The following is a 144,179-nucleotide window of genomic DNA, read 5'->3' as shown; positions in this document are numbered from 1 at the left end:
CCAGAAGGTACAAATCTGCTGCAGAAGAAGCATCATCACCTACTTAATCATAAGTGGATATTTTTAAAATTTTTAATGGGAAGATAATTGCTTTACAATGCTGAGTTGGTTTCTGCCATACAACAATGTGACTCAGTTATAACTATATATTCCCTCCCTCTTGAGCTAAGTGGATATTTAAACAACGTGTCTGTAGATAATGACTACAGCTACAGAATATACATTTATACATCACTTTATGAAGTATGTCTTTTCCACTTAAATTGAATATTTTTCTAAATTAATTTCACTTATTTTTACTTTCAGACTTCTTGTACACATTTAAAATCAGTGTTTTGAAACTGAAAGGGGAAAAGTGGGAACTTTGCAAATAGTTAAATAATTCCAATTTTACCCACCACTGTCACTTGATACTTCATATAGAAAATCAGTTGTTTTCTGATATTAATTTGCTTTTTGAAATCCAAATTTCCTGGTGGCTCAGCTGGTAAAGAATCCGCCTGCAATGCTGGAGACCTGGGTTCAACCCCTGGGTTGGGAAGATCCCCTGGAGAAGGGAATGGGTACCCACTCCAGTATTCTGGCCTGGAGAATTCCATGGACTGTATAGTCAATGGGGTTGCAAAGAGTTGGACATGACTGAGTGACTTTCACTTTCAAGGAAAGTTTTGGAAGTTTATCCTGTTCATAGTGAAACACTTGAGGTTTTTTTGAATGTTTCTATAAATTCAAGTGAAATGTTTACCAGTGATGACAAATTTATCTGCTTTTCCATTAAAATAAAAGCAAATTTTGGTGAAGCATTGTCATATAGTAAAAACAGTGTTCTTATTAAATAAAAACAGCCTATAGGGTCAAATCACAGCTTATGGGTAAACACATAAGCCATAATTTTATATAAACAAATCACAGTATTTTACCAATTAAAAAAAAAGAAGCTAGAGCTATCAAACTATATGTACACAGATACAAAAACTAAACTACCAAATTTTGTGACAAGTTTAATGTTGAAAATGAAAAAAACCCTCAAACATTGGCACAGTAATATGAGCTTTACTTCCTTGCTGTTCATAATGAATCAGATGTAAAACATTTTTTAGGTCTTTCAATTTTTATTTTGTTTATCAACCTGTGTGTGCTGTGTGCGCTCAGTCGCTAAGTCATGTCTGATTCCTTGCGACCCTATGGACTGTAGCCTGCCAGGTTCCTCTATCCATGGGATTTTCCAGGCAAGAATACTGGAGTGGGATGCCATTTCCTCTTCTGGGGGATCTTCTCCATCCATGGATTGAACCCATGTTGCCTGCCTGCATGTCCTGCATGACATTGGCAGACAGATTCTTTATCACTTGAGCCACCTGGGAAGCCTAAAAAAGAGCAGTATTTAGCTCTTTTTCAAAGAGCTATTAATATTGGAAAGCAAATGGAATGAGTCCTCCAAAATTTGGATGTTGAAACCAAACCCCCTAATATTACAGAATTAAGAAGTAGGATCTTTTGATAGTGATTAAGACTAGTGTCCAAAAATATATCAAACTTCTGTTTATTTATTGAGAAATGAGAGCTCTAAAACTTGGTTGAATTTCATTTAAAATCAGTTGGAAATCTTTAAAGTATGCAATAAATGGAAAGCCCTCAAAGTGCAGCATTTGGAATTTTGGGGGAACTGCCATGAATAAGGGAAAGCTTGCCAACGAGGAGACATTGAAATATCTTCTTATTAAAAGAAAGATGGAAGTAAACAAGTAAAATAATGAGCATTCAAACAATATATGAGATTTGATTTGGAAAACTGGTAATTGAGTTTGGAGTATCTCAACATGTAGGAAGAATAATTTGATGGAGCATCTATTTTTTATTAGATAATTTGATAATGTCTGCTGGAGTGAAGTAAAAGTAAAAACCATATGATTTTTCACCATTTAAATTTGATGAAGCATTAAAAATAATAATAAATACAGGCAAAGTTTTTTTAAAAAATATTTTTTATTTACTTATATATTTATTTGGCTGCACCAGGTCTTAGCTGCGGTCCTGACCAGAGATTGAACTCGGGCCCCCTGTATTGGGAGTGAGGAGTCTTAGCTACTGGACCATCAGCGAAGTCCTAATACAAGCAATCTTTATGGTAAATTCTGTCTTTAAAAATATTTGTCAAAAAAGTTACTTCAAACTGAAGCTGAAACGTAGTATCTAAAGTATTCAAGCTGAAATATTTAGCTATTTCAATATAGAAAAATAGTTTTGAGAATATCCTTCATCTAACATAAATCATCCTGATCTTACCAGCATCTGTAACTTATTTTCTCAATTAAAAATATATATTTTTTTTACTACAAATAAGAGTCAACTGAATATGTCAAGAATTTTAAATTAGCCAGAAATTACAATTTGACTATCTAAGAAATTTTAAGGAAAAAAATCCACACAAAAATAGAAATACACTAAAAAAATTCTTTGGAAAAATACTAGTGACACTGTTTTAGAGTTAAAAACGGCTAATGACTAGGTGGAGCATAGACGATTTTTAGGGCAGTGGAAATACTCTGCCTGATACTATAATGATGAATACATGTCATTACACAGTTGTCCAAACACATATAATGTACATGACCAAGAATGAACCCGAATATAAACTATAGACTCGGTGGTAATGGTGTGTCAGTTCAATAAACGCACCACGCTGGTGGGAGATGTTGTCAACGGGGGAATGTGTGCATGTGTGGGGGCAGGAGGGGTAAGGACAATCTCTACACTTTCTGCTCAGTTTTGCTGTGAATATCACTCAGTCATGAAAAAGAATGAAATCCACTACAACATAATACCCTCCAGGTTCATCCTGAGGGTGAACCTGGAGGGTATTATGCTGAAGTCAGAGAAAGACAAATCCTCCGTGTTTTCGCTTACGTGTGAAATCTAAAAAGTTAAAACAAATGAATGAATAAAACAAAACAGAAATACTCACAGACAGAGAACAAAGTAGTGGTTACAGAAGGGAGAGGAGTGAGGGGGAGGGGCAAGACAGAGGAAGTGGGTCAAGAGGTACAAACTATTAGGTATAAAATAAATAAAACACAAAGATATAATGTGCAGTACAGGGAATATAACCAATAGTTTATAATAATTTTAAATGGAGTGTAATCTATAAAAGTATCAAATCACTACATCACACACTTGAGAGTAATATAATGATATAAATCAAATATACTTCAACAAAAATTTATATTTTAAAGGATAAAAACTATTGAGAAACTGAAGAACAAGGATGAGTACCAGGATTAACTATTCTAATTGCTATTTTTTAATGGTCATATAATCAACATCTAGACATTTAAAGTTTCTGCATATATATATGTTACATTCAGTTTATTAGAAATAATTTTTGAAAATGTTTTTGAATAAAACAGGAGTTTTTGTCATTCTGTCAATGTAACAAAACCTTTCTCAATCAATAAATACTTCAAAAATATATAACAAATTACTTTAGCACTCCTTTCTCCTCTGTAAAGTGTGTTGCCACCATACTTTTGAGGGTGGTTAAAAAAATGCCTTGTGTTCTGAAAGCAGTTCTAAAAAGTGAGTCACAGCGATGTTTTCAGCGAAGGCAATGGGATAGCCATGGCACTTCTGAAGGAAGACACTTGATGAAGGACAACGGTCATGTAGAATACCCAGCATAAAAAAAGAAAAACTCAGTTCCATTGACTCATTTCTCCTGTCTGTAAAAGTTTGTCTTACAGTAGATCCTACAAACCAGAGTGTAGGAATCAGCTGGCATGCTTTAAACACTGAGCCCAAATCTCCCTGAGTGACGAAGAAAATGCAGAAAGCTGCATTTTCAAAGGCTCCCAGGAGATGCTGAACTGGCTGCCTATTACATCTCTTAGTGGCTGTCTGTGAATCCATAAATATCTGCTCTACAGTGTCTTGGAAGAGCCAGGACGTCACTGCCATTCAACTCTGCTGAGCCCCTGCTCTGTGTGAGATGTTTTACCAGCTATACTTTGTCCTGCCCTTATGCTGCTCGAGGTAAGGTGGTAGGAGACTTGCTTGTGGATGGCTGCCCTTTCCTCCCGAAGCTTCCACTCCTCAAAGCCTTCCTTGGGGAGGAAGATTTGTCTAGACTCTTCACTGCAGAAGCTGCAGGACAGCCAGAAGTCACTCCTGGTCACCTCCATGGCTGTTCTCACAGAGGTGTTGTGTTCCTCATTTGCAAATGGAGCAATGAAACCTAAGGCATTCCATCACTAGAAATGGTCCAGCTGTCGCATGTAGGTGCATATTCATTTTTCTTTTTTTCTTGACCCTTAAACATTGGTGTATATTCATTTTTTTTCTCTTGATCCTGAAAAATTTATTGTATTTTCTTCTCCTGGCAGTCTAGGGATTAAGACTTCACCTTCTAACATAAGGGGTGTGGGTCCGATCCCTGGTTGAGGAGCAAAGATCCCACACGTCTGTAGCCAAAGAAAACAAAACAAGGGCTTCCCTTGTGGCTCAGCTGGTAAAGAATCCGCCTGCAATGCGGAAGACCTGGTTTTGATGTGTGGGTTGGGAAGATCCCAGAGGAGCCTGGCGGGCTATAGTCCATGGAGTCACAGAGTCAGACATAACTGAGCAACTTTCACTTCTCATTCTAAACTGGTTGTATAGGCTTGACACAGAGAAGTGAGAAAATATGGAAAAGTAAAATCCAATAAAAATAATCTAAAATATTATCTAAAAGAGAAAATTAGTCATTATGAATATTCTGGTTTGTATATTCTTCTAGTGTTAATTGCATTTATACATTTTGTTTTAGATAAAAGTGGAATTATATTACAGTGCTGATTTTATAAAAATAAACATTGTGAATGTGTACAAGGAGTGTTTCTTCAACTGCCCTTTCTGTTGCCACTTCTCCTGGAGATTAAAGTCTCAAAGTAGATGTATTAATTTAGCAGGAGAGTTAAGCTGTCTCATTAAAACGTGGATGAACTCCCTCTGTCATAGCTTATTTATATAAGTAGCTTTCTTAAATGGAGAAGGAAATGGTAACCGCTCCAGTATTCTTGCCTGGAGAATCCCATGGACAGAGGAGCCTAGCAGGCCACGGTCCATGGGGTCACAAGAGTCGGACACAACTTAAAGAATAAACGACAATGATGAGCTTTCTTAAAATCAAATCAACGGCTCTGACTAACAAGACATCCACATTAATGTCCTATAGCCATTGAAATAGCTACTCCTTCCTTATGTGTGTGTGTGTGTATATATATAATATTTTCCCTAATATTGGTAATTTGTGTGGGTTTTTTCCCCTTGATAAATCTTGCTAGGGGATTACAAATGTTATTAATCTTTTAAAAAACCAATTTATTTTATTCATTTTCCCTACTATTTTATTGGTTTCTGTTCTCAAGTATTTCCTTTCTGTTACTCCTTTTGGCTTTAATTGACTCCTCCCTTCCATATATTTTGCACATACAACAAACATTGGCTGAGATGTGTCAGCTGCTCTGAAGGGCAAGATTAAAAAATTAAACTTCACTTATGATTTCCATGAACCCCAAAAAAGAAAAAAAAATCAAAGCACAACCATCCGTGTCACATTGAACTTGGAAGGAAGTATAAACAAAATATGCTTTGAACAAAAGCTGCTGGACTATGGAAAAATCTTTCCTAGCCAAGGCTCGCCTTTGAGGTTCACTCCAAAACCAGGCAACCACTAGAGATAGTTGGTCCATAATTTTGAGTGTCTAAAGTGCAGCAATTCCAGTGCATGAGCACTAATATAATTTGTGAAAACAATGCATGCATCACTGGCATCAAACTCAAAGCTTAACAAGATCTCTCTTCTCCCAGAGTGTATAGTTGGCTGATTGCTCTGAGTCATTAAGTTGGAAGAGACAAGCAGGGAGGATGTGTTGGAGGAGCACACCGAACCAGGTGATTTAATTATTTCTCACATTTCTCTCTTCTTGGTAGCTAATTAGCAAACCTTCCTTTCGCTCCCTTATCTCTTTTGAGGTCCTATCTGCAATTATCGCCCTCCAGTTTATGCAAAAACTACCTGAATAACTCACAATGCAGAACTTATCTGCTTTCTTCCATTTCCTTTTGCCTAAGAATGATTAATAATGAAATATTTCAAACATACAGCAAAATAGAGAGGTCAATAAAACCACCCAGATTTAACAGATGGTAATGCTCCACTGCACATACTTAATACATGCTTAATAAAGCTCTTCAGTCATCCCTGCCACTTTTACAAGAATATTTGGCCTTTTGCTATAACATAGCTTAGGCACACATCTTTGTGCACAGGTCTCTACATCTCTCTCTGAGGCAGCTGCAGAGTTGTCAGCCCCACGCTCTTTATTGCTGCAGTATGGCCAACTCCACGGGGCAGGGCTGAAACTGTGTGTGGTGCTTGCAGCACGGCTTGGGGGCCGTACAGATCGGAGTTCCAAACCCTGTCAACTAGCCGAGTGAATGTGGACAAATGTCTGTATGTAGTTTCTCATTTGTAAAACAGGAATAACGATACCTCCTTGTAGAGATGCTGGAAGGTGATATAGATAAAGCATTAGAAGAGTACGCAGCACATGGTTAAATGGTTGTTATCAGCTTATCTGTTGTATATGTACTGAACAATCCTTATAAAGCTTGTGTCCATATCCAACTGAGACTATATTTACCAGGAACGAGCCAACCACTATCCAGATAGTTAACAATTCCTTACCTGCAGACTAATACATATCACCTTGGTATGTGAGGCCAGATAGAGCCCAGTGAAATGGCACTCTTTTCCTATAATAGTTGGAGGTGGCTTTTTCCCATGCTTTTGATTTCAATAACAAAATTGAATTTTATACTTTTACAGCACTTACTTTGATGTAAAGCCAAATTAGCCCACGAGATAAGGCAGCAGATTATAAAAGCAAGGTGCCTTATGATCATGGACATTATTTAGTTGTCTTTTTTTTAAATTTATTTTCTTTTTTAATTGAACGGCAATTGCTTTACATTTGGTTGTTTCTATTTCCATAAGCATCTCCTTTTTGTATCCTTAGGTTTCTTTATTATTTGTCATTAAAACAAATTACCCTTAAAAAAAAAAAACAACTACATTTTTAAACTCAGTTTCTCAACCGTGGCTGAGGCTTAAAGGCACCTGTTATCCACCCCAAGGTCCCCACCCAAGACACACTGGACTCTCTGGGAGTGATGGGGATGGGGAGAATAAGATGGATGGGATTAACGTTCCATTCAAGTGAGGCTGTTGTAGACCCAGAATTGAGAATCGCACTTGAAATGGTACTTGAAATGGTACCTATCTGAAAGGCAGTATTAGATTTGGGAATTAATCAGAAAAATCCTATTTTTTTTCCTTCAATAGCTTAGCAAGGATGCTGCTATCCCAAGTCTTCTGTTGCAACTTGCATCCTCCATAGGAATGAAGGGTATGCATGGTCCATCCAGGCACAGTGTAAATCAAAACACATGTCAACCTCTGGAACAAAAGTGTTTGGACCATCTAACTGGATTCCACTAGAATGAGTCTGTGCAACACCATCCTGAAGTAATTGAAAACCAATCCCTCTTTAGGATAGCCAAAACACACAAAAAATTGGATTTAACTCAATTTTCAAAAAGAAATTGCTTCTAATTGCATAATGCATATATCATATCCTTCTGCAAACAAAAACACACCAAATGTCAGAACCTGGCCTGAGAGTACACTGGTTCCCACCCCTGAATGTGTTGCCTATTCCTGCCAAAGCTCACCTTTCCTCTCCCGCTTCTTTATTCCCATGAGCTGCATGCTCTGAGGTAATCGGGCAGAAAAGTACATCTGAAGATGGAGACCATTAAGAAATCACGCTTCTCTTTATTTATTACAGTCTCCATGGCAAGAGCAAAATAAAAGAAAACTGTGTTTCAAAGCAACAACAATAAAGGAAGTAGCGTCTCTCTCAGGCAGGCAAATCTCAGAAACTATACTGCTCGGAGTCAGACGATGCCATGTGCCCTGCCCCACACGGAAATGCATGACTCCCCATGGGGCTTGCCTTATGCAGGCACACAAACTCCAGAGACCCAGAACCAACTGCTAGAAGGTGCTGACTTTTATACTGTCTCTGGGGATGGGATTGCTAAGCTTCTCTTTCAACTGACTTCCAGATATCAGATGTGAAATCTCTGGGGCTTTCCAGGCCACCTAATTCAAAGTAATCAGGAACCTGAGTAGGGTCAGAATGCTGGCTGACCTCTTTCAACAAACAGGGACCTAGACTTTGGGCTGCTGAGACAGCCAGCTCTATAGCTCTGGACAAGAGTCAGCAGATTACATGTTTTCTAATGCTTGAGGCAGGCAACTCCAAAGCTTGGCCCTCTCCCTCTAAGAAATTGGGGTCTCCAGACTTTTTAGTAACATAGTAGTATATCCCCTCAGGAGAAGGCAATGGCACCCCACTCCAGTACTGCTGCCTGGAAAATCCCATGGATGGAGGAGCCTGGTAGGCTGTAGTCCATGGCATCACACAGAATCGGACACGACTGAAGCGACTTAGCAGCAGCAGCAGCAGTATATCCCCTCAGGGTAGTCTCATCCTTATTGTGTCACTTTGGCCGTGTAATCAAGTCCTTTGACCCATATCAATTGCAGCAAGTTGCTTCCCCTTTAATAAAGGCTCTGAGTATCTAATCATAAATTTCCTGAACCATCTAACCCAATGACAGTATTCTCCCTGGTTAGCTTCCAAGAGTCCCCACCCCTTCTCCACTTTACCCCAGAAGTGGAAAAATAGGCATAGAGAGAATGGTGAAAGCAGTAGTTTTTCTAATAGTTCGCTTGCTTTTTTTTTTTTAAAGGGAGGAAATTCCCTTTGTGGATTTACTTAGAGCAAAAATGCTATCTCGGCTTTGGACTTGCCCCTATATTCATTAATGTTGGTACTTTTTATTTAGTTTTGTAGGTTCCCTTTGCTTAAAAACCCAGGGGAAAAAACCCAACTCTTTAATTTACTCACATCCTGCTGGGCTTTCTCAGGCTAATCATTTTCACACCAGCATTAACTGCAACATCCTAGTTAGAAGCAAATGGGGAGACAGGTCTACTGGAGGTAGCCAGACCTCAGAGGGAAGGAGATCCATGCCTCTTGCCGGAAGCCAACACCAGGGCCACCCTCAGCTATTTCAAAGGTCAGTAGGCGCAGTCCTAAAAGAAAACACTACACTTAACTTTCCAACCTGCAGAGCTCAGGGAGGCATAAAGATTCAATTAAGTAATTAACTGACAACATGTGGTAACTGCCAGTTCCTGAGAACCCAAGAGATAAACAGTAAGTTATCCTCACCCTTCAGGTGATTGAAGAATCTATCTTGATGCAACAAAAATTACTTTACAATATTGTGATGGTTTTTGCCATACATCAATATGAATCAGCCATAGGTGTACATGTGTCCACCCATTCTGAACCCCCCTGCCACCTCCCTCCCCACCCGATCTCTCCAGGTTATCACAGAGCTCTGGCTTTGGGTGCCCTGCATCATACAGCAAACTCGCACTGGTCATCTGTTTCACATATGGTAATGTATATGTTCAATGCTATTCACTCAAATAATCCCACCCTCTCCGTCTCCCACTGAGTCCAAAAGTCTGTTTTAAATAAATAAATATTTTTAAAAAGAATAGGAAAAAATAAAGCAAGCGTGTGCTCTGCAGACTTGGAGAGGAGCTCTCCTCCTCATCCTGGGGGTGACCCTGTGTCCCTGGCTCTGGGAGACCACTTGACCAGCAAGGTTGACAGCTGCCCCCCTCCCCTCCTCTCCCTCCACAAAAGCATAACCTTTGTAACCATGGCAACTTAAGCCTGTGGACTAATGTAATCCAAAGGGTGACTTTTCTTTCTTTCCTATCATGGCAGTTCACACTGCTTCATCCTGATCTTTAGACTGAGGTTCAGTCACAATGAAATGGACGTTAAGGGTGATCAAGAAGGAGCCAATGAGGGGAGGAGGCAGAAGAGGCAGTCAAGAGGGGCCCTACTCTGTCTGGTTGATAAGGACAGTCAGGATCTTGGGGGAGGGATGGTGAGAATATTGTTGGTACTGTGTGAGAGAGGATTATATAATAAAAGATGCCCATTTTACTGCCTGGGTGCCCAACTGAATAGGTTTATGAACCACAGGTCTCTTTTCTAAGTCCTGGCTGGCAAATCCACTTCCCCCTCCTCCTGTGCAGCCCCGCTTGGTCACCATAAAGTCATCAGTTCCCACCAGAGTCCCAGGGCCCTCTAAATAGGGGCATTCTGGCCCCTGGCTATTTGTAATTTCGTCCTCTGAAATCCTTGTGTCTCCTGAGTTTGCACACTGACTTGGGCATTATGTTCTTAAACTATAAAGTCATCCCCTTTATGCCCATTCAGAAAGCCTAAGCAGATAAGACTAGTTCATCTGAGAAATAGCCAGCTTGCTATATGGAAATCTGATCCTCTCACTGCCCACAAACCACGGACCACTAAAAAGATGCCTCAATTGGCAGAGCTCAAATGCTTGACCTCCCTCTATCCCTAACAGCCATGTGACTTTGGGAAAAGTTCTGTCTTTTCTTTGGATTTAAGTTTTCTCCTTTATTAAAAAAGGGGAACAACCAGACCTACCTCTTGCAGCTATAAGTTCTATGTGTGGAATTGCAAGGGTGAAGATCTGAGAATCTGCATGCCAAAGGGGCTTAAAAATAACAGTACCTAACACTCAAGTACTTCACAAATATTAAGTCATTTAATCTTCTCCAGAACCCTATGAGGAAGGTATAATGATGACCCCGGGTTTTTCAGATGGGAGCAAGTCAGAGAGGTTGAGCAGCTTACCCTGTGTCACACAGCAGCAGTGGAGTTGGGGTAGGCACTCAGGCAGTCTGGCTCTAAGGTAAGTGCTTGTAACCACCATGGATACAGGATGACAGGCAGATCAGAGGTCTCAACTTCCTTTTCACATGCTTAGGTGAGAGAAGAAGTGTGAAGATGACAGTTTACCTGAAAGTCAACAGCATGAACCAAGAGCCAGCAGGTAAGGTAGCCAGTGCCTGCTCTCTCTACCTACCACCTGCCAGATTTCCCTGCATTATTTAGTGCACACATCACCATAGACAAATAAGCACTTCATGGCAATGGTGTAAATTGGGATGATCCTGGCAGTAAAGCCTAAAATCATTAAAAAAAACAAAAAACAAACATCGATCAGCTTGGGATCTCTTTGCCACCTATCAGTGCATTGAAATAGTCAAATGATAGTGGATGAGGGAACACAAGAGCCCAGACCAAAGACAGCCAGTTTCAAGACTACTTTAGAAAAATAAGCCCCACTCCAGTGTTCTTGACTGGAGAATCCCAGGGACAGAGGAGCCTGGTAGGAGGCCGTCTATGGGGTGGCACACAGTCGGACACGACTGAAGAGACTTAGCAGCAGCAGCAGCAGCAGCAGCAGCGGTCTTTCAAACAAAGCCACTGAGGTTCTGACTGCCCTGGACTCCCAGCTTTAGGTTCCTCAAAAGCAAGTGTCTTGCACTGAGCCCAACACCAGTCCAGCAAGATCTTTGCAGAGGAAAAGATAACATGCTTGACCATTTTTAAAAACAGGTTCAGTAAGAACCCCAAACCCTACAAGACTCTCTACCAGGAAAGTTCTTGCCAATTCACTGCAGAATGATACTGATGAAATTTGTAATACTATCTTGATTCTATAGAACTATATATAGCACTATGGCCCGAGAGATCCTGAATTCAGCCTCTCTTCAATGCTTAATGACTACAGAACAGTTTCATTAAAATGAGTGTTGTTTGCTTCTGTGCCCTTCAGGTTTTTTCCATCATTAATCCTCTTGGAGCAGGGTGGGGCTGGGCTGGGAACGACACATAAGTCTGGTTGCAGCTGTCCTTATGCAACATAGCACATCCATGAGTTACACATGACCTTTTGGGGGAAACCAACACAACTACGCTGTTTTATGCAGCTTTAGGCTGTTAAGTGGTCACTGATAAGTACTACCATCAACTTGGAAAGTATATAGATACTTTCTTTGACCTTATCAACCAAATGGCTGTGTGGCATACATGCTGTCAAGCTGAATGAAACACCTCTCTTCCCCTGAGCCAAAAGCACTCTGTATTAAGCAGCTGTAGATTCTTTACTACCATGTCACTGATTTACCTGCTGGACTTTGTTAACCCAGGAGAGCTATGAATCACCCCTCTTACCTTTCCATTTAATAAAATAGGTTTCCTTTTGATACAATCTCTTCTTTATCTAGATTTATTTGTTCTGAATCCTGAGGCATTCTTATGGCATTATTTCTTACCAAAGACAGCTCTCCCTCAGTGTTTGTTTAACGATAATTTTTATTTCAAGCTCTTCCTGACTGGTATGTTTGCCCTCTCTCAAGGCTTTATATTCCTAGGAATACTTGAGTCACATGTTGTCAGACTGCCAGCCCGCATCAATCACAGACGGGGGTCACTCGCACAGGTCACAGGATGGTGTTAGAATTCTTTAAGAGTTGAGCTCAGAGACAATCTTTTTTCTTTCTTTCCTCTCTTCATATTCATTCATTTTAATTCCCAGGCATGCAACAGGTCATTCATTCATTCAACCACTAGTTGAAGAATTACTATGTGTCAGGCATTTTTCTTGGGTGCGGGAGATAAGAGTTGAACAAACATGGTCTGCTTTTAGGAAGCTCACAATATGACAAATAAGAAAGGTCATGATTAGATAAAGCTAGAAGTGTCGTAAGACAAGATCCACAAGGCATTTATAGGTGTGCAGAGGGCTGTTTGACTCTTATCTAGAAGATTCCAGAATACATCCCAAAGCCAAGAAGTGATGCTTGATCTGAACCTTATTTTAAAAGGCAAGTAGTGGTCATTTTGGGAGAGGCCAAACAACAGATGGATCCACGTGGATGCAGCAGAGGGACATGATTAAGGGAGAGGCTAGAGAGTCATGGGCAGGTCAGGAAGGGCTCTGTTTCTTGAAGTCAGATTCTGTGCCCATTAGCTCCATCTGGCATTGCTTCTTGGCCCCAGGGACAGCATACAGAGTATGCAGAGGCTAGTCAGGGGTTAGTGCCAGTTCAGGGCATCAGCCTACCCCTCCAAGAGACCTACAGCAGTGACCTTAGGCTCAGCCGTGCTTGTTCTGTAGTCTGGTCTGCAGAGGGCTACAGGGTGGTGATCATCCTGGAAGCCTCCCTGGAACAGGATCTCTTTGCATAAGGTCATGACATGAGGGATCCAGGTGGCAAAGAGCAATGTAAATGGCACTTGTAGATAGGAAGATAGTGGGTGCCCAGAGGCAGAGACATGAGTCAGTAAGCCTCACATGCGACCTGTCAGATAGACAAGAGGTGTGTGCATGCTGTGTGCTAAGTCGCTTCAGTCATGTCCGACTCCACAACCCCATGGACTGTAGCCCACCAGGCTCCTCTGTCCATTCGATTGTCCAGACAAGCATACTGGAGCAGGTTGCCGTGCCTTGCTCCGGATATCTTCCCAACCCAGGGATGGAACCTGGGTCTCTTGCATCTCCTGCATTGGTGGGTTCTCTACCACTAGCGCCGCCTGGGAAGCCCAGGGGAGGAGGTAGGGGACAGGAAAGGGGTCAGATCTGCTGGTTCCCTTTGTGTCATGAGCATGCTGCTGCACAGACTATTACAGGTTTCCAGGTCAGAGCAGCTAAGGTAGAAGACAGTAAGAGTAAATGGTCTCGGCACAGATGTGAAGCACTACTAGAAAATTAGTAAAACAAACCTCATGCTTTGCTTGCTTCTCTTTCCAACCTCTGTTCTCCACGTCCAACAGCAGCCTGCCTGTCATATCAAGTTAGACATTCTCCCTTTGAAATTATACATTCACAGAGTTTAAGGAAGCTTTTAGATAGCAATGTCATTACTTAAAAAAAAAAAAAAAAAAAAAAACGCAAGCCCTAATCATCTCCTATTTTTGCTTCCATCTGTAGCATAGCTCATATGCACTAATGTACTTAATGCTCGTCAGAAGACTTGGAAATTGCTCAGGAAAACGATCTGACTTCTAATGAACCCTGAAAGATCCCCTCCTCCATCCCGGGGAACTGGCTTTTTAAATTTTCCATGAGAAATTCTGGGTAAAGTGGTTAAATAAACAACAGAATTTTATGAGTCTATGCAACTTTAGGTTTATCTGATTTCATGCATTGGCCTCTCTGCTCCACAACCCATAGATTTTCCCCCTATATATATGCTTTATGATGGATATTTCAAGAATTTAAAACTTTCACTCAAGCGAAGGTTCCTTAATTCTCATGAGTAATTTCATTGGCCAGGATGTGTTACAGGGACAAAAGCAGTTTCAAAATTGCTGGCTCACGCCTGTTGCCTGCAAATTACTCTCAGTCTAGCAAAGAAAAAGGTTTTACTGTTTTGACTGTTGCCAAAGACACTTAGGATAGTATGTAATTCCCCAATTCTCTCCCCAACTCTGTCCCAATTGGCCCGTATTTTCTATTGCACAATTATAACAAGATAGGGGCTTCCCAGGTGGTGTTAGTGGTAAAAGGATCCACCTGCCAGTGTAGGGAGACATGACAGGCAGGTTGGATCCCTGGGTTGGGAAGATCCCCTGGAGTAGGAAATGGCAACCCACTTCCAGACAAGTATTCTTGTCTGGAAAATTTCATGGACAGAAGAGCCTGGAGAGCTCATGGGATTGCAAAGAGTTGTACACGACTGAACGTGCACACACACATACACACACACAAGAACACAGGTTCTGGGTACTGCACAATGAATATAGGTTTAGTCTGTTTAATGCAATAGGAGTATTTCTACAATACAATGTATCAGGATTTTGCAAGCACCATTTAAAATTATCTGAAGGGTATTTTTTAGGTGACTTTCTGCTTTTCATAGAGCAAAAGTCCTTTTGAAAAGATGACATCATTCCCCACTTCCTGTGTTCTAATTTCAGGTTTTCATGAATTAATTTCAAAAAAGGATGGAAGCTACTATTCTCTTACATTTGTTGAACAGCCTACACACCAACACAAGAGCCAATCGAGCTTTGCTGCTACGGTTTACTAAACAAAGACATGAAAATATGGACTATAGGCGATAGAACTTACCCATGAGTCAGTTCCAACTAATTAGCCCACAGCTTTTCATATCTAGTTCTGCTTTTCCAGTATTTTCTAAGAGTCTTGATTTCTAGTCAGGAACTGAGAAAGTGGGGTAGATTCTACTTCTGTATGATCCACAGGGGTGCTAGCCAAGATTCCCTGTGTTAACAGTAGTAGGAAAAGTGGCTGAGCCCCAGGATCCTAAACACAAGAACTCATTCTCCTCGGCCTCCATGCTTTCTCCTCTCTCCACCAGAAGATTCTAAAGGGACATAATGAATGAGCAGAGAACAAGGCGAGGCAAAGGCAGACATGACTGTTAATGGGACTCCTGCTGCAAACCCTGACATGATGGATCCTGGTGAGCTGGCTTGAACTGTAGGGACTCTTGCCAGAGGAATGGTTCTTAAATCTGGTCACACATCACAATCACCCGGGGAGGTATGGTTTCGTTCTATAGTTTCAAGTCTCATCTCAGACTTATGTCCAGGGGTGGGGCCCTGGACTCTCTACTTTAAAAAGCATGGCGTACCGGCATGTCTTCTCCTGTCCCCAGCATTCTTGGTATTAGGGAACCACGGATTCGAGTTGGAAAGTGTAAGGTCAGTGGTGTGCTGAAGATGGCTTGTACCAGCTTGCCAAAGCCGACTGTTTATAATTTTCAGGCACTTTTGCAAACATTTATCAAAGTTAGATTATATAAGGTTACTACTATTAAATGTGTGTGTGCTCAGTCATATCTAACTCTTTGTGACCCCATGAATGCCATGGGACTTCCCAGGCAAGAATACTGGAGTGAGTTACCATTTCACACACCAGGGGATCTTCCCGACCCACAGAGTGAATCAATGTCTCTTGGGTCTCCTGCATTGGCAGGTGGACTTTTTTTAACACCAAGCCACTAGTAAATTATACCAAAACCATAGCTAATATGTAAAGTTCATTATGTCCTAATCACTTACTACATTTAACTGTTCCCTATGTTCTTGAGGTTTTTACATCTGTCGTCTATACACTGGTGGGAAATGCAGTAAAATGGCACAGAGCCATGCATTTCTTCCCAACTCCACTGTCAGTGACAACACATTGGTAGCTTGAGATTAGAACATTTTATCGCGGAGATCAGCAAATGCTAAAAAACTGGAAATTGATATACTGCTATCTCTAGACTTAAGAAAGTGATGGAAAAACGCAAATAATGCAGATTAAACTTAAAAATATGTCATGCTTGTAGCTGGTACATTGTGAATAGCACAAAATTTGAGGAAATGCTAATAAGTATTTAAAAATTGTCTGATTTTAGAAAACATGTTACTCTCTTTATTGACAAATTCCAAAATATGACATCTTTGTTGTTTTAACTATCACCTTGTGGTTTTTTTTTTTTTTTGGCCATGCCATGCGGCATGTGAGATCACACATACCCGCTGCAGTGGAAGCATGGAGTTTTAACCACTGGACCACAAGGGAAGTCCTTCACCTTACTCTTTCATGTTAAGAAAAACATCAACCAACATTCATGTTGGGAACCACTTATTCATCAACTGCATTCAACGGAAGCATTCGTTGAGAATCACTGAGCTATATAAAATTCATAATAAAGAGTACTGTATGTTGTGTGTGTGAACTGTATACTTTTATTGAATTCTTACTGTATTTATACATGTACTGTATTTGAAGCACAAGCTGGAATCAAGATTGCCAGGAGATATATCAATAACCTCAGATATGCAGATGACACCACCCTTAAGGCAGAAAGCAAAGAGGAACTCAAGAGCCTCTTGATGAAAGTGAAAGAGGAGAGTGAAAAAGCTGGCTTAAAGCTCAACATTCAAAAAATGAAGATCATGGCATCTGGTCCCATCACTTCATGGCAAATAGATGGGGAAACAATGCAAACAGTGACAGACTTCATTTTTGTGAGCTCCAAAATCACTACAGATGGTGACTGCAGCCATGAAATTAAGACACTTGCTCCTTGGAATAAAAGCTATGACCCACCTAGACAGCACATTAAAAAGCAAAGACATTACTTTGCCAACAAAGGTCCACCTAGTCAAAGCTATGGTTTTTCCAGTAGTCATGTATGGATGTGAGAGCTGGACCATAAAGAAAGCTGAGCAATGAAGAACTGATGCTTTTGAACTGTGGTGTTGGAGAAGACTCTTGAGATTCTCTTGGACTGCAAGGAGATCAAACCAGTCAATCCTAAAGGAAATCAGTCCTGAATGTTCATTGGAAGGACTGATGCTGAAACTCCAATACTTTGGCCACCTGATGTGAAAAACTGACTCATTAGAAAAGACCCTTATGCTGGGAAAGCTTGAAGCCAGGAGAAAGGAACAACAGAGAATGAGATGGTTGGATAGCATCACTGACTCGATGGGCATGAATTTGAGCAAGCTCCGGGAGTTGGTGATGGATAGGGAGGCCTGGCATGCTGCATTCCATGCTGCATTTGCAAAGAGTCAGACACGACTGAGCAACTGAACTGAACTGCATTTGTATTTAATGACATTGTATATTCTATTAAATCTGCAAAGTGTTTATATTATCTTTTATGTATCAGTAAAATTTCTAATAGACTCACTCTTTATTATATATGTATATACATATTTTCCAGAGAGCTGGCTGTTCAAACATTTACCAGCGCACTGTGGCCTAAGCCGAGAACAAAAACAGGTTGAACGGCTTCTGCGCCTTCTATCCTATAGGTCCACGCCCATATCTCAGCCCTTCAGTTTACCATTCCCCAGTCAAGAAGTACACAGTGAACTGTACAAGACCATTAATTCAAAAGGAAAAGAGATTTTCCCAAAGATGCAAAGCAAATAACTGAAATCTGCCTAATTCGGCCCTTCCTAAGGAGGCTGTCTTCCAAGTAGGGACAGCTTTAGGCTGACCTGACCACACCTGCCATGTGGAAAAATAAGGGAGAATTCTAACTGATGGCAGGCAGTCTGGACACCATGGCCTAACAAATGTTCTTCCCCTTGAATCCACATTAATGTCTCCTTGGGAGCAGAGGACAGGTGGGTAGAGGTGTCAAAGTAGTAAACCAGGAGTTTGATCTTTTTGTCAAATTTGGAACATATTTGGTACACAAGGGTCAGTGAGCATCTCCACCTTTCACCAAGCAAAGTGTACACAAACATCATGACTTCTTTGTCACTGCTTCATGGGAAATAGATGGGGAAACAGTGGAAACAGTGTCAGACTTTATTTTTCTGGGCTCCAAAATCACTGCAGATGGTGACTGCAGCCATGAAATTAAAAGATGCTTACTCCTTGTAAGCAAAGTTATGACCAACCTTGATAGCACTTGCTATTGGAAGGAAAGTTATGACCAACCTAGATAGCACTTGCTATAGCACAGTTCAAAAGCAGAGACATTACTTTGCCAACAAAGGTTCGTCTAGTCAAGGCTATGGTTTTTCCTGTGGTCATGTGTGGATGTGAGAGTTGGACTGTGAAGAAGGCTGAGCACAGAAGAACTGATGCTTTTGAACGGTGGTGTTGGAGAAGACTCTTGAGAGTCCCTTGGACTGCAAGGAGATCCAACCAGTCCATTCTGAAGGAGATCAGCCCTGGGATTTCTTTGGAAGGAATGATGCTAAAGCTGAAACTCCAGTACTTTGGCCACCTCATGCAGAGCTGACTCATTGGAAAAGACTCTGATGCTGGGAGGGATTGGGGGCAGGAGGATAAGGGGACGACAGAGGATGAAATGGCTGGATGGCATCACTGACTCGATGGACGTGGGTCTCAGTGAACTCCGGGAGTTGGTGTTGGACAGGGAGGCCTGCTGGCATGCTGTGATTCATGGGGTCACAAAGAGTCGGACACGACTGAGCGAGTGATCTGATCTGATGGTTTAAACATATCTTTCTAAAGGTGAAATAAAATGCAATTATCAAACCAACCTGGTGCTAGTGGTAAAGAACCCGCCTGCTAATGCAGGAGATGTAAGAGATGTGGGGCTCCATCCCTGGGTCGGGAAGATCCCCTGGAGTAGGGAGTGGCAAGATCCGGTATTCTTGCTTGGAGAATCCCCATGAACAGAGGATTGTAACTGGAGGGTTACAGTCCATGGGGTCACAAAGAGTCGTACACAACTAAAGCGACTTAGCATGCAGCACTCATGCATCAAAAAGATGTATAGAAATTTTAAAAATTCTGTTGCTTGGTAATCTTATTGTTTTGAAACTTCAGGCCAATGCCAATAGCTAACACTCACCACTAAGGAGTTTCCTTCAGTGCTGGGGCAAACTGCAATGAAATTTAAAGCTTTCTTTTAACAAAATGTGTCCCTAATCAAATCAGATTTCTGATTGTCCATGCTGCTTGAGTGTCCTAGTCCATGAATCTATTCAATACACGAGTACTTTTCCATTTGTCACAATCTTATTCCCCCCTCTAATTTGTTAATTTTTCTTTAAATACAAAGAAGCAGAAGTCCACCAAATATCCATTCTTTTTATCTGAGTACCAGGTGGCAGAAACTTCTGCTCAAGAGTCATCCAATTAAAGTGTAATTTTTCAATTATGAAAAAAACACAACTGATGCAGACAAGGGGTCTTCAGGTAAACTGCTTTTGAATGTCTTGCAATACTGAAAATATAAAAAGCACAAAAAGATCTTTCTGACCTCCTAATAAAAGATGAGTCAATGCTACCATCACAAAAATGCTCACATATTTACCCACCATAAAAGGGAAACTGGCCTCAGAACATCTTAGAGAAAACACAATATTATAGGTTAGTCCTGACAAATGGTAATGCTTTTACTTAATCGGTATGTTCTTGAAACCTAGGTACAGAACTGCTCCAACAAGATTCCCCAGGTCCTTAAAATAGGAATGTGTTTGGTAGGTAAAGGTCAGACTGACACAGAGGGATGGAGAGTGGGAGAAACTCAATCAGCCTGACACCCTACAAGATACGAGCCTTGTGTTATATTTTACAAATTAATAACTGCATTGGTGATGGTAAGGATGAAGGGTGGAGAGGCGATACACTTCAAGGAAAAACACATTCAAGATATGCTTGCAAAACAAGCTGGGGAAAATCAAGGAGCTATTTCTATGTACCAAGCTCTGCACAGAAAGAACCTGTACTTTCAACCACAAAGACATTTATTAAGTTAAAAAAATTATTAGACATTTCTTTTTCCATAGCTTGCTATCTCATAGCAAAACTAAAGAACTTTTTTGATCCTCAGCTAATAACTTGCCCTCTAATTAAGAACCCGAGGTGTTTTTCTGGTGGACCCTTAATTATTAATCCATCTACCATCTACCACCACTCATGAATCAGAAGGTTAAAAGAATATATCATTCATTACTGTTAAAATCCAGAGGACAGTAAGATTGCTATGGCTTTAGCTACAGATTTATTTTGGTAATATTCTTATTTCTATAGTCCTGTGGCAGGTGCTACCGAGAAGTCCGTTTTCACTACGCTAACAGGCATTTTCCCAACTCCTAAGTCTTTAATGTGCTAACCTCCAGGATTTATTACTAAATTGATATTTTTTGACAGAGGAATCTCTTATGAGGCTCTAGGACCAAGCTGCCTGTCTTGAATCCGGTCACTGAAGTTACTCAACATGTCTTTAGTGAAATGCTGATAATATGAATATTGACTTTACGAGATTGTGATGAAACTTGAGTTAACAGTATTTACATTTAAAAACTGAGAACAATGACTGAAACACAATAAGCTAGCTATTACAATAGCTCAGGGTGAGCATATGTATAGTTTGAAGAAAATGGTCTGTATCTTAACGGGAATGAAATTAACTAGGTAATTAGAAAATTATATTGAAGTATCTACCTAGAAAATGGGCTTCCCCTGTGGCTCTGCTGGTAAAGAATTTGCCTGCAATGCGGGAGAGCTGGGTTCGATCCCTGAGTTGGGAAGATCCCCTGGAGAAGGGAACGGCTACGCACTCCAGTATTCTGGCCTGGAGAATCCCATGGACTGTATTGTCCATGGAGTCACAAAGAGTCGGACACAACTGAGAGACGTTCAGTTCACTTCACTTCGCCTAGAAAATAAGAGTCCTGTAGAGAATTTCTCAAATGATATTTTTAAAACATTTATTTTTACCAGTTTTTCCATTTTTAAGGCTTTTTAGGAAGCCATTCCTCCTAATACTTTCCAAAGTTGTGATGACTCACGCCGGAAACAAGAAAATACACAAAAGACCTGTAGGCACTGAATACTAAGTTTCCAGTTTTGCCCCATTCACAGGCTCATATACTCTCAGCTGAAAGGAATTAATGACTCCAAGTTTTCTCTAAAAAAATGACTAAAATTGAAAAATTTTTAAAGAGTTTGCTCTCAAGAGCAGCTACATTTATAAATCTTAGCATCCATTTCCATTCCAAAGTTGCACGAAAGTATAGTATAAAGAGAATACTTTGGAACTCTTATTTTGATTAGTATTTAATTAACAGTTGAGATCAAGTATATTCTTGCTCATTCATCAATAATAGATAATAATTTAATTTTGGTGTCAAAATGAAATACCCACAAATAGTATGTTATTTAATAAGTAATGAAACCTAGTTAACTGTGAGAGCTGTGTAACATGGGAAGAGCTACATGGTGCTGGAAGATGAAGACAGTTGGCCTCAACTTTGCTAACATTCATTTTGAATTAATACATTGAAAGAACAAACTAACTTGATATTTAACATTAGAAATACCAAACTGTAAAGCTTGATTTTTACCTGCTGCTATAGTTTTGCTGTCTGCTGGAGAACAACTATTGCAAATGTAAAGTGGAATCTGAATATGGAACTATCCCGGCTGCAATAGCACAACCTGGAAGGTCACACACTGCAGTGTGGGGAGCGTGAGCTTGGGCACTGCAAAGACCTAGGTTCAGATCCCAGCTGCGGCACTTCTGAGCTGTATGCCACTCAAGTAATCCCTGAGTTTGTTTCCCTAGTCTGCCTTGTGATGATGGTCATAAAGTAAAGTAGCATATACCAACCTCATAAAACTGAGAAGATTAAAGAAGATAAATAACCATAAATGTGATTCATTTTCCCTCTTATCTCTTCACTTTATAGATTAAGAGAATACTGAGGCACAGAAATGAGGTTTTTCACCAACAGCACAGTAATTTACAGATAAAATTGAAACGAGGCTTAAAATATTCTTGATTTAAGGATGCAAATGTGGGAAATGATATATTAAAGACCAGTAGCTCCACCGAGAAGGATGGTAATTTATTAAGTACCACCTTCCCTGGTGTCTCAAACGGTAAAGAATCCGCCTGCAATGCGGGAGACCTGGGTTGGATCCCTGGGTTGGGAAGATCCCCTGGAGAAGGAAATGGCAACTCACTGCAGTATTCTTGCCTGGAGAATCCCCATGGACAGAGGAGCCTGGCGGGCTGCAGTCCATGGGGTCACAGAGAGTCCAACACGACTGAGCGACTAAGCACACACACACACCTTACAGCTAAAATGCCAGTAGAAGTGTAGAACAAGTGTAATTCATGTGATTAAAAATTTAACATATTTATATAATACTTCATGCTTTATAAAGTGCTATGACTAATATAACTTAATCTGACCACAATAGCCTTGTCTTTTAAAGACCCATTTTTTTTTATTTATAGGAGTAATAATTTCATAAACTAAGAAATCTCAGAAAAAATAAATTACTCTAAGTGTGAATAAAGAAAAATCAGGAATAAGCAATGATTTTGCTAATAGTTTCTCAACTTTTAATAAAAGCCCAAGTTTCTCTTAACTGTATATACCACACACATGTTAAATTAGAGATTTAAAAAGTAGCTATTAACACTTTGCTAGGAAGGAAAAGGCTGCTTGGATTGGTTGCAAAAAATATAGGTAAGGAACTTCCCTGGTTGTCCAGTGGCTAAAACTCCAAGCTCCCAGTTCAGGGTTCAAACCCTGGCCAGGGAACTAGATCCCACCTGCCGCAATTGAGAGTTTGCGTGCTGCGACTACAGATACTGCCTGCTGCAGTGAAGATCGAGGATCCCACGGCTGCACCTAACACTGACACTGACAAATAAATTAAAAAAAAAAACAAACTGGTAAGTGATAAAATGTCAAAGTAAATGGTATGTGATCAAAGAAGTAAAAGACTGCTACTAATAGAAGCTAATGGTTTTTCAAAATACATCTTTATACCTTACATTTCAATTAAACAGTATCTTCAATATTACAAGTAGCCAAACCACACTTTCCTTAAAACCCAGCATTTCCCTTCTCTTGAAATCAATACAGATGCTAGAAAACAAATTTTAAAAATCCATCAAAGTATTTTAAATGATTTTAATAGAAGATTGTTGCATTTCCCATTTATAAAGCCAAAATGTCTCCTGATATATAGCATTTGCTGTACGTAACTTATCAGAATCTTAACCATTTGTACACTGGTGATGAGGGCCATGAAAGGTTCTGTTTTGGACTGGGAAACTGCATCATTGTTACTGCATTACCTGATAGCACACACCTACCCCACATATTCATAATGCTGTTATTGTTTAGTCACTAAGTCATGTCCAACTTTGTGACCCCATGGACTACAGCACATCAGGCTTCCCTGTCTCCTAGAGCTTGCTCAAACTCATGTCCATTGAGTCGGTGATGCCATCCAACTATCTCATCCTCTGTCAGCCCCTTCTCCTCTTGCCCTCAATTCTTCCTAGCATCAGGGTCTTTTCCAATGAGTTGGTTCTTGCATCAGGTAGCCAAAGTATTGGAGCTTTAGCATCAGCTCTTAAAATGAATATTCAGCGTTGATTTCCTTTAGGAAATATTCTTAACATCCCACTGCAAATGAACATGTTGAATATTCTTAAGTTTTCCGTTCGTTAAAGCCCCTGACCTGGCAGAGACCCTAATCAATGGATCTTATATATTGTGGCCAAATTAACTTGAAAGTGACTATACACTGTTACTTCCTTTTCCAAAAGTCAACAAGTCAACAAGTTTCCGCGTCACATTTAAAATAATGGTTAATTCTTACCTGCAACACACTTCATTCTTTTATTTCATCACTTCACTTGACCATGATGCAATGTGTAATGAGGATAAATTTTCCTTGAAAACTAAGAATTGTTATTTTTATTTTTCTCCCATACTCTCAGTACAATATATTAACTCACAGCACCACCTATCTTTGAATAAAGGTTAGGAAACTAGTTTTACTATTAGCATAATGCCCAAATATCTAGCCTTTACAATTTAGTGTGAAATTAAGTTCAAAATGCCAAAAGGAAAAAAAAAAAAAATCTGAAAGCATAAGTTCCATTTGATATGTACACTCAGACCAGTACATATCAATTTCTTAACAATGTTTCAAAAGAGTCTGGCCAGCAGCATACTAAAGATTTTAATCTGCCAGAAAATAGTCAGTGAGCAAACTGTGCCTGAAAATGTTAAGTACAAGCTGCAGTCAGGGAGACTGCATTTTGACTTATCAATTCTAATATTCACTGATATTTTCATGCCCAAGTGTTAACTGGAATATGTGTTGCCTTTCCTTTAGCAGTCTTCTCAACATTTTGGTCATTTCCCTTATTTAAATTAGAAAGGATAAAAAAAAATAGGTATAAAGTTTCATTTTCACATCCTGTCAGTACTATAAATAAATATAAATTTAAAATGTGGAAGATAGCCTGCTCATATAGCACATAGTTCATTCTCTGTAACCATCCCAATCAAGGACACCATGCTGCTGCTGCTGCTGCTAAGTCGCTTCAGTCGTGTTCAACTCTGTGTGACCCCATAGATGGCAGCCCACCAGGCTCCCCTGTCCCTGGGATTCTCCAGGCAAGAACACTGGAGTGGGTTGCCATTTCCTTCTCCAATGCATAAAAGTGAAAAGTGAAAGTGAAGTCGCTCAGTCGCGTCCGACTCCTTGTGACCCCATGGACTGCAGCCTACCAGGCTCCTCCGTCCATGGGATTTTCCAGGCAAGAACACTGGAGTGGGGTGCCATTGCCTTCTCTGCAAGGACACCATACCTCTTTCTCAAATCAGTGCTATTTCTCTGACCCTTCCATACACCTAGGCAGTATAGATATATTAGGGAAAACACTGTTAGTCAGAATGAACGAGCATCTGTATCAACAGCTGAGAACTCAAGCCATGAGAAGCCAAGTGATTATAGGAAAAGCTTGGCTGTGATGTCCATGAAGAATTAAAATGTCTTGAATTAATGGAGCATCTCTCCTGTGGAAGGCAGGACAGCTCTGAAAGGCAGGCGGGGCCAAGTATCATCACCCACTTCACCTACCAGGAAACAGATGTGACTACAGATCAGTGTAGTGACTACTGATCAGACGTGCCTACAGAAGAGTGTTAGTCCATTGCAAAGCAAAACTCCAGGCCAAGGGTGACTTATGGCTGCTTTGTGCTCTATTCCTCAGATATAAAAATTAGAAGAAAAAAATTTTTTTTCAGTTAAAATAAACTGAAAATAATGTGACTTATGAAAGTTATTTTGAAAATGGCATTTGGTTACAATTTTTAGTATAACTGTTAACATGACAAAAGTTTTGAAGACTATTTTTAAAGAATGGCTGAGTAACTGGATTAAGCATCTTAGCAATTGATACACCGGGGCTCTAATTATTTTAGAAAGCTCTTTTGTTATAGCATAAGTAGTTCATCACGTCATAGCATACAACTTATACCACAAGTAACTGGTAGTCACTGGTAAATTAAATCCATCCAATTCCAGTTATAGTTAGTCTGTCAACTGTAGCAGAGTTGTTAAAAGAAGTTCTTCTAACCTTTACAAGTAGTATACTGTCAAACTTTCATATTACCAATGGAATAAAAAGGATAGTTCTCACCTGCTTGACAGGTCTTCTCTTCTACTCCTTCTGAAGTTTTACATTCTATATCCATTATTTTCCTAATGTCATATTACAGGTGACCCCGGAACAACATGAGTTTGAACTGTGCACGTCCACTTAACACATGGAATTTTTTCATTAAGTACCTACTATAACCCAATCCCCATTTGGTTGAATTCCCGGATGCAGAATCAGGGATATGAGGATCAACTGTAAACTTAAACACAGATTTTCAACTACATGGGCCACCATTACCTACCTTGAGTTGTTCAAGGGTTAACTGTAATCTTAAATTCCTTCTCTCCTTCTGTAGGATCTCATTGAAGCTGTTCCAGGGAAATTACTAATCTATTTCAAGGTACTAAACTTCTGTGCCCTAATGTTTAAAATACAATAGAAATTTTTATATTTTCTTATAGTTTATTGCACAATATAAACTTGATTAAAATGTATTAACAATACATTGTGTTCAAATCAACACTAAATTAAGATGTTTGGCAGGAAATTGCATGATTTATTTTAATATATTCCAACTCAGTATGAAGGTAAGCGAGCAGTTTATTTCTGAAGTTTTAGATATTTTAACTATAATTCATTATCAAAACAAATATTTTGGTCTCTTTTTTCTTCTTTAATTTTTTAAAAAATTCTTCTTCTTTAAGTTCACAGTGTCATGGAAGTGTAAAATAAGACTGATAAAAACCACTTTAAAACATATGGCTTTATATACATAAAAAATTCAATAATGTTGCCACAACCCCTAATGCAGTGTGATTCTTATTTATTTACTAGTATCCAGAATAAACTTCTGTACATATTAAACTCTTCAAGTATATCTAGAGCAGTGCTTGTAAAAGTGAGGTCCCACTGCTACAATAACGGGTATCTCTTTGAAGACCACTTCTAATTCCAACACAATTAAGGTAGAGTTCTAAAATTTTTTGATTTTACAGTTTATCATACATCCTCGAATATCCTAAAATACTCCACTGAGTCAAACATCTAATTTAATTTACATCTAGTTTAACATCCTTTAGTACAGCACCAGTGGTTAAACTAAAAATGCATCTGACTAACCAAACGTTTTCATTCTTCTATTAGCTACAGTTTATTATCTACTTCTACAACATCAAACCCAAATGAAAAGGAAGACAACTCAGGTCAAACTCTTTCACCTTAAATAAATACACATTTCACCCACTTCATACTTAAATACCTAATTGTTCTCCTATAGTGTATGTTTCTCAGTAACAGCAATACAATTAACTAATCAAAGACCAACTTCTTATCTTTGAGGATCAGGCAAGTCGGAGAGGATTCTCCAGGTTTGCTTTAAAACTTTCCAGAAACCTGGTGGCCAGTTCATGGTCTACCACCCGGCTGTCACTGGACATGGTGACCGTTATGAGCTGACGCTGCTGCAGCTGGGCATTCCCCTCTTCATCCTGAGTGAGCTTCAGCACAGGTCGGAATCTCCCTACCGCCAAAATGCAGGCCTGAGGAGGGTTGATCACGGCAGTAAATTCATCGATGCCAAACATCCCCAAGTTGGAAATACTAGGGGAAAACAAAAAGCTCTGTAGGTGGTATGTCTTTAACCAAAGAACCCTTTCCCTGAGTCATACATTTTTACTTTACTGAAAAACTGTGCCTAGTTACTCAAAGACCAAAGACAAAGAATACCATTTACTATAGAATCAAAAAGAAACCAAGTAACAACACACAAATACTGTATCTAATATAAACATATATTCAGCATTGAACTGTAAACCCCAGGCAGAGAAATATGGCAAGAAAAAGAAACAGAAAAAAAAAAAAGAACTAGAAGAGTATAAGGGTTAGAAAAAAGAAATAAAACTTTGTTTGAACATGAACTGACTGTGTACAAAGAAAATTTAAGCATCTACAGATAAACAAGTAACATAAGTGAATTTAGCTAAACCATTAGATAAGTCAATGTAAAAATGTGTATCTATATACAAGTTGCTTTCATTAGAAAAAATTAAAATAATACCATTTATAATAGTATAAAAAAATCTAAATCTAATAAAACTTATTATCTGATCCCTAAACAAAAAATTACAAAATACAGCTGAAAGAAATCAAAGAACTAAGTAAACACTGGTTTATACCATGTTCATTCACTAGAAGACTCAATGCTATAAGGATGTCAATTCTCCTTAACCTTAAATCAATCAAACAATTCAATGTAATCCCAACAAAAATCCCAGCAAGATCACTGCATGTGTGTATGAAAAAGACAAGCTGATTTAAAATTTTATTTGGAAATACAAAGCCAGGAAAGACAAGCTTGATGGTGAACAAAACTGGAAGACTTTCACTGTCACAGATCGAAAATTACGGTTAGCTTGTATTAAGCAAGCAAAGGACAAACAGACCAACTGAAAAGGAGAGAGAAATCAGAAAAGAACCAAACATGGTTACCTTCTCAATGCTACAGAGTAGTAATGGTTTCAATAACTGACATTTTGTCAATTAATTATCCACAAGGGCAAAAAAAGAGAACTTTGACCTTTACCTCCATATCACAGACAAAATCTGATTTCAGATAGATAGTAATCTAAATGCGAGAAATTATAAAGCTCACATAGAAGAATAAAACTTCATGACTCTGGGATAGACAATAATTCCTAGCAGGGGAAAAAAAAAAAAAAAGAGTACTAACAACAAAGAAAAATACTGATAAACAGGATTTTATTAACTCAGAACTTGTGTTCATTAAAAAACTCCATCAGGAAAGTTTCAAAGGCAAGGTACAAAGTAGGAAAAGTATTTGAAATAATATATATCCTAAAAAGTCTGTGTATCGGGAAAAAGAAACTCCTATAAAACATTTTAAAAAACAGACACAAACTTTAGCAGGCGTTTTACCTGATAAGTAACCAGATACCCAAATGGCTGACAGATAAATGAAGACAGTATTCAACATCATTAATTTTCATTTCCCTTGGGCTTCCCAGGTGGTATCAGTGGTAAAGAACTTGCCTGCCAAAGCAGGAGATGTATGAGACACAGGTTTGATCCCTGGGTCGAGAAGATTCCCTGGAGGAGGGCATGGCAACCCACTCCAGTATTCTTGCCTGGAGAATGCCTTGGACAGAGGAGCCTGGTGAGCTACAACCCCAAGACTCACTAAAACCTAATAATACCAAGAGTTAACAAGACTATGAAGCAACAGAAATTCTCATACACTGTTGATGGAAGCAAAAAATGGTAGAACCATTTTGAAAAGCTATCTGGCAGAATCTATTAAAGATATAAACCCAGCAATTCTACTTTCAGGTTTATACAAAAAAAATACATACATATAGTCACCATAAGGCACTGACAAGAATGTTCATGGCATCAGCATTTGTAAGAGCACTAATTGTAAACAACACAAATGCCCACCAATAGTGAAATGGACACTAGCATATTTATACAGAATACTACAAAATGCTACAGTGCAATAATAAATGACTTTCACACAACATAGTTCATCTCACAGACATTAATGCTGAATGACAGAAGTCAGACACTGAAGAATATGTATTTATATAAAGATCAGAGTTGGCAAAACAAAAACGTTGGTAATAACTTTCAGAATTGTGGTTACCCTCTAGGGGGTCAGAATTAGGAGGGATAAAGGGAGGCTTATGACATGGAGGTAATGTTCATAATCTTGCTTTGGTCGGTTATACAGATTTCTTCACTTTGTAAAACATTCCAGCTACATTCAGTATACTTTACTGTATGTAAGTTACACTTAAACAAGAATAGAGCTGATGATAACTCAAGAGTCAGTGTTAATATTTTACCCCAAGGGACCTAACCCCAAGGAACCTTAAAATAAATCACAAGTAGAAAAAAAATAGTTGAGATTTATAAACCTACTTACTATATGTCAGAACCCGAATGTCATTCTATGAACATCTGAATGGGCTAACCAGCTAACCCTAATGGCTTTCTACTAGCTTTGATACGAAAGCCTAACTAGTCTGAAGAACATTTGCACACATTCTCTTGCCTAAAGTAAGATATTTAGCTTAAATTTTAAAAAAAGTTTCAGAAAATAAAACAGGTTGACAAGTACATTATAAATCTTATGTCTGTTTCATGCTACCAATAATTAAGAGTTTAAATTTTACCTAAAAGATCCTCCTTGATATTCTTCAGGTAACAATTTTCCATCTCTGGCTTTCTTTGATAGAGCCTGAGAAAAATATAAACAGAGCGTGATAACCAACATTACATTATATAGCTGATTTTGTCACTTTAAATATTTTTATAGGGTACACTCTCATCTTTGATAGGCCTTGACTTTATAAGAGAGTATACATACATATGCATGTACATATACATTTTAAAATTATATATATAATTTTCTCTAACACACTTAAAAATGAGTAAGTTAGAACACAGTTAATCCAAGAAGCTATAAATCTGTGAATCAAAACTCTAGAAAAACCATTTCCCTTTAAAAACTGTTCAAATATTGGAATTATCTTATATACTATGCAGAATGTTTCAGTGTTCTTTATATATACAATGCAATTTTCTGCTTTGCCTATAAACTTTTTTTCTTGCAAGACAAAGTATGAGAAGAGCCCTTTTTGTTAATCGAGTACCTTTTAAATAAATTATTCAATGGCAACAATCTCACAACCAGCACATCAATTTTCATCTTTCAGCATTTGCTTCTCTTACCCATAACAGACTAATTTCAAATAGTTGTTAAAAAAAACAAAATTTTATATTTACTTCACAATATTATAAGCAGCTTCAGTGTAGTCACTCTTTATAACTGATTTTTTTAATGTCTGTTTAACATTCTAAAGATTGCATCTGCCACAATTCAGTCATTTTCCTAGTGGTGTACTTTGGTTAATTTGTTTCTTTTGAATTATTTCACATGATTTCTCAGAAGTGGAATTACAAAGCCCTAGAAAATGGACTTTTTGTTGTTGTTTTTGGTCCTATAGCTAAAGCATTTCCTGAATGAGCTAGTCTACGCTGCTACAAGGGATGTAAAAATGTAGTCATTTCATATCACCCTAAAGCTGACGTCTAAAAACTTACAGAGGGAAAGACAGATAATAGTCTGAAAGCAAAAAGCAGTTGAATTTTTCTCTACTTGTACTTGCAATTAACCATACTTCTCTTAATTTTTATTTTTCAATGCTTCAAAAGCAAGGGAACAGAGATTGAATCATTACATATGAATAATAAAGAATTATTTTAGAGAGTAGGGATAAATGAAGCTATTGTCATTGGGTAGATGATACAAATCTAAGACTTATTCAATATGATGTGTTATATAGATAATAAAGATACATTTACAATTACCACTGGTAGCTATTTAATTTTAAATCATAGATGATTCAATTTTTGAAAAATAAAACATTCTTTAAAAATCTAAAAATGATCTCAACACATCATTGTGATTTACTGCCAAATGCATCAATTACAGATTTATATTATTAGTATACAGTTACTTAAAAAACTATATAGATCCGGAATGAAAAATTAAGAGATGAATTTAGACTTGTACTTGGAATATCACAAATAGAACAATCAACAAATGCATTTTTTTCCTGCCTTAAGCAATATAACTTCACATGATCTGAACAACAAGCACATATCATATGAACTTTAAAAGCTTTTCTCTAAAGGCAGATGATCACAACACATCCTGCTAAGTTACCAGGCTAAAAGAAATAAAAAACATTTATTATTAAAAAAAAAAACCAACAGACTGCAAGCATACATAATATACTTTTTAAAAATCTCTATAAATCCAAAACATATCAGTAGGATATTCACGTCAATGAACTCAAGAGAGCATAGAGTAAGGATAGATTTTGATGAGTATCACTGCTTCTAAAAGTAACTAATCCTCATTGGTATTTCCTGGTAATGTGAACTTAAAAATCAAAGCACGTGTTCCTTGAACCATCCAGTTGACAGGACGTAATACAAGCTAACTAGCAACTATTTCTAAAATTACCTCGTGCGCGCATGCTAATTTGCTTCAGTCATGTCCGATTCTTTGTGACCCTATGGATCGTAGACCACCAGGCTCCTCTGTCCATGCGGATTCTCCTGGCAAGCATACTGGAATGGGTTGCCATGCCCTCCTTCAGGGGATCTTCCCAACTCAGGGATTGAGCCCGTGTCTCCTGCATTGCAGGTGGATTCTTTACTGCTAAGCCACCAGGGAAGCCCAAAATATATCACATGCCTTACTAATTCATTCAAAAAATTTACTGGCTATTAATGAGGTAAACTTTGCTTCAGTCTCTTAAAACCTACTGTAATTAATGAAGAATAGCATGGAATTTAAAGCTTGTTACTGTATTACTTTATTTAGGAAATATAAACCTGAACTTTGCTGAGGCACGCCTTTAGTCCCACACACTGACAACCTTGTGATTCTTAAGCGTCAAGAAGTACTCAGAGCAGGCGTTCTTAACTTGGAGTCCATAGATAGATACTCACAGTCTAACAAATTCCTTGAAAAACTACTTCCAACAGAATAGTTTTTATTGAAACCTTTCTTTTAAATAAATTCAACTATTTGAATATAGTTTAATTAAATAAATTCAACTAGTTGAATATATAAATTCAACTATTCAACTGAGCAACTATTATCTTCTAAGCACCATCCAGAATTAGATATATGGCAATGAACAAGACAGTCAACATCAGAGTGTCAGAAACATAGAGGGGTCGACAAATAAATAAACAAGGTAAATTCAAAGACTTATAAACCATACGAAGACAATAAACAGGGTAATTGTTTATTCAGGAACTACTTTAGCTATGGAAGCCACAGAAGGCCTAAGAAAGTGGCATTTGAACTGAGAAATGCCTGGGTTTAAACAAATAACTTCTAGTGCTTTCTAGATGCAACACTGTGGCAAATTTCTTAAAAGTGCTAAATCTCAGTTTCTTCAATTTGAAGTTAAGGTTCCAACTATGATATAAAGCTATTAAGATTGAGTGAAGCGCTTAGCCTACTGCCTGGTACATTATAAGATAAGATAAGGAAGCGAAAGTCGCTCAGTTGTGTCCAACTCTTAGAGACCCCACAGACTATACAGTCCATGGAATTCTCCAGGCCAGAATACTGGAGTGGGTAGCCTATCCCTTCTCCAGGGGATATTCCCAACCCAGGTATCAAACCAGGGTCTCCTGCACTGCAGGCGGATTCTTTACCAACGGAGCTATGAGGGAAGCCCTGCTGCTGCTGCTGCTATGTCGCTTCAGTCGTGTCCGACTCTGTACGACCCCATAGACGGCAGCCCTGCTGCTGCTGCTGCTATGTCGCTTCAGTCCTGTCCGACTCTGTGCGACCCCATAGACGGCAGCCCTAGTGGAATGTTAATCACCAATCTTGAAGCGGGAGAGAGGCAGGCAGAATGGGAAGCTCAGACAAGTAGCCAGAGCGAACAGACCCAGGAGCTGCTGGGAGTTACAGGAAATGCTCAAGGACCACCAGAGGCCCTGGGACATTACCAAGGGCTGGGAGGGCCCTTCCCACTGCTGGCAGGCGGGTGACACTGCTTCCTCACCACCTCAACTTAGGTTCTTTTAGGATAAGGAACAGCGAATGCTGACATAGCTGCCTTAAGAATCATTTTATAGGACTAAAATGGATAAACTGGTTAGAATCAAAGAAATCTCCCTGTAACAGTTAATTTTTAACTCTATAGTTAAAGGAAATTCTAGCGCTACTGTTTAATCTAATCTCATATGAATGTCATAAAAACACTAAAATTACATGCATTTTTCACTGCTGCTGAAAACTGTTCATGAAAAAAAGGTGTGCAGCATCTGAGTAATCCAACCTTTATTACTTTAACTTTTGAATACCACCCTTCAATTTTAAAAAAGCTCCTTTTTTATATATAAAAACACTCTGCAAACCTTTCCAAAGAGGAGGGAAGAAAGATCTACGTACGCAAATTCCACTAAGGTCACTTTAATTATATTTAACTTTAAGATCCAAGACTACGCATTTTAAATTAAATTACCTTCCATTCACTGGAGCTTCACTGGTAGCTCAACTGGTCAAGAATCCACCTGCAATGCAGGAGACCCTCGTTCAAGTCCTGGGTTGGGACGATCTTCTAGAGACGGGATAGGCTACCCACTCCAGTATTCTTGGGCTTCCCTGGTGGCTCAGCTGGTAAAGAATCTGTCTGCAGTGCAGGAGACCTGGGTTCCATCCCTGGGTTGGGAAGATCCCCTGGATAAGGGAAAGGCTACCCACTCTGGCCTGTATTCTGGCCTGGAGAATTCCATGGACTGTATAGTCCATGGGGTTGCAAAGAGTTGGACATGACTGAGCAACTTACACTTTCCATTCATTTATTTATCTGGGGTAAGTAGGTCTACATATTTATACAGCTCCATAAAGAAGTCTTATATTCTACTTTTTAATCCCCCTTATAACTTGTTTTACACACACACAGAGACACACACACACACATATATATATATGTATCTCAGGTCATTGATAAATGGAAAAAAAATCACTTATCTAAATGAATCTGAAATTTTCAAAGGTAACACTTCAAAACCTGGGATACTTCTGCCAAAAATTACCCTTGGATATTAATCGAGGCTGTCAAAGCTGACCTATTGTGTATGTTCCTTGCCTATCAATGCAGTAATTTTGGTGAGAGCTGATTCTTCCATATTAGAGCCCAGGGTAAAAAACAAAAATTTTGCTTCTGGAATACTAAGGACTTTCAGTGGTCTCAACCCTAGAGAAGAAATGAATAAACTTTTAACAATAAAGTCCTGTGAAAAGTGAGCACTTTAATAAAAATATAGTTTCAGCTTTAACTTTAAAATCTGTCTAAAATATTATATTTAGGGTCAAATTATGGACTTTGGGAAATAAAGCAGTCATCTGTAGCTTGAATGCAGCTAGCCCTAAATATGCATGTTATTTCTGAAAGTTTGAATGCAAAATAATCTTAGAATGGGTTGTACCTGGATCAAAACGTAAAACTATGTATATATAATTGATAATCATTTCAAAATACCAAAAATCTCTCTCTTTCTCTCTCTCTCTCTCTCTCTCACACACACACACACACACACACACACACACACCTATCTCACAGTGTGACTGGATCATGTCAAGTCTCCACACACACATCTATCTCACAGTGTGACCAGATCATGTCAAGTCTTTCCCAGAAAGTAAATTTCAACATTTTGCAAGTATAGTATTGCTTAAGACCTACCTTTACAGAGTCAGCAATCTCCTGCAGACCCTTAGCAGCAGCATCTTTTATGACTGGTGTAATTAGACCTCTATCTGTTGCCACAGCCACTGAAATGTCAATAGAGGGCAGTTGCTTTGCACCCTCTCCGTCCCAGCTTGCATTAACATTAGGCATTTGCTAGAAAGCACAAGTAGGAAAAAACATGTTATTAGAGAAGGAGCTTTAGACTAAGGTTATTAGAGAAAAATAATTAATGTCATGCATTTTTGAAAGTGAATATAGCTAGAATAAAGGAAAGAAAAATTTGATTTGAAAAAAGTGGTTTGTACCTCTATATTAAATAACTTTTATGTTTGGGAAGAATAAACACACTATCTTTTTTGAAGCAAGCTTAAGGAAATTCTGATGATACATACATGTTTTGATCTCTTTATATCATGGTTAAGAAAAAGGCTTTTTTCCTTAAATCTAATTGCTAGGGAATATTTAATGTTTGTGAGCCTTCTTGCCTCATATGATGATTGACATGACTTTGAGGAGAAGAGAAGAGAAGAGGGTAGAGGGGTATTGACATTCAACCACATTATTCCTGTGGCATAAGGGAACCTGACTTCTTAGTGTAGCCCCTGGGAGATATTAGCAGACCCTTAATAAATGACTTCCCTATTTAAGAGAGATTTCCTAGGCTTCATTAACATATGCTATATACTATATATGGGGCTTCGCTGGTGGCTCAGTGGTAAAGAATCTGCTTGCTAATGCAGGAGACATGGGTTTGATCCCTGGGTTGGGAAGATCCCCTGGAGAAGGAAATGGTAATGTGGCAACCCACTCCAGAATTCTTGCCTGGGAAATCCCATGGACAGAGGAGTCTGGCAGGCTACAGTCCATTGGGTCGCAAAGAGCCAGACATGACTTAGCAACTAAAACAGCAACATATACTACATATGAGCATGTACATATTTAATATACATACAACTACACTGAGGATGAAAAAAATGGAAGAAATTACCAAATGCCTGGAAACAGTGTGTATTGATAATGTTGTCAACTATCACAAGAGAAAATGATGCTGAAAAATGGAAATCAACAACTAATTTCTTTTCAAAAAATTCATTGCTTTCTGCCAAGTTAGATCCAGGCCTCCTAGCATGTCATTTAAGCACAGCAATCCACAATTTGATTCCACCCAATCTCTCTAATTTTACTCCTGACCACTCTCTTAAGATGAATTTTCACTTGGGTTTCTCACAGTTATGCTACACTGATTTCCATTTCATCACTGTTCAACTACTCATTTCACTTCTCCATCTTTCAAGGCTCAACTCTTTTATTCAATGATGCCACTATGTCCAAATAATAAAGCCCCAACCTCCAGAGGATTTTAAATTCTTCATAGAGAATAATGAAATGAAAGAAGAAAATAAATCAAAACAAATCCTCACAAATGAAGAATGTCTGGCCCAAAAAATTAGAGACTACTTTAGAAGCCAAAATTATCTGGGCTTTACTACTTACTTTAAGTGTAACAGCTGCTGCCTTGATGATAAAATCGTTTACTGATACTTTAATGTCATCTGAAAGAAAAATAAGCATATGATGGTTAATATTCAAAATAAAATTTTAAAATGAACAATTATGATTTCAAACTTAAACTATGAACTGTACTGACAAACAATGGTAAAAAAAATATACAGGTCTTTGTTTGCTTAGTCATAAGATTTCCTTGAGTAGAAAAATTTGCGTTATATGAGGTCTTGGATAAATAATATTAACCGTGAATGTAAATGTTTACTCCTAGTCCTGATTACAATTTTTTTAAATTGCTCAGATATCATACACAAGTACTTGAAAGATACATGACAACCATAATCAGAAAAAAAAAAGAATCAAGTCCTGTGTCTCTAAAAAGACAAATGGTCTGTCCACAGCATGTATAGTCAGGAAGTTTACAAGACGATTCATTTTCTTCCAAATCCTTTTCAAGTCCATATCCTGTGTACTCTTTATAATACACTGATTATATTAGAACAATCACCTTAAAAAAACAAGCATATATATACATACACATATACACACACACAAACACACGTGGGTGGGGGGGCAGGATTTTCAGAAATTTCTTTTTACTAACAAGGCATGCAATGAAAAAATTTTAAATTACTACATTAAATATGAGCTGGTTTTTAACTTAACCAAACAGGATATAGTAAATGCCAAAGATGAAGCAATGTTGGCATGGATCCTAATGCAATGAATGATATGAGGTCTCTCACTAGTTTTATGGAGAATTCAATTAAATCAATGTTCTTCCAGTATTCATAATGATTTTAAGATAAAGCTGGGGTCCCCTCCCTTCCCAAAGGGCTGATCATAACAAAAGCATTGGGTTTATACCTCTGCTTTACCAGTGCATATGAAAGTGTTGGAAAATGGAAACTATATTTGATTCTTTATTGCATGGGCTTCTAGAAAAAAGACTTTAAGATCAATATCTAGTCATGGTATGTGGAGGATACACAAATTCAGTTACTATAGTCTCATGGAATTTTACAGGAACAACAGTTCATTCCAAAGGCATGCTAAGATTGCAGAAAGGGATTAAATGCATTACCATAAACCGAAATACTGCCAAACGGTCACAGTAACTGTCAGCTGCTTTTCTAATACACAGCTCTTATAATTCAGATTTCCAGAAAAACAGACATCTTTGTTTAAAACTCCTTTAGGAGCAGAAAAATAAATGGATTTCCAGTGCTGAGAGACTTTTATCAACTCACTGTGCTTATCTCTCATGTATCTATCTCAGCATCCTTCTCACTTTACCTACTATTCATAGGTGTCCCCAGAGAAGGCAGTGGCACCTCACTCCAGTACTTTTGCCTGGAAAATCCTATGGATGGAGGAGCCTGGTAGGCTGCAGTCCATGGGGTCGCGAAGAGTCAGACATGACAGAGCAACTTCACTTTCACTTTTCACTTTCATGCATTGGAGAAGGAAATGGCAACCCACTCCAGTATTCTTGCCTGGAGAATCCCAGGGACAGGGGAGCCTAGTGGGCTGCTGTCTATGGGGTCGCAGAGTCGGACACAACTGAAGCGACTTAGCAGCAGCAGCAGCAGCATAGGTGTCCTGAGTGAAGACTTCCCAAATCACCTACCAGCTGATGATTTCCAAATCGAGGGCCCTAGTGGGCAGTCCTCACCTGATTTCCCACCCTCATCATACTCCTATATTTGACTACTTTCTTCATCTTGAAACACATTCTCTTTCTGCTATCTGTGTTACAGACTCTCCTCGTTTTATTCCACAATCTGCTCACTCTTTCAGTCAGATACCATTTATATGACAATGATTCCTTCAAATTCTATCGTAAATTCTTCTGTATCTGGAGTTTCAGTCTCAAACACACACTTTCTCACATGACATTTTCACTTATATTTCTGATAGGCATCCCAAATCTATGTGGAAAGAAGATGTTTTCCCCAAATTCCTTTCAAACATATAGAAAGGATACCATTGCTAACATTTTATTAAGAACAGAGTAGGACCTAACTGTGGAAAATTCTTAGAGAGATGGCAATATCACACCACCTGACCTGCCTCTTGAGAAATCTGTACGCAGGTCAAGAAACAACAGTTAGAACTGGACATGGAACAACAGACTGGTTCCAAATTGGGAAAGGAGTATGTCAATGCTGTATACTGTCACCCAGCTTATTTAACTTGTTTGCTGAGTACATCATGTGAAATGCCAGATGTTTGAAACAAAATGGAATCAAGATTGCCAGGAGAAATATCAATAACCTCAGATATGCAGATGACACCACCCTTAGGGCAGAAAGTGAAGAACTAAAGAGCCTCTTGATGAAAGTGCAAGAAGAGAGTGAAAAAGTTGGCTTAAAACTCAACATTCAGAAAACGAAGATCATGGAATCTGGTCCCATCACTTCATGGCAAATAGATAAGGCAAAAATGGAAACAGCGAGAGACTTCATTTTGGGGGGGCTCCAAAATCACTGCAGATGGTGACTGCAGCCATGAAATTAAGACACTTGCTTCTTGGAAGAAAAGCTATGACCAACCTAAACAGCATATTAAAAAGCAGAGCCATTACTTTGCCAATAAACATCCGTCTAGTCAAAGCTATGGTTTTTCCAGTAATCATGTATGGATGTGAGAGTTGGACTATAAAGAAAGCTGAGCACCAAAGAAATGACGCTTTTGAACTGCAGTGTTGGAGAAGACTCTTGAGAGTCCCTTGGACTGCGAGGAGATCGAACCAGTCCATTCTAAAAGAAATCAGTCCTGAATATTCATTGGAAGGACTGATGCTGAAGCTGAAACTCCAATACTTTGGCCACCTGATGTGAAGAACTGACGCATTGGAAAAGACCCTGATGCTGGGAAAGACTGAAGGCAGGAGAAGGGGAAGACAGAGGATGAGATGGTTGGATGGCATCACCGACTCAATGAACATGAGTTTGCGTAAACTCCGGGAGGTGGTGATGGACAGGGAAGCCTGATGTGCTGTGGTTCATGGGGTCACAAAGAGTCGGATCCTACTGAGCAACTGAACTGAACTGAACTGAGTAGGACATACACTGTGCTGCTAAGTCACTTCAGTCGTGTCCGACTCTGTGCGACCCCATAGACGGCAGCCCACTAGGCTCCTCTGTCCCTGGGATTCTCCAGGCAAGAACACTGGAGTGGATTGCCATTTCCTTCTCCAATGCATGAAAGTGAAAAGTGAAAGTGAAGACGCTCAGTCGTGTCCGACTCTTAGCGACCCCATGGACTGGAGCCTACCAGGCTCCTCCGTCCATGGGATTTTCCAGGCAAGAGTACTGGAGTGGGGTGCCATTGCTTTCTCTGAGGACATACACTGTGAGGGAATATCAAATACTCTCATTTGCATACTGTTACAAAACAAAGTGTGAAACTTGCTTACAGAATGTTATAGATTATAACCTCATATAAGAAAGAGGAGTGGAGATGCATGGATAATGTGGGCTCTTTGAAGACTCAACAGAAAATCCCTAATTAAAAGGACAAGCCAAATCTGGGCAATGCAGATGCTATATGAATCCATACCTCCACTGAAACAGTACTGCTTCCTGTCTCATGAGAGGAAGGAACTAGGAAAATTATTTCCAGAATAACCTCTACGTCATACAAAACTAAGCAAGTTTGATTTGAGACCAAGGGGAGCTTCCAGGGTTAACTTTCTGACTATTGATCACTCTGTCTAAAATACCTTTCCATTTGGTTCCTTGGACTGTTAGAATCTGTCAGGTTTGAAAGTCTATACCTAAACTTATTTACCAGGCCTGCTTTCCTTTAGGATGTAGAAAGCCATAAGAGAAAGCTGTGCCTATCTGAATAGGGTGAGAGGAAAAGCAAGATAAACTATAAAATCGCAACTTTCTTGAGCCCATTAGTGAACTGAGGTTATATCTAAGCTTTAGAATTATGTCTAATATTTATAATTAGAGCTCAAAGGAGAAAAAAATACAAAGCAGAAGATATAGTTATAAATAAGTGTATCTAGAAGTTTTCAAAATTAATTAAAGACACAAATCACAAAACAGATAAGCTAAGAGAAACCCAGACAGGATAAATGCAAAAGGTCAAAAAACAAAAAGGGAAATAAAAAGCTTTAAGCACATAACAGTCATACTGCTAAAACATCATAGGAGAACAAAGAAAAAGAATGGCAGCCAATATTCTGTAAGTCAGAAGATAATGGAATGAAACCTTTAAAATTACTGAAAAAACAAAATTAAAAAAAAAACCATACCTGTTTACTTAAAATTCTACACCAAGCAAAAATATCTTTCAAAAAGAAGGAGATACACCCATGAGAATGACTGCTATCAAAAACACAGAAAATAACATTAGTTTATACTAAAAAGTTTATGTCTTTCAGCAACCTTAGTTTTAGTTGATTGGGGAGAGGAACGATACAAATTTAATACCATGAAAGTACATTTTAAATATGAACTAATAATTAACATGTATAAAGAAGAGTGATATCTTAAGATATCTTTAAAATATTAAATCAGTTTTGGATATTTTTATGTTCTAAAATGTTAAGAATTGCTTCTTCAGATATCGTTCCAAAAAGTATGATGTATTCAATACTATGGAATCAATTTATTTCTTATAGGAAAAGAGAATTCTTTTCTAATACTAAAATACGCCCAGATGATGAAACCGAACTAAGAAGATACACAATGTACATTTTATAAGCAAAGGATACCGTAACCGTTTAGCATGTGTATGACATTAAATGAACTCAGTTCACTCACCTCTGACCAGATCCTGTCTAGCCATTAGGACAGCTCCAAGGTCACAGTCAGTAGTCGCGTACGCATGAGGTATGGTGCTTTTAGATTCGGTCAATCTCTTGGCAATAACCCTTCTAATATTGCTAGCTGGGATTTCAGTGAATGTGCCCTGCAAAGAATGATAACGTGTCCATTAAATCATAAACAGAACTGAAAAAAACAAGCAAATCAACTGTATAACTGAAATCCGGTCTCAATGACCTCACTTAAGAAAATAAAGTTTAATACAGGAAAGCCGGTGCGCCACAACAGAGAGCCCTTGAGCTGCGGTGAAGTCACAGCACAGCCAAAAGTGGCTGTCAGGAATAAAGGCCACACTTTCTTACAAAAAAAAAAAGGAAACATACCAAATCATAAATAATCCCCTAATGGGTGTGTTTACTGAGATATTACCTATAAGTCTGTAAGTAGCTTTTGTTACAAACGTCACTTCTTAAAACTCAACGCAATCAACACACATATCAACAGCACAACTACAGGGAATTCTTACTTATTAAAATGGCATACATGAGAAAAAGATAATCCAAAATACTAGATAATCTCCCAAATTATTTCTATTTTGGTTTGTAATTAAGAATAAAACAAATCACATGAGATCTTATTTTCATAAACTCATAAAGTATGAATGAGATAAGAAGGTCTTCCTTTAACTTTACTGTTACTTTTCAATTCTGTTCCTTGAACCTCTAATGAAAACAGGATGGACCCTAAATTATGGCTAATTCCTTTTTTGTCCTTCATTCAGGGGCAGGATTACAATCACTTAGAATAATAAAAAAAAGTCAAAAGTATAGCTGACTTTTTTTTTACAAATGCTTTCTAAGAGAATCAAACATTTTATGCTAGCAAAACACTTGATAAAATAAATGATGTTTATATACTGAAAGAATTTTCAAGTTTATCTGCCAAATTTGAATAACTTATTTTTTAAAGAAATAAGATCTGATTACTCATAAACTGTTTTGTATGTAGACATGAATCATTAACATACATTTCAAAAATCTGTTTCTCATGAAACTTGTAATGTTTTTAATTTTTTCACAATATATTGTGAAATATATTCCTCTTTGAATATGTTTCTCCATCAGAAAAGACACTGTAGCTTTATTTTTTTTAGTGCCCATTCAACTTGAAACAAACATGATTATCCTGCATTTCTTCTGATGGGAAGCAAATGACATAAAAAGTACTAAGAAAGGGAGACAGAGAGGTAAAACGGAGTAATTTGAAAACAAAAAAGGGCATGTATCCAAGAGGGAGAGAATGATTAGCTATACAATCTCTACAGGTTTTTCACTGAAAGACTATCAACACTGTTAGTCAAAAATAAAACATATCCACAAAAGGGAGCTGGTGTCAGCTATTAATAACTAGTAGCACACCCAAGGAAAAAAGACATGGAAAGTATCATTATTATAGGGCAGATACATGGCACGTACACTGTGGAACCTGTGGCAAATTTAAATTGAATCATAATTCTATTTGGAAGTTAGCACTATATAAACAAATTTTGTTTGCTGAAATGTGCAAAACAGAGTATTTCTGTCTTGATCACTGAGCTACCACTAGCAGCTCATAATGGACTAGTAAAAGAGCCCATAAAACCTAAGAGTGATGCTTCTTTTTTTTTCTCTCAGTTAAATCTGAAAAATAAAAATCTGTTCAGATGACAGACATTACCTCTACATTAGGTTGTCCGGGAGTGGATACAGGAGGGATCATTGGCCTGGGATAAGATGGTGTGGCTGCAGCCTGTGGGGGCAAAGGTGCTGCGGGGGTGGTTGGCAGGGCTGGGGTGGGTCTGGGTTCAGTGATCTTGCCCGTCTGTTTCAACTGGACCAGTTTGAGAGCATCCCTGGAGATAAGGGAGTCAGATAACCATGATTAGCAACCAGGAATCCAAGAAAGTTCAGAAAATGGAGGCTACATGTGAAGGGAAGATAAAGGAAATGAGTATTTTTTTCAGGAGGGAGGTGTCTTTTGGCAGATAAGCAATTCATAAAGTAAGCCATACCCTCGTTCTTAGTACTTGTGAAATAATTTTCACATAGCATTCACAGAGTGTTAAGCTTACTGTACGTATGACTTTCATTAGGATATTTACTAAAGCACTGGAGCAAATTTGACTGTTTACGGCCAGGAAATCATACCACTTAAAATTATGCCCAAATGTTATCAGCACAATCTAATGTAATAAGCCTAACCCATACAAGCATTTAGAATGAAAAATAACTAAACAAGTAACAGACTTGCTTTTGTATTATTCTGTAAAACAAAGGTGTCTTTGTTTATTAAAAGATTATATAATTAGACTACCATGTCAAGCTCTCAATCCATTCTACATTATAGTGGCATAAAGTCATGTATTTCCTTATACAAAACAGCTTTTTTGAAAATTTTAATCTGACAATTCAATAGTACTTAAAAATGTCTTACATTAAAAATGTTTTAAACCTAATTTTTTTAAATAAAAAAGATTTTACATAATCTAAAAATGACTTCAGGGTGACACAAATCCAAAGGCAAATTGTATTTCTGAAATTTCTTAAATGCAGTTAGTGATCTGGTATTATCACATGGTAGGAAGAGTGTTAACTCTGAGACAGCCCAATATTGCTGTTCCTGGTGTATACCCCACATCATCTCTGAGTGTAGCTGGGCCTGTGAACATGATGGATGTCACTCCCATAATTAGGCTGCCTTTGAGGACAAAGTGATGGATTTTGTAGACATATCCATTAAGGCCCTCAATCAGTGACATTGAGTTAATCAAAAGGCAACCTATCCACGGTTCAGACATTATCAGGTAAATTCTTTAAAAGGAAGAGAAAATTCCTAAAAGAAGAAATCTGAATGGAGAAAAATTCTTTTACTTGCCTTGGAGAAACAAATAGGCATTTTAGGAACTGTCTATGGAGATGACCACATGGAAAAGATCTGAAGCAGGCCTCCAGGAGGTGAGAGCAATCTCTGGATGAGAGCTAGCAAATAAACAAGGGTAAGAGTTCTACTACTCAAGGACCTGAATCCTGCTAACCATGTGAGCCTGGAAGAGGGCTCCAACCTGCAGATGAGACCCTACGCCTGGCTGACACCTTGATTTCAGTCTTGTGAGACCATGGGTCAGAACTCCAGCCATGCTGGGCCAGGATTTCTGATCCACAGCACCGTCAGACAGTAAGTGGGTGTTGTTTTAAACAGCTATTATGTTTGTTGCAATCTGCCATGCAGCAATAGAAAAGTGACACAGACAGGAATGCTCCAGCCTGCGGGACATCACGGGAGGGATCTCCCAAAGTGTACACGCACATTTTTAAGGAAGGAGAATCCATGCTTTTTATATCAGGTCCAGAAAGGGGTACATGAACTTAATATTAAGTGCAAGTAACTTACTTGCTTCAAAGTTAAAGAGTTGACATTTAAGATAAGAGGTCAGACTGATAAAGAAGTTTCAAATCATCCTGGACCTTTAGGTTAGGAAAGAGGGAATCAAAGCGGAAAAATGAGACTCCTGTGTACATATTGTGGTTATGTTAATTACGTAATCTTACACCACCCATGTGAGAGGATATTACTCCCTCCCTTATTTATAAATAAGTAAGTAGGTTCAAAGAGAACAGGGAACTCTACTGTAATGGACTACGTGGGAGAGGAGTCTCAACAAGATTAGATATATGTATATGTCTAACTGATTCACCCTGCTGCACACCCGAAACTAACACAACGTTGTAAATCCACTATACTCCAATAAAAGCTAAAATAAAAGAACAAACAGGTTCCATTCCATTTCTAAGTTAGTACTTGTCAAGCACCTACTATTATCCTAGGTGTTGAAAATACATGGACACGTCCCATCAAGGAGTGTTATTCTATAGGAGAGTCAGCACATTAATCAAGTAAACAAATGAACAGATAGCAAGTGAAGAAAATAAAGCCGAGTAATGAGGTTGAAAGTCATGGGTGAGAAGAGATGTTATTTTAAAACAGGGTGGTCAGGGAAGGCCTGAAGACATATTATTTCTGTGAAGGACGTGAAGAGAGTCTCAAGAATAGCTGGGAAAAGCATGTTAGGAGGCAGAGAACAGCCAAGTGCAAAGGCAGGGAAATTAGGGCAGAAGAACAGACAAAGCCCAGTGTAGAAGGAGTGCAACGGACACAGCAGAGAGGCTTTACAGATGAAGCTGAAGAGGCAGGCAGCTAGAAGCTGCCAGGGCTGGGACCAAACCTTGGTTTGACCAACTCCAAAGCCTCCATCTTTTCTACTACTTTTCTAATACCTATGCAGAGTATGTCAACTAAACTAAGGCAGAGTCAGAACAAATTCTTCTCATAAGAAAAGACTAGAATAAAATGAAATAAGCCTACCTCAGACTGACAGCAATTCTGGAACTGAGGAGCCTGCAGGCTACAGACCATAGGGTTGTAAACAGTCACACGACTGAGTGACTGAGCATGCATGTGTGCTGGGACTGAATGAAGAAATGTTTTATCTACCTCATCTGTATATGGAGCTAAAAGTAGGACCTCCTGACAAAGGCCCTCATCCGTCACACAAAATTAACAGGAACATAACTGGAGGCAATGCTGGTGCTCTGAGGCTGAGCCACACCATGGTGGTGATGACAGAAAGACTGAGTGTCCCAGGGAATGAGCTTATGTCATGTACTCTTAGGGCTTTTGACCACAAGCTTACTCCTGTTTAGAAGTTAACTGTTCATTTACCCTGATAGTTCAGTTGGTAAAGAATCCGCCTGCAATGCAGGAGACCCTGGGTCAGGAAGATCCACTGGAGAAGGGATAGGCTACCCACTCTAGTATTCTTGGGCTGCCCTCATGGCTCAGCTGGTAAAGAATCTGCCTGCAATGTGGGAGACCTGGGATCCATCCCTGGGTTGGGAAGATCCCCTGGAGAAGGAAACAGCTACCCACTCCAGTATTCTGGCCTGGAAAATTCCACAGACTGTATAGTCCATGGGGTCGCAAAGAGTCGGACACGACTAAACGACTTTCACTCATTTTAACTTACTTATGGTATTTATAACCAGAAGTGCCATTTTTCCAGTTAATTGTGACAATTTATATATGAAATAAATGACTGCCCTATATTCGCTAGGGATATGTCGTGAGTCAAAACTTTGGCCACATAGATACAAGTGTGGGCACTGATATAAAATAAGACCTTTTATTGATTTAAAAAAATGCCTTTAACAAAAGATATTTTGCTTTTAAGAGTTCTTACAAGTCACAGTCTAACATTACTAGTCCCCTTTCATCACCTAAGGTAATTAAATATGTCTAACAAAATCTATTAATCTGGGTATTAAACTAAAGTTCAGCATCAGAACAGCACATACAAAACACGTTGATTTTCTCGTTCAGGGATCACTAGTGCACCCTCGGTAATCGGTTAAAAACAAACAAAGCAACAACAACAACAACAACAAAAATGAATACTCGAGGAAACAAAAAAAAATCTAAAATAACGCCTAAATACATCTACTTAAAAAAAAAAGTTGGTCAGACTAAATAGACATACTTTTATTTCACTATTGGCATAACTATTACTATTTTCATCAAGAAAAGGCAGTTTAGGTTCATCTCTAAGAGTCATTAATCATAAACAAGTAGCAGAAAATCAATTCTGGCCACAGGCTCACAGTAAACTTTTGTTGCTAAGTTTATACTTATATACCTCATAAAGTATGAATGTTAATCATTGGTTAATAACAGCCAATAATTCAGTTTCTGCCATGCAGAGAATTACTTTAATGCTTTCTGTCCATTAAATAATCAGTCTAAGCTTGAAGAATTAGGTGGACATTAAAAAAATTAAGAGAAAAACTGATACATCACCCACTTCTGCAGAAAGGCAGAGGAAGCTTTGGGCATTCACTTAGGGTAGAACCTTCTCTACCAGATCCCTTCATTCATCTGGGTGTGCTAAGAATTAGTTCTAAAAAGAAATATTATTGAAACCATACGACATGACTGTCATGCCTACTATACTGTATGTGTGACACTGTGACATGAATACAAGCATTAGCTACAACTATGATTTAAGACACAGATACACCAAAGAAGCTAGGCTGCAGGCCAAGAATGTACGTGTGTTCTGCCTCCAACAGCGTCCTTGGCACTTGTTTTGTTAAAATGATGGTACACGAACAGGCAAAGTCAAGTCTGTGTGCTTGTGCACAATATATATTCCGAGCAATATGTCTGCTTAATGCAACATTAAAATAGCAACCATGACACTTTGATTTTCTTCATAAACACAATGGATCAGAAGTAACTCCCTCTTTTCTCTTCTACTTGAATTTTTAGTTGACAACGTAAGGAGAAAGGATGAGCCTCACTATTTCAACAATGTGTACTATGGTATTTGGGGGCAGCTTATGCCAAAGCCTGCAATTTCTCAGTCTTACCAGAAGTAAACCTTTCTGTAGATGACATGAAGACAAAATTTTTTCCAAAGCTCACCTCAGTGTTTAACTCAAAACATAGGCATCGTTAGTGGTATACAAGCATGCTTTAAGGATCCATTTTTCTCATAAAATCTTTTGTAATATGTCACAGTTTGAAGACTGAAGGTTTTGACTCTCTTATGGTAGAGATTTAAAGAATAAGGGCAGGGAAAGGATCAGGTAACAAGACAAAGATGGCAAAAATATCAAAAACATAACTCTGGAATAGTGCTTCCTCTAGGGTACCCAATAAGATAACACCATTCTTTCCTCCTTAGGAAATGTCAGACCTACTATGATGACTTTCAACTTGGGTTTAAAAAAGATCTTTATTCATCATTTATGTATTAAGCACATATGGAGAGAAGGGAAAGAGGAAGAAAATTCGAATTCTTTATCCCATTGCTCTCACACCACTGATCTGCCCTCTAAAAGGTCACTAATCACCAACTTCAAGAGCCTTTTTTCAGATCCCTTCCTCCTTGACTCACATACATCTCCTAGGTATCCTCCAACACAGAAATTTGTGCCTTTTAAAATGTTTCCCTATTTATTATCTCGGTCATAACTTTATCACTTTATTATCAAACTTACATCTCTAGTTCTGAACTGTCTCCCGAGACACATCCTCACCTCAATGACCCTGATATCTGCAATCTGGCTTGTCGGCACTGACAATAAGCTTCAAACCAAACACATTATTCATCAGTTACCCCATCAAGACAAGTGGTTCCGCCAATCCCTTATTTCAATTTATGGGGCCAAGACATCACCTGGCCCAGGATCCTAAGCACACACCTTGAGCCGCTGCTCTCCTGCTCCATTTCTCAACAGATTTCTGGCTTTTCTCCTTATAATGCTGTCTCCATCATTTACATTCTCATCCGTGTTCAGGTACTCATTCTCTCCTACCTGGACTACTTTATAAGCCTCTTAACTTATCTCCTTACCTCAAATCTCCATCTGCTCCAATGTATCTTTTACAAACTTGCAAAATCTATTTTTCTATGGTACACCTATTATTATTTGGCATTTCATCAAATCTTCAACAATTAATGAATTACATATAGACTCTTTATCTTCTTCAGATATACAAGTAAGTGTATCATGTTATAAAGAAAGCTGTTTTGACCCATTTTTACAGAGACTTTTTACTAAGGTACAGGTTGGTAGAAGATTAACAAAATTAACATACAAGTAGTAGATATTAAATAAGGATTGATGTGGGCAAAAACCTAGGCTTAACTACCTATCAGGATTCTTTATTTTAATTTTTAATGGTTAAGTGAAACTTGTAAGTTGTTTAACTACTGATTGACTGTTGCCTTTCAGCCAGGGGTCAGAATAGCTGATTTCCAACTCATGTGAGTATGGCACAAACTTCACATTATGTGCTTAAGAAACAAGTCAGTAAGGCTGAAGTACAGATAACAGGATATCTGAAAATTAAAGCTATACTGCTTTCATTAAAAGAAATATTCATCAATAAACCAACACTTTAATGAAGAGTAAAATAATCCAATGAAAAGAAAGAAAAGTCACCTGGTCAGGCATTGCCACTTAATAATGTAATACCTTTGCTCTATCTCAACTTGTAAAAATTTTAGCCAACATTACTGATCACGTCTTATCAACATTAGATAAACTGGGAAGAGTTTATTGCTTCAAAATGCTAACTCAATTTGAAAATTTAACATTACTCTAATAGGAATGTGCATACACTACTACAGCAATTTCACATTAGTTCATATGCCTATTTGATTAATCTCTGTCTGCCTCACTAGACTAACTTTTGGTAGAGCAGGTGCCATCTATTTTAATATGTTCTTGAAAGACACAAAACTTAAAATTAATTTAAAATATGATATAGTCCCAATAAAAATATCATAGTCTTCCTGCCTAACCCCACCAGTGGGGCTAGATAAATTATTTAAAAACCATTTGGAAGAAAAAAAAACAAGAAAACTGGTTTATTGAAAAGTAAGAGAAAAGATAGCGCTATCAGATTTTATTTAACTTATATGCAGAGTACATCATGTGAAATGCTGTGCTGGATGAAGCACAAGCTGGAATCAAGACTGCCGGGAGAAATATTAATAATCTCAGATATGCAGATGACACCACCCTTATGGCAGAAAGTGAAGAAGAACTAAAGAGCCTCTTGATGAAAGTGAAAGAGTGAAAAAGTTGGCTTAAAACTTAACATTCAGAAAATGAAGATCATGGCATCCGGTCCCATCACTTCATGGCAAATAGAATGGGGAAACAATGGAAACAGTGAAAGACTTTATTTTGGGGGGCTCCAAAATCACTGCATACATATGGTGACTACAGCCATGAAATTAAAAAGACACTTGCTCCTTGGGAAAAAAGCTATGACCAACCTAGATAGCATATTAAAAAGCAGACATGACGTTACCAACAAAGGTGTGTCTAGTCAAAGTTATGGTTTTTCTAGTAGTCATGTATGGATGTGAGAGTTCGACTATAAAGAAAGCTGGATGCCAAAGAATTGATGCTTTTGAACCATGGTGCTGGAGAAGACTCTTGAGAGTCCCTTGGACAGCAAGGAGATCCAACCAGTCCATCCTAAAGGAAATCAGTCCTGAATATTCATCGGAAGGACTGATGCTGAAGCTGAAACTCCAATACTTTGGCTACCTGATGCAAAGAACTGACTCCTTGGAAAAGATCTCGAAGCTAGGAAAGATTGAAGGCAGGAGGAGAAGGGGACGACAGAGGATGAGATGGTTGGATGGCATCACCAACTCAATGGACATGAGTTTGAGCAAGCTCCAGGAGTTGGTAATGGACAGGGAAGCCTGGTGTGCTGCAGTCCTTGGGGTCACAAAGAGTCAGAGACAACTGAACTGATCAGATTTTAAAGCTTACTGTAAAATATTTCTAATTAGGAGTGTGATTAAAAGAAATATATGAGGTACTAATTCATGGATAGACTGATTGATGGAATAGAAAAGAAAACCTAAAATGAGATGGAAATTGCTTTGATCATACACATGTGATTGCATCATTAGCTCATATGAACTTAAAACAATGCAAAGATTCACCACTCTGCACACTAATTTTATCCATTTATCATCATTTCTAAGGTTCTGGCTTAGTTATCAAATTAGAACTATTCTTCAGTAATGCTGCAATTATTCAAAAAACAACCCTTGCATAAAATACAATTTTATGCTGACAAAAGCAATTAAAAGTACAAAAGAGCAGTGAATTTCCTTTTAAATCTTACACTGAATAAGTCCTTCTTTAAACACTTTCAGAAATAGATGGTCGTGATAAACACTGGATCTGGGTATTACAAAAAGCACACACATACTCTTTAGTGAATATCCCCCGAGGGCCAGTGGCTGTGCCCTGGTTAGCATCCAGCGCGTGCTTTTCCAGAATATTGCGGGCAGCTGGACTTAAACGGAACCTAAGAAGGAAATATAAAATTAAAGAAACCAATTAACACTTACATTTGATTCTAAATGTCAACAGTTTTGCTGATAATTAGAAAAATAAAAATGTATAATGAAGCTAAAACAACTCCTACAGATAGTGACAGTCAAATAAGTTAATCTGTACTAATCTGGTTTATTTTACTAAGACATTTTCATACAAATTTAATTACTATTCTAAAATATTATAAGAAACTATATTGTTCCTTCATGTAGTTTTTATTACAGTAAGGTATGTGTAAAATTTACCATTTGAAGCATTTTTAGGCGTTTTTATTGAGTGGATTAAGTACAGTAACAATGCTCTGCAGCCATCACCACCATCCACCTCCAGAACTTTATCATCCTCCCAAAATGAAACTCCACACCAATTAATAACTCTCCATTCCTTCCTCCCACCAGCCCCTGGCAACCATCACGTTACTCTCTGTCTTTACTAATTTGACTACTCTAGGTAACTTGTAAGTGAAATCATTCATTATTTGTCTTTTTGTGATTGGTTTATTTTACCTACATATCTTCAAGATTCATCCATATTATGTGTCATATTATGTTTCTTCCCTTGTTAAGACTAACATTCCATTGTGTGTATATATATGTGTGTACTATATATATACACATATATATTGTATATCGAGCTCTAATACTTGTCAGAAACTCAAATGCAGGGTAGTTAGAAATGTGTGTTAAAATTCTAATTCCATTTTATATCAGTTATACATTTGAAATTGGAATTCACATTACAGTTATTAGGATTCCATAAATAGGAACACAATATGAAGTTTGGTACACTGAATTCCATTCTGGAATCTTAAAACCTAACAGGAATTCAATGCAGACACTAAATATTTGCTTTGCTCTCCACAGGATGTATAGGGCCTTCACAGTACTTGGAATATTAAGGTATTCAATACTATTTGTCTGTGGAATAAACGATGATGGTAAAATAATCATTCCTAGACTTCAGTTTCCTAAGAGAAGAAAGGGAAGGTCAGCAACTTCTTACTTAATCCACAAAGATGTTTTAAATAGGATAATGGTTAAAATATTCCAAAAGTTGCACAGTCTTTAAAAAAAAAACCAAACACAAACATTATTCAAATAAGTGTCCCTTGTGGCTCAGATGGTAAAGAATCTACCTGCAACGTAGGAGACCTGGGTTCAATCCCTGAGTCAGGAAGATTCCGTGGAGAAGGAAATGGCTACTCACTCCAGTATTCTTACCTGGAGAATTCCATAGACAGAGAAGCCTGGTGGGCTACAGTCCAGGTGTCACAGAGTCAGACACGACTGAGCAACTAATACTTACCATGTTCACATTTAGATCCGAAAATAGATTTAAGAATGTGCCATTTTGGAGAAGAGCATGGCAAACCACTCCAGTATTCTTGCCTGGAGAATTCCATGGACAGAGCATGGCAGGCTACAGTCTACGGGGTCTCAAAGAGTTGGACACGACTGAGTGAATTTCACTGTCAATTATTCAAATAAACATACTCACTGTACTTTTCCTGGTGGGTGTTCCTTCTTGACAGGGGTAGCAATCTGTGGTTCTGCTGAGGGGGGAGGCACTGATGGTTTTGCAGCTGGTGGTGGAGGACCTGTATCTTTAGGAATTTCAACATGTTTCCAATCTTCTCCTTCTTCAACTAGCAAACCAATCAGTGAACCCAACCGTATATTTTTAGATCCTTCTGCCACCTATATTTAAAACAGAAAATAATTGCAGAGAAAGATTCATGATTTCGTGAAGCAGTTTATTCTTTGGATAATTCTGTACCTGTTAGAAATCTCTCTTAAAATGAGCTAAAATCTACATCTGAGCTAGCCTACCTCCTCCCTTCCACTCACCATGTTCCTTGCCTAAGTTCCCTCACTTATCCCTTCCTTCACCACTCTCCTCCTTCGTTACTAATGCTAACTCCTGAAATTAAAAAAAAGAGAATCTCTCCTCTTTCTGACAGGCTTCAAATACGTAAGAGCTACCATTACCATCTTCCTTTTGATGTCATTCAGTACAAATCTAAAATAAGAGTTGTAGTACATATCTTAACTATTTGTCCTTCCCAGATAGTTTCCACAATGGCTTAGGAATTCCAACACCTCATAAGGGATTAACTCCTTCAAGTAAGTCATATGCAGTAAAATTAAAGTAAAATCTTTTCAGTAAACTTAGTCTCTGGAAAAAAATGTCCCATTGCATGGATGGAATTGGTTAATTACTTTGGTTAACAATAAGTGTGTGTGTGTGTGTGTGTGTGTGTGTGTGCGTGTGTGTGTGCGTGTGCGCTTAGTCTCTCAGTTGAGCCCAAGTCTCTGCGACCCCGTGGACTGTAGCCCATCAGGCTTCTCTGTCCATGGGATTCTCCAGGCCAGAATACTGGAGTGGGTAGCCATTCCCTCTCCAGCGGATCTTCCCAACCCAGGGATCGAACCTAGGTCTCCTGCATTGCAGGCAGATTCTTTATCATCTGAGCCACCAGGGAAGTCCATAGTAAGTGTCCTTTCCACATTTCTTTTTCCCTTGTATGTATAATTACAAAATCTAAGACATAAAGTAAAACCTCATGAATTTTCTGTCAGTATATGAGAAACATGGTAGTGTCTTAGCTAACCATTCTTTCATAGATAATGTCAATTAAATGCATAAAGGCAAGATGATTTTTTAATGCAAATATATTTTAAGCATTTTGGCAGGGTTAATTTACAAAGAAAAGGTTGATTCTTATTTAATTATTAAAAGAAGTCCCTGGAGAACCTTCAGATGATATTATAAGTTCAGTACTGGAAGAAAATGTCATTCCTTTAAAATTTTCTATTATTCTCTTTCAATTACTTTAAATAAGGTTCATTAGAGACATACTTTAATGAATAATATACTGTAGGATGTTCACTAATTCAGTAATTATAAGTAAAAGTGTGACAGAATGGGGTTGACATTTCTAAGTAACACTAATTTTCATGCTTATTAGTATGTGCACTATTAAAATAATAAGTTTTGAGAGTTAGGAAGCTTTCTAAATTTACTAATTACTGATGGAGCAAAATACATATAAAAAACTGGTATATAAAACTAAATAAAGATGTTTAATGAATAGCAGCTGAGGAAAAACGACAAACAATCCAAGAACAATTTGTCTGTCGCTTACTAAAAAAGTTTTACTTCTTTGGACTGCTCATTTTTTTTTAACTATGTCAAAAAGATGAGTTAAGATTATTAATAGGTTAACATTTTTTTCTTCTTTTAAAATGTCTATTTGCTTGCTTATGAACTGCTAACTCAAAATCACAAAGTAAAATGACCAATTTTCTTAAAAAATTGATAGAAGAAAGTATTAAGTGATATGAAGTCCATTCGACATTAATCTATCAAAACTGAACCAGAAACAGGATCAATATCCAAGTTCAAAGAACAGCACTCAAATAAAAAGCATGTTTAAAAAAAAGGAAGGTTTATCCTAGAGATATCAACAGGTTTCTGAAATCAGATATTATACTGAATCTGAAACTGACACCTCACCTTCTGTTTCATTTATTGCAATAAATCGTATAAATGATTCCGTATATACCCTACCTATTGATATCTTCAGAAGTAGGCAATAATGAGCATTTAGTATCATTTTCCTTTTCACCATATCTAAGTATTAAGTAAATTTTATTTTTAACTATTCATATTTTTCCATTAAAAAAATGACACGATGGAACATGAAACCCAAATGCAATGAACAGTGGTATACTACCACACAACTTGAATATATTAATGGAAAATAAAATAAAACAATGTCCATTATAGTTCCATTTCAAGCCACACTAAAGTCACTATACAAACTTAAAGATCACTTCTCTTTTTCTATTCCCTTAGTGCCGTAAGAGATGTTTTAAGGTGTGCTGGTTTCCTGTAGATATTTGCTTATGTTGTAGTCAGCAAATATTTAACATTGATGAAGACTTAGTAACAACAGAATAAATTATGCTCTTTTCAAAGCTGTGTTGAGAAACCAAACGGGCCTCTGTTACTGCTCCGAGTTAGGACTGTGGATGCGCTCTGCTCTGTGACAGTATCTGGAGCTTAACGACGCTTCAGAGGCCCAGGTCTTTTCCCAGGCACTTGACTTACTTGATCAAAACTCTCCTTCTCTTGTGTCACTGATTTCTTAATACTAAAAGAAAGAGTTTTACACTTAGTTCTGCTAAAACAGCTCAATAATGCTCAAACATTGGATCTAGACTCTGTCATTTAAATTAACAGGCTCCCCTCCCAATTTTTTACAGGGTCTTTGGGTTTTGGTGCAGGCTCTGCTACTGACTAGTTATGTGACCTTGGTGAGGTTTATCTCACCCTGCCTGCTTCTTCATCTGTAAAATGGAAATAATAATAGTAACTACTTCATAGAGTTATTATATGAAATAAATGAGTTATAAGACACTTAGAATAGTACCAGACATCTAGGAAATGCTACATAGATGGGAAAGATGCTATCATTATGATTACAGTGGTGTCTTTCTCCAAGTTATTATTTTTTTTGTATGACATATATATACATATGTATTTATTTAAATTCATACCTTATGTACATATAGATGGACGTATTTATTTATTTCTCTCCTTCATTTTTTTTTTCAACTTTTTGCCCTCAAGGTCTATCTGTGTTGTTACAAATGGCAAGATTTCATTCTTAGTATTCCACTGTGTATTTATACTCCAAGTGTCTTTATCCATTCACTCACTGATGGACACTTGGGTAGTTTCTGTATCTTGGCTGTTGTAAATACTCCTGGAGTAAACATGGGAGTGCAGATACCTTTTTGAGTTAGTGTTTCCTTTTTCTTTGGGTAAATATCAGAAGTGGAATTGCTGGATCATATGGGAACCTCCATACTGCTTCCCACAGTGGCTGCACCACCAACAGCTTACATTCCCACCAAGAGTATACAGGAGTTCTCTTTTCTCCACATCCTCACCAACACTTGCTTCTTATCTTTTTGGTAACAGCTATTCTAACAGTTGTGAGGTAATACCTCATTGTGGTTAGGTTTGCATTTCTCTGATGATTAATGATGTTGAGCATCTTTTCATGTAACTGTTGGCCATCTGCATGTCTTCTCTGGAAAAATGTCTATCCAGATCTTCTGCCCATTTTTAAATTGGATTGCTTTTTTTTTTTTCTATTGAGTTGTATGACTTTTTTATGTATTTTGGATATCAGCCCCTTATCAGATATATGACTTACATATATTTTCTCCCATTCTGTAGGTTGCCTTTGCATTTTGCTGATGGTTTCCTTTGCTGTAGAGACCTTTTCTGTTTGATGAAGTCCCACTTGTTTATTTTTGTGTCAAAAAATCATAGCTGAGACTTATATTAAGGACCTTACCAAGTTAGGGTTAGGATTAGGGTTATTTTTAAAACAAAAAATATACTCAACGTGGATCAAGCAGGAACTACAAGGAAGTGCCCCTCATTGCTAAAGGTTGACAATTCATACAAAAAGGCCCAGCCACGAGGCTGGCAGCACTAGAGTGTAAATAGCAGCATGCGAGACACTGAGGTGGTGCGGCCTACGACAAACTATTTCTCGATATACACATACACACAGAGTCTGACTTCTATCCGTAGGCCCAGACCCTTAGTATTAGTTCTCTTTACAAGAGACATCCCCACAAGCTGAAATATATTATCTGCAAAAGTGCTAAAAGACAGCCCCTCTAATAAGCTCACCAGTCTACCCAAGGATATGAGATACTGAAGACACGAAATGTCTACAGCAGTACTTCCTAGGAGAGAAACTGTTTGAGGGGGTTCATTCCATTAAAGGTGCTCATAAATACTGTCTGTTTTGATTCTGACATTAAAAAATAATCAGTAAGTTAAGAAATTATTTAAATAGTTTTCTTCTTTAAAACAGAACAGCTTGAGAGTTGCTAAGTGAGGACTGAAGGAGCACACACAATGGTTAGTGGCAATGAGCTGAGTCACACGACTGACTTAAAAGCTGGTTCAAAACCAGTCCAGATTTTCCCATCATAGTTTGAAATTTTTGTTCTTTAATGTATATATATTTAACTTATATGCACATGGAAAAGTGGTTTAAAAGGAAGATACGTAAGAAGCAATGAAGCAGAAAACAAATCAAGGACAAGCTAAAATGCAAAGGGGAGAAGAAACACTTAGGTCCTTGAATACCGGTTTGCCTTCCACTCAAGTGCTGGGCACTGTTCCTGCACAGTATTAACTCATTTAATTCTCTTAAAAACCTTTTGAAGTGCTATTATTATTCCCACATATAGAAAAGGAAACTGAGGCTGAGAAGGAAAGGCTAAATAACTTGCTCAAAATCACAGGGCTAGTAAGTCAGGAGTCAAACGCAGTGTGACACTAGAGACAACATTCAGTATCATCAGTACTGTGTCCGTAAATTATATTGACATGATCAAAACGATCACACAGCACCTCAAGACACTGCTATTTTTACAAGGAAGCTTAAAAAGGAAGAGCAGATGATAAATGATTTAGTTTTTAGTTCATGGGAAACACAGACTCATTTACTACTTTAATGTCATTTATCTATTTCAGTATTAAAAAATTTAGAACTGAGACTATTTCCCACTTAGTAGAATTTGCTCTGAGCTTTGAGAGGATATTTTCTCAATTAAAAATACCGTCTATGAAGAAGAATCAACTGCAAGGTTTCACAACTTCAAATTTCAACCGATGATTTTCAAACTACAAAAGGTAATTTTGAAGAAGACTGCAAGCAATTTAATGAAAAATAAGGGAGGGTAAGAGGGAACCTAACAATAAAATAAAACCACAGTGAAAAAATCCATTCTTTAGAAAACACCAGTGACACAGTACTGGAGTGAGATATAGTGCAGTAATTGATTGAATCAGAGGAACACTACCAAAAATAATTATGATCTGTTGCTTTTGTAATAGGTTTCTCAGGTGGTTCGAGTGTAAAGAATCCACCTGCCAATGCAGGAGATGCAAGAGACACAGGTTCAGTCTCTGGGTCGGGAAGATCCCCTGCAGCAGGAAATGGCAACCTGCTCCAGTACTCTTGCCTGGGAAATGCCATGGACAAGAGAAGCCTGGCAGGCCACACAGTCCATAGGGCCACAGAGAGTTGGACACGACTGAGCACTACTTTTTGCAATATTCAGATGATCAATAAAGGAATTTTTAAAATCTGTTTTAATATATATAGATGTTAAAATTTAGAAAAACTTCTATTTTTGAAAATTGTTTTGAAGAGTAACAGCCTACCCCAAAATAAAAATCAATGACTGTATTGCCAGTCAATAAACTAAAATTTTAAAAAATTATGTTTAAATATATCCTAACAGCTTACATTCTCTTCACCCTCAAAAGCATCCTGACTTGTATGACAAATTATATAGTAACCCTAAATATATTTGAAGCCAATCTTAAACTCTTCAGAAAAAGTCATCTTAATATTCTATTTTATTCTTATTTAATCACTAAGTCATGTTCAACTCTTCGCGACCCCATAGACTGTAGCCCTCCAGGCTCCTCTGTCCATGGGATTTCCTAGGCAAGAATACTGGAGTGGGTTGCCATTTCCTTCTCCAGGGAAACTTTCCAACCCAGGAATCGAACCTGTGTCTCCTGCATTAGCAGGCAGATTCTTTACCAATGAGCCACCAGGGAATCCCCTCCATTTTATTACCTTATCACTTAAAACATGCTGGAGAAGGAAATAGCAACCCACTCCAGTACTCCATTTCCTTCTCCAGGATGTTTTAAGTGGTAAGGTAATAAAATGGAGGGGATTCCCTGGTGGCTCATTGGTCTTGCTTGGAAAATCCCATGGACGGAGGAGCCTGGTGGGCTACAGTCCATGGGATCGCAAAGAGTCGGACACGACGGAGCGACTTCACTTCACTTAAAACATCTGCTATCTAATTTGCTGAATAATAAATTTAAGACTAAACTTATGAACTGATACATGTGTAACAGTTTAATGTTTTTACATGACAATTTACTAGTGTGATTAAATGAGACTTTAACAACTCTCCCATTAACTTAATTGGAAATAAATCATAAAATTATCTATACTGGCAGCAGTTATTCTTTATTAATATTATTAAGAATGTCTAAGCTTTTTTTCTGGCTCTAAATGAGCCACCAGGACTTCCCTGGTGTCTCAGACAGTAAAGCATCTGCTTACAATGCAGGAGACCTGGGTTCAATCCCTGGGTTGGGAAGATCTCCTGGAGAAGGAAATGGCAACCCATTTCCCATCAAGAATAAGAACCCAGTATTCTTGCCTGGAAAATCCCATGGACGAAGGAGCCTAGTAGGCTACAGTCCATGGGGTTGCAAAGAGTTGGACACAACTGAGCAACTTCACTTTTCTTTTCAAGTTTTTTTCCTGCCTCTAAATGAAATACAATAATTAATATTTTATATTTAAAATGGAACTCAGATGTAAAAATTATGATTACTAAGAAAGGAATAAAATCAGGGTGGGGGAGAAAATAAAAAACTCTATAAGACTATGGAAATAAATCCCTATGAAGAGCAAAACAGGTTATAATTCTTAATCTTTCAAACATGGGCAAACTAAAAACTGGAGTTTTATATCATCACCTACCTTTTAATAAGCTCAATTAACCAACTCCTTGATTCTGAGAGTAAGATTCTCTTACATGTATTCCTATAAAAATCATTTTATTATGGGTGTTAATATGAGAATTATTCCAGAATGAAAGACAAAGGTGTAACTTGCGAATGGGAAGGTTAAGAATGGAGGAGGGGTAAAAGGCTTTAAAAATATCAGTGAGTGAGTGAGTGAAGTAGCTCAGTCGTGTCCAACTCATTGCGACCCCATGGACTGTAGCCTACAAGGCTCCTCTGTCCATGGAATTTTCCAGGCAAGAGTACTGGAGTGGGTTGCCATTTCCTTCTCCAGGGGATCTTCCAGACCCAGGGATCGAACCCAAGTCTCCCACATTGCAGGCAGACGCTCCTTAATCTCCCCTCCATTTTCCCCCTATAAAATTGCACACACTGTGATATGAATATACTCCCATTCCTATTATCCAAAATGCATGTGGAATAATAATAAAGCCACAGGGCTCTAAAGCACATACATACAGCCTTTGGCAAGGAAATAGCTATTTGTACAACTAAAGCTGTTATCAATCATACCACCTCACACCACCTTTTCAGAGCTTTGGGGCCCAGATGAATAGGTACTCCTGACCTAAGACATCATTATTAATTTGAAATGTATTACTAAGCACCTGAGTGAAAAATGCTATCAATTCTGGAAGACTTTCATAGCCAAACAATCCAGAACTGAGGCCAAAGACACAGCCTGCCAAAAGCACACACAGTGGGCTTATTACATGTGCTAATTCAAACAACGTTTCTCCTTTTCAAAATGCTGCATAAATTAGTAAAAGAAACTATTTTTGGTAAGAACATTTACTTTTTTCTAGTTATAAAGGTACAGAACTTTTAGTCTTCCATTCATATTTCCTCCTAGGAAGTATTTTCAACAATGTGTTTTAACATGGCTATCAATAGGGAAGATGACAATTGAAAGGAATTTTGACAAATTAGAATGCAAAAAATAAAATACTAAGTATGACATTCCAAAGTACAGTCTCTGGATAGAATGTACAAAAGAAGGCATTATATCCATGGTCAAAGTGGAGGTGAGCTGGTGGCTCAGGAGTGAGACCACATCAAGTGACTACTAAGAGATGTGCAGCATGTCTGTACAAATCACGCTACAGAGGCCTGAATGGACACTTAATGTCTAGTCACAAAAACCAACACAAATTACGAGATAAACATGCAGGCTGAAATAGGGGTATGGTCACCAAGACTGAATGAATAAGTATAATAATAATGGGAACAGTGATGTTTACCAACACTTGGTGGGTGATAGACCTTGTAATGAGCATATATGCATTATCTCAATCTCTACTATTACCCCATAACCTAGGGTATTACAGCTACCTCCACTTTACTAGGAACACTAAAGAATTTGCCAATCATGGCATAACTAATAACTGGCAGAATTGATCATCTATATGAATCAGGTAACAGTGTGATTCCAGAGCCTACAATCTTAGCTGCTATACCACATTATCCAATAACTGTCCTAGAAGGTAAGAAACAAACACACTCTATCAGTGAGTATACCATGTAACGGCAGACAGGCTTCATGCATTTTATTTCACTTACTTTTCATATAAACTCTAATATTCCATTATAAAAAAATGCCTATTATAGAAAATTAAGAATATAGAGAAAAACAGAAAAAAAGAGCAGAATCATTTAGTTCTACTACCCAAAGACAAACCTCAAATTTTTATAACACTTCATTCTAATCTTGTCTATATTTATATTTTTATTTAAAGTTCTGTAAGACTGTAATCCGGAGAAGGCGATGGCACCCCACTCCAGTACTTTTGCCTAGAAAATCCCATGGACGGAGGAGCCTGGTAGGCTGCAGTCCATGGGGTCGCTAGAGTCGGACACGACTGAGCAACTTCATTTTCACTTTTCACTTTCATGCATTGGAGAAGGAAATGGCAACCCACTCCAGTGTTCTTGCCTGGAGAATGCCAGGGATGGGGAAGCCTGGTGGGCTGCTGTCTATGGGGTCGGACATGACTGGAGCTACTTAGCAAGACTGTAATCACCATCTATATATAATTATAAAAGCGTTTTCCTAAATTTTTTGAATTTTTGTTAACTTATAATGAAATCACATTTTTTCCTAGGAATTACTTTTTATTGGCTACATGATATTTCCTTCTGTTAATTAAGTAACCTCTCTTGTATTGCTACACATTTTTGTTGAAGGGTTACACTAACTTCAGCATATAATAATACAACTAAAGTTTTCCAAGTAACAGCTTCATATTTTTAATTAGTTATAAAGCAAAGACTGTTGAGAGAAGTTTTCAAAACTACTACAGTATATTAAAACTTAGATCTAAAAGGAAATGACTTTGGTTTTACTAGACCCACAGCATATTTTCTTTTGCTCATGTAACAGAAAAATATGCTATCAAAAGATATGACTGTCAACAACATGCAAGAATGTGAAATATTCCATATAAATATCTTTTTAGGGCTTCCCAGGTAGCGCAGTGGTAAAGAATCTACCTGCCCATGCAGGAGAGACATGGGTTTGATCCCTAGGTCAGGGAAATCCCCTGGAAGAGGAAATGCCAACCCACTCCAGTATTCTTGCCTGGGAAATCCCATGGACAGAGGAGCCTGGCAGATTATAGTCCATGGGGTCACAAAGAGTCAGACACGACTGAGCACATAATCACAGATACATTTTTATGCAATTATATTTTAAATAATTGTAAAAATATAAAGGATGAATAAAACTGTAAGGATGAGGAAGTATCAGGAAACTTAGTGTAGCTATGAAACCCACATGCAAGACTCTGCACAGGACAACTTCAAATAATCTTGTCTACTGAAAGGAGGTGAGCTGACTTTATACACCTTTCAGGCCTGGGAGTCCTGAGGATAGATGAAGATAAGATTTCTCGTTTTCATGAGATTACAGTGAAACATTTCTTTAAAAAAAAAATTTACCAACTACAAACTTGGAAACTGCAAGCTCAAGCTTTAACTATTGTTCTCTTTGTCTTTAAATTTCACGTTGAATACTTTTCTCCTCCCTCAATTCAGAATGCTTCTCATTTTCCACTGCTGCTGCTGCTGCTGCTGCTACCTCGCTTCAGTCGTGTCCGACTCTGTGTGACCCCATAGACGGCAGCCCACCAGACTTCCCCGTCCCTGGGATTCTCCAGGCAAGAACACTGGAGTGGGTTGCCATTTCCTTCTCCAATGCATGAAAGTGAAAAGTGAAAGGGAAGTCGCTCAGTCGTGTCCGACTCTTAGCGACCCCATGGACTGCAGCCTACCAGGCTCCTCCATCCATGGGATTTTCCAGGCGAGAGTACTAGAGTGGGTTGCCACTGCCTTCTCTGCATTTTCCACTAGAGAACCCAAAATACTGAGCATCTTTATCACAGTTGAAATAGTTCTATGTTGTCTGATCATCACTGATTATTATTAGACCTAACACTGAAATATTTTAAACATCTGAATTTAAAATGTATTATGTAGATATAATACAGTACACAACCACAACAACACAAAGAGGTACAAATAAACACTAACTCAATTTTAAAGAACTTGACAGTTAAGAAACCTTCATCCTGTTGAAGATAATCAAAATAAAAACTTACCACTATTTTGGCCAAGATGCCATCATCACTCGCATCTAAGGTAACCACAGCTTTGTCAGTCTCTATTTCACATAAGGCATCTCCAGCACTCACAGCTTCACCTACAAAACAAGACTGGGTTTGTTTTGTTTTTTAAATATGAATATTAGTTATGTGAGTTGGTGGGTATAAAGTGTTTAAACATGATATTAAGTATCAAAATACTCAACAGCTGTTTCTGGGCTGTGGAATGACAAGTAATTCTCATACTGTGTGTATGTTTCTGTGTGTTTCTGTTTATGTGTATATGTATGCTTTGTCACATTTTCCAAAAGCCCAATAATGACATAAGTTATATCTCTTATAATAAAGAAGTGATTACAGAGATTGTTGAGCAAATATTAAATCACATTTTATGGAGAATAGTAGGGGATGCATATCCTCCTCTGAACAAATCAATTCCAGACTCCACAGTCCTTTCTTTTGAATATATTTTGACTATTATTCCTTAAGAAAACAGTTTTACAATAAATACCACCTCTTTAACATCTTAAGCGAGTTCAGAAACCCTGCTGGCACAGAGCAAAAATGAATAAAAACATATGAAGCATGATGAGAGAAAATCAAAGACACAGCTAAGGTCAAATAAGAAATGTTTCTGTGCAACAGAAATGGTATGGATATTCAAAAATGCAGAGCAGAACCTGACCTGCTGGCTTCTGGATCTAAAAGCAGGTGGTACACAGGAAGGGTGATGCATAGTGGTTTTCTCTGGCGCAAAGGGAACTAAAAGCAGGGAACTACTCACATCGATTCTCTCCTTAAGGTTAGGGCTGGATCATGGCTCTACTTATAACAGGAGACTGATAAAACAAGGAACCCAAACCTCTGACTAGGACTATGACTTTAAATCAGAAGTGTGGGTGTAATAAGGTACTAATAAGGGAGCAAAAACTACCTGAAGACCAGGAACAGAGCCAAGCCACCCTCTGGTTCCATTAGTGCATCTGCCAGTATACCAAGTATCAACAAGCTCTAGCAACATCCCTAGACTGAGGGGTGGGGAAGGGGAGACTCAGGAACAGGTGGGAAGACATTGAAACTAAAACAAAAACATTCCCCTCAAAAGTAAATGGCAAAACAAAGTTCCAAAACATTAAGAAATTTAATGCCAAGAAAGAAAACCACAGAAATCAGGAATCGACTCAGAAATTCATTTCAGATGCAACTTGTTTAATGCAACCCACCAAAGATTTTAAAATAAGTATCTTAAGGATGTTCAGGAACAAACAAAGATAAAAGATCCATCACAAGAACAAGAGATTGAAAAAGAAAAATAATGTACAGAAACAAAACATTATCAAGTTGAAAGGGAAAAAAAAAACTAAACTGGAAATTTTAGAAATGAAAAATACAGTGAATGAAATTTTATAAAAAAAAAGTCAATGGATATGTTCTACAGGTGAGGTAGTGAAAGAATGATTTAGTAAATTAAAGATAGCTTCAGTGAACTACCTGGAACTTAATATGAGCAGACAAAAAGTTAAGTAGAAAAGAGCAGCTAGGACATAAATTGAGGCTGCAACATTTGTCCAAAGGAGTTCCAAGGGAAGAGATGGGAGAGAATAGTGGAGAAACAGTAACTGAAGAGATAATTGCTGAGAATTTCCTAGAGCTGAAAAGAGATATGTATCTTCAAAATGAAAGAGTACTAAATGAGTTTACAGTGTGGTGATCTATGATGTATCGACTAGGAGGGGATATAGGGAGTCTTGGAACTTGCTGGAAATATTCTGCATTGTGACATGGTGTTGGTAACCTGGATACATGTGCATAAAAAAATTAACTGAGCTTACACTTTGTGCAGGTAATATCTTGATAAAAAGAATTACTGCATACACGTGACTCCACATTGTAGATACACCGTATAGAAGTTGCATACAGTCAACAACAGAAACACAATCTTAAAAGCTATCAGAGGGAAAAAAAATAGATTACCTCACTGGAATGACAGACTGAGAGCACACTTCTCAGCAGCTGCAATAGAGTCAGAAGACAATGCAGTAGTATCTTCAAAAAGCTGGGGAAAAATAACTGTCTAGAATTTTATATGCAGCCAAACCACCATTCAAGAATGAAGGAAAAGTATTCTTTAAATACATAAAAGCTAAGAAAATGTACCACTTATTGATGAGCTACTACAAAATGCAGTTTATTAAACAGAAAAGCAGACAGAGGGGCCGCATGGCCGACGCAACACAAGCTAGCACAGGAAACAAGGACGCGGTAACTAGTGATCATTTACAAGGAAATGTCCGAGGGGCTAAAAAAGTTTACAACACAAACACTAAAAAAATAGCAAGATGGGCAAAGTTATTTTTGGCTTGATAAAACATACAGAACTTTGATATAGACAGGAGAAAAAAAATACTGGATACTTCTACATTCCACTGGCAAAATATAATTAAATATGCATCCTAAAAACTTAATGGTATATGCCAAAAAATATAAAAATGGAAATACAACCTACAGCATTCATAAAAGCAGGAAATATAGAAAATAACAAAATGTATTATCTAATTAAAGGCAGATGCATGAAAAGAAAAAAGCAAAGAATAAAAACAGAAAACACAAAAATGGCAGAAGTTCAAACATACCAGTAACTGCAATTAATATAAATGGATTAAAACCACCTACTATAAGAGATTATCAAAACAAATAAAAAAAATAAAATCTGGGTAAATGTTGCTTATAAGAAACAGACCAAAAACAAAACTAGAATAAAAAGAGAAAGAAAAATACAAAACACAGAAACACACCCCCTTGCATACCCACCAAAAATAGCTGGCATAGCAATATGAATAGACATACTCAATAAAAGAACATACAGGAAAATCTAAAATGCAGAAATAACAAATATGCTCTAGAAGTTCACTGTACTAAAACTCCTTCACTGAATACCAAGATTTTCACATAGATGGCTATAATATACCTCAGTTAAAATAGTTCAGAACAACCAATACAAACTATTTTAATGAAATAAAGTATCTGTTAGATATTTACTGAACACCTAATAGGCTCTCTCTGTCTAACCCCAGAGAGATTTTCCTACTTAACCAATATTTATTGAAAATATATTATGGCACTGAGTATTCAACAGTGAGGGAAAAACAAAAAACAAAACAGTTAAGATTTCTGACCTTATGAAACTTCATTACTATCTTGTGACAAATTAAGTGGAAATTACAGTGGGATTAGGTGAAATCAGGATACTATGGCAACATTCAAGAGGGGCATCTAATTCAGTTTTTGGTAGATGAGAGAAGGCTTTCTTAAAAAAAAGAAAAATCTGAACCTGAAAAGATGAGGAGGAGGCAATCTAGTAAAGGGGCAAGTGATCCAGGCAGAAAGCACAGCATACCCAAAGCCCCCCGAGGCAAAAGAGGAACAGGGACCTTCAAAGGATCTGGCCAATAGTACCTGAGAGAAGCTATGAGAGATTAGGCTAGTGAAGTAAGCACGAATCAGACCCAAAAAGGAATCCTGTCTGTCACTCAGAGAAAGCTGCTGTGCCAGAGTACACAATCTCACATTACTTCTTTATCTGACACATTTCAGGGTAGTTAGGACAGGCTACATTACAAATGGAAAGGAATCACATCCTAATACGTTTCTGTTGTAACCGTGGAAAAAATAACTGAAAGAGGCAACCTGGCACTTAAATCCTTCTTTTAGACACCCAGGAAAGAAATTCTGCCCAAAGGAAAACTGTAAAATAGTGTTTTGTCATTTGTGCTTGCCTGTTTCAAATTCCAAACACCCTTTGAAAATCGTTCACAAATTGTATCTCAGCCATAGATCAACCTAGATCATTTTGCTCCTATTCCTAAATCCCTAGAGTAGTTGTAATTAATCACAAGTTGCACTATGAAATGTTACACTCCTGCTATTAATTATTTTTTAAAAATGGGTTTTCCTCTATTTACCAAACTATGAACTTCACAATAGGAATAGGACGCACCTCAGGTGTTTCATACTCTGCCTCATTCCCCAGGACTCCAGGCAGTGCCTCATACATAATGAGTGTGAGATGAAAACATTTCAGGGAAAAACTGAAGTAATATCACAACTCCTCATTTCCTTATAAGGTATACATCAAACTGTCCTTTAAACAAAGGTTCAGTTCTACATTTGATTTGTAGCATGTTTCTGACATTTAAAAACTCATGTATCCTGTCTCCTTTTTATTTTAATTAAATGTACACCCATTCACAAAAAACAGACATATATATTAGCTATATGAGAGTCCTGAGAGGGAGATAAAATGTAAAGAAACAGAGAGAGGCGTCTAATTATGTGGTGAACTTTGCCCAGGAACCACAGCAAGGTTTAAAACATTGTATTATTATGTAAGGCACATTACCCCTAATATCACACAACTAAGGTTCTACATACACATCAATAATCAAAGATAAAGTGAACGCCAAAGAAGAATTTTGAGCCATGAGGATTCCAAATATACTCAGTTTCAGCCTTGGTCTACAATTTAGTGCTATAACTTGGAGAGCCTGCAAGGCACAGGAGTTACAAAGAGCTCTTCCAACACAGACACAGGTTTATTCCAAGCCCTGACACTTACTGGTTGGTAATTTTGACCAAGTTACTTATTAATCTCTCTCTGACTCTAAGGAAGATTTTGAATGTACAGCCATTAGGAAAAAAAAAGTCATGAAACTGCCAATGTTAACTCTTCACATACCTCTTCAAAAAGCACAACATCTTTAGATTAAGAAGTTAGATATGTTATGAATGACCACTGAGAACCAAGATTCATTCTAGTTCCCTACTGCGTGCGTACTCATCATTTCAGACAGATCATTCAACACTCGTTTAGTACATAAGGCATTCATCAGTAAGCACGGGTGTAGACCCAACAGTAAGATGTGGCTCTGTGCACAACGAGTTCAGTCTAGAGGAGAAGCCCGAGAGGCTGGTACAGAGCACCAGGGCCGGCGCGAGGCGACAGACGGCTCCTCCGCGGCCGCGAGGAGGAGGGCTGACTGGCTGTAGAAGGAGCCGGCGGCCTCGCCGTGTTCCTGTGCCATCGCCTCGCGGTGCGGGTCAGCAGCCGAGGTGGAGCGGGCCCGGAGCGAGAGTGCGGGCCCCAGGAGGGGCCAGAGCAGAGGCCCGCCCGGGGGCCGCTCCCCAGCACCGAAGCCAGCATCGTCATCATGCTGAGCCTTTGTCCCGGTGGGCGGCTGAGGACTGGAGTACGCGCAGGCAGGCGTCCCTTTCTCATTCAGATTCTGGGTGTTGTCCAGACCAGACAGTTAGTGGTGATCTGTATCAACTAAGCACATTCTATGACTTTGGCAAAATAATTCTGTTCTGCCGAATGTGAAGAATCCAAGTCTTTACTTAAAAGGTGTGTGTGGTGGTAGCGGCGGGAGACCAAGCAAGTCACCTCTACATGAACATTAAAGAAAACACCTCGTCTTAGTGTTAAATTGAACCATGATGACAACTATGATGAGAGACAAAAATAACTGTTTATCAACACAAATATTTACTAGCTGCCCCTATGTGAATGACACTGCGCAAGGCCCGATGGTAAATAATAATAAAATAGACCTGCTTCAAGAAGTTTCTAGTCTGACTGAGGAAGAAGACTAACAAGCAGGCCAAGAAGTCCCATCCAGTCAGTGCCCAGGCAGCCGTAGGATAGAAAAGGGGCCCCTAGTCAGGATTTGCCAACTCTTTCCACCACACATGAAAAGATACCATTTGTACGCCCCACGGCCCAGGCAACTCAACTCCTAGGCCATCTGAAGTCCTACTCTGAGGGCTGAAGGCATGAGTAGTTGTTTGAGAAGGAAGCTGCTAGGCAAAGTTAACCTCCCTACATCCCTCTGCTCTTACATTTTATTACTGCAATGCCCATCACACGTGTGGCTAATGCCTATTACACTGGACACTGCAGACACAGAACACTTCCATCACCACAGAAAGCTCTGCTGAATAACATAATCTATAATTCCACTCACCAACTCTAGAATCCTGACATAATACAAATATTAACAATAAATCTGAAATGCTATTCATAGTGATGAAATGTGATTCAGCAATAAAAGGAATGAATTGCTGATACATGCTACAACATGGATGAACTGCAAGATCACGCTAAATCAAAGAAGCCAGTCACAAAAGGCTTCATAAAACATGATTCTATTTACATTAAATGCCCAGAGAAGTCAAATTTTTAGAGACAAAAGCAGATCAAGATAGTGATAAGAGAAAGAAGTGACTGTTATCAAGCATTAGGGATTTTTTGGAGGGTGATAGAAATGTTCTAAAACTGGATTTTGATGACGGTTTCAGAACTCTATATATTCACTAAAAAATCACTGAATTGTGCATTTAAAATAGGTGAAGACTACAGTGTGTATATTATACCTCAAAAGCTGTTAAAATAGTAGTATACTGAAACAACATTGAAGTTATGTGTGAAACACACATTTAAAAATTTTTCCATTTTAGCATCCAAACATGTATACAAATCCCCAGAAAAAAACAGTAACCGAAGCCATCTACAATAAAAGCCAGAGACCCATTTAACTTTCCAGTAGCACCTGGTTAGAACAATTCAGTGATCAACTCATCCAAGACAGTTTTATTTCTGAATTCTATACACTATATTAGTTAGGTATAGTCTAAGGTTTGCTCAAAAATTGTTTGAAATATTCAAGATTCCCAGTCACATGACAGAAGCAAAGCCCACATGAAATGACAGTTTCTGACAGATAAAAAACACCAAGTGCGGCAGCAGTAACATGGCTGTAAAGCAAGTTCTACGTGGGTTCCAGATGTGGCCAAGTATCACACAAAACTGTTAGTATCTCAGCCTAGACTTGTTCCAGTGTTTCAGGATATGCTCTTAAATAGCTCAAGAAAGAAAACAATGTTTTTCATACTCTTAAATATGCTCTCACAATACGAGGGAACAAAAATATTTTCTTCCTTTTTGTTGTTTTAACAGATTTGACCTTCCAGTTTAGTTCCATTCAGTCACTCAGTCATGTCCAACTCTTTGCGACCCCATGATTTGACCTTTAAATTGATGAAAAAATAATCTATATACACTTTAAATAAAAATATCTGATGCACACTTCCCCCATCAAATAACAAACTTGAAATAAAAATGTGGAATTGCAGTACAATTCACCTTTCAACAGATTTGGAAATTGTACATTTTTGAACTGTTTCCTCTACTAACTTAATGATGCATATTCTTTACTTAATCCTCAGACTGAAATTAAGTATCGTAATATTCATTATGAAACTACTTTTCTAACACTCATTAGATCAACAAAGATGGGAATAATTTATATGCGGTATCATTACATGTTTCCATGTGATGATAATGGTTATCAGGAGGCTGTGACCACTTGGCTGTACAAGAGCGAATGGAAGTCCCTCACCCACTCCCTGTCTGTGAAATGTGCACTCTGCTTGCCTTCCCAGCCCTAGAAGCTGTCCATGAACATAGCCATGAGATAGAATTCTGGTGCTGAGATCACCTGGACAGTGTATGTGACTGAGCCCAGTGTAGGCCTCTGTATACTTTTAAGATTCTTGCTGGTGGTGTGCGGTTCAACCCAGCCTGTGGCCTCTCATGAAAGTCCCCTTGCTTATTAAACTTGGCACATTATCAAACTGGAGCCTCCTTCTTCCATTTCTCCCTACCCTCCATGAATGAGGCAGATTTCATATGACACTCATGAGACTCCTGAGGAGGTTATGAAACACTATGACTTCAAAAAAGAGAAGGAAACTGAGTTATCACAGAATTCTGAAGTCAAGGATTTATCTTATATATCATCTAGTTAAACTCACTTCCAGATATTTCATGGCAGAGTGGGAACCCCAAAGGACAAATCCAGGCCAGAGTTTTTTACACAGCACTCTTAGTGCCTTGGCTTACCACACACACACGTAACAGTTGTGAATTACAGTCTCCCATTTTCAAGAAATGTTAGTTTGTAAGACCCAACCGCCATCCACCATCAGATCATTAGCCTTAGCTTAAAAATAAATTAGATTCAAAATTAGACACATTATTCTTTTTCATGAAAAAAATTTCAATCCTCTTAAATGTCTGAAAGTTTAAACTCAGTGTTTTAAACAGTAACCATACAATAAAGATCTCAAGATAAAAATTTTTTTAAAATGTAGCTAGTGAGATAAAAATTATATAAAAAGTTTTCTTACAGAATATAAATGTTTTTAACACATAATGATAGAACCAAGTTGTGTATCAAGCACTAAACACACTAAGCCATATATAATCCTACCCATGTGTACAATACATAAAGAACTAAATTATGCTCACACACACCAAAAAAAATTCATAAAGGTGATGAACTTAAAAAAAGAAGCCAGTGAATTATGGAGAATCAAGGATTTAGACTTCTCTCTATTACTTATGTGTACTGGTAAACATTTCTCCTCAGCTGGTAGAACACAGAATTTTAAAAGCAACCATCAAGGAAACAGCCTCCAAGGGCTTCAAGTACATCCTGGCTTGTCCTATATGAAAACAGCACATGTAATCAAAATTAAAAAAGAACAGAATAATGAAACCGTTTGTCTCCTGGCTCTTCATCATACTCACCATATTCTAATGGCTGTGAATAACTTATCAGACTGCCAGTGAGCTGAAAGATCAAGAGATAAATGTGGTCCAAAGAACCCTCTTATCTATTAATACTTGCCCCTCAGGTCTCAAAGTGTGAAGAAATTTAACCTTTTTATAATAATCTTAAAAGGCTGGTCTGTGTCTGAATCATTATTTAATGACACCAACACTCTGTCATGCTGAATATGGAAACAGCCAAAGCTCTGTAATTCATCAGGAAAAAAGAAACTTAAAAATAGATTCCAACTGACTGCATTATTAATAAAGGTGGAACTTTCTTAGATAGTGATAATTACTTTAAAAGGTGGCAGCAACCCTGCAGAGTCAATGGCTCAAAATGCTTCCTAATGAAGCACTGTTTCTTTCATTTACATGACATTTGTCTTTCTCAAATTCTAGAAAAGTCTCTGTCAGGTTTTTTTTTTTGGTTATTACCTCTTCCTCATTCTTTCTTTTTGTCCTTGTGGAATTCTTCCTATTGGATTAGTAGAGGATTCTCATTCTATTCTCCATGTCTCAGCTTCTCTTTTATATTTTCTACTGCTTTATCTCACTGCTGCATGCAGACTAATCTCAGGTTGGACTTCACAAAAACTTTGTCAGTCACGTCTACACTTTAACCCAAACCTGAGTTTTACATTTTCTAATTTTGGAGACAATATTTTTCATTCCTAGAAGTTCTACTTGTCCTTTTCAAATCTGTCTGGATTGTGTTTGTCTTTTTTCATAGTTTCAATTCCTTCTCTTACAAGTTTTATCATTTCAAACATATGTTTTGATATATGCAGTAATTCCAATTAACTGTAGTTTTTGGAGGTCTAATTCTGCTGCTTGTTATGTCTAATGACTTTGGCTCCTAAAAGGGAGCTTCTATGTCAATTACTAAATTTGGAATTGTGAATTTGTGGTTAAAGTGGGACTTTATCTGGGAATCTTGTGTGAACTGGCTTAGAGACTATGTTTTCCAGAACAATGGCATCTGCCAAGTAATCCAGGAAGATTATCAGCCCAGGACTGCTTCACCTCTACTTGTGGGTTTCCAGAAAAGGCAACTACTACAAATCTGAACCCCCAAAGCCTCATAAGAAGAGGCCTATGAGAGAACATTTTCAACAGAGTAGGCATTTTAAATTCCAAGTCAAACAAATATATTTGTCTGTTAGCATATGGCTTTAGAGAGCTCCCCAGGTGGCTCGGTGGTAAGGATTTTGCCTGCAATGCAGGAGACCTGGGTTCTATTGCTGGGCTGGGAAGATGCCCTCAAGAAGGAACTGGCAATCCACTCCAGTAGGCTTGCATGGGAAATCTCACAGACAGTGGAGCCTAGCAGGCTACAGTCCACGGGGTCACAAAAGAGCCTTCTTGTGTCATTCCTCTCATCTCCTGTACTGGCCCAGCCCACAGATCCAAACTCCCGCTGCAAGGCCCATTCTATCATTTGTCTCATTGCCTTTCGAGCACCCCAGTCCTGCCCCTTACCCACAAGAACTGGGCACTTTTCTCTCGTACTTCCAAGCTTGTACTTCCACTTGCAGCCTTCTTCCCAGCCCCAACACTTTTGTCACTGCCATGAATGGCTCATTTCCTAGAACCACAGCACAGCCCTGTCATACTCTGAACTCCTGCCCACTGCCTAAACCCTCTCTATACCACTTCATAAGCACTAGAGTGGACCATTCAATACCAGCATTTGTCTGGATGACATCTGTGCCCACTGAATCACACAGAGACCCCAGAAGTCCTTTCAGGGCTACCCGCTGGGGTCAGTCCTCCCAGACCATGTCCTTCATTCTCAGCTCACTCTTCCCTCTTCCCTTTACATGTTTAATGCCTGGTTTATCATTTCTCAATCTGAGGCATAATAATGGCTACGGGGAACTCATATGGTCAATATCGCTATACATCTGTTCAACAAACCCTAATGGAAATTCAACTGTCCAAAAGTTTAATATGTTGTAGGAGGAGTAAAGTACAGGGAGATGGCTAAAGAAGCCATCCCACAGCCAATACCTGGTACATGGCAATGACAACAGAAACAAAAGAGGAAAAGAAACCAGCTGCCAGAAAAATAAAACGTCTCCTTCTCCAGCTTCCTCCACAGTAATTTTTCCTCTGTTCTTTTGTACCATGAGCACTGTAGCATCCTCATCTCTTTGGCCTCCATATACTTAGTCTTATTTTTTTAAGCACCATACTAAGTATTTAAAATCTGGCAAAATAATTATTTACAAGAATTACTGTAATACTTAAGTTGTATAAAAACAACTTACGTGATCATCAACAGATAAATGGATAATGATGTGAAATATATACATAAATACATTATTTAATGGAATACTACTCAGTCATAAAAAAGATGAAATTTTTGCCATTTGTAACAGCATGGATGGACCTTGAGGGTATTATGCTAAATGAAATAATGCAAAGAAAGATAAATATGATTTCACTCATACAAAGAATATAACAAACAAAACAAATAAATCAAACAAACACAGAGCCACAGACAACAGAATAGTGGTTACCTAGTAATCAGGGGAAAGGGGAGGGGAAGGCAGAGGACAAAATGGGTAAAGAGGATCAGCCACATGGTGATAGATGGAGACTTAAGGTTTTGGTGGTGAGCATACTGCAGCATAGAGAGAAGAAATATGAGTCTGTACACATGAAATACACAATGCTATAAACCAATGTTACTTCAGTAAACACATTCTAAAAAATCTGGTAAAATGGTTTCTATATAAGTAAGAGACGAATACAGCTTAGGTACTATTATAACAAATATTCTCTTACTAACAAGATTCAAAATTCACATTGAGCTTATAAAAAGCTGAGGAAAGAGTAGTTTCTCACTCCAAGTTATATCCCAAAGGCTACAGACTGTACAACTTTAGAAAAGATTAGCAGAAAAATCTCAGAAGTGATGACGAGAGTTAATAAACCAACTCAGAAACTTTTACAACTGCCAGCTGACTCATGAACAACTTTGCTCATCCTCCCACCAGAGGTATTTTGAAGTTTATGCCAGACATACTGTCATTTCATACGTAAGTATTTCAACTCATATCTCTTAGAGATAAAATTTTTAAAATGATTATCACAGTACCATTAAACCTCTAAAATGATTAATGCCTTAATCTCATTAAACATGTAATTTTCAAATGTGCCCAAATGTTTTAGTTACTTGAATCATAAACAAAATAAGGTCCCTACACTGGAACTGGATTATGCTGATATACTCCTCATGGTGTCACTGAATACATCCTCTATATCTCCTGGAAACTGGTGTTAGAACTATAAGCTTGACCACATTTGGCTCAAGTTTCTGGCAAGACAATCTTATAGCTGGTGGGGTGTGCTAGCTGGTTTTCTCTCTTTTTGTGATAATAGCACACCACTGATGATCACTGGCAATATCCCCTAATTCATCAGCGTCTGCAAAATTGCGACACAGTGCCATTCCATCATTCCTCCATCTTTTACGAATTGGGAAATATGCCACTAATTAGAAATTTCTTTGCACGTGGTTATTCTGAGCTACAATTCGTAGAAGAAAGGCAAGGACAATACTTGAGTCTTTCCACTTATCGTCAGTTTTCAAAATGAGTTACTTTACTGACATTCCCTAAAGGAGAATTTTTGAAAGCTCTGAATTCAAATATATTTAATGGTTTCAAAATACACCATAGATACCACTCTTACTGATCCTCAAATTGGCCCATTTTTGAGTCCTGAGTCCATTAAGATGCCCTCAGGAGTTTTGGGGGAACTTAGCTTGAAAGGTTTTTCCAGTGGCTCAGACAGTAAAGAGTCTGTCTGCAGTGTAGGAGAACCAGGTTCGATCCCTGGTCGGGAAGATCCTCTGAAGAAGGAAATTGCAACCCACTCCAGTATTCTTCCCTGAAAATCCCATGGACAGAGGAGCCTGGTAGGTTACAGTCCATGGGGTCGCAAAGAGTCAGAGACGACTGAGTGACTTCACTTTCAGGAGTTTTTGATAACTGCTTTGCTTTCTAAATTGACAATATGTTCAAGCAGGAAACCCCAGTTCGATTCCTGGGTAGGGAAGATTCACTGGAGAAGGGATAGGCTACCCACTCCAGCATTCCTGGGCTTTCCTGGTAGCTCAGCTGGTAAAGAATCTGTCTGCCACGCGGGAGACCTGGGTTCAATTCCTGGGTTGGGAAGATCCCCTGGAGAACAGAACTCTAGTATTCTGGCCTGGAGAATTCCATGGACTGTACAGTCCATGGGGGTCACAAGAGTCAGATATGACTGAGCGACTTTCACGTTCCATCTTGTACACTGCCTGCCACAGACCTGGAAGCAGCTATTTTCCAAGAAGCTCTGGTTAACTTCAGCAGGAAATGGCATTTAGCGAGTATAGTCTCATTGTTAGGGATGCTCATCGCTAGCAGGCTTGGCGTTTTCCCAGGCCCTGCCACGGAAAAGAGCTAGAAAATTAATCAGCACAGGATCTTTCCTTAACCGTAGCCATCTTTCATATGTTTTCCTTTAAAACACACCCAAAGGCTGGGTTCCCAATAATATCAGCTTAATCACTCATCTGCTTTATCCCATAAAACACATTTTAAAAAAATCTTAGAGTAACAAAGACAACCAACATAACCACTATAATACAATTACTCTAAACAGTTTATATTTTTAGAGATGTCACTGTCTTTCAGTTACAATTTAGCAGGTATATACAGTCAAGTTTACTGACATTTGAAATAGCCCCTCTCTGCATGGTTGTTGTATCAGTTAGTCAGCATACAATTAGGCCCTTCTGCTGCATCTGGTTTCCACGGTTAGGAGTCTTTTAAAATTAAATTGTGTTAAAATTATGCAAAATATGTATATGTTCTAAAGTTAAGGAGACAAACAAGATACATTCAGAGAAATCTAGCGTCTACTCACTCCACTCACCACACTGTTTCCTCAACTGCACTACAGATAACCACTTTTTTTTGTTTTAAAATTTCCATATATTAGTACTCCTATCTCTTTTTTTCGTGAATGATACATACTGTATCTACCAGTTTCCACCTTGGTTTTCTGCCCTGAAGGTCAGGCTACAATAGTATACAGAGTTACTCTTCATTCCTTTTATAGCTGTGGGTATAGTCTATGCTATTCATCAAACTCTGCTGACCACAGCTGGACTGTTTCTACCTTTTGCTATTACAAACACTGCTGTAATAAATAGCCTCACATGTGTATCTTTTCTTATTTTTGCCTTGAGATAGGATCCCTAGAAATAGAACTGCCTGGCCAAAGGGTAAATATAAATGTAATTTTTCTAGGTATTGACAAATTTTCTTCCCTAGCATCATCGACTTAATGGACATGAGTTTGAGCAAACTCCAGGAGACACAGAAGGACAGGAAAGCCTGGTGTGCTGCAGTCCATGGGGGTTGCATAGAGTCAGATATGACTGAGCAACTGAACAAGGGCTTACACCATTTTGCATTTCCCCCAGCAGTGTTTGAGAGTGTCTGTTTCCTCCCATTCCCTCTAGTCTCATCAACAGGATAACTTATCAAACTTTTAAATTTCTATTAAAGTGATTGGTAAGAAATAATAAATCAGTGTAGTATTAGTTTGTGTATTTATTAGTACAAAATATTACTTTTCATGTGTTTAAAGGCAATTTGTAGTTCTTTTTCTGCAAATCTTCTACTCCTATATCTTGCCCAGCTGATAGTTTTCTTATTCTGTACTTTTTAGAAATATTAACCCTCTGTGGTTAAAAACTGCAACACCCTTCTCCAATTTGTCACTTTTTTACTCTATTTATTATGTTTTCAGCTATACTCAAGTTATTATTTTTACTATCAAATTATCTGTAGCTCCTTTATTGCATCTGGAGTTTGAGTTGTAGTTAGGGTAATTATCTACTTCCAGAGGAATTCACCAGCTTTTTTTCCCTAGTACTTGTCCGGTTTCATTTTTGTACATTACGTGACTGAGTCATTTGTAATTTATCCCTGGCACAGCACAAGGACTAAATCTAGTATCATCTTCCTTCACTATTTAAACTCTAAATAATGGTGTGCATCTGTGTCTATTGCCTCATTTTCTACTCAGTTCTAGTAGTATGTCTTTCTATGCACCAATACCACAGTTTTAATTACAAAGGCTTAATAACATGTTTCAACATCTTAGTAACATGTTTCTACAACTCTCCTTCGCTGCTCTTCTATAAGTTTTTTTAGTATTTTTTTATGTGTTCTTTCCAGTGAAGTTTATAATCAGATTGCCTAGTTACAGGAAAACACACATACACAGAGTCATTATAAAGTAACAAACTAACTTTAGGGAACTGACAGTTTTATGATGCTGAAACTAAAGGAAGTGTTAAGAACTAAAACTTGCAAAAAAACCTTAAAATAGCTGATCATTCTCTGCTTGTGAAAGCAGAGATACAGGCTAACCCCATAAAACCTTTGCTACATTACCACAAGAAATTTTTATTTAAACAATAAACGTTAACAAGCATAAGAACCGATCATTTCATGTATATCATGTATTGTGTAAACCAGCAGATTAGGAAAAAACAAAAATGATCAAATAACACAGGTGTTAGTAATGCACTACTCACCCTCCTTTTTCAGCCATTTCACAATGTTCCCTTCTTCCATTGTAGGAGACAGTGATGGCATTAGTATCTTAATAGGATCAGCTGAAATTGGAAAAAGGCAAGATTAAACACAATAAGTAATACATCTCACAAGGCATCAACAAAAAGTTCAAGTAAATTAATATGAAATTCAATCTGAGGAAAAAAATATTCCAGTCTGAAAGACAGCCAACTGGTCAAACTAAGTGTTCAGTAATCTTTTTCAGAATATTTTCAATTCCTTTTTCATCATTCCCCCAAGTCCTCTATGCATATTTTCAAGCCAGGTGCTTACAAGATTAAAAAAAAAAAAAAAAAAGTTGACTTATGTTTCATCTTTTTCTCCTTCCCCTTTTGTCACTAGAAAAAAAATATTTACAGGTAAAACAACCAAAGGAAAAGGCAAATAAAAAGAAAATAAACTGGTTTCTGATAACCTACAACACAATAATTAAGATTAGATTTACAACAGAATAATCAAGATTAAACCTCAAGAAACTGGTTGTGTTTTTACTTTCATCTAATATTACATACTATTCAAGAATCATGGGTTATTGCTGCTAAGCGTGAAAAGGAGAGGTCTGCCTTGTTGCGGATGATCTGGCAAGAGAACTTATGTAATTAAATTAATCTGAGATTGTGTTCCATACCAGAATTCGATTAAGGATCCAAAAAGACAGACTCAAGTCAGCGTGACCTCTCAATAAAGCAGGGCTACTTTTCTGTCAAGTATCAAAAAAGAAGACACTTCATATATTTGCCAGATGTGCTTCCAAGAGTTCCACCTTCCAGGACCAGAGCACACAGTTGTTACATGACAATTTACGGGAAGGTTATACTAATAAATATTAGCCACTCCGGTGCTGCTTTAGCAGCAGCCACAGTAACAAACTACATTCCCTGAAATCCTCTACAAAACTTATTCTCTTCTTAGATTATTCAACTCTCTGACATAAAAAAGCAAAACATATCACATCTAGCATATTTCAAATGTGGAAAAGAGTAGAACAGGACTTTTTCTCCCCATCGATGTTTTGGGGTTGGAAATAAGGAAATTTAATACTAATGTTAAATAAAGTTAAACATTTCCTTTGGGAAACAAATAATTTTTATGTAATTTCAAATGGGGAGTTCCTATGGCTTCATGGTAAAGAAGTTCCATCTCTGAAATACCTGGAAGGAAGCTTCTGTCCTCCCTGCACTTTTCATTCACTCCCCTCTAAAGGACTGGGAAAAGGACCCGAACAAATACACCTGCCTCAGTCTTCTCCTCATTGTAAGACCTGTCTGCCTATAGGGAGCCTGCATTTTCCCTTCCCTTCTTCTATGCAGTAGGCATAAATGGACCCGCCCTTCACAGCAGAGAGCAAGTCCAACTCTCTCTGTTCCTGCCAGCAGGCCCCAGTGGGTGCTGGGAAGTTACTCAGGATGTGTAGTTTATATACACAAACTCTCTCTCTCAAACAAAAGGCCAAAGTCTACATAGGGGTTGTACTCAGGAGTCCAACTGTAGAAGGCCACAGACTTAAGTCACATTTTCCAACTGAACAAAATCATCAGCGTTAAAACTGTTACTCTGATTTCTACCCGACTAACTTTTTGCCTCTTTCTCAACTGGTACTAAACTATAAGGATACAAATGTAGAATCATCACTCTCAATAATACCCCAACAATGATAGAGCCCAAGCCAAATTCTAAGTCAACACACCCATTTCATATATGAGAAAAATATAGCCCCTGATCGAGGGATCTGAATTCTGCCTAACTCCCAAGGCTGTACTCTCCTACACTCTATTACCACTCATCAATAATTGATAATCCTTACCAATATGGACCATCAATTAATTAGTCATTGGTTATTTATAGCCTATTCACTCAGAAATTCAAATGTGAGTATTCTTCATGTGTCTAATCAAATAGCCCAACAATCCCTCTCTATTAATAAAGTTCAAGCCTGACATTATGAGATGGAATACTTCACAACCACGTACGTAAAGTTTCAATACAAGGAGGCAAACTAAATGAGCAGCAATGATTCTACGTCCAGATTCTGATGTATGACAAACACAGATTCGATTTTCTCAAAACAAAGTCTCTCTTCAATATTTTTATACCTTGGATCTAGGTGCCATGATACAACTAATATTTATTTTATGATTCTCTCCTATTATAATCTTTCACCTATGAGACTATCACATTTTCCATTATTTCTGACATTAAGTACTTTATTATGAAAATTTCACATTATTTTATGAATTCCCACATCAAGAACCACAAAAATTTTCATATTTTAAAAATAAAAACGTCATTCCTCATATAGCCACCCTTCATGGGTGAACTGGAATTGCTTCTCTGAATAATGACAATAAAACATAAAAATTCTGTAATAGATCATTATCCTTCTCTGAAATGAAGGTGACAAAAAAACAAAGACGTTCTGGACATTTCCATTATTCAGTACTATCTCCTGACTGATTATACTGACTTATGGAGAGTAAAATGTGGAATGTGTTTTCTGATTAATCTGACCAATCTATCCTCAGACTCTCATGCTAGAAAATCATTTTTAAAAGGAAGTATTAATTTATTAATGAAAATGAATATTTCATTCTAGTATATCCTCATTCTCCCTGAATACTATACACATCTTTTCCAAATATATTTTTTTCAGTGGGAAGGTAATTACATAATCATAATACCAGTTTTGAATGAAGGGCTGCACATAACTAATATCTGATGGCTGCCATCAATTCTTTTGAAGATAGTATGGGCTTTTCTAGACTCCTTGAATTTTAACCTGTACATAACACTGCTTAATTCCATTAGAAGTTATATAGCACTTCCCTTCTCATTTCAATAAGCAGTACATTCTATCTTTCTCCTAGCAAACTGAGGAGGCCTTGAAATGGGCACCAACTATAGTTCCGATTCATATTCATATCACTATAATAAAGGAAATGTGGTTTTTTATTCCCCCAGTCATACAGGTTATTTCATTTAGTACTCAAAAATACCCCATACTGTGTTAAGACTTTAACCCTCTTGTAGTCATTTTAGTGTTTCTTTTTATCAAGCTAAAAAGTATATCTATTGGCTGATAAGTCTGTCCTGCTGTAGCAGTTAAAGACAATATTTAAAATATTTTAAGGTAACTAAAGTAATGTACATTTCCAGCTTACATTTAAATATACTGATTTTAGAGTCTCATCAATCCATCACAACTGTTTTAACCTCATTTTCTGCCTCAACAGAATGGCACTGTCATTTTTTAGTATATATTTTATATTTTTAGAACACGTTTTTCCTTAGTGTATTGCTGCTTTACCTTCTTCATCAGTCATTTGAGCATATGAGCAATCAATCACTCACTGAATCTATAGCAGTTTTTCTAAACAATTCCTAATTTCTTCACATCTGATGTTCCGATCTTTCTAAAGCATAATTCAGTTTTCAACTGCAAATATAGTGCATTAATCTAATTTCTTATTCTCTAAAGCATGTCTTTAATTTTAAAACACTCATAGATCAGCAAAACCTATTAAAAAAGTTTTAAATTGAAGATCTACACAACAATTCTAAAAGGTCTCTAGATTTTTTTTTTTTTTTTTAAAGATTAATATAAGCAAACTCTTAAAATACAAAGGCAGAACAAGTAGCTTGGTGGCTAATATGAAGCAGATCTAAGCTCCATTACTCTAACAATTAAGGACATTCCACAATTTACATAGGGTCATGCTCTGTTCCATAATGCGACTATAATCCAAACACAGAAATCATGAAGTGAGGATAGACAAATCGAAGAAATAAATTACCCAGAACTTTTATTAGCACAGCTCTCTGTTCTTTAATTTGCTTATTTCCTAATAGAGAGAAAGCTTTTCATTTAATCACTTCTCTTTCTAATACAAGAACTCATTAAATAAAATTGACCTTTAAAATCTCTGCTTAGATAAAGCAATTCTGCCACCTGCAGGCTGGATGAAAAAAGGCCATATGAAGTACAAGGAATTTCAAAATCAGTACCAGGGCACAAAGTAATATTAACACTGCAGTACTGAATAAAGAAAGGTAAAGATGTCACACCGGTCTTTGTTCAAATACTTATTTTGATATAAGAATAGATTGAAAATGTCAATGAGCAACAACAGAAAACATATGCATAATAGTTTGTCTGAATATAGTATTTAAAGTAACAAACATCAAGAAAGATGTCCCTCAAACAGTATACATGACCTAAGTAAAGGACAGGGAAGCAGCGTGGCAGCCCATGGGGTTGCAAAGAGTCGGACACAACTTAGTGCCGCACACACACCCACACACCCACACGGCATAATCCAATTTCTACCTATTTAGCTTGTATGTACACAAAGACCAAAAGGATTTACTCCAAAATGACAACAGTACCTGTCTCTAGTTGATGGCTTTATTATATATGCTTTTTGTTTCCTGTTACTTTTAGACATAAACTCACAAGAACAGGGAGAAAAGAAAGAACAATAGAACAACACTTCTGGAAGCAGAAAAGTGAATAACGTAGATAGTAAGACAAATGATTGACTAAGAAAGTCTAAGAAAGCTGAATGCTAAACCAGAAGTGGAAAAACCTGAGATAATCAATCTGGTTTATTTGAGAATTTCCCAAAGGTCCAAGAACTGGCAGTACTGAGACCTTTGGAAATACTGGCCCTTTGAAGACTTGGGTGAATGCTATTTAAGTGCTGAGTAACACCACCATCCTTCAACAGAAGACTGGAGGTTGTCTCCTCTGTAGAGGTAAAAGACAAGACCTTTGGGAGACAGGTTGAACCTACACATCTAGAGAAATACAGAGACTACAAAAGTACATTAACTGAGAAATCGGCTGATGTGACTGACAATACCAGAAACTGTGCTAAGTAAGTATTAGATGGTGTGGGACAAATAGGCAAGTTAAACACAAAAACTAAAGAAAAAAGTTTAAAGGGAAAGATATTTTAAAAAAGCAGAAAAACTCAGCTCAGTTCAGTAGCTCAGTAGTGTCCAACTCTTTGTGACCCCATGGAATGCAGCACGCCAGGCCTCCCTGTCCATCACCAACTCCCAGAGCTCACGCAAACTCATATCCATCGAGTTAGTGATGCCATCTAACCATCTCATCCTCTATTGTCCCCTTCTCTTCCTGCCTTCAATTTTTCCCAGCATCAAGGTCTTTTCAAATGAGTCAGTTCTTCGCATCAGGTGGCCAAAGTATTGGAGTTTCAGCTTCAGCATCAACCCTTCCAATGAATATTCAGGACTGACTTCCTTTAGGATTGACTGGTTGGATCTCCTTGCAGTCCAAGGGACTCTCAAGAGTCTTCTCCAACACCACAGTTCAAAAGCATCAATTCTTCAGTGTTCAGCTTTCTTTATAGTCCAATTCTCACATCCACACATGACTACTGGAAAAACCACAGCTTTGACTAGACAGACCTTTGTCGGCAAAGTAATGTCTCTGCTTTTTAATATGCTGTCTAGGTTGGTCATAGCTTTTCTTCCAAGGAACAAGGATCTTTAAGTTTCAGGGCTGCAGTCACCATCTGCAGTGATTTTGGAGCCCAAGAAAGTAAAATCTCTCACTATTTCCACTGTTTCCCCATCTATTTCCCATGAAGTGATGGGACTGGATGCCATGATCTTAGTTTTCTGAATATTGAGTTTTAAGCCAACTTTTTCACTCTTCTCTTTCACATTCATCAAGAGGTTCTTTAGTTCCTCTTCACTTTCTGCCATAAGGGTGGTGTCATCTACATATCTGAGGTTATTGATATTTCTCCCAGCAACCTTGATTCCAGCTTGTGCTTTATCCGGCCCAGCATTTTGCATGATGTACTCTGCATATAAGTTAAATAAGCAGGGTGACAATATACAGCCTTTATGTACTCCTTCCCTGATTTGGAACCAGTCTGTTCTTCCATGTCCAGTTCTAGCTGTTGTTTCTGGACCTGCATACAAATTTCTCAGGAGGCAGGTCAGATGGTCTAATATTCCCATCTCTTTAAGAATTTTCCAGTTTGTTGTGATCCACTCAGCCAAAGGCTTTGGCATAGTCAATAAACCAGAAGTAGATGTTTTTCTGGAACTCTTGCTTTTTCGATGACCCAACGGATGTTGGGAATTTGATCTCTGGTTCCCCTGCCTTTTCTAAATCCAGCTTGAACATCTGGAAGGTCACAGTTCATGTACTGTTGAAGCCTGGCTTGGAGAATTTTGAGCATTACTTTGCTAGCTCAATAGCTTTGAAACAGCTCAACAGCTATTGAATAGCATTGCAATAACTCCAACCAGGAATGCAAGAAGCTGAAGTTGAACAGTTCTATGAAGACCTACAAGACCTTCTAGAACTAACACCCAAAAAAGATGCCCTTTTCATTATAGGGGAGTCAAATGCAAAAGCAGGAGGTCAAAAGATACCTGGAGTAACAGGTAAATCTGGCCTTGGAGTACAAAACGAAGCAGCTCGAAGGCTAACAGTTTTGCCAAGAGAACGCACTGGTCATAGCAAACACCTTCTTCCAACAACACAAGAGAAGTCTCCATACATGGACATCACCAGATGGTCAATACTGAAATCAGATTGATTATATTCCGTGCAGCCAAAGATGGTGAAGATCTATATAGTGAGCAAAAACAAGACTGGGAGCTGACTGTGGCTCAGATCATGAACTCCGTATTGCCAAATTCAGACTTATATTGAACAAAGTAGAGAAAACCACTAGACCATTCAGGTATGACCTAAATCAAATCCCTATGATTATACAGTGGAAATGGCAAATAGATTCAAGGGATTAGATCTGACAGACAAGAGTGCCTGAAGAACTATGGAAGGAGGAGTTTCATGACCTTGTACAAGAGGCAGTGATCAAGAACAGCCCCAAGAAAAAGAAATGCAAAAAGGCAAACCGGTCTGAGGAGACCTTACAAATAGCTGAGAAAAGAAGAGAAGCTAAAGGCAAAGGAGAAAAGGAAAGATACACCCATTTGAAAGGAGAGTTCCAAAGAATAGCAAGGAGAGATAAGAAAGCCTTCCTCAGAGATCAAGGCAAAGAAATAGAGGAAAACCAATAGAATGGGAAAGACTAGAGATCTCTTCAAGAAAATTAGAGATACCAAGGGAACATTTCATGCACAGAGGGGCACAATAAAGGACAGAAATGGTATGGACCTAACAAAAGCAGAAGATATTAAGAAGAGGTGGCAAGAATACACAGAAGAACTATACAAAAAAGATCTTCATGACCCAGATAACCACGATGATGTGATCACTCACCTAGAGCCAGACATCCTGGAATGCGAAGCCAAGTGGGCCTTAGGAAGCATCACTACAAACAAAGTTAGTGGAGGTGATGGAATTCCAGTTGAGCTATTTCAAATCCTAAAAGATGATGCTGTGAAAGTGCTGTACTCAATATGGAAGCAAATTTGGAAAACTCAGCAGTGATCACAGGGCTGGAAAAGGTTAGTTTTCATTCCAATCCCAAAGAAAAGCAATGCCAAAGAATGGTCAAACTACCACACAATTGCACTCATCTCACACGCTAGCCAAGTAAGAAAGGTAACAGTCATAATATGGGCTGATACATGACAATTCTCAGTTAAGCATACTTGGTTTGTGTCAACACTAAATATAGATTTAATTAAGAATTGAAAAATAACTACACTGGGAGAACAGGAGAGAGAAAACAGGGGGATGACTGATCAGAAGTCATCCATAGATAATATATAACATAGAGAGATGAGCAAATGCCACAGGACAGTTAGGAGACAAAACCTGTTGCTTCTGAGGAGGAAGATGGCTGCGAGAGTAGGAAAAGATGGGTCAGAGATCCACTGTGTTGCCATAAGCCTTTTAGTACCATTTGCCTATTTAAACTATACACATGCACTACTGTGTTAAAATAAGCTATTATTTAATAAAATAGGTCTAAATGAGGTTACACATGTCAACTCACTACAGTGAGGCCTGGCAAAAAGTTAAGTCTCAAAAAATGTTAGCAGTTAATAGGCAGCACAGAGATGGTTAAGAGGATGAACTCTGAAGGCATGCAGTTGGCTAGATATATGATGATGTCCTGGGCTTCATAGTTGGTTAGTGGTAAAGAATCTGCCTGCCAATGCAGAGACACAAGAGCCATGGGTTTGATCTCTGGGTTGGGAAGATCCTCTGGAGGAGGGCATGGCAACCCACTCCAGTATTCTTGCCTGGAGAGTCCCATGGACAGAGGAGCCTGGTGGTCTACAGTCCATAGGGTCGTAAAGAGTTGGACATTGACTGAAGTGACCCCCGCCCACCCACACACACATGACAATATCTTACTTCACAATTCAGGTAAGGAGAGACAGATTCACAGGTTCCTCTCACCTTCCCAACCTAAACTTGAAGGTTCCCTTTCTACTCTTTACTTTAGCCAGCCTTGTCCTCATTGCTAAAGTACACTAACTCGAACTCTTTAATTGTACTGCACATTTGAAAACCTAATTCTCATTAATGCCACTGGCAAATGTTGTGCCTCCTGTGGTGCTGTCATAATGCTGCTGCTGCTCAGTCGCTTCAGTCGTGTCCGACTCTGTGCGACCCCACAGACGGCAGCCCCCCAGGCTCCCCTGTCCCTGGGATTCTCCAGGCAAGAACACTCGAGTGGGTTGCCATTTCCTTCTCCAATGCATGAAAGTGAAAAGTCAAAGTGAAGTTGCCCAGTCATGCCCGACTCTTAGTGACCTCATGGACTGCAGCCCACCAGGCTCCTCCGTCCATGGGATTTTCCAGGCAAGAGTACTGGAGTGGGTGCCATTGCCTTCTCCCATAGTAGCCTGTCATAATACTGCCTACTAAAGCGAAAGGACAAACGAGGCACTCAACAAACGCTTACAGAGCTCCTGCTGTCCTAGCCCTCAACCCATAGACCAGAATCCTAACCTCAAAGGATTATAGTTTAAATGGGATGTCAAGACAAACATGCAAGCGCTAGAGGGTAGTAGGTAACCGTGCTGTCAGAATGCCAAAGGGCTGAGACGAGACTCTAGCTGATCAGGAAAGGAAATCTTGATTTGTGTGCTAGTACCGCTTCCTCTTCATTAAAATGGCTATTATCAAAAACGCAGAAAACAAGTGTTGGCAAGATGTGGAGAAATTAAGAGCCCTTGTGCACTACCGGAGGGAAAGCAAAACAAGTAAAACAATGCAGCTTCTGTGTAAACACCACCCAATGATTCCTCAAAGCATTAAACATTGAATGATCATTTATTTGATGAGGCAATCTCACTTCTGGCGATATACCCAAAAGCAAGCGAGGACTATTTTCCTGGTTCATCAGAGAAGCCTTCCTCTGACAAAGTGAGCAGAACTGAATGGAGGAAGCCATGCAAATCTCTGATGGAAGGGCCTTCTGAACAGAGGAAAGCGCAAGCACGAGAATGAGCTGAGAGCATACTTGGTATGTTCAGAGTTCACCAAGGATGCCGGGGTGCTAGAGTGGACTCAGTGTGAGGAGAGGCACGGTCAGAGCTCAAGTCATAGAGGTGGAGGGTTTGTATCATACTGGGCCTTGTAAGCCACAGTCAGGACTTCAGATTTTCTTCTGAGATTAATGATAAGCTCTTGGAGGGTTTTCAGCAGAAGAGTAACATGATCTGGTTTATAATTTAAAAGTGACACTCTGAAAGCTGCAGGGAGAACAGTCTGTACCGGGCCAAGGGTGTGGCAGGGACATCTACTGGGACGCCCCTGCAATAAACTGGAATAGAGGTGGTGGTAGCCTGGCCAGGCTCGTTGGTAGAACAAGTGGTGAGGAGTGGGCAGATTACATTTAAAAGGTGGAGCCAATGAGAATTTCTGGTAGTTGAGATGTGGCATGGGAAAGTCAGGAATCAAGGATGACTTGATTTAGGAGTACCAGTTTAAAAACAAAACAAAACAGAAATCCAAATTAAATGCCTCTGCTCCAAAAACAACATTCTTCTTCCTATAAAAAGTGCCCTAAAAGCCTACATAGCCTTGATTCCTATTCAGCTATTCAAATGTAGACAGAAAAATCCTATTAAAAATCAGGTCAGTTATGAAGAGCCTGTGCTTGCTTTTGGCAAAGCATTGGCCCAGGGAAACAGGTCCAAGGAAACCTCGTTTGGTTCTTCCAAGTGTAAAATCTACACTCACTCTCTTCCCCTCTTAGCATGAGAACTGCCATACACATACACATGAGCCAGTACTTGATGGCATCAGTGTTAAACCTGAGGTGTAAAGCGTAATGACTAACGGGTTAAGTCAGGTGGGCCTGCAAGGTGCCTCCCATCTGCCCTTACAGATCTACTCGTCAACCCTCCCCAACACTACTAAACAGGCTACACTAACAGGCTTCCTTGCTTTGGCCTCCAGTTGGGTTCCACCAATAGGCAGCATAAAGAGACTGAAAAGGAGAGAGGAGAGTGAGGTCAGGTTATTTCCTCAGCTCCCTCCTTGTGGGGTTGCCTGACCTGGCTGGATCCTTTAACTGAAAGGCACAGCTCCATCAGAGATCACAAAGGCTCCCCACTTCCCAGTTCAGGAAGTGCTCCTTTGTCCATGCCTCTTCAAGCCGAGGGTGATCACAGCACCTTACTCAAAAAGCCCTTTAGTACCTTGCCATCTCTATACCCTAAGTTCACAAAAATGGTCACTTATTAAACTCCACTCAAATTACCCATTTTTGTAGTGTCATCCATTCCCTGACAGGACTGTATAAGAAGCTTTAGGAGGGTGGGGCATTAAGTAACAAGTAAAATTTCAAACCACAGGCAGGTCACTCCATTTGAACGAACAGTATGAGCAGAGAGGGGCTTTCCTGGTAGCTCAGCTGGTAAAGAATCTGCCTGCAATGCAGGAGACCGCGGTTTGATTCCTGGATTGGGAAGATGCCCCGGAGAAGGGATAGGCTACCCACTCCAATGTTCTTGGGTTTCCATGGGGGCTCAGTCAGTAAATAATCAGCATGCAATGCCGGGGACCTGGGTTCCATCACTGGGTCATGAAGATGTCCAGGAGGAGGGCATGGCAACCAACTCCAATATTCTTGCCTGCCACCTTTCTTGTTCTCAGATATGGCAAATACCCTTGCAAAGCAGCACAATTATTTTCTATAGGAAATAACCAAAATGTTCATGGTAACAGGTTGGAGACCAGGTGGCATTATAGATAAATTACAGGGAGATCTACAAGTTCCCTGGAATCACATACAAAATTTTGCATTTTTCTGAAGAAGTGATAAGAGTTTTTCAGTTTTCAAATAGATTTATGCCCCTCTAAAAAAATCAATGCCAACAGATTCCCAAGGAAATGCTCCTGAATTATAAATTCACCAACCTTAATTCTTCCCTAGAAATGTTTTGCTAATACAAGAAAGACCGTGATTTCAGGAAAATATCCAATAGACCACCAGCCACAGTAAATGGACTGCTTACCAAGTACAAAAAATAAAGAGGCATGATACATTCCACTTTGTTTACAGAACCTGTTGATTCCTTCATACACTTAGTACCCACCCAATGATTTGAAGGTATGTCAGCATGGCTGAAGAACCATTTCCTGAGTGAAATAAACCAAACACTTCAGAAGAGGTTTCAGCTTGCAGCGCTGGTCTCCTGGTATTAAACTAGAAAATTTAAATTCTACATGAATCCTAGTTAATTTTCAATCTTGGAACAAAGGCAAAAAGAAATCACCACTCCAGAGTGTAGTGGAAGAATGAACATATGACTAATAATTTGGGGATTTACACATTTTGTCATAAAGGCAAATTGATGCTCAAGACAACAATAAGGTATATATTCAACAGTGCGTCATCTTCGAAACTTACAGAGAGGACACTGACATATACTTTTTAACTCTTGAATGGTCCTAATATCCTTTATACACAGTCTAGAATGTTAGTATCTTAAGTTATTTAAAATAACTTAAGACATCACAACTGTTGCTGACATAACATTTCACAATGTAGATACTACTCAAATGCCTCACTTATAAAAAAAAAAAAAAAGCAGGTGTTCGCTAAAACATAGAGTGAACAAAACTTCAGCATGTTGACACTGTTCTGCTGACATCTACAGTCATTACTTGGCACTGAAGAAGGCTGTGGTTAGGGAAAGAACCAGCTTCGGTGTCAGGCAGCCTGTGTTGAAACTAGATTTCTATCACCAGAGCACAGCATTAGCTGTCATAAGTACTGAGTGAATTCACATAAAGGGCTGAGAAAGGGGAATGGTACATGGTAAGAACAACAGACTGGTTCCAAATAGGAAAAGGAGTACGTCAAGGCTATATACTGTCACCCTGCTTATTTAACTTAGATGCAGAGTACATCATGAGAAACACTGGGCTGGAAGAAGCACAAGCTGGAATCAAGATTGCCAGGATAAATATCAAGAACCTCAGATATGCAGATGACACCACCCTTATGGCAGAAAGTGCTGTTGCTGCTAAGTCGCTTCAGTCGTGTCCGACTCTGTGCGACCCCATAGACAGCAGCCCACCAGGCTTCCCCATCCCTGGGATTCTCCAGGCAAGAACACTCGAGTGGGTTGCCATTTCCTTCTCCAATGCATGAAAGTGAAAAGTCAAAGTGAAGTTGCTCAGTCGTGTCCGACTCTTAGCGACCCCATGGACTGTAGCCCACCAGGCTCCTCCATCCATGGGATTTTCCAGGCAAGAGTACTGGAGTGGGGTGCCATTGCCTTCTCTGATGGCAGAAAGTGAAGAGGAACTAAAAAGCCTCTTGATGAAGGTGAAAGAGGAGAGTGAAAAAGTTGGCTTAAAACTCAACATTCAGAAAACGAAGATCATGGCATCTGGTCCCATCACTTCATAGGAAATAGATGGGGAAACAGTGGAAACAGTGTCAGACTTTAATTTTTTGGGCTCCAAAATCACTGCAGATGGTGACTGCAGCCATGAAATTAGAAGACGCTTACTCCTTGGAAGTAAAGTTATGACCAACCTAGATAGCATATTCAAAAGCAGAGACATTACTTTGCCAACAAAGGTCCGTCTAGTCAAGGCTATGGTTTTTCCAGTAGTCATGTATGGATGTGAGAGTTGGACTGTAAAGAAAGATGAGTGCCGAAGAATTGATGCTTTTGAACTGTGGTGTTGGAGGAGATGCTTGAGAGTCCCTTGGACTGCAAGGAGAGCCAACCAGTTCATTCTAAAGGAGATCAGTCCTGGGTGTTCTTTGGAAGGAATGATGCTGAAGCTGAAACTCCAATACTTTGGCCACCTCATGTGAAGTTGAATCAGTGGAAAAGACTCTGATGCTGGGAGGGGTTGGGGGCAGGAGGAGAAGGGGACAACAGAGGATGAGATGGCTGGATAGCATCACCATGTGTTTGAGTGAACTCCGGGAGTTAGTGATGGACAGGGAGGCCTGGCGTGCTGTAATTTATGGGGTTGCAAAGAGTCGGACACGACTAAGCGACTGAACTGAACTGAATTGAAGCTCTCGATAAATGCTACGTATTATTCCCAAACCCACTTTTCCAACTCTTTTCTGGCTGGCAGAGACCCGATTCTGTTCAACTGTAACCCTTTCTTATGAACACATGCCCTGAGTTGATGAGCCCACTGCCCTGTGCCCTAGTCCATTCGGACTGCTATGAGAAAATACCTGAGGCTGGTGGCTTATAAACAACATTTATTTCTCACGATTCTGGAGACTCCAAGATCATGATGCTGGCCATTTTGGTATGGTGGCTGATGAGGACCCACTTTCTGGTTCACAGAGAGCATCTTCTTGTGGTGTCTTCACATGGTGGAAGGGGTGAGGCAGCTCTTTGGAGTCTCTTTGATAAGGGCACTAAATCCCATTCATGAGGGCTCCTCTCACTTTGACCCAGGCCCCTGCCAAAGGCCCCCACCTCCTAATACCCTCTCATTGCCCATTAGGTTACAATGTATGAATTTGGGGAAGACACAAATATTCAGTTCCCAACTTCATGATTAGTCAGTCTACTCCAAGATATCCAAAAGCAAGGACCTCTTTTCTTCCTCTGTATATTATCACGTGCATAGTTCCAAAGCAGTCATTCACTTACTAACCTTGGACAAACCACTAAACCTCACAGACTATCTCTTCACCCATAAAACACAACTAACCTTTGCATGGGTCGGTAAAGAATCTTTTTTTTTTTCAGGCCGCACTGTGTGGCCTGTAGGATCCTAGTTCTCCAACCAGGGATCGAACCTGTGCTCCCTGCATTGGTGTGCAGAGTGTTAACCACCAAACCACCAGGGAAGTTCGAAAGAGTCTAAAATGAAGCCCGGCAAATAGTGCATGTTCAGTATGTAATGGCTCCTTGGAATATCCCACTTTAATATCGTGAACTGAAAGTTTTAAAGCAATGCGTACTAAGTACTTTCTGATAATCCAAATCTTACCAGATTCTCCTGCTGCTGCCTCTACTAAGATCTCATTCATCCCCTTTCTATTTCCCTTAGATGACCACAGATCTCAACTACTGAGTAGCCTATTCTGCCTTGTTTAATTGATCATCCATTTTCTCTAGTCAATACTTAACCCCAAAACAATTAAAATGAAGGACTTCACTACTCTACTCTAATCACGTGGTCAGAATAACAGACATCATTGATTCCCAACTCACACTTCCCATTTAAAGGAAATGTCCGAACTGCAGTCTTTGATGGAATCAACCCTGTGTTCTATACTACAACTGACCTACATTGGGTCATCAGCTTCTCTGCCCAGGGAATCTGGAATTAGATCACAAAAATGGTGGTGTGTGCTTGAACTAAACTGAAAGAGCAACGGATGTAAGGACCTGCATCAGCATTAAGGCAAGGCAAGCTGACATGCTAGAATAAGAAAAACCACAAGTAAGTAGATTGGGAACTCTGAGGAGAAAACCAACGTAAATCAGAGAAAGAGAGCAGACAATGGGAGCCCTACAAGAAACGGATATGGCCCAGCCACTCTGGTGGTGTACCCTTCTAAGAAATCCTATCTTTATTTCAGCAAGTTTGTATGTGTCTGTTTCCATGCTTAAAGAACTCAAAGAACAGTAACAGTCTCATCAATATCAGTGCAGAAAGATTTCATTAGAGCCAGGCCTAAAACAGTATTTATGCTTTGGCAAAAATAACTGTAAAAATTAATAAACAGAAACTTCAGTGAAATAGAGCTGGGAGACCAGAAGGGGGACGTCTCACACCCTGTGATAACTGCAAAGCCCAAAAGGAAGAAGACTGATTCCTCTTCTTTCCTGGCAAGGACTCAGCCAATTAAAAGCCGTGGACTCTTTGCTTACTGTAGCCTCCCACCTTCCTCTGCCCCTCTGTATTAAGTGTTCTTCTTCCTGAGCTTGTGGGGATTAGCATGTGGCTCCCCATGGTTGCAGACTCCAAACTGCTCTTCTCCACAGATCCCAAATAAACCCATCTTTGCTCAAGAAATGTCTGGTAGTCTATTATAGGTCAACATGCCACACCACTGACTCTTAACAAAGAAGTCCTCTCCTTGTTATAGAACCACCATCAAAAACTCAGATGCTTAGAGGAAACAGAAGAAAGAAGTGGGTTATCAGTACCTTGGGCTTCCCTCAGCTCAGTTGGTAAAGAATCTGCCTGCAACGCAGGAGACCCGGGTTCGATTCCTGGGTTGGGAAGATCCCCTGGAGAAGGAAATGGCAACCCATTCCAGTATTCATGCCTGGAGAATCCCACGGACAGAGGAGCCTGGCAGTCTACAGTCCACGGGGTCGCAAGAGTCGGACACGACTTAGCGACTAAACTACTACTAGCTTTTTCAGCTCCAGTCATGCTTCATTTTCATATTAAATCTATAATAAATTTCCTTCTTTATACACATCCACACACACACTGCTCTCTCCCATTTTCCTAACCTATCTCTCGTTCTCTGCTTTCCATAGAGATAAGAGTACAAGAAAAGAACAACAACTGGAGGTGATGACAAATTTCAAAGGACATTCAGTCTTGCCGGCTGAGAGGTAACGGAGAAGAGAAAATGGTCAACTAGAAAGTATGCAATTTCCTACCTGAAGAGGACAGTCATTACTCAGTCTCAATCGTCTGTCACCATATAGGTCCTAACTTTAAATTTTCAAAGGAAGACAAAAATTTAGAATGTTTATCTGAAGTTCCTAGTTTTTAAATGTTGTCAATAAATTTAATTTTCTCCTAAAATGACACGGACTGGTTCACTAGCTGCAAATGTGCAATACGGTAGAGCCGTTTTTTTTTTAATATAACTTCCAAGATTTTTAGCTTCCCCAGATATGTTTATTTAACATCTATATATGCAAGGCCTATAGTCAGATATTGGGCAAAGCACTACAAAGACTGAAGCTCATTTATTTTCCTCCTCTCATGTTATTTTACATTCAACATATTATTCCTCAGAGACAACTTAAAACCAACAATATTAACATCTTATTATTAATTAATTCCAAACTAAGCCATTTTCTCTGAAAGGGCAGCAATGGAAACTCTTCAAAGTTAAATGCCTAGGGTGTGATGAAAAATGGTTTACAAATGCTTTGCCACGTCTGTAAATATCACAGCTAGCCTTTGGGCCTTTATGTCTGCTACTCTTTCAGCCTGGAAGGGCTGACACCTCCAGGAAGCCTTCTTATGTTCTCCCTTATCATCCTGAACTTTAGCCCCTCTAGGCTCACTACACACACTACTGAAACCATGCCGCTGTTGTTTACCTCCCCATACTTTAAGGATAAAGCCTATACAGAACACAGGATTCCATCTCCAGAAGCATGACTAGATGGGCCATGTGCCTGAATACACAGAAGCTGTTCCTTCAGCAGGGCAACTACTTTCTTAGCAGCTACCTTGCAACTAGGGCTCATTTCTGCACTCAATAATAGTATGGTGAGTAAGTCTCTGCCCTCTCAGTACACACTGCAGTTCAGAGAATGAAACAGTTAAGGATTTGTTAAACACAGAGTAAAAAAATACATGGCTCCTTTTCAGGTCATCGCCAGTACAGGTGCGTGGCTTTGGGAGTACCACTGAATTTCTCTGAGCCTTAGTCTCTTCTGCCCAATAAAAATGCAAATAATGCCAACTTTACTAGGTGGTTGTGAGAAGTGAATAAGGAATTCTAAGAAGGGCTAAGCACACCGCATATGCTATAGTTCATAAATATGCTACCAACAAACACCTTTTAAAGAAACCAAAACTCCAAGTGACTTCGCAACCAACTGATTTTTAAATCCTTGACAGTTAAGTGAAAGAGGAAATAATTCAATAATTGCTATACAGACTACCAAATAGTCGTTTAGTTTTACGAAACTATAATTTCTACCAAGCTCGAGAAAAACCAACAAACACCTCATAATCCATGTTCTGTAAAACAAATAGTTCAAGGATTGTCATGTATATTTATCGTGGCAAAACAAAAACCTGTATGTGAAAAGTCAGGAGACAAATTCTGACTTAGCATTAGGAAAAAAATCTAAGATTTCCAAATAACCTACAGCTATCCAATAACATACAGTAATCAGCTTTCGTGCCTGTGCCCCACCACCCCCAAGATGTCCTAACCCCAGAACCTGTGAATATGTTATGTTACATGGCAAGTGGGAATTAAGGTTGAAAAAGAGACTAGAATTGCTAAACAGCTGACCTTTTTTCAAAAAAATTTAAATGACTTTGGCATATTTTTTTATTCATTTTTTGGCCACACTGCACAGCATGTGGGATCTTAGTTCCCTGACCAGGGATCGAACCCATGCCCAGTGCAGTGGAAGCATGGTCTAAACCACTGGTGAGTGTGTGTGTGTGGATGCTAAGTTGCTTCAGTCGTGTCCAACTCTTTGTGACCCTATGGACTGTAGCCCACTAGGCTCCTCTATCCATGGGATTCTCCAGGCAAGAATACTGGAATGGGTTGCCATGACCTCTTCCAGAGGATCTTCCAGACCCAGGGATCGAATCTGTCTTCTGCAGCTCCTGACTGCAGGTGGATTCTTTACCGCTGAGCCATGGGGAAGTCCTTTAACCACTGGCTCAGCAGGTGAACACCTAAGGACCACCACTGAACAGCTGATCTTGAAATAGGGAAAGAATCCTAGATCACTGAGGTGGGCCCTGTATACATCAAAGAGGGAGGCACCAGGAAGCTAACACAGCTTTCCTAGGATTCTTTACAGATGAAGTTCAAGTAGATAGACAAGTTGTTCGCAGTGTGTTGCGGGGTAGGTAAAATGTCATGATGCCTCAGATAAGGACTGTCAAGTTGGGTCTAAGCAAAATCCCTGAAACGGCATGCACATTTTTGAGTATGCAACACTTGCCCCCTTTCTCAGTAGAGAGTTTAAAATGTTCAAAGATTCTCAAAACGATCTGTTTAATAAGAACATTCTTTCTCAGTTATTTCCTAACAGTGAGCTTTTAACGTTCCACGGTTTTCTAAGAGAGCAAATCTCAAAGTGTAGCCCATCAAACACCAAACGTTGATGTTTTGTACATGAAAATTCACCAAAGGTTGTTTGTAAAATGTAGATTGCTGATTTCCACCCCAGAAAGAATCTCTGGCAGCTGTAGGAAAGTTCATTATTTAACAAACTGGAGGGAGAGAAGACAGGGAATGCTAAAACACAGTTTAAAAAAGCCACTGCTACAAGAGGGATTTTATGAAACACTAAGCTGAAGTTTAATTGTTCCCTTAAATCTTAAAGTCTCAGTACACTCACCATGCCATTAACTTCATGTAACATTTTTTTTTTTTTCTGGGCCTCAAGTAGCTCAGAATATGCAGGCAAATGCCTACGCCAAATTTTTTATATTACAATTCATGGTATGGAGGGACTGAATGATCGGCAGGTAATAATCATACATCAGGCTCAATATGCACTAGCCCCTTTTGTAAAGAAAAATAATGCCTGGCACACTACATTGCAAACTATTAAATACCAGGAGAATTGTGTTTTGTTTAATGACAACTTTCTATAATAAATTTAAGGAATTTCAACGACTACCCAGTTCCACAAGGGTTAATTCACAACTCACTGCAGTTGCCCAGCAACAGTGAGACCTGAGAGGAATTCAAGATGAAGCACTCTGCTTTGGATAAACAGGCTCTAGGATAGTTCAAAGCACATCTCAGGAAGAATTTAAATAATCCTAGATTCTTACATCTCCCCATCCATAGAAAAACACTAAGATAATAAATATTAAAATCATTAACATGACATATCTGTTATGATCGGCAGTAATCTTTGCTAAGCTATACGCTTGACTGCATGCATTTCCTAGCCAAAAAAATTAATATGCAATCTGGCTTACCCGCCTCCCGCGCCCCCCCCCCTCCCCCCTCCCTGCAGAGTAGTTCCTCAGAGCTGAGTGGCTGTCTCCGGGGCTATAAAACTCAGTAAGACCTCGAATAAAACTTAAACTCACAACTCTTACGTTCTGTCTTTAAGTCGACACCTTCGTAAGATTCCCCTCCTAAATTTTCACTCTTTCTAGCTCATGTTTTGCTTAAAACATTCTTCCGGACCTATGTCTGATGATGTCTAGACATTTACAAACAGCGTCCTTCACCAGTGCTGGCGTAGAGCAATCCCAGGGGCCTCGAAGGTCTCCTAACTGAGACGGGTCAGGAGAATGAATAAAGGCAGCTAACGATGACGTCTGAATGTCAGCAAACTTGGGCAATTAGCCAACTCTAAAGACACCTGAAATATGACTGGGAAGGGGCCTGAGACAGGCCTCAGAACCCAAATTCCAAGGCAAGGTCACGAAGAAGCCAGGCGGCCAGGGATGGAGTCAAGTTCTCCTAGCTTCCAAAAAAGCCCTTTGCGGCATGCACTAGACCACGTCAGCAGACCCTCTCCCAGAAAAAACGATTAGGGAACGGTGAGCTCCGGGTGCCTCCACACCCAGTGCAGGCCCTCGATCAAAAAGCCACTGCCCCAGGCCCACTGCTCAGGTACAGAGAAGCTGAGCAAGCCCCGGCCACTCACCCCGCAGCCACTGCGTACTGTGAAACCATCTCCAACTAGCTCCACGGCCGACAGACCACCTAGCAGCCCCCTTAACCAGCTCTGGGCTTCTGCGACTGCCAAAGCCCAGAAGGCAACGCAGCAGCGGGTCACAGCCTAGCCTCCAGGAGGCCGCCATCTTCCCGGCCTTCTCCTGGGCTGCCCTCAGCACAGCCTGATCGCCCAGTCATCAAGGCCCGCCCATGCCCCGCCTCCCACCCGGGGACACGACCCCCCAGAGGCCAGCGCGCCTCTGAGTCGAGTTCTAGCCCCGCCTCCAACCTGGTTGGCCCCCGCCTCCCGGCAAGGCGGCTGCGCGGTTGGGTCAGAGAGGCCCTCTCAGACCCGCCTTTCATCTTGTCCGCCCCGCCCCCAGGCTGCCCTCAGAGCCGCCTGATTTTAGTTCGGGCCTCGTTGCGTTGGCCCAGGCGAAGCGCCAGGAGCAGAGCCGTGCGAAGGTGGCGAGGCGCGGGTACTGCTAGTCCCGGCCATGTCTGGCTCTCACGCTCCAGAGGGAGACTGTTGCTTACGGCAGTGCCGCGCGCAGGTAGGGGCGGGGCCGTCGGTGCCCTCTATTCCCAGGAGGCGAGGCGGCGGCGGAAGCGAGGCGCCGGGCGGGTGGGGCTTTGCGCCGGACCGGACGCGACCACCGTGTGCCGCCGCCTGCTCCCCGCGTGTGGACTTGAGGCCCCGGCCTACGCGGCGAGCTGTGCTTTCAGCCCTGGGATTTTTCGGCCGCGAGGGCTGGGCACCAAACGTTGAAAAGGGAAAAATAACTGAGGGGGAGCATTGGGCGTCTTTAATGTGCGTCTCAAAACCATTTAACATAAAGACAGACCTTCGGGGAAACTCGAAGCTCTGGAGTGGAATGGGAGCTAAGACTGTGCTCTGCAGCTGTTTTCCTGCGCCCTTCGTTTGCTGCTCAGCAGGCAGTGGGAAAACGTCCGCAGAGCCATCTCTTCGGACTGTTGCCAGCACTTTTACTCTGCGCAGTTGCTCTTTGACTACCTCGGTTTAGATTGATTATGGAATGATCTTAAAAAGGATTTTTCCTTAAGCAGAAGAGGAAAATCCACCCTTAGGCTGCGCATACCTTTTCATTCTGGAACACCCACGTGCTCAGGGTGATGATTAAGGGCTAGGCCTTGGGTATGGAGGAAATCTAGAGGAATAAACAAGACGTGAGAAGCCTTGCTTAATTAAGAGGCAGGGAGGGAAAGCGCCCCCCCACCCCACCCCGAAACTCGCTTCTTTATTTCTCCTGTTATTATCTCTTGGGGCTGAAGGTCCCAATTAAAAAGTAGTAACGTGGGTCACAGCCTAGCAGGTTTTATTGGTAAATTCTTGGCAACCACTATTCTTGTGTGAATAAGTAACTAACACAGATTAGCAAAATCTCTTATTTGTTTTCTTCTTCCCACGTACTACAGTTTGTTTATTCTTCATTTCACTGCCATTTAAAAAGTCGTCCACTGTCTGCTTCTACAAGGGTTAGGTCAGTACCTGCTGGAGTTACCTGACTTTCAACACACCCTGAAAGGAGTAGAGAAATGAGATCAGGAATGAGATACTCTAGGAAAACCTGGCAGAGCAGGCTGTCAGACAGTTGTTTTCAAGAGAGCATTTTATAAGTATTAATTTCTTGCATTTTTATCTTATCTAGAAAAGCACTAAAATAATTGAGACATCTGTTCCTCGTGACTAGCGTCAATCTTCTGGTGATTAACATCAACCCTTGGCCAAAATGTGGGCTTGATTCCGTGTAACTCCCCTTCACTAAAATAATCTTTCAACTGACCTCCCTTCTCACCACTTTGGATCAGTTCCTCAGAACTGAGAGGCTGTCTCCCTGCCTATAGTCCTCATTTTACCCCCAATTAAACTTAACTTTATGCTAAGCTGGGAAGGATTGAGGGCAGGAGGAGAAGGGGACGACAGAGGATGAGATGGTTGGTGGATGGCATCACCGACTCAATGGACATGGGTTTGGGTAGACTCCGGCAGTTGGTGATGGATAGGGAGGTCTGGCGTGCTATGGTTCATGGGGTCGCAAACAGGACTGAGTGGCTGAACTGAACTGAAACTTAACTTGGAGGTTGTACCTTTTTTTTTTTTTTTTTCAGCCAACATAGCTTTTTAAAAACTATCCCCTGGAGTATAAATTCCATTAATGCAGAGACTCTGTTTTGTTCAGGGCTGAATTCCCAGAAGTGCTACCTGTGTGGTACTTAAGGAACACTTAAAACTGGTATCACTATCCACTTAGCAACTTGGCCAACTGAAAACTTAGACTTCCTTGAAGCCTTTTTTTTTTTAGGTTTTCTTACCCAAAGCCTATCCTTTTTAACTTCTTTATCTTCCAAATCCATCTCCACCATCACACATTAAAATTTCTTTTTGAAACTATTTTGCACAGCCTTCTGGTCTGGTCTGGTCTTTTGCTTCCTTGGTCATCCTTCAGCCTTTCTTCTGTACTACCCCTATAGAAATGTTTCAAAAACAAGATGTGATCCAATCATCTTCTACTTAAAATGACTCAGCAGCTATCAGCCATCTGTAACATAAAGTCCAAACCCCAGTGCATGGCATGAAAGATCCTTACAGTCTTTATCCCTACCTGCCTCCATCCCACAGAACCTAATTCTGGTTGCAGGTGCTTAAGAGTTCTCTCTGACTGAAATGCTCTTTCTCCTCTTCACATACCTGCGTACTCCGCCACATCCTTTATTAAAACTTAGCTCAGCATCCCTTCCTCTCTGGTCTTTCCCAACTCCTGCTTCCTCCCAGAAGTAGCTTCTACTCTGATAATGCCCTGGACCATCTTGTTTTATATGTTGTTTTGTGATTTTACAACTTTTACTAGAGTTTGAGCCCTCAAGGGTAAGGATTTCATCTTACTCATATTTATTTCTTTGGGGCCTTCAGTAAAGTTTTGTTAAGTAAATGAATGAGAGGGCTATTCAATAGGTACACAAAAAAGGTACAAAGGGCAATTGCCATGACACAGAGTTTGAGGAAGGATCACTTCTGCCTGAGAAGATGAGAGAAGGAATCATAGGGGAAGTGGGTATGAAGGCTGATAATTTGACAGCTAGAGTTGGGATAATTGGAGATCCAGCATGAGCAATAACAGTGGAAAGAGAAAACGATGTATTCTTGGCTGTCAAGATAATGTGTCTTAAGTCATCTATTGCTGCATAGCAATTATCCCAAAACTTAGGCGTAACACACAATCATTGTCTCACACAGTTTCTGACAATTAGGAATACAAGAGAATTTAGCTCAGTGTTCTGGCTTAAAGTTTCTCATGAGATGGCAGTCAAGTTGTCAACTAGAGCTACAGGCGTTCAAACCTTGGCTGCAGCCGGGATGTGCTTCCAGGCTCACAAAGTTACTGGCAGGCCTCTGTTCCCCCCATTTTATTGGACCAAGCATCAGTTCTTCCCTGTATGGTCTTCTGCATAGGTAGTACCCTATAACATGGCAGCTGCTGATCCAAAGGAGAGCACAGAAGACAGAAGCTGTAGTCTTCAGTAACCTGATATCAGAAGTGACAGACTATCACTTCTCAGTCGGTCTTCACACAGACCAGCCCCATACAATTTGGGATGGAACTCTACACCAGGAAGTGGAAACCAGGGAACTGGGATCATCGTTAAGGACCACCCTGGAGGTTGATTACTATGTAGGTGGACTAGAACTGAGAGATTTATGTAAAAAAAAAAATGAAAACATTTGAAAGTTAAATTGGAGCAAGAAAGCAGAAGGACTTAAATAACAGACCTAAGACATGGTATCTGATCATTAAATGATTTGAGGAAGGGAGTTTAAGTGATCAAAGTAGTGTATTATATTAGTACTAAAAATAGAGTGAAGGGTAACCTGGAGGGAAATGGAGAAGTTGTAGGCAAAGAGGCCGAATAAGAAAAAATAACCTTCATCCTGGCCAAATATGAGTCCGTGAGAGCTTTACACTCTAGTATTTTAAAGTAAGAAAAGCTAGGATGATGGGAAAGTGAATTCCACAAAATTAACTGCATTCAATTTAAAGGACTAGCTTTTATTCTGACATTATCCTTCCTACTCTTTTTATGTTAAACATGCACTTTCTTTTTTGAAGAATGTGATAATGATTAAATATAACTAACGTTGTAACTTAGCAATCTTAGGTCAGTCCCTGAAATTTAAAGAACAACAGCAACGAAAGCTATTGGTTTTGAAATTCAGAAGTCTAGGAATCACTCATCCAGATTATTAATATAAGGAACTCAATACCCAGAGAGAGTCACTGACTTACATAGGGCACTCAGCTAGTGGATATCAGAGTTAAAGCCGGGCTCCTTGTGTTACCATGTTCAAGCTCACTCTGTTCGCTGCACAATAGGCCATTGAATTGAGAGACAAGGTGTTGAGGCAAAGAAGAGACTTTAATTCGGGAGCCAGCAGCCTGAGAAGATAGCATGCTAGTATCTCAAAATAACCATCTTATTGGGGTCTGGATGCCAGGTTCTTTTATAGTTTAGAGAGAAACAAGGAGAAACTAAAGTCCTAAAGTCAAAAGGCAGAATGGAGAGGGAGATGCAGTGGGGAAGTAAAGTGAACGGGTCTTCAGTCTTGGAAAAATCTCCAGGGGAATGTCCAGCCTTCAGAAGGAGTGTGTTAATCTCTTCAATGAGACGCTTCAACAGTAAGCGAACTGATAACCTCCGGATGTTCAAGCTGGATTTAGAAAAGGCAGAGGAACGCGAGATCAAATTGCCAACATCTGTTGGATGGTGAAAAAGGCAAGAGAGTTCCAGAAAAGCATCTACTTCTTTATTGAATATGTCAAAGCATTTGACTGTGTGGATCACAACAAACTGCAGAAAATTCTTCAAGAGATGGGAATACCAGACAGCCTTACCTGCCTCCTGAGAAATCTGTATGCAAGTCAAGAAGCAACAGTTAGAACCAGACATGAAACAGTGGACTGGCTTCAAATTGGGAAAGGAGTAGGTCAAGGCTATATATTGTCACCTTGCTTATTTAACTTATATTTAGAGTACATCATGCAAAATGCCAGGCTGGATGAAGCACAAGCTGGAATCAAGATTGCCAGGAGAAATATCAATAACCTCAGATATGCATATGATACCACCCTTATGGCAGAAAGTGAAGAGGAACTAAAGAACCTCTTGATGAAAGTGAAAGAGAGTGAAAAAGTTGGCTTAAAACTCAGTATTCAGAAAACTAAGATCATGGCATCCAGTCCCATCACTTCATGGGAAATAGATAGGGAAACAGTGGAAACAGTGTCAGACTTTATTTTTGGGGCTCCAAAATCACTGCAGATGGTGACTGCAGCCATGAAATTAAAAGACGCTTGCTCCTTGGAAGAAAAGTTATGGCCAACCTAGACAGCATATTAAAAAGCAGAGACATTACTTTGCTGACAAAGATCCATCTGGTCAGCACTATGGTTTTTCCAGTGGTCATGTATGGATGTAAGAGTTGGACCATAAAGAAGGCTGACCACTGAAGAATTGATACTTTTGAACTGTGGTGTTGGAGAAGACTCTTGAGAGTCCCTTGGACTGCAAGGAGATCCAACCAGTCCATCCTGAAGGAAATCAGTCCTGAATATTCATTGGAAGGACTGATGCTGAAGCTGAAACTCCAATACTTTGGCCACGATGTGAAGAACTGACTCATTTGAAAAGACCCTGATGCTGGGAAAGATTGAAGGCGGGAGGAGAAGGGGATGATAGAGGATGAGATGGTTGGATGGCATCACCAGCTCAATGGACGTGAGTTTGAGTAAGCTCTAGGAGTTGGTGATGGACAGGGAGGCCTGGCATGCTGCAGTCCCTGGGGTCGCAAAGAGTAGGACACAACTGAGCGACTGAACTGAACTGATACATATTCAACTTATTGCTGTAGTGGATATTGTCCAGTTTCTCTTTATTATTTATTTGTAAATCCAGGATTCCTGTTTATTTTCAGGTGTATGTGTTTTGAATTCTCTTTGGTACACACAGTTGTACCATCTTTTTGATTCCCTCATTAGTTGATGGGCTAAAATGCGTTTGACAGGTGTTCGTTTTATGATTGTAGGAGAGTCCCTCCCAGGAAAACCTCTGAGAAATACATGCCTCTGTTATGCTTAAATTGAAAGAAAAGGTGGAGGAGAGTAGAGCCACGGCTGGCTGTGAGCAGGTACCTCAATGACATTCGAGGCTGAATCCTTAAAGTAACCGTCATGGTCCGAGCTCGGGTTGGAAAAGAATTTCCAGACATGAGACAAAATGAGAGCTAAATAAAGTTTATTAGAGTGGGAGACACTCTTAGAACAGCGGGCCAGCTCAAGGGAGAACCGATGTTGAACAAGGTCCTTAGTCCACTTTTATACCCAGGGTACAAGGAGTGGGATAGGGGACTTGTGGGTCATTTGCTGGTTGGATGAGGCACTTATACTGGATGGGGTGAAAAGTAAGGCAAATACCTTCTTCCTATGGGGTTGGGGGGGACAGGTTGTACTGCTCAGGAGGACCTGAAATCCATTAACAGGGGAGGGAAGGATGATAAGGATCTGGCTTTTCTGTTCCTGCATTCCAAGACCCTCCATGGTTTTATCTGCTCTTTAGTTCTTGGGTCACAACAATAACTAGATTAAAAAATTGGGGATATGAAATATTGATTCAAAAACTGTTTAGGCCTTAGTTTTTAATATATATAAAACAACCCTGATGGATGGGGTGGGGAGGGAGGTGAGAGGGGAGTTTAGGACTGGGGGACACATGTATACCCATGGCTGATTCATACAATATGGCAAAAACCACCACAATATTGTAAAATAATTAGCCTCCAATTAAATAAATTAATTTAAAACATATATATATACACTAAATACTGTTAAATGTTGCCCCGTAACTGTATGGAACCTCTACTATAAGAAGTTGATTGCAATCTATCTTTAGATATAGCTTTTAAAACCCTTATTCTAAGTGAAAAATCAGACTTAATAACAAACAAGATACTATTGACATTCAGGGGAAAGCTAAATACTAACTAAATCTTTTCTTTCTTATCAATTCTTATTAAAATATGTATTCTGATTTTTCTTTTCTCACCATTCTGCGGAACTTAAATGACTGCATTTTTTAGTAAATATACCTCTCTTGGTTCCTGCTGCTAAGTGATTATTTTTTTGAAATTGTAATTTTGTGGATTTGAATGAAACCTTACTAACAACAGCTGCTGTATCATTGTTAAACTCCTGTAGCAGGAAGCTGGCTAATGGTTCTAATACCTCAGTACTGGAAAGACAAAAGGGAAACGGGGTAGGGGGTGAGGGTGCGGGGAGCGGGGCTTAAGAACAGTCTATTTCCTATAATGTTTGCAACTTGCTGTGCAAATTGATGGTTTTAAGGATTGAAAACTGCAGGAGTCTTCTCATTGGCTGCATTTTAATATGTAATTAAAATATCATTTATATTCCTAAAAAAGGAAATAGCAAATTATACAAGGCATCAGTAATTTTGGCTAGATTTAAAAAGGAAAAAATAAGAAAAACCAACATAGCTTTATTATTCATTTTAATTCAGAAATTTTTCATTGATTAAAGTGGAAAGGAAATGAACATCGTGACATACATTGTGCTGCCTGCTTTATGTCTATTATCAGTTCAGTTCAGTTCAGCCACTCAGTCGTGTCCAACACTTTGCGACCCCATGGACTGCTGCATGCCAGGCCTCCCTGTCCATCACCCACTCCCGGAGTTCACTCAAACTCATGTCCATAGAGTCGGTGATGACATCCAGCCACCTCATCCTCTGTTGTCCCCTTCTCCTCCTGCCCCCAATCCCTCCCAGCATCAGGGTCTTTTCCAATAAGTCAACTCTTCGCATGAGGTGGCCAAAGTATTAGTGTTTCGGCTTCAACATCAGTCCTTCCAAAGAACACCCAGGACTGATCTCCTTTAGGATGGACTGGTTGGATCTCCTTGCAGTCCAAGGGACTCTCAAGAGTCTTCTCCAACACCACAGTTCAAAAGCATCAATTTTCAGCGCTCAGCTTTCTTCACAGTCCAACTCTCACATCCATACATGACTACTGAAAAAATCATAGCTTTGATAGCTTATGGTGAATGATGTCGGATTCGTGATCTCTGAAGTCGGATTCGTGATCTCTGAAGAAGATTTAGCTATGGGACTAGGGACCAGGCTTGATCACTCAATAGCTTTTGTGTAGCAGAGTTTTATTAAAGTAAGAAAAGGGTCTGAGAAAGCTTCTGACATAGACATCAGAAGGGGGACGGAGAGTGCCCCCCTCGCTAGTGTTAGTGAGAGAATTATATACTTTGATGAGTTGTTACAATATATCCAAAGAATGTCTCAAGGTTGTAAAGATCTTACTAGACCCACTTCCATAATTTGCATTTTAAGATAGCAGGATTAGCCAGAAGGTTTTCAGGAAGGAGAAACTGTCCTCAAGCAGGATACACTGTGGTTATATAATCCCTAGTACAGAGTTTAAACTGAGTTGTGTAATCATCAGTTCCGGGCTTAAAGAAAAAAAAATTTTTTTTATGTGACTAAGACTAAGGAATGTAGAGAGGGGAAAAAAAACCACAAAGTTTGTCCTTTCCTCCTCCTTGAGAATTCCAGACCCCTCTCTCTTCGGGGACCCCTGGATCTTATCAATCTGCCTAGGAATTGACTCTCTCAGTTTTGACCAGACGGACCTTTGTTGGCAAAGTAATGTCTCTGCTTTTTAATATGCTGTCTAGGTTGGTCATAACTTTTCTTCCAAGGACCAAGTGTCTGCTAATTTCATGGCTGCAGTCACCATCTGCAGTGATTTTGGAGCCCAAGAAAATAAAATCTCTCACTGTTGCCATTGTTTCCCCATCTGTTTGCCATGAAGTGATGGGACTGGATGCCATGATCTTCGTTTTTGAATGTTGAGTTTTAAGCCAACTTTTTCACTCTTCTCTTTCACCTTCGTCAAGAGGCTTTTAGTTCCTCTTCACTTTCTGCCATAAGGGTGGTGTCATCTGCATATCTGAGGTTATTGATATTTCTCCTGGCAATCTTGAATCCAGCTTGTGCTTCACCCAGCCCAACATTTTGCATGATATAGTCTGCATATAAGTTAAATAAGCAGGATGACAGTATACAGCCTTGATGTACTCCTTTCCCTTTTTGGAACCAGTCTGTTCTTCCATGTCCAGTTCTAGCTGTTGCTTCTTGACCTGCATACAGATTTCTCAAGAGGCAGGTCAAGTGGTCGGATATTCCCATCTCTTTAAGAATTTTCCATAGTTTGTTGTGATCTACTCAGGACTTCCCTGGTGGCTCAGAGGTTAAAGCGTCTGCCTGGAATGCGGGAGACCTGGGTTTGATCCCTGGGTTGGGAAGATCCCCTGGAGAAGGAGATGGCAACCCACTCCAGTACTCTTGCCTGGAGAATCCCATGGAGGGAGGAGCCTGGTAGGCTACAGTCCATGGTGTCGCAAAGAGTCGGACACGAATGAGCGACTTCACTCACTCACTCGGTCAAAGGCTTTGGCGTAGTCAATAAAGCAGAAGTAGATGTTTTTCTGGAACTCTCTTTCTTTTTCTATGATCCAATGGATGTTGGCAATTTGATCTTGTGTTCCTCTGGCTTTTCTGAATCCAGCTTGAACATGTGGAAGTTCACAGGTCACATACTGTTGAAGCCTGGTTTGGAGAATTTTGAGCATTACTGTGCTAGCTTGTGAGATGAGTGCAATTGTGTGGTAGTCTGAACATTCTTTGGCATTGTCTTTTTTTGGGATTGGATATATCCATTATATGTCATTTTAATCCTCAGCATGTTCTTATTTAATGGATGAGTAAACTGAGGCCTGGGCTTCCCTGGTGGCTCAGTGGTAAAGAATCCATTTGCCAATGCAGGAGACACCAGTTCGATCTCTGGGTAGGGAAGATCCCCTGGAGAAGGAAATGGCAACCTACTCCAGTATTCTCGCCTGGAGAATCCCATGGACAGAGGAGCCTGGGGGGCTATAGTGCATGGGGTCACCAAAGAGCCAGACATGACTGAGCAACTAAACAACAACAAAACTGAGGCCCCAGGTCATGTAAGCAATTAACCCCAAAGCCTCTGCTGAGTCAGAACTTTAAAAAATTTCAGCTTTCCCATATCCTTAATTTTATATTCTTAAGTCTGCTCCATCAAATTATCACTAGCAATACTTATCTAAAATAAAATAATATGTATAATATTAACAATGAATATGGGAAAATACCATAATTCCCAATACCCATATAAGTAGCTAAAAATGTAGTCTGTTCAATAATAACCCCTCTTTGGACTCAAAGATGTTTTTTCTCCTTTACCCAGCGCTGAGATTTCTACAGGCAGATTTGCTAACTGTGCTTTGCTGCACGGTGCATCTATTTCTTGTTCACTTTAATCTGGAGAGTATAGTCCCTTGGGGTCCCCTGTGTGTGTAGGGATTTTCTATTGGATGCCCCGTTTGGAGCATACCTTAGGTTTTATCTTGTGCTTCTAATGACTTGCACAGCTATCAAAACTGAAGCACTAGGTCACCAGTTTTTTTCAGATGCCTTCAAGGAAGTTATAGGAGCTCACTTCCCTCCCAGGTAGACTCACTTTTTTCTGTAATGGCCCCCGTGAAACCTTATTTTCCAGCCAGCTAAGCAATATATTTTGAAATGTTTTTTAAAATAATTCAGCTGTTTTAGTTGTTTTCAAGGTAAGAGTTGTAAATCATTACTGCCAAAATGGAATTCATAGTATTTCTTTATTATTGTTTTTGTTTGCATTCATTTTAGCTTTAGCAAAAGGGGGGAAATGCTTTATTTTCTTTTTCTAAACAAATAATCACCAGACATATGTAAAAGTGGGGCTTTTATTTCAGCTAGATTTATTGTACCGATAATTTCACCATCTATATGAATGTGGAATCATCATGTTGTACATCTGAAACATAATGTTATATGTCAATTATATCTCATATATTACTTATATAACATCTTAAACAGTAAGATGTTATCCCAACATATATCTTCATAGAATGGAGCCTGCTGCTGCTGCTGCTAAGTCGCTTCAGTCTTGTCCGACTCTGTGCGACCCCATAGATGGCAGCCCACCAGGCTCCCCCTTCCCTGGGATTCTCCAGGCAAGAACACTGGAGTGGGTTGCCATTTTCTTCTCCAATGCATGAAAGTGAAAAGTGAAAGGGAAGTCGCTCAGTCAGGTCCGACCCTCAGCGACCCCATGTACTCCAGCCTTCCCGGCTCCTCCATCCATGGGATTTTCCAGGCAAGAGTACTGGAGTGGGGTGCCATTGCCTTCTCTGAGAATGGGGCCTAGAAAATATTAATTATGATTCCTTCTGAGTGCTTTTTATGTCATTTTCTTGACTTATATTCCATAATGAGTATACACTGATTTTGTAATGATAGAAAACAGTATAATTACTATGGAAAAAGGACTTTTTTTTAGAAAAAAAAATTGAACCAACACAGAGAAGATGAAAAAATAACTATCATAGTATATATCATGTACATCATGCCTTAATGAGGTGTTTTAAAAAAGTTGTTTTGTTTAAAGAAATCTTCTGGGTAGACTGAAGTGTGTCTCTTTCAGCACTAGATTCTATTTTATTTCAACCATTTCATTAAGACACTTTGCAATATAATCTGGCATTTCCCCACCTCATTGTTATAACTTGTTCCATAGTATTGGACTGTGTGGCCCTTAACTGAATGATTCTAGGTTGCCAAACAATATGGCAGATCTACTTTCCAAACATTAAAAACAAAGTATATTTTGTAATAATTTTCTCTCTCACAGTATCCTCTCTATGGTAGATTTTCTTAAACTTCCTTAAATTGGTTTTTTACTAGAGATATCTAGTATATATTGTCAGAGAAGGCAATGGCACCCCACTCCAGTACTCTTGCCTGGAAAATCCCATGGACGGAGGAACCTGGTGGGCTGCAGTCCATGGGGTCACTAAGAGTTGGACACGACTGAGCGACTTCACTTTCACTTTTCACTTTCATGCATTGGAGAAGGAAATGGCAACCCACTCCAGTGTTCTTGCCTGGAGAATCCCAGGGACAGGGGAGCCTGGTGGGCTGCCGTCTATGGGGTCATGCAGAGTCGGACACGACTGAAGTGACTTAGCAGTAGCAGCAGCAGTATATACTACAATAAGTATATATTATATAGTATGTATTATAGTAAGTATATAAATATATTATATATATTTTAGTAAGATATCAAGTAACTTACTATAATAGTTACTTGATAAAATAATGTCTATTTAGAAATCATTATCTTCTTTTTAAGGACAAGGAACATCCAAGATACCTGATCCCAGAGCTGTGCAAGCAGTTCTACCATTTGGGCTGGGTCACTGGGACTGGAGGAGGAATTAGCTTGAAGCATGGGTAAGTTTCTGGCTGATTCTCCATATAAGTAGACCACCAAGAGCCTAACATGTATTATGTCAAAGAACAGCTGATGATCAGTTTCTATTTACTCAAGGTAGTTAGTTTCTAAATAGAGAAATAGGTATTTGCATAACCCAATGGAGTAAGTGTGCTCTAGATGTTGCATATATAATAAATACCTGTGGACTTAAGAACCACAATTTGTAATCCAAATAATTTGGTCCCAGTCTTTGGAGTACCAAAGTTAACTAACATGCTGCTGGATATGTTCGTGTCTGAAACTATAAAGGATCCCCTCTGGGTAGACAGGATTTGTTTCAAAGGTTCAGATTCATATTTCAGAGTCACTTAGATACAGATTGTTTACCATCCAAAAATCCTAAAAATTACATTTTGAGTAAAAAAGGCAATATGCGTTTCTAACTACATGTATCGTTATTAATGAACTTAATACCTGCGGGTCCATGTTGCTCACAGGACAAAACAAGAGGTATTTGACTTGAAGTAGAAGGAATAAATAGTATTTAATTGTTCATTATATTTATTCAGTGTCATTCCTTTAAGAGGATGAAAAAATAAGTAACCTACTTATAATGAAAATAAAGGTTGTAGAATCTCATTCCCTTAAGTGTTTCTGGAACAGGATTAATATTTTTCTGACTGAAATGTTTTAGGAATATTAATTGTCTGGAGGCTGAATATTAAATTGAGTAACTTGATTTATTTCTTTATCCTAATTCACTTTCTTTAACAAAATTGGACTACTGCAATATTTATGTGATATTGAATATATAGAGTAACACCTCCAAGGAGGCTGCATTGTTTAGAAAAGAATAGAATGTAAAATGTAATCAGTAAACTTTTTTTTTTTTGGCCTTGCAACATGCAGTTATCTTAGTTCCCCAACTAGGAATTGAACTCTTGCGCCTTGCATTGGAAGCATGGCTTCTTAATCACTGAACCACCAGGGGAGTTTCTATAATCAGAACATTTTGGTAAAGGGACTTTGTGGCATACCACAAAATGATGCCATTGAAACTTCATCTGCTTCAAATTACCAAGAAACTCATGAGATATAATTAAACTGTGGGAAACGGCAGGAGAGGCCTTATTCAACAGCTGTCAGAGTTCATATGTAGGGAGGCTCTTGGTCTGCAAAGGTCCTGTTCCTCATAGTACGTGGTACCTCCATTACGTGGGTCCTCTTATCATCAACCCAGTGCTAATGTGTCAATCAGTATTTCACAGGTTTTCAGAGCATTTTGCCAAAACTTTCAAGTTGACCTGTTCACAACAAAGTCCTATAACAGTTGTTGTTATTATAGTTGTTTCATTTTTTCATTTAGGAGTTGAGTCCTAGTAATTTTGTTTTTGAGCTGTATTATTTATAATAAATCATGTTCTAAACCTTGCCTTTAGTAACCTGCTTTTTAATTGCATTGTCAGAAATACTAGTTTGTACATGTACGAATAAGGGCTTCCCAGGTGGCACAGTGGTGAAGAATCCACTTGCCAATGCATGAGACTCAGGTTCAATCCCTGGGTCAAGAAGATCCCCTGGAGTAGGAAATGGCAACCCACTCCAGTATTTCTTCCCTGAAGATTCCATAGACAGAAGAGCCTGGCAGATTGCAGTCCACAAATTCCATGGACAGAGGAGCCTGGCAGCCTACAGTCCATGGGGCCACAAAGAGTTGGACACAACTGAGCACACGCACACACACACACAGGCAGTGCAGTGGTAAAAAAAATCCGCCTGCCAATTCAGGAGACACAGTAGATATGGGTTAGATCCCTGGGTCAGGAAGATCCCCACTAATAGGAAATGGCAACCCACTCCAGTATTCTTTCCTGGAAAATTTCATGGACAGAGGAGCTTGGTGGGCTACAGTCCATGGGGTCACAAAGAGTCGGACACAACACACACACACACACACACACACACACACGTACATATGTAAGAAACAGAGCTTTCTACCAAACTGAATTAAAATAACTTTTTCCAATTGGCTCTTTAAAAAAAAAATAGCAAAATTAAAAACAGAATGTAAGCAAGGAGCCATTGCAGATCTCAAGAAGAAATTTTTTTTTTAAATAAAGATATAAAAGACTGTAATTAAAATGTAGAACCATTCACTAAAATTGTGTGTGGTTATGCTAAAGCCCTGAGGGGCGCATTTTAAAATTAATTGACTTTGTAGCATTACAGTCAGTTTGTAGGGAAGTTGCCTTGTATTTGTAAAATACCTGTTATTAGATTCTTAATTGGTGAGGAGCGCCGCCTGGAGGTCACAGGTGAAAACAGCCACGATTGTATGTCACTGCATTTGGGATCTTACTAAATTTGTGCTTCATAGAGTAAAATGGGTAATTTGTAGTAAAATGTTGAATTTTCTCCCTAATATTTAAATGACTTTATAGACCCATATCAATAATTTCATCAATGATATTAATATTCTCATGTTACTGAAAGTTTTTTCTGATGCTTCAGAGCAGATATATTTGGAATGAAGCACAAACCCAATAGATTATGTTTCCATAGTAAGTGTGGCAGTAAGCCCTTTGGAGAAAATGAAATTATTTACGTTTCCAAGGTTTGGCTGCTATCAGTCCAGTGTATTTGCTCCTGATGTGTGGTGCCAAACAAGAAAAGACAGCTTAGGACACAGATGAGTGTTAAATCGAAGGAAGAAATGGAGGACCAAGAAAATAACAATAGTCAAGGCTATTCCAGGATACTTAGCAGCCATTGTGTTTAGGTTGGGCTCCTACCTTTCACATTTAACATTTCCTGTTTTCACAGCATAATGTTTTTATGTGTCAGAAACACTAATCCTGTTGTATGCTACTAGAATTAAAATTAATAAACCCATATTGTAGACAAGATAATTGAAGCATAGTAAGATTTAAAGGATTTTTTTAAGTAAGAGTAGAAGCAGTACATGTACATGTATTATGAACTCCTGCGGTTTCTCCCCCTGCTCACCAGAGTGAAAGAGCAGGGAGTGTGGAGAAAACAAATTCCCAAATGTAATACCTTGAAACTCAGCATGCTTTCTTTTGTGGCTTACAGTCCCAAGAAATGCTTTACTTTTAGTCTTTAGCATTTGTCCTTCCCAAAATAAAAGCTCTATCATCTCCGTATTTTTATCTGGATATCTCCTTCCTTGTAGGTGTAAATATATTTTTTTTCTAAAATCTATTTAGCTAATCATTTAATCAAAATTAACCAAAATCTAAACTGATTTCTATTTTACTAAAGTAGTAATAAAACCCGATTTAGCATACCAGGGAATTCCCTGGCGGTCCAGTGGTTAGGACTCCATGCTTTCACTACTGAGGGCTTATTTACAGCAGACTGTTGGGAACTTTGTCTGGGTCTTTTCCCGGGGCTGCATAAATATCTTCCCGCGTGAGAAGACCTACAAGTCCACCTCCCAGCAGAGGTGATTGGACTATGTACCACACATGATTCCAGAATCTCTTTCATGTTCTTCATGTTACATGAGGACAGAAGATTTGGATCTCTGGTATTTATAAGGGGTCCTTTTTGACAGTATGATCCCTATGCATTGCCACTGGTTCCAGAGGAATGCCACTCTATGATTTTCTTAGGCAACAAAGTTCTAAAGCAGTAACTACTTTGTGAAAATGAATGCTTGAACAAAACTTCCTGTACTTTGTATTTCACTGTCTTTATCAGGCATCATGGGCTTCCCTGGTGACTCAGATAGTGAAGAGTTAGCCTGCAATGCTGAAGACCTGGGTTTGATCCCTGGGTTGAGAAGATTCCCCTGGAGAAGGGAATGGCTACCCACTCCAGTATTCTTGTCTGGAGAATTACATGGACAGAGGAGCCTGGTGGACTACAGCTTCGTGGGATCACAAAGAGTCGGACACAACTGATCAACTAACACTTTCACTTTCATACCCGGCATTTATTTTCTAGACCTTAATTTATGAGTAGACCTTAAAGGAACTTCCTTACATTTTGTCAGTTCTAAGTCTATAGGTTTATTTGTAACCCCAACTTCGGCAGCTTGATGCAGTATAGCCAGTCATCCTCATTTTCTGTGGGAAACAGTTGATTTTTTTTTTTAACTCTTTATATTGGAGTATAGACAATTGGCAATGTTGTAATAGTTTTAGGTGGACAGCAGATAGACTCATCCATACATGTACATGTATCCATTCTCCTTCAAACTCCCCTCCCATCCAGGCTGCCACATAGTATTGAGCAGAGTTCCACGTGGTATACAGTAGGTTCTTGTTGGTTATCCATTTCAAATACAGTAGTGTGTACATGACCAAACTCCCTAAATATCCTTTCCCCTATCCACCATAAGTTCGTTCTCTAAGTCTGTGAGTCTCTTTTGTGTGTTCATGCTCAGTTGCTTCAGTCCTGTCCGATCCTTTGCAACCCTGTGGGCTGTAGCCCGCCAGGCTCCTCTATCCATGGGATTCTGTAGGTAAGAATACTGGAGTGGATTGCCATGCCCTCCTCCAGGGGATCTTCCCTACCCAGGGGTTGAACCCATGTCTCATATATCGGCAGGCGGGGTCTTTACCACTAGCATCACCTAGGAAGCCCTGGGAGTCTCCTTCAGAAACAGTTAATATTGATTTAGTGTCCCTAGTCCATGCCTCAGTGGCAGAAGCTGGAGCATGCAGGTGCTGATATTTCCTTCATTTGCATTATGTGGCAGCTCTTTAACACCCTCTGGCAGCAACTGAAAGTGATACATGAGCCAGAGGATCTTTGTTGAGGGTGGAGAGAATTTAGAGAAGATTTTGAAATTAATTTCCAAATCAAATTTGAAAGCACCTTGTGGTAATGCTGTAGCATCCTCCCTTAGCACAAGTGCTGTATAACAGAGATCTCCAGATGTAACCATGCCTTTTACATTTTTAACTTTCTGCAATTGTTTTAGCTTTGTTACCATGTAGTTTCACAAGATAGAAGTGGTTTTTCAACTAGGAAGTATACTGTTCACCCAAAAAAGTAGCCCAGGGTTAAAGCTGCAATTTAACCAGCCATCCAGCAGAGGTCTCTGAACTTCATGTTTTGTAATAAGAGCATTTCAAACAACAAAATGAAACCCCATTCATTTTGACTTTGGGTAGCATATTTTCCTGATTAGATTTTAGAATTACTGTGTTCCATGTCTAGCAAGTCAGCTCTGCTTATTGATGCTTAAAGATGCTAAAGACTTGTGCTTTCAGATTTGTATTTATCCTAACTAGATGAAAGCCTGGTTGCCATTAATTTTGCACCATAAAAAGAATTAAAGAACTTTATGTGAAAATGTAGAAGACAGAAGCAACTATCAGCATGTTACTGTGTCACCAGCGTTATAAAGACATTAAAGCAGCTTGCTGTTCTTTCTGTACAGCCTATTCTATTAATTGAATAAAGCTGCTATTTGTATGATTTGATTTATAAACATGAGTAATGATAGGACTGCAAGGATACACTTTTCTTTTTTGCAAAAGCAGGACAATGGAGTTAAATAAATACCAATTTCTATATTTTGTATCACCAGCAATGAAATCTACATTGCTCCTTCAGGAGTGCAAAAGGAACGGATTCAGGTATGATAAAGGGATCCTTGTCTCATCTTCTCTACCTGATTATTGTTTTGTGAAATGGAATTAATATTAAAAGAAATGTTAGTTTTGAAGGGAAATTATATTGTGATAATTTAAATAACTAATCAGCAAACATTTGTTATGCTATGCTAAGTCACTTCAGTCGTGTCCGACTCTGTGTGACGCCATAGACGGCAGCCACCAGGCTCCCCCGTCCCCAGGATTCTCCAGGCAAGAACACTGGAGTGGGTTGCCATTTCCTTCTCCAATGCATGAAAGTGAAAAGTGAAAGCGAAGTCGCTCAGTTGTGTCCGACTCTTAGTGACCCCATGGACTGCAGCCTACCAGGCTCCTCCATCCATGGGATTTTCCAGGCAAGAGTACTGGAGTGGGATGCCATTGCCTTCTCTGAAACATTTGTTAAGTAACTACTAAATTTTTTTAAGGTGGTAATGGTCCTGCATGTCACCAGGAGTTCTAAATCTTCTTTCAGCCTCTACAGGGCAAAAGTGAATAGTACAGTCTTAAATCATAATAAAAGATTATTGTAACTGCAGCATTGTAACACCATATTTATCTGCTACTGCTGCTGCTAAATCACTTCAGTGGTGTCTGACTCTGTGCAACCCCATGGACTGCAGCCTACCAGGCTTCTCCGTCCATGGGATTCTCCAGGCAAGAACACTGGAGTGGGTTGCCATTTCCTTCTCCAGTGCATGAAAGTGGAAAGTGAAAGTGAAGTCGCTCAGTCGTGTCTGACTCTTAGCGACCCCATGGACTGCAGCCTACCAGGCTCCTCCATCCATGGGATTTTCCGGGCAACAGTACTGGAGTGGGGTGCCATTGCCTTCTCCCCATCTTTATCAGGCTAATAGGTTAATCAGATTGGACCAAATGGACCAAATCAACTCATATTTAATAATGGCAAAGCTCTTCCAAAGTTATAAAACTTTGTTTCAAAATTTTGAGAGGACCCCTTCTGTATTAATGCTAGAATAATACCCAGAATAGAGTTAAAACAAGTACATAATACTTAATTCTCTCTAAGGCATAATGCTTCATTAATAAAGAATTTATATGGTAGTTTATAATAAACCCTGGCAAATGAAAGTTACAAGTCAGAAATATGCATGTATTACAAGGAAAAACCTGTGGATCTACATAATTCCTTAGAACTTAAAAAATAATGTGCCTCATCGAGATTAGCATTTCTGAGTACCAGGTAAGATTCTCAAGGAATAAGAAAATTTTATTCTCTATTTTTCTTCTTATATTATGAAATATTGAAAAAAAGTTATGATACCCATCCTAAAATAGTGATTATATAGTCTCTCTGAAATATAGTTGTGAAATTACATGGCAAAACTGAGAAATTAAATCAACGAAATGACAACCTCATACTTGCATATTAAATTTTCCATAACAATTTTTTTCTTCAAATTCTAAAGGTGGATTTTTTTTAACTTTTTTGAGATTATTTTGGTTAGTAGAAAACATATTTTTATTTCTCAAAATGGCTACATATTTTTGAGTGAGACTATAATTATATAAATATTTAAATCTGAAATTTTGAAAGAGATAAGAATACCAGACCATCTGACCTGCCTCTTGAGAAACCTGTATGCAGGTCAGGAAGCAACAGTTAGAACTGGACATGGACCAACAGACTGGTTCCAAATAGGAAAAGGAGCACGTCAAGGCTGTATATTGTCACCCTGCTTATTTAACTTAGATGCAGAGTACATCATGAGAAACGCTGGGCTGGAAGAAGCACAAGCTGGAATCAAGATTGCCGGGAGAAATAGCAATAACCTCAGATATGCAGATGACACCACCCTTATGGCAGAAAATGAAGAGGAACTAAAAAGCCTCTTGATGAAAGTGAAAGAGGAGAGTGAAAAAGTTGGCTTAAAACTCAGCATTCAGAAAACGAAGATCATGGCATCTGGTCCCATCACTTCATGGGAAATAGATGGGGAAACAGTGGAAACAGTGTCAGACTTTATTATTTTGGGCTCCAAAATCACTGCAGATGGTGGTTACAGCTATGAAATTAAAAGACGCTTACTCCTTGGAAGGAAGGTTATGACCAACCTAGATAGCATATTCAAAAGCAGAGACATTACTTTGCCGACAAAGGTCTGTCTAGTCAAGGCTATGATTTTTCCAGTGGTCATATATGGATGTGAGAGTTGGACTGTGAAGAAAGCTGAGCGTCGAAGAATTGATGCTTTTGAACTGTGGTGTTGGAGAAGACTCGAGAGTCCCTTGGACTGCAAGGAGATCCAACCAGTCCATCCTAAAGGAGATCAGTCCTGGGTGTTCATTGGAAGGACTGATGCTAAAGCTGAAACTCCCAATACTTTGGCCACCTCATGTGAAGAGTTGACTCATTGGAAAAGACCCTGATGCTGGGAGGGATTGGGGGCAAGAGAAGAAGGGGACAACAGAGGATGAGATGGCTGGATGGCATCACCGACTCGATGGACATGAGTTTGAGTGAACTCCGGGAGTTGGTGATGGACAGGGAGGCCCGGCGTGCTGCAATTCATGGGGTTGCAAAGAGTTAGACATGACTGAGCGACTGAACTGAGCTAAACAAATATATTCATGCTATATATATACACTATAGACAAACAAGAAAGAAGACATTTCTCATTGATATTTTATGAACCTTTTCTTTTCTTTTTCCTTCTCTAAATAGCCTGAAGACATGTTTGTTTGTGACATCAATGAAAAGGACATAAGTGGACCTCCGCCATCTAAGAATCTTAAAAAAAGCCAGTGTACTCCTCTTTTTATGAATGCTTACACAATGAGAGGTTGGTAGAAAATGTACTCAACATAATGAATATTTGCAGAGTAGGCTCCCCTAAATGGGCTCTCCTGTTTGGCACAGTGATAAAGAATCCTCCTGCTTATGCAGGAGATACAAGTTCAATCTGTGGGTCGGGAAGATCCCCTGGAGAGGGAAATGGCAACCCACTCCAGTATTCTTCCCTGGAAAATCCCATGGACTATAGTCTGGGCAGGCTATACTCCATGGGACTGTAAAGGAGTCAGACATGACTTAGCAACTAAACAATAAAAACTCCCCCCTAAATAATGGCAATTATTGTTGTAATTCAAATTTCTTAAATACCTGCTGTGTGCAATTCTAAACATATTAACTGATTCAGTCCTCACATCAGCCTCTGGAAGGTCCATTAATAACTTCATTTTATACATGAGAGGACAGAGGCTGTGGCAAGATTTTCCCAAAATAAACAGCTAGTGAGTATTGGGGCCAGAATTCCAATCTAGATGAGTATGACTCCACTAGATTGTCAAATTAACCAACTATTATATATACAATCCAATTCCTACTCTTAGTTTAGAGTTATACCTCTGCAAACTTGTAGTAGAAATTAATCAAACTACAAAGGAGGGAAAATCATGGTCTTTCTTCACTTAAGTGGGAGTGGTCCTCTCTTTTTTGAAAAATTTACTGTATGACAAAAGTATGACTAATTTTATTAGTAATTCCCAGAAATTGTGGTAGAAAACTAACTTAGAAAGGTTGAACCTAAAGGACAATGTAAAAATAAGAAAGTATAACTGAAGTACTGACTTAGCCATTGCAATGAAGTCATAAAGACCATGCTTTAGTATAGCCCCTGAATGAAATCAGTATACAGGGAATAATCGTGCTATGTTCTGTTCCCAGACATTACCAGCTACTATTGACAGGATGAAACTTCAGCAGCAGATTCTGCCAGCCTGAAGAATCTTTCCTAGCAAAAACGCTAAATAAACTTCCAGTTGCAAAAATAGCCATTACCGAGTTTTATAGTGTACAAATTCTTTTTTAGGTAAACCCATTGCATCTATATCTTAAAATCCCAATCATCCCTCATGTCACCAAGATGTGGCCTACACTATAAAGCCTATCTTGATCAAGGGTCAGGCTGACCTGGGTTCAAATCCCAAGTTTTCAACTACTGTCTAAAGTTGGACAGTGTAGTTAAATAACCGTAGATAAGTTATTTAACAATCTCTGAGCCTTGACCATTAAATGGGAGAGATGGTTGTTGTGATAATACAAAGAGAAAACATCTTTAAAGGAGATGTAGGAATCCCTGATTGAGTGGTCATAGTATTATGATAATGATCTCCATTATTATAATAGCTGTACTTCAGACCATCTAAAAAATGTTTTTGAACGTGTATAAAGTATTGCACGCATTGTCCGCTTGCTGGATAAAGTTTAATGTTTCTTCTTTTCGCTTTCTGACTCTTCTCTTTCCTACCTCCCTTCCTCCTCTCCTACCCACTGCCAACTTATTATTCCATGCCAAAAAAAACAAGTCCATAACCATATATAAATATGTGTGTGTGTATATATATATATATATATATATATATATAAACTCTTTGAAAAGGGTAATTTGCTTTTCACTGAGCATGTGACTATATTCTTCCCTACCACCCCCACCCCAGAAGCAGGTGCTGTGATCCATACCCATTCTAAAGCTGCTGTCATGGCCACCCTTGTCTTCCCAGGAAAGGAGTTTAAAATTACACATCAAGAGATGATCAAAGGAATAAAGAAATGTACCTCAGGAGGGTATTACAGGTATTTGCACCGCTGCCCCCCCCCCGCCACTTTTTTTTGTGCTTAAATAATTTGAACAGTATTTCTCCTTCTTGTGATAAACGGGATCCTGATATTTTTATGTATTTAATGCGATGTTATATATCTGTGTTAGTTAATACTCCATTTAATATTATACTTCCAGATCTATTCTCAGTGACACAAATTGTATGCCTCCCTTCCTTCTCCCCATTCCCAACCCAGCCTTGGTAAATTATTGCCAACATGAGTAACGAAATGTTTGTTGGAGTAAAAAGAAAAGGACTGGGCTGAGATTTCTGTAGAGCTGGAAGGACTGTGTTCCTCTGTTGAAACAACCCAAGAATAAGCACTCCTCACCTTCACTTTGTCTTCAGGAAGTTTAAGCTCTGACTAAAGTTTATGCTTCGTTTGGATTTCATGTAGTATTTCTGTAAAATTTTCATTAAAAAAATTTATAATTATTTTAATTTAGATCTCTATATGCTTATAATTTTCAGTGTGGAAAGGGGCATAGATAATATAGAACAGAGGTCCTTTAGACAAAAATCAGCTAAATCTACCAGCCCACAAAAATGTGGCCATTATTCATCAATCTAGAATATAGTGACACGAAGAAACGTGTTCCTGGGACTCGGGGACAGGCTCAGCATTTCATCTAAATGTTTGGGCATTCTTGTTCCTGAACATTCACCCTTCTTAATTTCCTAAAGGGGCTGAATCCACTTTGGCTTGTTGAGAGGAAAAGGGTGTCAGTTTCACTAAAGTGTTCTTAAGGCAGTATGTTACTGTTACTGCACGTAATAGTGCGTGTTTAAACTAGTGTGCTGAGAAGTTCAGTTGACTTGATTTTAGTTAATATTTATTGTGTGCCTAAAGCATTCCTCAGCAGTGGGAAACACCTACTTACAGAAGTTAAATATTTAAATTTTGAAAGCGTACATACTAAAGCATAGCCACATACTACCTTTTCCTCGTCTGGGTCTTGAAGGAGAGGCATTTGTGTGTTACCAATTTCACTGGCATTTGATTGCTTCAGTGAAGAAATAAAAATAGGTCAGAACATGTGAAACGGTGGGTATAGGAGCAGAGCCCAGCAGAGAGTCTTTGGAATTTGTGGAAAAAAGAATGACGCGAATGCGAAGATACCATTTGTTATGCATCACAGTGTATATACTTTTTATATATTATGTTGAATGTTTTGGAACTTAAAGAGGACAAAGTTTTTTGAGATGTTTTTGCAATTCTGTTTGAGCCTGGCTGGGAAATCAATAACAGGGTCATTATCACAGCTCCTGGGCAGTGGTACTTAATCAGGTTTTGGGTAGAATCCTAAGTATCCAGTCAAAAGAAGGGGCAAAAAAAGCTGGATGAAGTAGGAAAAAGGATGGAGTTTTTACATTTTCCACTCTACTTTTTAAAAATTTTAAGTGCATCTTAAAAATAATGATAACTTTCAAATGCTTAATTCTTCTTGGGGAGGTAACCATGTTAAACTAACTGTCCTCCCTTTTGAAGGTGAATGCCTATGGAAGGGTGAAAAGAACGCTGTTTAGTTGGAGGACTACCCCTGGCTCTGCTTCTGTAAAAGGAGTAGATCGGACTGGATTAGCTTTCAGGTCTTCTTTACTGTGGAATTATTTTGCACCTGGAGCTATTTCTGACTGTTTGGTGTATGGTAGAGGAAAATATAAGTTTGTGGTTTTCATGGCCAATACTAGGAAAGACTTGGGATTAGCAATTTTTCCCTCCATGTTTAAGGATATTTTATAATTACCTCTGTTTTACTTAAGTGAAATAATGGGCAACCTCATTCTGTTAATGATAATGATTGGCCAAGTTCTTTATCACATGACTGCTATTTATTCTGTACCTTCCCTAAAGTAGTAATTTCTGATAGTTTATTGATAGAACTTATTTTAGTTAAATGTAGCCATTACAGAGGGGGTGAAAAAGCAGATGATACATTAACAAGGCAAGAGAAGTTCATGTTACAAGGAAAATATGTGAGTTTTGATTGGTTGTATATGACCTCAGAAATAGTTTTAACTTTACCAGTGACAGATTATTTGCTTGAGTATTATTACAGAAACAAACAATGAAAAATCCATATTTTGATTTCATCACATGTACTTGCTAAAAATAAGGTAAAAACAAGTTCTAACATCATAGATTTGAGAACGTTCTAAAAATGTTATCATACCCTTAATGGTTCACTCAAAAGGTTTTTGCTGTCCCAGGACCATAAACCACACATGTATTTATTTGCCTATCCAAGACACTTTCAGGTCCTGCAGAGATAGAATAAAATGATTTCGTACTGTTGGGAAATTCCTGCTTTAAGTAGTTCAATTGTTAATCCTTCCTGTGTTCAAAACACTATGATTCTCTATGCTTCATGGAAATACTGGTATGATCTTGATAATTTCTGTGTTAGCTTTTGGTGTCCTATACAAATTTCTGCCACTTCTACTTAGGATTAGAACAATGCCTGCCAGATTCCCAAGGCGTCTTTTGATATAGTTGTTCATGCAGGATACACAGACTGACATGCAACATCTTGTTCATAATTTGGAGTGGCTTCTCGGATATAAAGAGAATGTCTAGCTTATTATTTGAAAAAGTGATCAGTTTTATATATGAATTCTTTTGTTTTAAAAAGGAGCATGTTTTGTCTTACAGGTACGATGATATGTTAGTAGTGCCTATTATTGAGAACACACCTGAGGAGAAAGACCTCAAAGAGCGCATGGCTCGGGCAATGAATGATTACCCAGACTCCTGTGCAGTGCTAGTCAGACGCCATGGAGTCTACGTCTGGGGAGAGACGTGGGAGAAGGCTAAAACCATGTAAGTGTAAACCAAGGAACATCAAGGCCAGTCACCACACTTTAAAAGAAGGATGATTTTTTTTGGTGTGTCACTGGTCAAATTGGTTTAATCTGAATTTAAACCAAATTCATAGTTTATTATTTCTAGATATTTTATTTGTATTATATATTCTTTTGTTAAGAAATAATTTTCAGGTCAGCTGTTGTTTGGCAAGTTACTGTGCTCTTTGATATAAAGAAGGAGCAACAGCTCTTGTTCTCTCAGTTGAGGGCTAGGATGATTTGCTACATTTATTTACAAAAATGGCACATAATAAAAAATTTAAATTTAGGTAAGTAGTATACTTTAAACTCTTTTATTTCCTGAGAAGTATATAGTATGTGGCATGATATGGTATGATTCCTTTTTTAAATAATATTAGAGACAAAATAAGAAACCCTTTGCATAGAATTGAGGGGGGGGGAAATTACTAGGAACAGGGTTCACTTGATGCAGAGGAAAAATGTAATTGTTAGAAGTGGAGAACTCTGACTAAACACTTCTAATGCTTTTTGCTTTTTATTTTTTTAAACAGGTGTGAGTGTTACGACTATTTGTTTGATGTTGCTGTATCAATGAAGCAAGTAGGGCTGGACCCAGCACAGCTTCCCGCTGGAGAAAATGGAATTGTATAAGTCAGTGGAAGTTTACTATATAGAGAGAGAAAGCTTATCTTAATTATTACATAAATGACATGACCTTTTTTAAATGAATTGAAAATGTCTATGAAACTATTGATTTGTCACTAAACAAGGCAGATCTTCTGACACTGGGTGATATTTGCTTACATTCTTATAATTTTAAATGACAGTACAATGGAATAAAAATTTTATAATGAACGTGTTTTGGGTTTTTTGGCTGCGCTGTCCTGCATGTGGGGTTCACCAATCAGGGATCGAATCCATGCCCCCTAGAGTGGAAGCGAGAAATCTGAACCACACGAGAAGTCCCATGAATGTGTTTTATGTTTATTTCTAAACCCCTTAATGGCAAAATATTTCCCTTTGAATTAATCTTTTTTTGTATATACTCCCAGAGAATTCCTATTACTCTTCAAAGTTGTTGATGATAATAGAACCCATTGGAAAATTTCCACTAAGTTACAGAATGAGCATTTTCTTATTTTAATATTGGTAACATAAATTTACATGAAAAGTTAAGACCAGATGTGCCACTCAATGCTAATGTCAAATCAGTTTTATAGATTTCCTCTTTATGCTGTACAGATTTCCCCATATTGTGACGTAGAGCAGTCATGTTATAGTGGGATCAGCTGTAAAGTTCAAATCAAGTGATATTCACTCAAACTCTCCTGATGAAATAAACAGTGACCAACCCAGAGATGTAATCAGAAAATGCTTTTTTTAATGTAGCCCAAAGCAGCAGCATCTTGATCATAAGGTTTTATTTGGTTAATACTATTGTTTAATTGGGAGAGAAAATAATGCACCATCTCCAAAATCATCATCTCATCCACTAGCCCCCTCAGTTGATCATCTTCAAGCCATTCAAATTCATTTACCCCAGTTCTTTCTCTCCAGCAAGTTCTTTAGCCTCATCTAGACTTCCAGCCCCTTGATCCTACCATTTATCATTGTCCATGACTCCGTTCATATCCTTGCTTCCTTCCTTATGAAGCATAGATGATGGCATTTGCACCACACTATTGGAAACATCCTAACCCGTGTATCTTGTCCCCTCTGTCAAAACCCTCCGTCTTTGAGAGCCACTTTCTTGGCACCTGTACCCAAGCAGCAAGGCCTGATGGGAAGAAGTGCACAAGTATGTTGACCTCACTTCAGATTTTTGACCACACCTCTCAGGTGGGTACTTGTTGCTGCCAAACAAACCTTTAATTCCCTGGTGGTAGCTGAGTCATATTCAACTCTTTTGAGACCCCATAGACGGTAGCCCGTCAGACTCCTCTTTCCGTGGGATTTCCCAGGCAAGACTGCTGGAGCCGGTTGCCATTTGCTACTCGAGGGATCGAACCCTCGTCTCCTTTGTCGCATTGCAGGCGGATACTTTTACTGCTAAACCACCTGGGATGCCCTGTAATTCCCTAGTAAGTTCACTTTCTCTCTCTGGTGACTATTTCTCACAGTGTTACTTATCTGACATCAAATACCCAACCTTCCCACATTACCTCTCAGATGATAACCTCCTCAGACTTTTAGAGATAAATAGATTCAAAGAACTAACTAATCTCCCCATTTCACATTTCTGCCAGCCTTCCTGCCTCCAACCTTCTTTGTCACTTTCCTTCTACTGAATTCTAAAGTCAGTTCTTCCACTTATGCCTTGGATCCCAGCACCTGCTTACCTCAAGGGCTTTGCCGCTGCAAAGATCCCCACATTTTACTCCATTTCTTTCTTGCATTGTCAATTTTTACCCTCTTTCATTGGTATAAAAGTGCGCTGTGATACTTTTCATCTCAAACAAACTTTGCCTTCAATCATTTGGCTAACTCCAGCACCTTTACTGGTAGCTCAGCTGGTAAAGAACCCGCCTGCAGTACATGAGACTCCAGTTCAATTCCTGGGTCGGAAGATCCCCTGGAGAAGGGATAGGCTACCTACTGCAGTATTCTTGCCTGGAGAATCCTTAAGGACAAAGGAGCCTAATGGGCTGCAGTGCATGGGGTTGCAAAGAGTTGGGACATGACTGAGCAACTAAGCACATGCACGGCACCTTTCCAACAGAGCTTTTTGAGAGCGTTATCCAATTTGCTGTCAACTGTTTTCTCACTTGCTCCTTGACCCACTTACTCCAATCCAGTTGCACCACAGCCACTGAAACAGCTTTATTTAGCAAGAGTAAGAAATCCCCCCAATACTCATCCTTTCGAAAGCTTCGTTTGCTTGTTTTGCTCTAAGTGAAACCTGTCTCTCCCCTGGGGACACAGTTTCCCCTGACGCTCTCAGTGACTGTTTTCACTTCCGCTCTTACCCCAGCATTGCAGGGAGTGAATTCCTTAAACGTTCAATGTCCTTCCCCTCCTCCTGTTCCACTATACTCTGCAATCCATCAAGCACAGTTCATTCCAGCTCTCTTCTGACTCCAGACCCATACTTGAGTGCCTTAATATGGCTGAAGAAAACTGTGCCAAGGTCAAGTGGGCCCTTAATACTGCCCATGAGTTTTAATTTATTACAATGGTCTGTCTCTTCATTCCCCGCCTCCCCTTGACAACTGTTTCTCTCTTCACACTTAAAACACCTCCCTGCATATTGATTCTTGGTTGATGACCTTGATTGCTATTTCACTGGAAGAAAAAGAAATTAGAAACTACCAGGAGAGAACTTGCTTCCCCCTTCCCACAGGTACTTGGAATGAACTGTGTGTGCCTCCATTAAGGCCAGCCTCTTCCTCTAAGCAGTAGATCTCCCAGTTCCAAAACCAAAATTTCCTGGTGTCTCCCCAACTCAATGGTAACTCCATCCTTCCAGTAACTTGGGCAGATAATTGTGGCATCTTGCTTGAGTCTATTTGCAGGCTTACATCCAGCTAATCAGCAAATCCCATCAGCTTTACCTTGAGAACGGTCTCTACACTTCTCACTGCATTCAGTTATTGATACCTCCTGGCCCAAGCCCCACTATTCCTCACTTGTGTGCTTAGTCTCTCAGTACGTCTGACTCTTTGCGACCCTATGGACTGTAACCCACCAGGCTCCTCCGTCCATGGAATCTTCCAGGCAAGAATACTGGAGTGCATTGCCATTTCCTTCTCCAGGGGATCTTCCCCACCCGGGGATCGAACCTGTGTCTCCTGTGTCTCCTGCATTGCAGGCAGATTCTTTACCCACTGCTAAATTACAGCAATCGCCTCCTAACTAATTTCCTTACTTTGGACTTTGCTCCCCACCTCTTCCTGGCCCCCATAGCGTCTGCTCAATATGGGAGCACCTGTGAGGTGCTCCTCAGCCCAAAACCCAGGCTTCCTGTCTCACAATGAAGGCTCCACTCCCCTCTTGCCCCATTCAGTCACCCTCTTCCTCACTTACTCTGCTGCAGCCGCTCTGGCCTCCTTCTGAGTAATGTTGCCAGGCACTTTCACACGTGTTCTTCCCTCTTTAAATGCTCTTCCTCCAGCCGCCTGCATCGCTCATTCCCCCTGCTCATTCAAGGTTTCAGCAGTCACCCCAGCACTGTTATTTTACTTTATTTTTCTTTCTCTCTTTAATCCCTGCCAGCTCTAGCCTCAGAGCCGCTGTCCTTCCTGCACCCTCTTCCTGGGATGCCCTTCCCATGTGCAGCTCCCGGCTATCTTCTGAAGGTCTTCTTTGTGTGCACTCCTCCTCCGACTGCCAGCAATGGACAACTAGGAGGGGTAGTTCTCCCAACACTATAGGGAAGATTCTATTTGCTAAGGCTGAATCTTCGAGTAGGGCTTCAGCAAGGTCTTTCATCCCAGTGTCCTTCATATCAGTTGAACAAGACCGAGTCGGGTTCAGAAGCAAAGAAAAGCTTCATTATTAATGGAATAATGGACAGGCTCCGGGTCTAGAGCCTGATTACTCTTATTTTAAATTGCAACCCTGCCCTCCACACCTGGAGCTCTCTCTCCTGCTATTCTTTGCTGTTGCTCAGTCACTAAGTCGTGCCCAACTCTTTGAGACTGAAAAAGCCCTGCTTGGGCTTCCCTGGTAACTCAGCTGGTAAAGAATCCGCCTGCAATGCAGGAGACCCCAATTCGATTCTTAGGTGGGGAAGTTCCCCTGGAGAAAGGATAGACTGCTCACTCCAGTATTCTTGGGCTTCCGTGGTGGCTCAGATGATAAAGAATCCACTTGCAATGTGGGAGACCTGGGTTCACTCCCTGGTTTGGAAAGATCCTCTGGAGGAGGGCATGACAACCCACTCCAGTATTATTGCCTGGAGAATCCCCATGGACAGAGGAGCCTGGTGGGCTATAGTCCACGGGGTCACAAAGAGACATGACTGTGCGACTAAGCACAGCTTATTTAGTTTTCTTTTAAGTACTCAGAATCAGCTAGCATACTATAATTTATCTTTTTTCCCCTCATAGATTGGGGATCCCATAAGGACAAGGATTTTCCCCTGTTTTGTTCACAGGTGTAGCCCTAGTCCCTTGAACAGTATCTAGTGTGGAGTTGGTACTCAATACGTATCTGCTCAATGAAAGACCACTTTTGTGCCAAAACTGGTGGTCAGTTATCTAAATTTTATTTGAATTTACAATAACTTCACTGGTGATGACTCCCTCCTTGAAACATTTTTCTCTAGGCTTCCATGACACCAGACTCATGTGATTTTCTACTTACCTCATTGGTCACTTCTGCGGTTCTTGAATATTTCTCTTCTGTCAGATGTCTAAATGCTGGAGGGCCTTGGGGTTCTCTGCCCTTAACAGTCTTCTCCACCTATTCTTTTTTCTCAGGAAATCTCATTCGGCACCGTAGCTTTGAAATATTACCTATAGGCTGATGACACAGTATTTTATCTCTAGCCCAGATGTCTGCCTTACATTCCAGACGTATCTCTCCACTTCCTACACTGCACACCTTGGATGTCTAATAGGCCTCTTAAACCTTCCATGGCCCGAAGCGGTGCCATTGAATTTTCTTCTATGTCAGCCATTGTCCCACCCCCACCTCCAAACAGTTTCTGGATGGTTACACCAAAAGCTCTTTGAGACAGACCTGTCTTGTTCACTGCAACCAAGAAAAATGCCTGACCATTGTAAGCACTCCATATATATTTGTACTCTTGGTTCTTGGTGAAGATTCTTCCACTGGGGAGAAATAGTTTGGGTCACTTCTGTTTAACCTCATTTTCCTCATTCTTAAAATGGAGCTGAAGAGCAAGATGAAGTATGTGAAGGAACAAACTGCGGGGCTCAACTCATGGGAAAGGGTTGGCCAAAAAGTTCATTCAGGGTTTTCTGTAACATTGTATGGAAAATCTCAAATTAACTTTTTGGCCGATACCTATCATCCTCATTTAAAAAAATATTTATTTAATTGACTGCACTTGGTCTTAGTTGTGGCACGTGGCATCTTTAGTTGTGGCATGTGGGATCTGGTTTCCTGACCAGTGATCAAACCCAGATCCCTACATCAGGAACACAGAGTTTTAGCCACTAGACCACCAGGGAAGTCCCAAATTACCCTCCTCTCTATAAGACGCTTCATCCTTAGAAGGAAAGCTATGACAAACCTAGACAGCATATTGAAAAGCGGAGACATCACTTTGTCAACAAATGCCCTATAGATGTCCATGTGCAGATGTGAGAGTTGGACCATATAGAAGGCTGAGCGCCAAAGAATTGATGCTATTGAACTGTGGTACCGGAGAAGACTCTGGAGAGTCCCTTGGACAGAAAGGAAATCAAACCAGTCAATCCTAAAGGAAATCAACCCTGAATATTCATTGGAAGGACTGATGCTGAAGCTGAAGCTCCAACACTGGCCACCTAATTCAAACAGCTGACTCATTGGGAAAGACTCTGTTGCTGTGAAAGATTGAGGGCAGGAGAAAAGGGCAAGAGGATGAGGCAGTTGCATGGCATCACCAACTCAATGGACATGAGTTTGAGCAAACTCTGGGAAATAGTGAAGGACAAGGAAGTCTGGCATGCTACAGTCCATGGAATCTCAAAGAATCAGATATTAGCCACTTACAACAACTATAGGTCTTATTTAATTCTCATGAGAAGATTTTGAAGTGTTACCCCATTTTTTTTTAACTTGGCAAAATTGAGCTCAGATAGGAATAATAAATATGTAGAATTTAAGAGAAAAATATAAACTTCTTATGGCAATGCCCGTCATATACTAGGAATGCATTCAAACTATAAAGATGTTTTTCTAAACACCCCTCAGTTACCCTCAAGGCAATTGTAATGAAGTAAGTCATTTAAACTGTACTGTAGTATGGCACATCACTGATCATGTTTCCCTGCCACCTGGCCCCCCTCCACCCCAATATGCAGAAAAGATGCATAAAACTTCACTTGGAGGTCAGGGCATAGTGGGGCACAGGTAGCTGGTGGAAGTCTGTATCTTCTAGTTAGTTGTTTTTAGTACTGTTTTTAAAGAAGAATATGATCCCTGCAAAGTGATTGCAGGGGCTGAGGTCCAAAGGTGATACACATACAGTGAAGGAAGAGCTTATTCTCAGCACCTGGCATGTGGGTAACTCAGTGACTATTTGTGGAGGGGAGCAACAGGCTTTTTTCACATGCCCTTGTGACTGTTTTTCTCTCAATTATCCCCACTTCTTTAAATAAGGAGGGGAAATTTGGGTTATGAATGAAAGATTAAACTGCTAAGAGATCTAGATCAAACACTTTTATTTCACTAAGTGCAGGACATTCCATTCACTCCCAGATTGAATAAGGGATTAATATTTTAGTCAAGAGTATATTATTTGTTTCTCAAATGATCTTAGAGCCTTATGGTTCCACCCAGCTCTCTTTTGTAAGAAGCAACTCAAAATACTATAGTTCCCCAGAGAATGCCCGAAACAATCATAATGGTAAAGTCATAACCTTAGAAAGAGTTTCATCTTATATTTCAACTGGCTCAAATGCTTCCCTTTTGATGAAGAAAACTGTCATGTTTCATCAGGAATTCCAATCAGGATAGTCAGATATGGGACTTATAACACTGACATCACTTTCAAGAAGCAGTAAGAATTCTCCCACCAAAGTTCTTCAAAACAGGACTATAAGAGAAAGAGAATTTGGTTTTCATCTCACTGACCTGTAACCACTGAGTCATCATGCTTCTGATGATTATTGCTGAAATAAGTATCCTTTTGTGATTATAAGTTATAAGCAGTGTTCATCTCTTTATCTGTCAGAGTTGTCTCTAATCATGTAATTTTATTATTTGAAACTATATTTTCTGAAAATTACATAAACCTGACTAGTTTCCCAGATGGCGCTAGTGGTAAAGAACCTGCCTGCTGATGTAGGAGACATAAGAGATGCAGGTTCCATCCCCGGGTTGGGAAGATCCCCCTGGAAGAGAGCATGACAACCCACTCCAGTATTCTTGCCTGGAGAATCCCATGGACAGAGGAGGCTGGCAGGCTATGTACAGTTCACAGGGTCGCAAAGAGTTGAACATGACGGAAGCTATGGCAAAGAAAAAATATTGTTTTCCTCCATTTGTTTTCTCCTTGTTTAAAATTCTGTAACCTTTTATTATTGAAATTTTAGAAGCCAGAGAATAAGCAAGGTGATTAAATATTGTATTAATCTCTTATATGATTGTTCTTGAAACTTTATGATGTAGAAGTAAATGTCGTGGGGATAAAATTAATTTCTTCAAGTCATTAGAACACTGCAGTCCAAGCCAGTTGTAATAATCATAGCAGTCTTTCTGGAGCTCTAAAAAGTCACAGAGCTCCATTTTCTAGGAGCTCAAGCACCATGGTGCGTGCATGCTCAGTCGCTCAGTCATGTCCAGCTCTTTGCGACCCCATAGACTGTAGCCTGCCAGGCTCCCTTGTTCATGAGATTCTCCAGGGAAGAATACTGGAGAGGGTTGCCATGACCTCCTCCAGGGAGTCTTCCCCACCCAGGGATGGAACTCAAGTCTCCTGCGGCTCCTGCATTGCTGGCAGATTCTTTGCTGCTGAGCCACCAGGGAAGCCCCAAGCACTATGCTAAGGAACTTTAAATATACTAGCCCAATTCTTATAATAATCTTTGAAGGTATTACCCCCATTTAATAGGTGAACAGAGTTAAATTCAGAGGTTAAATTACCCACGTAAAAAAATTTACCAAGACCACACCACAAGCCCTTTGCACTTTCCCACATCAGATCAATTTTATCTCATTGATATGATACTAATTACTTATATGGGTGTAAAGAGAATTTTCCTGTTTAAACATAGGTGGTTTCTGAGATAGGCATTAGGGACTTAGGAAAAGAAGCATTTTTGTCTTACTGACCTAATAGTACCCAAAATTTCTTTGGGGACCATTTATTAATCATGCATTGGGTTTCCATTTACTATACAATTTGATGATTAAGTTTTATCCTTTAAAATATCAAGTTCTCTTTTCTATTATTTTACTTATACTTTTACTAAGTATATTTTGCTTTCATACTTGATATTATTTTTTATTTCAATGAGAGCTACATCTTTGCAAACAAAACCAAGAAATTCATGTTTTGGGTTTTGTTTTTTTGGTTTACTGAAGAGCTGCATGTATGGATGTGAGAGCTGGATTTTGAAGAAGGCTGAGCATCGAAGAATTGATGCTTTTGAACTGTGGTGTTGAAGACTCTTGAGAGTCCCTTGGACTGCAAGGAGATCCAACCAGTCCATTCTGAAGGAGATCAGCCCTGGGATTTCTTTGGAAGGAATGATGCTAAAGCTGAAACTCCAATACTTTGGCCACCTCATGCAAAGAGTTGACTCATTGGAAAAGACTCTGATGCTGGGAGGGATTGGGGGCAGGAGGAGAAGGGGACGACAGAGGATGAGATGGCTGGATGGCATCACTGACTCGATGGATGTGAGTCTGGGTGAACTCTGGGAGTTGGTGATGGACAGGGAGGCCTGGCGTGCTGCGATTCATGGGGTCGCAAAGAGAGAGACACGACTGAGCGACTGAACTGAACTGAACTGAAGAGCTGCATATTAGGTTTGAAGGTCAATGAGTAAAGTGAAACTCTCCAACAGTCAAAATTACCTTAAAAAATCCTTTAAATCATCCGTATAGTCCTATACATGTGATTTGTGCATGTAACACAGTTTCTTTCATTTTTTTCAATAATAAGTGCTTATCTATGGCCCTCAATCACACTTTTTTCCTTTCTTAAGAATATTGATCAAGCCATCACCAACCATTTATCTACCACTCGAACAATGTGTCTTAAAATTACAAATGTTTCCATTGGTTTCACAAATATTCATTCTTGGTTTCAGGTTTCATTGCATCCATCACCTTTAATATAAGTAAGGAAAAGGGGGGATTGCCCTGGTATATGATCCCACTAAGTCAACTTTAACATGATTGAAAACCACTGTAACTGGAACTCACTAGCTAGCTTAGTTCTCTTCCCTTACACATGGTGAAACTTTCCCATTAATAAACTTTTCTTTCCCATATTCCAAATATAAAGATCTTATGCTCATTTAGGCTTGTATTATTTTATGAAAACTAGCGGAAAGCCAAAACACCCTACCCAAGGAAATACAATATATACAGTAGCAAGTATGCTCTTGAAGCAGGCAGTTGTGTTGGTGTCAAATATAAGCAGAAGCGCTTATGACCATCTGTAAGCTTATCAGTTTGATGTAAATGATTTAAAAGAGGCCACAAAGAAGATACCATGGACAAGAGAATGCAATAGACATGCCCAGAGCACTGAATGCTCCCACCCAAATGGGAAACTGCTGCCTCTCAAATGATACTGCTGCAAACCTAGAATAGTAAGTAGATGTCAAGAGATACTGAATGAATGACTCTGGGCCTCCCAGCGATATTAAAGTAGATGGGAATTTGGAGTAAGATGAAATGTCTGTCTCATCTCCTCCTCCCAATTCCACAAGGAAAGAATTGAGCCTGGGAAGAATGAGTGTCATGTTAATCTTTTTTTTTTAATTAATTAATTGATTATTTATTATTTTGGGCTGTGCTAGGTCTTTACTGCTGCACGAGGGCTTTCTCTAGTTGCAGTGAGTAGGGTCTACTCTTTGCTGCCGGACGTGGGCTTCTCATTGCAAGGGCTTCTTTTGATGTGGAGCATAGGCTCTAGGCTTGTGGGCTCAGTAGTTTTGGCTCATGGTCTTAGTTGCCCCAACACATGTCGAATCCTCTTTGACCAGTGATTGAACCCATGTCCCCTACCTTGGCAGGTGGATTCTTAACCACTGGGCCACCAGGGAAGCCCAGCCATGTTAGTTTTTATATCATGGACATAGTTGGTCATGGTGATTAATGGAGCAGGACTGGGAAAGTCTTAAATCCCTGTCTGGAACAAAATTGAAAGGGAGAGTTATAAATAAACGAATCAGTATTATTTTGTGTGCTGTGTGTTCTAAGTCGCTTCATTCATGTCCAATTCTTTACAACCCTATTGATTGTAGCCTGCCAGGCTCCTCTGTCCATGGGATTCTCCAGGCAAGAATACTGGAGTGGGTTGCCATTTCCTTCTCCAGAGGAATCTTCCTGACCCAGGGATCGAACCCACGTCTCTTATGTCTCCTACATTGGCAAGCAGGTTCTTTACCACTAATGCCCCCTGAGAAGACTATTATATTACATCGCAAAAGAAGAGGTTTGGAAGAATAGGATTATAAAATCTTGTGGAGGCAATAAAGCTTATCTAGTATTTCATTATTAAATGTCTAATTTTTATGAGCTTTCCCATCAGCAAACTATGAATCATTTTATTCATTAATAAAAATTGCATAAAATCTTATAGTTAAGCAAACACTTTCACTCTTCTTGTCATCTCAGCAATCCTGTGATTACAGCATTTTCACCATCTGCCAAAGAATACAAGCTTCTGGCCAACCACGGCCATGTCCTGTGGATCACTATTCCTGTGCCCACATGTATTAAGACAATCAAAAATGTTTGTTTCTTGAAGAATCCCCCCTATTGCAAATGAAAACACAGATTCCAAAAGGTTAACTTGTCCAAGCCCTGTGAGTGGTAGAGCTGGGAATTTGTCCTAGGCTTTGGCTCTAAATTCTGTGACATTTGCCCAAACTGGATGAACAAATATCTCTCAGCAAATGTAGATATATACATTTTATTCTTAAATTTTTTAATTGTTCAAGATAATGTACATAGGGACATTTTCAGATTGACTTCTCTGTTTTATTTTTTTTTAATCTTATTTAAAATTGGATAGCTATTTACAATGGAGGCTTCCCAAGTGGTACAGTGGTAAACAAAAACAATCTGCCTGCCCATGCAAGAGATGTGGATTCGATTCCTGAGCTGATAAGATCCCCTGGAGAGGGAAATGGCAGCCCACTTCAGTATTCTTGCCTGGAAAATCCCATGGACAGAGGAGCCTGGTGGACTACAGCCCATGGGGTCTCAAAGAGTTGGACACGACTGAGCAATTGAGCATGCAGTTGTTAATATTTACAATGTTGTGTTCGTTTCAAGTGTATAGCACTATAGTTCATTTAAATGTATATAGGATATCATTCAAACAGCAATTATGTCCCTATCTTCCTCTACAGTTCTTAAGAATGAACTTAGACTAGTTGATCAGATTTCATGTTTCTGCTCTTTTCATTTTTTTCTAGTAGTTCTTTATGGACATGAGGATCCCGATAATCTCTGTCTCACATAACCTAGATATGTGTTCATTTTTAAAATTTCAACCCTTAAGGCCTTGCAGCTAAATGACACTTTCCAATGATACTTTCAGAACCATTCGTTTTACAGAATGCCAGGTAGAATTCTGCCATTTCAGTTCCTTTTTTTTTTTTTTTTTTTTGGCAATTTTACAGTTAATTTAATTGCATGGCATCTGTAACTAGTGAGTGATCTTATCACAAAAGGAATGACTAAACTCATTTCAATTTATATTTAACAATGTCACATCAGCAATCATGTGTGCTTTTTATAGAAAGTCTCTGAAAAGACTTCTTTCCTCCATTTTCCTAAATTTCAGAACCTACCATAATTTCCTCCGCTGCCTCTTTTTATCTGGAATCCAAATTGAATTCTTACTTCAAGTGCTGATTTAAAAACTTTACCTTAAACCAAATCCATGACATATTAAAATATCTATTATCACTCATAATCTTTCTTAATGCTTTCACATCCTAGGACTGAGGTTTTCCTACTGGTTTTCTTGTTCTTCTGTTCCTCTTGCCCATCCTTCTTAATGTGTGTGTTCATGCTAAGTTGCTTCAATTGTTGTGTTTGACTCTTTGCGACCCCATGGACCGCAGCTCACCAGGCTCCTCTGTCCATGGGATTCTCCAGTCAAGAATACTGGAGTGGGTTGCCATGCCCTCTTTCAGGGGATCTTCCCAACCCATGAATCAAACCCGACTCTCTTGCGTCTCCTGCATTGGCAGGCAGGTTCTTTACACCCTAGCACCACCTGAGAAAAACATCCTTCTTAATAGGGGAGATTTTATTCTTTATTACTTTTTTCCCCTTCTTGTCTTTTTCTTGTTTCTCTTCCTTTTCATTCTTTGAACATATATCTTTTCTTTGGTTCTTTTAACCTTCTGTCCTGACATATACTTCTTTCTTAACATCTATATTCTCAGCATATGTATTAGTGTTTTTAATATTTTTACACTGACTTTGAGAAGAATCACTTAGCTTTCTTCCATTATCTTGGCTGACATTTATTAGCGATCTTTTAACTCCTAATTTCAGCTGCTGCTGCTGCTGTCAATTCAGTCGTGTCCGACTGTGTGCGACCCCTTCCTTCAGTCGTGTCCGACTGTGTGCGACCCCTTCCTTTTATACTCAGTACTTCTTCAGTGCTCAGGTGTTGGCACTCATGTAGTGGTAAGCTGTCACTTGAACTGTCTGCCCAGTTTCCTTGATTCATTGGACCCAGTTCCACGTCCTGGCCATTCCACGAAATTTTGGAATGACTTATCAGTCACAATGTCCTACCTGCCTTTGGCTATAGGCTTCAACACATGACCAGGTCTGGCCAGTCATTGGCACCATCCCCCTGCCCACAGTGGTGGTTTCAGCATGAGGTTCCTGACTCCAGGAATACTGCCAGGGTGCATCTTCCCTGCCTCAAAGAAGAAAGATATCTTTGATTGAAGAGAGTGAAACCAACACACAAAGAGAAGCACTAAAAGCGGATATAGAAATGGAAAGTTCTAATGAAGAACTATCTACTGAAACCGTGAGTTTCATTACCTCATTTCAGCCCTGCCTTGGGATTCACCTCAACCTTTAAGTCAGAAGGAATGAGCAGATTTATTTTTTATTTAGTTTTTTAACCTGAGTTATTTTGAGATGAATTCTTTCTTAACAGAGTCTTAACAGATACAAAACCTAAGAGTAGATGCTATGCAACTGTATGAAATGAAAAGACTAACTCACATTAATGTGAATGGGACCAGAGTTTTTCATGCACATTACTTTTCCAGCACATTGTTTAAAGCAACCAGGGCAAGCTCTCATAATTAACGAGAAAACTTTCGAATTATATGAAAGCTTCAGGAGGAAAGCTGAAAATGGAACATGTTCATTCTTTATTGCAGAAAAAGGCAGGGGGGAGCTGATTTAGTAGCTTCATAAGCCCTCGGTGTTTCTACCTGTTAAACTGTGTTTAACACTGTTAAACAGTGTTTTTTTTTCTACCTCTATAAAAAAATGGGTTAATGAAGAAGGCTTTAGACTGGATCGGATTCCTAAATTTGATGAAAATAGAGTCTTTCAGAAGCAAATGCTCTCTAAGGCCTACATCTCAAAGAAGAGCAACCCTATAGGATTATAAGGAAGTAAATAGTTAACTAACAGTGATGCTTGGTGCAAATACTGGGGAGCGCTAACTGCCAGCATTTTTATTAGTAGCAGTGTTGCTTTTATTGGTGTTCTGGTTACATGGTATGATACATTTTAGTGATCTGCTTCAGCCTCGTTGATTCTATATGCTTTATTATAGTCAACACAACATAGAGCATAAATATGGTATTAGAACATTTATATTTCATTTATATATACCCACACTATTTCTGAAAAGGATTGAGGACCATACAAAATTTTACATAATAAGATGATTTGGAGGGACAGAAAAGGAAAGAAAGAAATAGAAACACAGGCATTATCATCAAAGGGCAATGTTAAGGCTAAAACAAAATGAAGTTGTAAGGCTGCATGTTATGTATACACTCTTTGGATTTTGTGTAAAATCAGTGGCAATTCCATAACCATTTATTACTATTCATCTCACATAACCCAAATGGCTATGTTGGTTTAGATTGAAAAATAAGAATATAAACTTAGTAGAATTAAATATTTGTACCCACTTGATTCACTACGGATATGGTAGATTTTTAGATCCATAAGAACAGGATTTTTGTTTGTATTTCACTCTTGGATCTCCAGGACTCTGGTGTGTAATGGGTATTCTATAAATATCTGCCAAGTGAAAGTAATTAAAAACAAACCATTTTATTTCCTTAATTAATTTAAGGAACTAATTTAATTTTCTGAATTAGTTCTTAATTTATTTTTTGTTTTAAAACTATTTTTATTCTAAAATTAGATATAGAAAATTAAATAAAAATATATAGCTTAATGAATTATTACAAGGTGAACACTCATGAAATCCTACCCAAGTCAAGAAATAGAACTTTACCAAGCACCTCAGATACAGTCCATGGAATTCTCCAGGGCAGAATACTGGAGTGGGTAGCCTTTTCCTTCCCCAGGGGATCGTCCCAACCCAGGGATTGAACCCAGGTGTCCTGCATTGCAGGCATATTCTCACTATTCTTGGGCTTCCCTGGTGGCTCAGCTGGTAAAGAATCCACCTGCAGTGAAGGAGACCTGGGTTTGATCCTTGCATTGGGAAGACCCCTTGGAGAAGGGAACAGCTACCCACTCCAGTATTCTGGCCTGGAGAATTCCATGGACTGTATAGTCCATGGGGTCGCAAAGAGTCAGACATGACTGAGAGACTTTCACTTTCAAGCACCTCAGAAGTTTCTCCTGTGTCCCATCCCAGCTACAACATTTCCATCCCACCAAATGTAGCTGTTATCCTGACTTTTACAGTAATTGTTTCTCTGCATTTTAAAATAATATATTGCCCAAGTGTACACCTTAGACCCTAAAGTGTTCCCCATTTAAAAAAATTGTCATAGTCTTTAAATTTCCTTGAATCCAAAGGTTATTCCTTTTTCCATCCCTTATCTTTACAATTTGTCTGTTGAAGAACTGAGGCCATTTCCAAGATTGAATTTTGCTGCTTTCGTACTCATGATGCATAATCCTAAGACCTCAGTATTTCTTATAATCTTATTTTTATCTTTATTTATTTACTGATATTTTAACTCAAGTTCTTATTTGTTTGCAATGTACATATACATTTACCATAATAGAAAAATTCAAACTATACAAAGGATTATCTCCGTAGAGCATTTCCTCTTCCCTCTCAGCTCTCATGGTCACCTATATCCTCTCTTTGGAGGCAACCATTGATACCATATTCTTCTGCAGTACTCCACAGATAGTCTGTGCAAATGGAAGAATATATCTACATCCATCTGTATTAGACACAGGGATACAACACCTGGATCCCTTTTCATGGAAGGGTTTGTGACCCTAGAAGTGCTCCCAGCAGATAGCCCTTAGCTGTCAGCCTATCCAGAGGTTGCCACCCAAAGCCTTGCCCTCCCCACGGAAGCCCATATCCAGTGTTTGAGGCAATAGGAATGTAAAGGTCTGGCCATTTCAGCCTGGTGCTGGTTACGTCTAAAGGGGCAATTCTTTCTCTTTCTGTTAGCTGAGGTCATCAGGCCTGGATTACAGCTTGGCTTCTCCCTTCATTCAACCCTGCTTCTGCCCTCTGTCTACCACAGATAGGGTCACCAACACTCCCAGTTTTCCAAGGACTGAGGGCAGTTCTCAGGATGCTGTATTTTCAGTGCTAAAACCAAAAATGTTCCAGGAAAACAAGGATGACTTGATCACCTCAACCATGTGTGTTGATCCCAAAGATACCACCTAATAAGCATCCTATACACTAAACTTGGACTCAGAATCTGCTTCCTGGGGTACTCAGTGAGTGACAGCAGTTAGAGTGATCTGAGAAAATAGGTATAAGATGGAGTTTTAGAGCTGAATCTCTTACCACCAGGTTGGTATTGCAGACCCTATTGATCAGTAGGTGGAGAAAATACCCTCTGACCCAAAGGACAGTTCAATTGTGAACTTTCACCAGTGGTTAAGATTGTACACCAAGGAAGAGAAAACCCTGGCAGACACAATATATCAGGCATTTGAAAATTATGGAGGAAATGGTCACCATAGCAACAGTGGGATTGGGTGGCTACTGTGATTATTGAGTCAGTAAAAGATAACAAGAGCCTGACAGTGATTAACAGGCAATTGAAAGCCAACAGTGAAAGCCAGAGGGTTTCCCTGGTAGCCAGGAGATGCTCCTCTCCTGCAGTAGCAAAGTAAAGAAAGCTGAAGAACAGGTCTGGGTTTTAATGATCAGAGTATCTGACATTCAAAGAATGTTCAATGTGAAAATAAGGCCAGTCTGCCATGACAAGATCAAGGGTCTTGCTAGGAAGGAATGGGACCATGACACAGTCAATGAGTCATCAGTATTCGTGTTTCTGAAAATCTTTAATTTCCAGATTCCCTGAATTTTCTGAGCCTGCAGGAATGATTAGGAGTTGGCACCACTCCTTTGCCTTTCCCCACTCAAGGCAGCCTCCTGCAGGATCTGTTCATACTCCCCTCTTGGCCGCGAGGCACATAAGTTGGGTTAAGTCACAGAATAACCCAGTTGGAGTGTGTGTTAGGCCAGGAAAGAGAGGAAACAGACCCTCAAGGAGCTGCAACCTAGCTACAGATACTAGCAGAAGATAGGGGAGTTTTGTGGGAATGAATTCCAACAGTGCTTGACAAAGAAAGCTGGTATGTAAGACTGGTTATGGGAGACTTGGTTTATTTTTGGAGGGGAAAGGGGTCTATTTAAATGCTTAACCACTGTTGGACACAGGGTCTGAAGTGACATTGGTAGCTGAAGACCCAAAGTATCATGGCCTCCCTGTTCCAGTGGGTTCGGAAGCAGCCAGGCTACAAACAGATTGTTGATCCGGTTCTGGCTGACTGTGGGCCCATTGTATATTTCCGATGTATGGCTGGAATAGACATGGTTGGGAGATGATGCAAACCTCACTTTGGATTTTTGGCCCGTGGAGTAAAAATTGTCTATCAATTTTTTGTAGAGGAGACCAAGAGAAGCCTTTAAAAGTGCTAATACCTCCATCCTGCTCCAAGGCAAGATACTAAATGAGAAACAAATTTGTATCCTCAGAGAGATGACAGAAATTAATGCCACCTTTAAGGATATAAAGGAGTTGGTTCAGTTCAGTTCAGTCACTCAGTCGTGTCTGACTCTTTGCAACCCCATGAATCACAGCACGCCAAGCCTCTCTGTCCATCACGAACTCCCGGAGTCTACTCAAACTCATGTCCATCGAGTCAGTGATGCCATCCAGCCATTTCATCCTCTGTCGTCCCCTTCTCCTTCTGTCTCCAATCCCTCCCAGCATCAGGGTCTTTTCTAAGGAGTCGACTCTTCGCATGAGGTCACCAAAGAATTGGAGTTTCAGCTTTGGCATCAGTCCTTCCAATGAACACCCAAGACTGATACCCTTTAGGATGGACTGGTTGGACCTCCTTGCAGTCAAAGGGACGCTCAAGAGTCTTCTCCAACACCACAGTTCAAAAGCATCAATTCTTTGGTGCTCAGCTTTCTTCACAGTCCAACTCTCACATCCATACATGACCACAGTCCAACTCTCACAACCATACATGACCACTGGAAAAATCATAGCCTTGACTATACAGACCTTTTTTGGCAAAGTAATGTCTCTGCTTTTTAATATGCTATCTAGGTTGGTCATAACTTTCCTTCCAAGGAGTAAGCGTCTTTTAATTTCATGGCTGCAATCACCATCTGCAGTGATTTTAGAGCCCCAAAAAATAAAGTCTGACACTGTATCCACTGTTTCCCCATCTATTTGTCATGAAGTGATGGGACCAGATGCCATGATCTTCGTTTTCTGAATGTTGAGCTTTAAGCCAACTTTTTCACTCTCCACTTTCACTTTCATCAAGAGGCTTTTTAGTTCCTCTTCACTTTCTGCCATAAGGGTGGTGTCATCTGCATATCTGAGGTTATTGATATTTCTCCTGGCAATCTTGATTCCAGCTTGTGCTTCATCCAGGCCAGCGTTTCTCATGATGTATTCTGCATCTAAGTTAAATAAGCAGGGTGACAATATACAGCCTTGACATACTCCTTTTCCTATTTGGAACCAGTCTGTTCTTCCATGTCCAGTTCTAACTGTTGCTTCCTGATCTGCATATAGGTTTCTCAAGAGACAGGTCAGGTGGTCTGGTATTCTCATCTCTTTCAGAATTTTCCACAGTTTATTGTTGGTTCAGTTCAGTTCAGTTCAGTCACTCAGTCGTGTCCGACTCTTTGCGACCCCATGAATTGCAGCACACCAGGCCTCCCTGTCCATCACCAACTCCCGGAGTTAACTCAAACTCATGTCCATCAAGTCGGTGATGCCATCCAGCCATCTCATCCTGTCGTCCCCTTCTCCTCCTGCCTTCAATCTTTCCCAGCATCAGGGTCTTTTCCAATGAGTCAACTCTTCGCATGAGGTGGCCAAAATATTGTAGTTTCAGCTTCAGCTCAGTCCTTCCAATGAACACCCAGGACTGATCTCCTTTAGGATGGACTGGTTGGATCTCCTTGCAGTCCAAGGGATTCTCAAGTGTCTTTTCCAACACCACAGTTCAAAAGCATCAATTCTTCAGCACTCAGCTTTCTTTATGGCCCAACTCTCACATCCATACATGACCACTGGAAAAACCATAGCC

The 144,179-nt window shown here is 39.3% G+C and overlaps 2 protein-coding genes across 5 annotated transcripts; one reads left to right on the top strand and one right to left on the bottom strand.

The window, feature by feature from the left end:
* Positions 1 to 26,393: 26,393 nt before the first annotated feature.
* On the bottom strand, positions 26,394 to 99,280 carry PDHX (pyruvate dehydrogenase complex component X). 2 transcript variants are annotated; one of them, XM_055549303.1, is made up of 11 exons: positions 99,064 to 99,276; positions 79,047 to 79,127; positions 63,772 to 63,872; positions 53,015 to 53,214; positions 51,390 to 51,488; positions 43,266 to 43,440; positions 41,547 to 41,694; positions 36,754 to 36,812; positions 35,254 to 35,412; positions 30,142 to 30,206; positions 26,394 to 27,550 (listed from the first exon to the last, which is right to left on the bottom strand). In XM_055549303.1, the coding sequence occupies exons 1-11, from the start codon at positions 99,218 to 99,220 to the stop codon at positions 27,292 to 27,294; spliced, it is 1,503 nt and encodes a 500-aa protein (XP_055405278.1). In that variant the 5' UTR covers positions 99,221 to 99,276; the 3' UTR covers positions 26,394 to 27,291. The 2 variants fall into 2 exon arrangements, with proteins under 2 accessions (XP_055405278.1, XP_055405279.1); XM_055549304.1 differs by lacking the exon at positions 26,394 to 27,550 and adding an exon at positions 32,001 to 32,172 and having other exon boundaries at positions 99,064 to 99,280.
* A 159-nt stretch (positions 99,281 to 99,439) lies between these two features.
* Positions 99,440 to 125,441, top strand: APIP (APAF1 interacting protein). Of its 3 annotated transcripts, none has more exons than XM_055549307.1 (7): positions 99,440 to 99,628; positions 111,427 to 111,527; positions 117,074 to 117,122; positions 119,824 to 119,941; positions 121,662 to 121,734; positions 124,414 to 124,581; positions 125,138 to 125,441. In XM_055549307.1, the coding sequence occupies exons 1-7, from the start codon at positions 99,572 to 99,574 to the stop codon at positions 125,235 to 125,237; spliced, it is 666 nt and encodes a 221-aa protein (XP_055405282.1). In that variant the 5' UTR covers positions 99,440 to 99,571; the 3' UTR covers positions 125,238 to 125,441. The 3 variants fall into 3 exon arrangements, with proteins under 3 accessions (XP_055405282.1, XP_055405281.1, XP_055405280.1); XM_055549306.1 differs by having other exon boundaries at positions 99,441 to 99,628; positions 121,602 to 121,734; XM_055549305.1 differs by having other exon boundaries at positions 99,445 to 99,628; positions 121,599 to 121,734.
* The last annotated feature ends 18,738 nt before the right edge of the window (positions 125,442 to 144,179 follow it).

This window comes from Bubalus kerabau, chromosome 15 (genome assembly GCF_029407905.1).
Source record: "Bubalus kerabau isolate K-KA32 ecotype Philippines breed swamp buffalo chromosome 15, PCC_UOA_SB_1v2, whole genome shotgun sequence".
NCBI lineage: Eukaryota > Metazoa > Chordata > Mammalia > Artiodactyla > Bovidae > Bubalus > Bubalus kerabau.
The sequence above is the reverse complement of the archived record's forward strand: the minus strand, read 5'-3'. Positions and strand labels throughout refer to the sequence as shown.

Excerpts from the sequence above, each read along its gene's own strand:
- PDHX (XM_055549303.1), bottom strand. The coding sequence starts at position 99,220 with ATGGCGGCCTCCTGGAGGCTAGGCTGTGACCCGCTGCTGCGTTGCCTT. Across the intron at positions 51,489-53,014 it reads CACCCACCAGGAAAAGTACA|GTTCCGTTTAAGTCCAGCTG; the intron begins GTGAGTATGTTT and ends TTTCCTTCTTAG. Across the intron at positions 43,441-51,389 it reads CGGGGGATATTCACTAAAGA|GGATGCTCTCAAACTGGTCC; the intron begins GTATGTGTGTGC and ends CCTTATCTCCAG.
- APIP (XM_055549305.1), top strand. The coding sequence starts at position 99,572 with ATGTCTGGCTCTCACGCTCCAGAGGGAGACTGTTGCTTACGGCAGTGC. Across the intron at positions 99,629-111,426 it reads TACGGCAGTGCCGCGCGCAG|GACAAGGAACATCCAAGATA; the intron begins GTAGGGGCGGGG and ends CTTCTTTTTAAG. Across the intron at positions 111,528-117,073 it reads GGAATTAGCTTGAAGCATGG|CAATGAAATCTACATTGCTC; the intron begins GTAAGTTTCTGG and ends TTGTATCACCAG.